The sequence below is a fragment of the Urocitellus parryii genome, chromosome 1, assembly GCF_045843805.1.
Source record: "Urocitellus parryii isolate mUroPar1 chromosome 1, mUroPar1.hap1, whole genome shotgun sequence".
Lineage (NCBI taxonomy): Eukaryota > Metazoa > Chordata > Mammalia > Rodentia > Sciuridae > Urocitellus > Urocitellus parryii.
Window position 1 is genome coordinate 224,674,881 of NC_135531.1, and position 121,896 is coordinate 224,796,776.

At 35.2% G+C, this 121,896-nt stretch overlaps 1 protein-coding gene across 1 annotated transcript; it reads left to right on the forward strand.

The window, feature by feature from the left end:
• Nucleotides 1–47,814: 47,814 nt before the first annotated feature.
• Nucleotides 47,815–103,113, forward strand: Dync1i2 (dynein cytoplasmic 1 intermediate chain 2). The gene is made up of 16 exons (XM_026389514.2): nucleotides 47,815–48,196; nucleotides 50,009–50,125; nucleotides 53,153–53,270; nucleotides 65,342–65,432; nucleotides 71,775–71,890; nucleotides 82,642–82,737; nucleotides 82,942–83,104; nucleotides 83,212–83,311; nucleotides 84,006–84,131; nucleotides 84,978–85,124; nucleotides 85,508–85,621; nucleotides 85,936–86,069; nucleotides 86,918–87,062; nucleotides 98,043–98,183; nucleotides 100,022–100,147; nucleotides 101,554–103,113. Exons 2-16 carry the CDS (start codon nucleotides 50,018–50,020, stop codon nucleotides 101,665–101,667), a joined length of 1,839 nt encoding a protein of 612 aa, XP_026245299.1. The 5' UTR covers nucleotides 47,815–48,196; nucleotides 50,009–50,017; the 3' UTR covers nucleotides 101,668–103,113.
• The last annotated feature ends 18,783 nt before the right edge of the window (nucleotides 103,114–121,896 follow it).

The window sequence follows — 121,896 nt, forward strand, 5'->3', positions numbered from 1 at the left end:
CTTAATTTTACTTCTTGTACTTTAGGAGTCTTGTTGAGGAAGTCAGTTCCTAAGCTGACGTGATGGAGAGTTGGGCCTACATCTTCTTTTAGTAGGTTCAGGGTTTCTGGTATAATGCCTAAGTCCTTGATCCACTTTGCGTTGAGTTTTGTGCATAGTGAGATGAGATATAGGGGTTCCATTTCATTCTACTATATATGGAATTCTAGCTTTCCCAGCACCATTTGTTGAGGAGGCTATCTTTTCTCCAGTATACGTTTATGGCACCTTTGTTTATTATGAAATAACTGTATTTATGTGGGTTTGTGTCTTCTATTCTGTTCCACTGGTTTTCAATTCTATTTGGGTTCCAATGCCATGCCATTTTTATTACTATAGCTCCGTAGTATAATTTCAGGTCTGTTATTGTGATGCCTCCAGCTTCACTTTAGAAAGGAAAAAAAAAAAACCACATTTCTTTAGCTCACAGTTTTGAGCTCATAGTCCAAACAGCATGGTGCTAGCACTGTCTCTCTTGAGGGACTCCCTGGTTGCATCACATTATACACATGGTGGAAGCATGTGCAAGAGGAAGAGGTGGCATGGTGAGACAGGAAGCCCAAAGAAGACCATAGAGAGGCCAAGCTTGCTCTTTTCTCACAACCCTCTTGTGAGAACAGAACAGGGTCTCGTGAGAACCATATCAATTCCATAATGAAGGCAGTATCCCAAATGACTTAATTACTTAGAAGACCTCACTTCTTTGGTCCCACCACTACTACATTGAATATCAAGCTCCCAACATATGAATCCTTGGGGACACATTCAAACCATATCTAAACCATAGCACATACATTACAGAAGCAAAAGGAACAACGTGATTTTGTCATGAGGATATGAATGTATTTTGGATTATTGATAGCAGAAACAATATTTGAACCAGCTTAAGCAAAGGGGGGAGTCTGCTGGTTCACATAAGGAGTACAGGAGAAGTATAGGGAAATGGACTGAATTCAGAATCTGGAACCTAGGCATATGAGTCTTACTTCCTGGCCTTATCTTTAATTTCTCTGCAAGTCTGCATGATTTTTCTCTATTTGAGACTGACTTTCTGCATATGCAGGGGAGCATACTTATAGAGGTTCTGGGCTTCATCCTTTTTTTTTCCCACTTCAGATCAGGGGTCATCAAATTTTCTGTAAAAGCTCCAACAGTAACACTGTAGGCTTTGCAGGCTGTATGGTCTCTGTGACAAATACTCATTTCTGACATTATAATATGAAAGAAGCCACAAATAAATGTATGTGGCTGTATTTCAATAAAACTTGGTCAACCAAGGCATACTGAAGATTGAATGGATAAATTATAAATTTATCCACATAAGGGATAAATTATAAGGGACTTGTATTAGGACTATATATAAAGAACCTCTAAATTCATCAGGAAGAAACCAGACAATACACTTAGAAAAAAGGCAAAAGACTGCAATAGACACCTTACCAAAAAAGATAATATACATGATAACTAAGGCCATGAAAGGATGTTCAAAATTGCTATCCATTAGGGAAATACAAATTAAAACCACAATGAGCTACATCATTGACCTCTGAGTCAATGAGCTACACACCTCAAAGAATGACTAGAATAACAAAACTGACATTTCTAAATGCTAGCAAGCAGGCCAAGAAACTGGATCTCTCATACATCACTGTTGGAAATATACTATGGCACAGCCACTGTGTAAATCAGTCTGGCAATGTCTTACTGACCTCCATGCATGCTTGCCATATTTACCCAGCAGCTAAACTCTCCTGAGCATTTATCCCAGAGAAATGAAAAATTATGTTCACACAAAAAACTTATACACAATGCTCATTTACACTAAGCAAAAAACTGGAAACAACGGTAAATGTGCTGCAACAGGTGAATGGTTAATCAGCTGTGGTACATCAATAACAGGGAATGCTGCTCAGCAATAAAAAGAGATGAGCTATTGCTACATGCAATAATTTGAAGGGCTCTCAAGGAGATTAAGGTGGATGAAAACATATAATGCAAAAGGCTATGCATAGTATGACCCCATTTCTAAAATATTCCTGAAGTGACATAACGATAGAGAAGAACAGATCAGTGGTTGCCAAGTGTTTGGAGAGAAGTGGGAGCTCAGCAGTGGTGGTGGACAGCATTTTGCCCATGATGTTGGTTATGTGGTTCTCTACATATGGTGAGATATCATAGATTGTACATAGAGGCATAAAAAAAAAAAAGAGCTTAAAGGGCTGGGTGTGTGGCTCAGTGGTAGAGTGCTTGGCTATCATGTGCAAGGTCCTGAGTTTGATCCCTAGTACTTGGAGTGGGGGTGGGAGTGGGGGTAGGAAAAAAGGAGTTAAGAACTAGTGAAATCTGAGTAAGATCTGTGGTCTTATTCATTTGTATCATGCCATTGTCATTTTTGTGGTGTTAATATTGCAACTTAGAGCTGAGTGTGGTGGACTCAGGCCTCTGAGGCAGGAGGATGCTAAGCTCAAGGCTAGTCTCAACAACTTAGCAAGGCGCTCAGCAATTTAGCAACTTAGTGAGACTCTGTCTCAAAAAGTAAAAAGCACTGGATTGGAACTTATTTATCAAACATTCTCTGGTATGAAAAAATAAAAATAATGTGCCTTAGTTATACAAGATGATGTTATGGGGGAAGGTGGGTGATGGGTATTGAGCCCTCCCCACCATTTTTTTTTTTTTTTGCAAATCTGTGAATCTGTAATTATTTCAAAAGACACAAACAAAGCAGACAGTGGGCTGAATTTGGCTGAGGCATGGTTTGCCGACCTGCTCTTTTTACCATTTTCCTTTCATGTGTATCCCAGAAGATATTCTGATAGTCCTGGCTTAAGTCATGGGCCTCTCCTATCACTGTGGATAGAAAGCAAGGCCATCTGATCACATAGAAGAAACTGCATGGGGTGGAGAGGTTGTCTCCCCAAATAAAGGAAGGGGTACAAGGTGAACAAAACCAGGTACATTCACTGAACGGGTATCTTAAAATCTCCAAGGTAGGAAACACAAGCAGGCTTCATGTAGGTCTGGAACCAGGGATTCAAAGACCTAAGGACCAACAGTGCTGCTCTCTTTGTACAGCCACATGGTCCCTCTAGTCTCTCCTCTCCTCTGGGCTTGTGCTTCACTCTCCACTCACCCTGCATTGGGTTCTTTCTGCTTTCCTATGGGGCTATGGGTGGTTCCCCACAGCTTCTGTGTTTATTCCCCCGATTACTTACATTATTAGGCTCATGTTTTACCTTACATTGAAGAATACTAAATGACAGCAACTTTTGACTTTCCATTTTGGAATTTGTATTACTAATTATAGGCAAGTTTTGCCCTTGTGATGCCATCCTTTCCTAGCCCAACAAGCTATGTGTATTGTGTGAAAAAGCCAGCAATGTGTAAATTGTGGAGCAGATTTAAGATAAAATATTGTCTCTGATGAGAATGTTCATATGTCATTATACTTGAAAAGCTTAGTAAATGGAGAAAATTAAAAGCCACACAACAACTCCAAGACTGACAAGTGTCTCCTAGTGTGTCTCACCAAATCTCTGAAGGCTCTTCTGAGTCAAGTGCTTCCTTCAGGTCATTAATGATCTATGACAAGTAGTGGGGTCAGACAATGATGATGTGGCACAGGACTCACCCTCTGAGACAGCATGGTTTGCGGGGGATGGGGACCATGTGCTTAGCAGCTCCTGGCTCAAATGTGTCTGCATCACTCAGGGACAAACATGGCACTGTGTCCCTGCAGCAGAGGCAACAGGTTATCCATCAAAAGTTATGATCCCATGTCACAGGGTGTTAGTGTCCTGAGAATCAGCTGCACTGGTTCTCAGTTCAAAGGACCATGTTTCCCAGCCCTCCTTGCATCTGAGTGGGCCCCATGACTGATGCTCACAACAGGAATGTGGACAGAAATGACAGGTGCCACCCCAGGCCCTGCCCTTTACACGCTTCTCCATGCCTCAAATACTGGTGGAAAACCATTTTATGTAAAGGGCCAGAGAGTGAATAATTCAGGCTTTGTGGTCATAGGGTCTCTGTCCCAATTGCTCAGTCCTCACTGTAGCACAAACACAGCCATTAACAATACAACTAATGGGTATCTTTGTGTTGTAATCACAGTGTTCCCAAATAGGGAATGGGGAGCCAGACCTGGTTCACAGGAGAGTTAGGCGTTATTGCTGTTCTTGGCCACAGCATATAACCTCTCTGCCTCTCAATTCTTCATTTGTGAAATGAAGTTGGAAATGATATCAAAATTGTCTAATTGTGATGGCAAAACCAGACCTGGTTGTGAAATGTAGTTACAAAAATGTTATGGTAAGAAACCAATGCCTGGGGAAGGGGTCAGTTCCCCTCCTCTCTCTCAGCCTTTCTCCAGGAAATCTGATTGACCTTGGGTCCCTACCTTTTGGGTTGCAGATAACTTCCCCTGGGAGTCTGACTACTCCCCTTTGAAGGGTAAATGCACCTGTGGAGGCTCAGGGCCCAAGGCTAGAGATTTACTGAAGGCCTAGTAAGAGGAGCCAATTCTTACCACACTCTGCTTCTCACACTTATCACTTCTCACACTTATCACTCTGCTTCTGTAAACATGCTTCCCACTAGAAACCCACACAACTGCATATCAGATAGACTAGAAAATTTATGACACCAGATAGCCTATAAACATTGTGAGAAACTGGGGATGGGTGCTCAGAATTTGGAGTTTGGTTTTCCTCCAGGCTCGTTGGTGTAAAGTAAAGTTTGGAGTTCTCCTCTCAGAGTGCTGCTTCTCAACCAGTTTGTTTCCTGCAACATAATAACTCCATGGTTCCACAGTGTCAACTCTTGTTTTCCACTCACCTTCTAACCAGGATGTATCTGTGTATATGTGTGTGTGTGTGTGTGTGTGTTTTAAAATACTGACAACCTTTTACTTCAAAACATACATTCAAAGAAAATTAGTTCTAAAATATAAAGCAATTAACCTCTTTTTTTTTTTTTTCCAAGTTTGGAAAAAGTAGAGGAGAAAATTATCCAGGGAAAAAGAAAAGCATCAGGTACTTTCTACAGTTTACAGTTCTTAACAGATTAAATACAGAAAGTATGTCAGTGAATGAGTTCCAAGCACACATTCTCATTGAACCAGACCACAGGGTTGAAGCTTGATCACAGCCATCACACAGGAGGAAAATTGGAAGTCTTTCTTTGGAAACTTCACTGCGTCGTTACTAAATAAGCACCCTAGGAGCTAAAGAATTGTTTAGTTCAAGAGCAGCACGACACATTGAGAAGAGAGAAATGATGACATGAGTCCTCCAAAAATCTAGTGGTTTGCTCAGCAGAAGAAAGATAATGTGTTAAAAAAGAAATATCAGCTATCTTGGTCATAATGACAGCTCATATTGTATTTAGGTAGCAACCTGTTTTCAGGGAGCCCTGAGCACACTAACTTTCTCAATCCCACACTGGTGGGATACTAGCAAAAGGTGTACTGTCATCCCCATTAAAGAGAAGAAAAAGGTCTGTAAAGGCATTTTGTTAATGTCCTATTTGTGTCTGTCCATGTTTCGATATACCCAGTGTAACTTCAGGTGCTAATGTTTTATTTAACATTGTAGATAAATTATTCCAAAACTTAAAAAGTAGAAGTGATGATTTCTTTATTACTAATAATCTGAAAATATATTATGCTGGGGTTGTGACTGTGGTAGAGCGCTTGCCAGGCATGTGTGAGGCACTGGGTTTGATTCTCAGTACCACATGTAAATAAGTAACATAAAGGCCCGTCAACAACTAAACATAAATTAAAAAAAAAAAATAAATGGCCTGTAGAAACAAAACTTAAGGACTGAAAATAATTCTATGCAGGGGTGGACTACTCATCTGCAGTTCCAAAGACTTAGCCTTAGGCTCCCAGAAGCCATTCTATAGCTTTGTCAAGTTTCTTGGGGCAGGTGTTGGGTGGAGTTTCTACAGTTCCTACAGGGCCAATGGCATTCAGTAGAATTTTGCAAGTTTCCCATTGGAGTTGGAAACATATTTACAATTTGATATCTGACTGAGTTCTTTCAGTCTTCTCCTGGACTCTGGCTTTCATTACCTTCTTGCTAGGCTTTTGGAGTCTCTCCATGAACTCTTGAGGCTGCTCTTTGTCCCCACCTCTTGTTTCTGCTCTTCAGATCACAGGTGAAACCTTTCTCCAGACTGTGAGTGACTCAAGGTCTTATTCCCCTGTGACTTTGATCTTTATTCATCCCTATGTCACAGGGGGAGTGACATAGAGAATGAAATAATACTGAAACCAAGAGCTGACTTTCTAGGGAGACAATAATGCCTTTCAGAACTCATCACTCAAAAAGTAAGGCCTGAGACAAATCTTTCTTTGTTCTAGGTTGACCCTGCTGAAACGAGCTGGGACTCAACTCTGGTTCTTTCTAAAAAATTGTGGTATGAAGAATCGTGAAGGTGTTCACGGGGAATTTCTATTTAAATGTGGTTTCTAACATTTACTAGCCTCTCAGTAAGGAGAAAAATGTTATGCTTTTCAAATGATGCTTTTCAGCCAGACACCACCACGCCCACCTGTGATCCCAGCTACTTAAGAAGCTAAGGCAGGAGGATAGCAAGTTTGAGGCCAGCTGTAGCAATTTAGTGAGAACTTGTCTCAAAATAAAAAGGGCTGGGGTGTAGCTCTGTAGTAGTGTTCCTGGATTCAATCTCCAGTACCAAAAAACAAAAGAAATTGCATTTTTTGATAACCTGTTCTTGGTTGTTCTTACTGACTAGGATGACCTATTTGCCAGTTGCAGCAGTAGTTTCCTTCATTGAGGATGATCTATAATCTTATGTGGGAGCGGAAAGGGGAAAATGGAAAGCAATTAAATTGAGGGCTTATAAAACAATGAATTAAAAATCTGAAGGGAGCAGAGTATATAATAATTTCTTTGTCACAGCGATTTCTCATTGTTATAAATGTCCTTATTTTTAACATTAGTCTCCTGGGTGCTAAACCAATTAAATTGAAGCTATGCTTTAATATTCTGTTAAGACCTATTTTAAAACATAAGGTAAACCTGGACTTGAAATTAACCTTTCTGAAAAGAATAGTTCTGACTTTTTGCTAGGGAATGGAAGAGTTAACTACTGGCCAACAAATGCAATTTCTCACAAAACGTATAATTATAATTCTTTAACATCTGAACAGAGAAGATAAAGGCAACTTGGTTTTAAAATTATAAAAGAATTTTTAAAAAAATGTTTTTTAGTTGTTGATGGACCTTTATTTTATGTATTTGTATGTGGTGCTGAGAATCGAACCCAGTGCCTCACACATGCTAGGCAAGCGCTCTACCACTGAGCTACAACCCCAGCCCTAAAGCTATAAAAATTTTGATATTTAAGGTGGCTTCAAATTGATTCTAAGTTGAATTTAATATTTTCGTCATCTGTACCTTGTGTGTATTTATTTCTCTGGGGTCAAATATTTGTTGACTTTCTGTCAATAAATTAAAATTCAACTCCATGAGTTCAGGGGTAACCAATCTGTGCCACTTACAGCTCCTCAAAGTCTATCTCCTCTTGTTTATACATTTTTAAAACTTTGGACTTGATTTTATTATTTAAAAATATCTACTAATTATGTGACACTATAAACGGAAATAACATATCCTTTCAAAGGCTTAAAATGGTATTGCAAGACAGAGACACATGAGGGCACTGTGTGCCATAGGAAATGAGTGATGTTGGTTATCACCATTTAGGGCCATGCCACTGACCTTTACTTTAGGATAACTCTACACATTATTTGTCAACTATTCAAAAGTGGCTTAGGCTTTTGCTAATGGAATGCATATATATATTTTTTTTTAATTATTATTTATTTATTTATTTTTGCCTTGGATTAGCTGTTGGAATAAAGCATTACCAAAAATAACAATTTCACAGATTTCTACATAGGTTTTGTGCAAGTGTTTATACTTGCCAAAAAATGCATTTAAGTTTTAGATGGTTTTATTGGACTTTTTTTTTATTTTTTTATTTTATTTTTTTTTTTTAAATATTTATTTATTAGTTATTGGCGGACACAACATCTTTGTCTGTATGTGGTGCTGGAGGATCGAACCCGGGCCGCACGCATGCCAGGCGAGTGCGCTACCGCTTGAGCCACATCCCCAGCCCCTGGACTTTTTTTTTAAAGACTTGCTCTAATTCTTCTATTGCAATTAAAGTTGGGTTTATTTTTTCACATTAATCACATTAATCACTTTTATGTATGTGGGGGGGGGGGCGGGGGAGTTTGCTGAGGTTTAAACCTAAGACCTTGTGTATGCCAGGCAAATGGTTCACCACTGAGTTACACACTCAGTGTCAGATCTTATTTTCACCTACTCTGAGGGCAATAGTTTCTGAAAAAATTAGAAAAGCTCCCCAAAGTGTTTTTTTTTAAATTTTTTAGTTGTACACAATACCTTTATTTTGTTTATTTTTTTTTTTTTAATGTGGTGCTGAGGATCGAACCCAGAGCCTTGCATGTGCTAGGCGAGTGCTCTACCACTGAGCCCAACCCCAGCGCCCCCCCCCCCCCCCCCCCCCCGTCAAAAGTGATTTTATAAAATTGATTCTAAAAAAACCTCCTTGAAAATTTTATTTTCTTCTTTCTTGTAGTCTTTAAAATTATGTATACAAGTGAAATAATTTTGAGTGTAGCTAAGCATAAATCTAGATGTCAGTTTCTCTCTCACATCCAAGTAGATTTTTATGTTTTGCCTATATAAAATAAAAATATTTTCTCTATTGTTGGTTTGTGAATGGTCAATTGTTGGTAATTTAATGAAATGGTGCACAGAGAAAACATTTCAGACCATTTTAGGATTGGCCCAAATCGTGTAGTATTTAAAGATGCTCACAAGGATTTGATGTGCACAACAATTGAATTTCAGTTGCAAACCAGAGCCGTGTATACAATCATTCATGAGTTTTGATGTGAACCTTCATAACAAGGATACAAATGCCTGATATTCTACAGATTTATCAAATTAGTGTTGATTTAAAATTTTAAATTCTGTTTTTTTGGGGGAGGAGGGTACTGTGGATTGAACTCGGGGGCACTCAACCACTGAGTCACATCCTCAGCCCTATTTTGTACTTTATTTAGAGACAGGATCTCACTGAGTTGTTTAGCACCTTGCTTTTGCTGAGACTGACTTTGAACTCTTTTTTTTTCTTTCTTTTTTTTTTTTTTTTTTGGAGTTGTAGATGGACAGAATGCCTTTATTTTATTTATTTATTTTTATGGGGTGCTGAGGATCCAACCCAGTGCCTTATGCATGAGGGGCAAGCAGTCTACCATTGAGCTACAGCTACAGCCCCATGGCTTTGAACTCTTCTTTTTTAATTTTTAATTTTTTTTGCCTTTGTAGATGCCTTTATTTTATTTGTTTAATTTTATGTGGTACTAAGGATCAAACTCAGTGCTTCACACATGCTAGGCAAGCTCTCTGCCACTGAGCCGCAGCCCCGACCGGGTTTTGAACTCTTAATCCTCCTACCTCAGCCTCCCCAGGTGCTGAGATTACAGGCATGCACCACCGTGCCTGGCAAAAATTTAAATTCTAAACCTAACATTGCTACCCAATTGAGTTAGAATCTCTAGGCATTGGGCCTGAAAAAATGTATCTTCAAAACATATTCTGCATCCTGGCATCCCATAAGACCACTCCTCCAGAACTTACCCTATACTTCAAAATTGTTTACTTTCTTTTTCATGCATCCCAAACCAATTCCTTTTCCCTCAGTGCTCAGCTCACATCTGGATTTTGAAAAGTAAAGAATCTAAATAACTCATCCTTACCAAAATGTCAATAGTAGATTTTCTCTTCTTACTCTTTCAACAGATGACTTCTTTAAAGTTTGTTGGACAGGGCAAATTCTTAATCCAATCAGCTACAGTCATTCTTTGCTTAACAATGGGAATATATTCTGAGAAATGCATCATTAGGCCATTTCATCATTAGGCAAACATCATATATGCAGTCTGTCTGTGGTTGACTGGAATGTTGTATGTGACACATGACCATATATTTATGGTGGATTTTGTCTGCCAAGGGACCTGGGACAGGCTAGATCAAGGACAGCAGTGGTGAAGTAGTGACAAGGAGCTAGCTGGTCTCCAACTGTGAATTTCTATTTCTGTTGGTTTCTCCTTGGAAAAGAGGGCAGGCATATTGAAAAGTTACCACTGTGTCCCTGCCACAAAACTTGAAAGCATTTTGACATAACTGCTCAAATTAAACTCAACTTCTGAGCTAAATTCAGCCAATCAGTTCACAAAATGCTCTGCCTTCAGAAGAAAATAGTTTCCTTGGCAGACAGATAGGACAAGTCATGAAGACCTCCAGTATCAGAATTTCAGATACCTAATACAGGGGCTATGGACGGACTTTTAGCCAAGATTTGAGATCGTCACCAGGCTCCCCAAATCATACCACTATCAGCCTCCTATGAAGGAGTAATGGTAATTCCACCTTGGCAAGATAACAGATTACTAGTTTCCTGTCACTATTTCATAACAAAACTCCATGAAGGGAAGCACACACAGAGTTAATGGGGTGAGTATTAACATGGTGGTGATGTGGTTTCCCTTTTCTTGATTTCTTTTCTCAGGCTAGGTCTGATTTGGATACACCCTTCCCTTCCTTTTCTAGGGATGGATTTTGGGAGTCCTCACTTCTGCCTTGTTTGTTTCACCTGTTGCTTTTCCAAAACTTTTGGAGTTTTCAAACCCAAACGTCTGGGCTCCTTCCTTCCCTGCCACTTCCCCAGTAGAGCTAGTGAAAGGAGGGTCTAGTCAGTTCATGGCACTGGAATACTAGATAGCCATATAGAAAAAAATGAAATTGGACTCCTCGTACCATTCCCCAAATCCCAATTTCAGTTTGGATTAAATATCCAAAACCAAAAACCCAAACTTTTCAAACTTCCATACTACTTCCTTCTGCACAATTCTTTCAGTTTAGCTGGCCTTAACGTTCACCTTCTCCAGGCCTAAGGTTCCAAATAACTTATGATTAACTAATCAGTGTTACAACATGCCAATGGAGGACTGTGTTCTGTATCTGGAACCATCCAGAATCAAGCTACCAGGCAGGTGTTTACTCTTTGCATTAGAGAAAGTTTTAAAGTGCATTTAGCAAATAGGTTAAAAAAGTTGGTGGCAAGATTTTTGTTTTTTAAAAGAACACCAAAATATATTCCTAATACAGCCTTACCTAGGCATCTCTTCTTTCTTCTTGTCTTTCTACCCATGATTCTATTTCTAATTCCTTCTTTCTTCTGGCTTTTTTATTCCCTTTCTTCCTGGAGTGGGCAGGGTGTTAAGATTTAACATCCATATATTGAAGACTTAGTTAACCTGACTAGCATAATGCCTCAGTTGTCCCATTATAAAACCAGAATTGTTTTATCTCTAATAAAAGTATAGCCAAGATGGTGTTGGTGTCTTCTGTCTGAAATATTTTTTATATTTTATTTATTTATTTTTTCACTACTCAGGGTTGAACCCAGAAACTCTCTACTACTGAGCTACATTCCTTTTTATTTTTAATTTTGAGACAGGATCTCACTAAGTTGCCTAGGCTGTCCTCAAACTTGCAATCCTCCTGCCTTAGTTTCCTTCTGAGTCACTAGGGTTACAAGTGTGTGCCACCACATCCAGTTTATAATAATCAATTCTTGGTATGAGTAGCCATAATTCATATATACTGTTCCATGAAATTTATAGTAGAAACAGGCCACCATGTAGTACTTATCCTTTTGTTGGGAGACATGTGATTTGGAAACAATATATTTATAATATATGTTACAAATATATATGCTTTTATTAACATATGAATGGATTTCTTTGGGGTATATGTACAGGGAGTAGAATCACAAAGTATGTCCATCTTTATTAGTTAATAGAAAATTGTTTTCCAGAGAAGCCATTTCAATGTATATTCCCACCAGCACTATATTGGAGTTTGAGTTGCATTTAGTATTTTCCAAATTTAAAATTTTTATCAATGTGATGGAGGTAAAGTGGTTTCTCTTCGTTTTCTTAATTTATATTTCTCTGATGACTGTTAAGTACATGGTGTAGGGTACTGGCGATTGAACTCAGGGGAATGCAACCACTGAGCCATGTCCCCAGCCCTATTTTGTATTTCATTTAGAGACAGGATCTCACTGAGTTGCTCAGGCTGGCTTTGAACTCACAATCCTCCTGTCTCAGCTTCCCAAGGTGCTGGGATTACAAGGCATGTGACACTGTGCCTGGCTTGTGAAATACACTTTTTGTACATTTATTGGGTATTCATATTTCCTGACTGTGAAATGTCTGCTCATGCTTTCTGCTCATTTTTCTATTGTGTTATTTTTTTCTTTTTATGCTGATATATAAAATTCCTATATATTCTAGATGCCAGTGGTTTGTTGGTTATGTGGGTTGCAAATATTTCCTTCCAGATTATGAATTATCTTTTCATTTTCTTAATGGCGGTTTTTTGATGATCAGGAGTTCTTAGTTTTGAAGGAATAAAATTCATCAAACTTCCTCTTTTAGAGCCTTGTATATCTTATTTAGAAAAACAATGGTCAGGGCTGGGGGTGTAGCTCAGAGTAGAGCACAGGCTCAGAGTTCTGTGTTTAATCCCCAGCATCAAAGAAAAAGAAAAAGAACACTAAGGTCATGAAAATATTCTCCCACAATTTCTTCTCAAAGTTTTTTTTTTCACATTTACATTTTTTTCTTAGTTTTGATAGATCTTTATTTTATTTATTTATACGTGGTGCTAAGAATCGAACCCATGCCAGGCACATGCCAGGCAAATGTACTATCACTGAGCCACAGTGCCAGCCCCACATTTACATTTTTAATTCAAACTGGAATCAAGATTTAGGATATGGTATGATAGGAGTCCAATTTCATTTTTTTCCCATATAGATATTCAATTTTCAAGTACCAGTGATTAACTAGACTCTCTCTTTCTGTATGATCTGCAATACCAGCATACCAGCTCTGTAATTGAGCAAGTTTGTACAACTTGCTGTAGGTTTGTTTGGGGCTCTCAATTCTGTCTACCCCTACACTAACACCATAGTGGTTTAATTACCACATATTTATACTAAGGGTTTTTTTTTTTTAATTTTTTGGTCCTGGGAATTGAACTCAGGGGCACTCAACAAATGATTCACATCCCCAGCTCTATTTTGTACTTTATTTAGAGACAGGGTATCACTTAGTTGACTAGTGCCTCACCATTGCTGAGGCTAGCTTTGAACTCGAAATCCTCCTGTTTCAGTCTCCTAAACTGCTGGGATTATAGGTGTGCACCACGGTGCCTGGCTTAAGTTTTGATATATGGGTGGAACAGATCCTTTTACTTGGTTCTTTTCTTAATCTATCTTGTGTTGCTATAACAAAATACCAGAGGGTGCATAACTTATAAAAAGGTTTATTTGGCTCATTATTCTGGTCCAAAATAGAATGTCACTGGCATCCTGGTGAGGTCCCCTTGGCTACATCATAACACAATGGAGAAGCAGAAGAGAATCAGTGCCTGCAAAAGGGGGCCAAGGAATGAGTAGCCTTACTTTATAATAACTTGTTCTCAAAACACCTAATCTAGTCACAGGAGAACTGACCTGCTCCCTAGGGATAGCATTAGTCCATTCATGAGGGTTGCGCTCCCATGACCTAATTTTCTGGCACTAAGCACCACCTTTTAAAGGTTCTACTACCAGAGGCAAAATTTCCAGCACACAAACCTTTGGGTACAAACTATATCCAAACCATAGCATTCTGCAGGAGTATCTCGGCTATTCTTGACCTCCATTGTTCTACAATAATCTATAATCAATTCTTGGTATGAGTAGCCATAATTCATTTATACTGTTCAGATAACTTTAGAAGTCACCTTGACAAGTTCTATAACAAATTCTGTTGGGATTTTAATTGGAATTACATCAAATCTTTAGATCAAGATGTACAGTATTTACACTTTTATTATATTTATTTTCTTTTTCTATGATTATCATATTCATATTTCTTCTTTTATTTAGGTCTTTTTAAAATATCGAGTTTTGGGGCTGGGGTTGTGGCTCAGTGGTAGAGCCCTTGCCTAGCATGTATGAGGCACTGGGGTCTATCCTCAGTACTACACAAAAAAATAAATAAATAAAATAAAGGTATTGTGTCCGTTTACAACTAAAAATTAATTTTTTTAAATATTGAGTTTTATCATTTTTTTTTCAGTGCGGGGAATTAAACCCATGGCCTTGAGCATTCTAGGCAAGTGTTCTACCACAGAGCTATACCACCAGCCTATAATTAAGTCTACAAACATCTTAAAGTTTATATTGTTTGCCAGACATGGTGTTGCATGCCTGTAATCCCAGCTTCTGGGAAGCCTGAGGCAGAAGGATTGCAAGTTCAAAACCAACCTCAGCAACTTAGAGAGGCCCTAAGCCAAGACCTGTCCCAAAATAAAACATAAAAAGGGCTGGGGATGTGGTTCAGTGGTTAAGCATCCCTGGCTTCAATCCCTGGTACAAAAAAAAAAAAAAAATTATATTGTTAGGTTAATTTGTAAGTATCTTATATTTTTTGTTCTTTTTAATTATATTTCCTTACTTTTGCTACTAGAATTTATATTCATCTTGTATAAAACTACGTTGATAAAAAGTATTATTAATTCTAAAAATCTGACTGTAATTTACTATACTTTCTTATTTCATTGCACAATCTAGATAAAAGGTAGAACAGAATTAGAGATGTTATTCATTTGTAGTTTTAAGGAGGGTTATTATATAACTATTCAGTATAGTGCCTGCAAAAGGGGGCCATGTATTAAGAAAGTTTTCTTCTATTCCTTGTTTATGAAGAGTTTTATTTATTTAATTTAAAAACAGAGGCTGATGGGCTAGGGCTGGGGCTCAGTGGTAGAACGTTTTGCCTGGCGCGTTTAAGGCACTGGGTTCGATCCTCAGCAGCACATAAAAATAAATAAATAAATAAAATAAAGGTATTGTGTCCATCTACAACTAAAAATATTCTTTCAAAAAAAACTTAAAAAATAAATAAAAATAAAAACAGAAGCTGAATTTTATCAGAAATTTTCCATCTATTGAAGTGAGAATTTATTTTTCTCCTTTAATCTTATTAATCTAATTTTTGTAAACATTTTATAAATTTGAAACTTTTGACCTTTGAGCATAGTGTATTTCTCCATCTAAGTTATCTTTAATGTCTTTCAATTAAGTTTTATAATTTTTTTCTATAAAAGGCTTATTACTTTTGTTTGATTTATTTCCAGTGATCCTTTTCTCTCCTATCTATACTGAAGGATTGAACCCCAGGGGCACTCTATTACTGAACTACATCCCTAAGTCCTTTTTTTATTTTAAGGCAGAGTCTCCCTTAGTTGTTTGTGATTCTTCTGTTTCAGTCCCCCAAGTAGCTGAGATTACAGGTGGGTGCCACCATGCCTGGCTCTAATTATATTATTTTTTAATAGTGTTTTATGATAAACATCTTTAGAATTGCATTTTCTATTTGTCCCTGTACTCTAGAAATGCATTGACTTTGGGAATCTGGATTTTTAATAACTTATCTGTATTTTCTTTTAGATTTTTTTATGTGAACAATCATATCATTTGAAATCATTGAGTTTTATTCTTTTTCTCCATTCCTTCTCCCTTGTAGCTGCAGTACAGTACTGAACTAGAAGTAGTAATGACAGTGAGCATCCTTATCTTGTTTGTGATTTTAAAGTGGATGATCATGGCATTTCACATTTGGTGTTTGCTCTAGGTGATTATTAGATACCATCTATCAGTTTAAAAGTTTCTATTCATTCTTGTTTTCCATCATTTAAAATCAGGAATTCTTATTGATGTCTCTCAAACCCTTTTCCTACATTGATCAAAAGATGCAGATGTTTTCTCTTCTTTATTTTGTTAATGTAGTAACGATAAAAATATTTTCTGATAGTTAAACTAACCCTGCTTTTCTGAAATAACCTCACCTCATCAGAGCTTATTATCCTTTTTATAAATGACTGGATTCAAACTGTCAATATTTTATCTACGCTTTGTACATCCATGTTTGTGAGAAAAACTGCCCTTTAAGTTTTCTTTTTTATACTCTCCTTGTTTGCTTTTGGTATCAGGGATATTAGCTTCATAAAATAAATTAATGTTCTGTGTCTTTCTATTCTCTGGAACAGTTTAATACTGGCTAAATTCTCTGCTCAAACAGAGAAATCTCTATTTCATCAATGTCCATTTGTCTCTGTGTTTTTAAAGTTGACTCCCTTTTTGACATTTCTTTCCCACATCTCATTCTCCTATTTATTCACTCTTTCTGTAGTCACTTTCTTTTCCCTTTTCTGTAACCATTAATAGGAGCACTTTTGATATAAAGGCATTAAAAAACAAAGGAAGAAGAAAGAAAAGAAAAAGAAAAAGCTGGGCCAAAGCCCAGGTACTGGGGTATTTATCTTAATAAATGTTAAAAACATTTCCACTTATACATTTTCTGTGTATGTGTTCAGTCTAATCAATTAGTGCTGCTTAGATGTGGGAAAGGGGGACCTCACAGTTATTTAAAATAATAACAATTATTTAATGAAGAATTCAGTCTTCTGTTCATAACTACCTATTTTGAAATATTTTTGAAACCAATTCAGTCACATTCATAACATGGTAATTCTAGACCTTTCTGCCTTGTGACACTCAACAATGAAGGGAAACAATTTAACTCTGTAAAGAACACATCGAAATTTCATAGAAGCAAGAGCCTTTTCACAAACAAACTATGATGATTTTCCAGGTTTTTCTATAAACCTTCAGCTCTAAGCTTTATATTTCATAGATATCCTCTCCTCTCCTTTCAAATAGCACAAATGCAATTTTCTTGAAGGAGAATTATTTCTGAATGGTAAAGATTACTTTAATTCTCTGTAAGAAAAACCTGAAACCTTTTCCCCTTTATTTAGTTAAAATGTAAATATTTTAAAATCCTCCATATCAATACAATTTCTTTGCTTGTGGTGACTAAATACTAAATACTCTTTACAAATTGCAAATCTTTTATTCAAAATATAATTACATAGTTTATAAGCAATTATAGTCACATAATGTGTATAATTTGGAACTTACTTTTGTTTTTGTAAAAAGTCAGTAAATGCCCAGCTACCATGTTAGAACCAAAAAATAGTTCTTTTTGGAAATATGGTATGCTATAGCAAAAAATATCATTCCTAGGTAAAATGTAAGTAGCGTAAGTCTTTCTGAAATAACACTAATTAAGCCTGCTTCAATGAGAATTCTGTGGGGGTCCTGTCAGCTAAGTAAGCCAATTTATAGTGAGAACAGACACAAACCACAGAATCTGGATTAATTCTGTGACTGTGCACATGATTAACATTACTAGTATCCACTTTGTATCACTTTTTACGAGCCATCTTCACCACCACCAAAAAACAAAACAAACAAAAATGCTTTTAACTGAATTGGTATACTCCACAAAAGATATTTCTGAGTTTTCATGTATTTAGCCAGAAATCTCATTGTTCTCAATCCTAATGCTGTGGTAAGTTAATCTGATGCCCATTCAGGAAGAAGGACTTGATATCAGTTTCCTATGTCTGCTGCAAAAATTAATATGGGCTAGATGGCTTAAAACAATCAAAACTTTGGACTGAGAATATAGCTCAATAGTAGAATGCTTGATTAGGATGCACTAGGACCTGGGTTCAATTGCCACTTATATTTTCATAATTCTGGAGGCCATAGTCTGAAGTCAAAGTACAGAGTTGTCCTCAGTATTCTTGAGAGATTGGTTTCCCCTCCCCAGGATACCAAATGCTCAAGTCTCTTGTGTAAAATGGCAGAATGTAGTCAGGCACACATCTGTAATCTCAGCAACGTGGGAGGCTGAGACCAGAGGATCTCAAGTTCAAGGCCAGCCTGAGCAACTTAGAACCTATCTCAAAATAAAAAATGAAAAGAGCTGAGGAGTAGCTCAGTGGTTCAATCTCCAGGACTACAAAACATAAATATAAAAATAAGTAAATAAATAAATAAGTAAAATTGCACAGTGTTTGCATCTAACCTACCCATATCCTCATATATACTTTGAATTATCTCTAGATTATTTCTAATACCTAGGTACAATATTAATACTATGTATATAGTTAATACACTGTATTTAAGGAATTACAAGAAAAAAGTCTGTACATGTTCAGTTCAGATGCAAACTGATGTAATTTTTTCATCTTCTCTTCTTCCTCCTCCTTCTCCTCCTCCTCCTGTACTGGGGATAGAACCCACAGCCCCATACCTGCTAGGCAAGTACTCTCCCACTGAGCAGAGAAGGATGGCAAATAATTCAGCCCAGGAAGAATTTATTTTTCTTGAATATTTTCAGTCATCTATTGGCTGGATCTGTGGATATGTGGCTAGAGGACGAGCTGTCCAGGTGGGGTCATGCTCCTTCTGAAGGCTCTAGGGAAGAATCCTTGCTTCTTCTAGCTTCTGGTGACTCCAGAAATTCCTTGGCGTGTGATCCTGAAACTCTAGTCTCTACCTCTGTCCCTCGCATGGCCTTCTATTCTGTGTCTCGATGTCTTCTCTTCTTTCTCTTGTAAAGAAACTTGACAATGAATTTGGAGGCCAGTTGAGTAATCCAGGATGATTTCACCTCAAGATCCTTAAATTAATTACATCTGCACTTTTCCGAATGAGGTCTTATTCACAGTTCACTTATAAGACATGTATTTCAGTGTATTGAAAAATAAGGATCTGAGAAAACTAAGGTAAAAAAATAAGATAAAATTCAGGGTAATGTTGATATCCAAAGTTAAAACATTGCTAGTGGTTGGCCTGAAATTTGGTTTCAAGCATTCTAATTAATTAATAATAATCAATTTTATAGAAGGCAATAGAGTGATACAAATTCCTTGGTCATCAGAATCACTCTAGACGATTAACCTAAGCCTATAACAGCAATCCTATTTCTCTTGTTAGTAAGTGGTTTAATAGTGTGTATATGACTAAATTCTGAAGTCCTCCTTTAGACAGACATAGAAAAAAAGTCTTCAGGGAAGGAAGTGTTTCCAGAAAAGTTCTCCTCATTCTTAAAAGAGAGACAAGATGTTTACCTCCACCTCCACTCTTTGGCCTGTGCCGCAGTCCAGCTGGGCAGATTATCCGGGAGGTGACAGGCAACTTGAAGGTTGAAGTGGGAACTGCCTTATTGCAGGGAAACTCAGCAGAAACTGAGCTGGAACTCAAGGTAGCGGGCACCCAAGGTAGCAGGAGCCGCTTTATTGCAAAACAGCAGAGGTATATATACCTAACTGATTACACACAGCTTGACTCAATTAGCATAATCCAGTTACAGCAATCAGCCAATAAGGAATCCCTACCATCTTAATGGCTCGGTGGCATTGCCTCACAAACCACTCCTCCTGGCAAACTGCCAGGTGCCATCTTGACTTGATATGCAGTCCCCAACAGGCCTGGATGTTTTTGGCTTAGATACCATGACTGGATGAGTTGCCTTGTTATCAGCTTGAGAATGAGGAGGCAAAGCCTATGGAATCCCTGCAAAGGAGTCTGGGGCCCTGGCACATTCCCTTGGAGCCACATGACCTCTGGTCACATGAATTATGACATTTTCTTTTGCTTAAGACAATTTGATTGTCTTAAGCAAAAGAAAATGTCAAATTTCTGTTACTTGCATCCAAAAACATCCTAAATGACATAAAAGTAGTGTCTAAGAGCAAAACTTTAAAATAGACCTGATTCTACCATTTTACTTATTCTAAGGAAACTTGAGAAAGAATTAAAATCTTTAAGTATTAGTTATTTCATCTATAAATTAGAGCAGGTAATGTCTACTCTACAGGGTTAGTGTAAAAATGTAGTGCATGAAAACTGTTTAGCACATAACAGGATGCATAGTAACTGCTTAATAAAGAAAAAAAAAAACAGTAACACTGGGGAGAAAAAAATCATCCATCAAAACTTCTTAGGCTATAATTCAGGCTCTCAACCTGTCAGTGAGAATAGAAGACAATTGACTACTTCTTGCTGTAAAATAACCCATTGCATGTTGGAAGGTCATGATTAGGTTCTTATTTGTTAATCTCAATTATAGTAAATAGCTAAAACCAACACTATGAGCTAACCAACCTTTGTTCAGTTAACTTGTGCTCTGACTGAAGAGACACAGTGTGACAAGGATAGGGCTTAAGCGTCACCATCAAATATCCAAGCAGTCATTAGGATTGTCTTTTCTGTGTCAGCTCTCCTGTGCATGTCTCATCTCCGCAGATGTGTTCTGTTTCCGATTTCAGTAGCCTTTGGTCCAAAGGTTCCTACTTCCTCTAGGTATCACAGAACCAATGATGGTTTGTCACTAAGCCATCTCCAGGCAGTCCAATGATCTTTCAGCTTTAGACCCTGACCCATTGGCCAGAAGAACATCTCAATTGAATGTAGTGTGGTCAAGCAGCAAAAGTAAGGTAGGCTGGATGGGGGAGAATGGGGGGCTGCAGGGAAAATGTAGTGACTGCTCCGAACAAGTCCCTGTTTTTATAGACCTGCCTTTTACCTTTCTACAGGAATTAGTAAAAAAAAAAAAAAAAAAAAAAAGGATTAATTTAATTATGTTTCTTGGAAAGAAGGATTGTGTCTTCTTCAATATCACTCATTGCCTGAAAGTACTGAGAATAGTTTGTTGTTCTTCTTGTAAATTTTAAAATTAAACTTACATGTCAATATCATTAAAGTAAAAGCATTGAGCATATACTGTTGTGTAAAATGGGCTTTTTTTTTTTCCTGGTACTGGGGATTGAATTAAGGATTTCATGCATTCCAGCAAGAGCTCTACCAGTGAGCTACATTTACAGCAATATTTTTTCTTTTTTAATTTTTACTTTGATATAGGATCTTATTAAATTGACCAGGCTAGCCTCAAATTTGAAATCTCTTACCTCAGCCTCCTGAATAGCTGGGATTACAGACATTTGCCACTGGGCCTGGCTTTGAGCATTTTTTTTAACATAATGTTAACACTGAAAATCTATTTCTGTATCTGAATAAATACATTTCTTCAATGATATTTCTACAGCATCACTTTCAATAGCCTAATAGTACTTCATTATATAGGATATATATGTTCAATATTAAAAGTAATGTGCATAACCTATCTATCAACAGTGTAGCATTCTTAGATTTTCCAATATTTTTGTTGTAATTAAAAGCACTATGACAATTGTAATTAATTCATTTAAACCTTTTTTTTAAACTACTCATTTCCTTAATAGAATTGCTGGTTCAAAAGGTTCATATGATTTAAAACTTTAAATATATATTACAAATTTCAATAAGCACATTTAAATATTTTTGTAAATTATATGTTTTCTACTTATAGAAAATTCTATTGGTTTTTAATTAATCATACTTACCAAAATTTTCATATTCTTTCTCTAAGTTACATTATGATAATAATAAACTTACTTCTCTGGAATTATAATAGGTCATATTTTTACTCAAAGTTAAAATTCTTTCATCATTTACTAGCTGTTTACTTTCTTGAATTCCTTCCACACTTGGAATCATAATCATTGGGTTTATAGCTCAAAATCTTTATGTATTAATATAGGTAAATCTCCCTAGTAGTTCTATTGATTTTTTGATTAAATTGATCATACTGCATAGAACAGTAAGCTCCTACTATTTAAGTGAATTCAAAGTAGACCCTGCTAAGCCTTTTTGATTTGCAAATTTAGATGTAAAAGCCATGTCCATATAGCAGTTAAATGCTCAGTCTTTTGATATTAACACAGCATGAGATGCAACAGATTTATATTTGGTAGCATACATTTACTTTAAAAATGTGCATATATATGTATATACATACATATGTTACAAATATGTATGTGTATATATATATATGTGTGTGTGTGTGTGTGTGTGTGTGTATACACACACATGCTTTTCCTATTATAATATGTTTTGTTGCTTATAGACATGGAATAAATTATTTAACTACCAGGCCACATATTTACAAATGTATTTGGTTATTGTTTCTTTCTTATCTGTAGAAGACCAATAACTAGATGCTTTCTTTTCTGCCATCTCAACCTTAGCAAATAAGCATACAATTTAGCTATTTGCTTGATGATTAACCATATTCAAAGGCTCCGAAAAATGCTGACGGCTAGGCAAGGAAGAGACTAGTTCAACTTTAAATGTTAACCTAAGTTCACAGCATGGACTACTTCTTTCACAAGAAACTGGGAAAAATGTAGAAAAACATGACCATTTGAAGGGACAACTAAAATCATCTTATGACATGCATGAATTTCCTTAAGTCTCATGCAAATAGGCAACATGCATTAAGAGTCAACATAATGACTGAATATTCTCGGGAGGCATGGTGGTCATGAAATGGTAGGTTATTAATTTTTTTGAATATTTTAGTTGGACACAAAACCTTTATTTATCTATTTTAATGTGGTGCTGAGGATCAAACCCAGTGCCTTGCATGTGCTAGGTGATTTTCTATGGCTGAGCCACAACCCCAGCCCCTGGTAGGTTATTTTTTATGGGAAAATCTGATATTTAGAAATGCAACAAACTGGACAGCAGTATCGTGACTTTAATCATCCGAATGAAACAATGAGCTAATTACCTATAACGATTCACTGCTCTCTACTTTCAACACCTTTGGGGATCAATTTCACCCAAAAGTGAACGAAGCCAGCACCAATGTTCTGCTCTCAAGCAGTGACCTCTCTGATTCAAATGCAAAATGCTATTGCAGATGAAATTCACTGGGACAAAATGTTCAATAGAAAGATTACATTTCCAGTGGGGCAGAAAGATATTTGCCAGCATCTCATTAAGGCTTCGATACAAAGTCTTGGATTTCAATCATCATTGAGATAGAATGGCAATGATCCAGTAGCAAGAATGTAGCCAGGGCTTTGTTTCCCATAGCATTATGCATTTTCCCATCTACAATAAAGTCTTGAAAAAATATCCAAGAGAATAGACACGGAAAGAAATAACCTTGTAGTCATTTTAATGTCAGCCACACAGCTCGGTCTGTGAAGCCTCTGCGGCCTGATAACTTTGCCTCTCACTCAGGGAGGAGAAGGTGACATCATTTACATTTAGTCCTACATGTGAAAAAGGCTGAAATTCTCTGCACCGTAAATGTAGCATCAATTCTTCCACCTCTGCAGCCCCACCTCCCATCATTAATATAGTCCAGCCATTTTACCGCCAGCATTTTATCCTCTTTCCTTAGAAGTAATTTACTGACTTAATGGAAATGTGAGAGATTTGCTTTAACAGATTTTATGAATTTAAGCAAAAGGTCCCGCTGAACATTTCCCTCTGGAGAGAGGTTATTCTTTGGCCAGGAGGCATTTGTAATAGTTCAGTAATCAAAAAAGATTTGCTTCGGACTTGCTAATTTGCTCAGTCTCTTAAGTAACAAAAGGGTCTAAACTCTGCCTCTCAATTTAAAGTGAGCCCCATAAAAGCTTCCAGCTTAGCAAGAAACCTAAGAATCCACAATCTGAGCTTTTAACCCCATTTCAATTTGTGTAAGTGTAATATCATTAGGGACTGATTTTTACTATAGAGTAGTTGTGGCTTTTCATGGAATTTAGGTTTTTATCTGAGAGGTGGCTGATGGGGGAACATGTAGAGGAGGGCAAACTGCTGCGGAAATAAAGCTTGTTTCTCCTAAAAGCTCAGAATATCTGAGTACACTGCAAATTTCATGAGAAAGTGTCTTTTCTATGAAACTTTTGGTCAAATGCTGCCAAGTAAGAACTCTGGATTGGATCTTGATTAGGGGGTGGAAAATTTGACTGTACTCTTCTTAATTTACATGGTTGCATCTCAATTAGGCAGAATTGTGTCACTGTATCCACAGCTGTGTCCCCAGCATCTATGACAGTGCCAGGCACCAGAATGCTCAAGAAATATTGGCTGAATGAACGAACTGCAACTGAACAGAGTCATTGTCATTGTTCAGTCATGGAAACTGTCCCTTTGCCTTAGGTTGCTCAAGCAATCTGCCATTCTTTAACTGGTTTCTTTGGGCTGGTTGTGCCAACTCCTCCTGCTTCCAGACACTTTTTCCTGGAACCAACTAATCAAACTGTACATCTTCATAGGAAAAGGTATAACGAACACTACGGCCTCCTAACCCAGAAAACAAGCACAACAAAAAGCAACTTGTAAGTCCATAACCTTGCCCAACAACCTTGGCACTTTAAAAGAAATCTACACAACTGAGAGCCTGGGATAACCATACTTGACTCCCTGAACTGTTCTAATTTTAAACATCTTGTCTCAATACCTTTCAAATCATTGCCAACCACATGCTCATCATAGTTAGAACAGAAGGTAAGGAGGGGGAAAAATGAGATAGCAGGAAGAAGGGAAGAGGCTCTGCCCAAGCTTAATTGAACTAAATGATCTCCTCTGGATATATTATTTCATGAATTATTAAAAACTCCACCATACATGGCCAGCTTCCATCAAATATGTTTATAATTGGTTTATAAATGTATATAAAGAATGATAGCTAAGAAAATAACACATTTGGAGAACAGGGAATACATCCATTTAATAGAAATATAAAGATTGCTTCCTTTTCCATACTTCAACTCCATCAATATTCTTCCTGAAACTGATCTCCTAGTACAATTTTCCTTGACCCCTTTGCATAGGCACCATCAGAGGACATTTACCTGGCTGGTCTCATTTGCACATAGACACATTGGCCTCAAAGCATAATGAAATCTTTCAACTTTTAGAACCAAAACAACCAAAACAACAACAAATCACTCTGGTTAGAATAAGAGTTTCTGTAGACTAACTTGCCAAAGGTAAGGGTCAGGTGCAGAGAAAGAAAAAGAAAAAAGAAATAACACAAATAGAGATTTTTACTTTTTAATTTCAAAATGAATGTGGGTGAATTTCCATCTTAACTGTCATTTTTGCCTAACTGACTTACACACATAAACAGTCAAACAGGAATACAAGGACCCTGCCTTGAACTTCCCTACCAGTAACATCTGTACTTTTAGAAATTTCTTCTATAATTGATATCATTTCTAAATAATATTTTTAAGCTATTTCTTTTTTACAGTTTTAAATTTTTTGCCAGCTTTCTACTATGGAAGAATTTGATGCGTTCTCATGTATACCCTCCCTGCAACACATCTCTTTTCATTTCCATAGGTGATTATTATATAATAATTTTTATTTAACTAAAATTCAATGTTGATATTATTATCATTTTGTTCTTATTACAGGCAAGCTGCATAGTATACAATAAGTACCTTTTCTTTATGGTATAATGTCCTCCCCTCCACCCCAGCAATAATTGCCTAGTATTCTTATTTGCTTAATTTTGGGGGATTCATCACCAAAGTCTCTGAAAGTAGTATAAATATCTTCTCAATATATTCAGACACACCTAGCAGTTCCATTTTAATTTAGTTCAACCTAGTAGTTCCTCCAGCGAGGAACACAGTCCTGCCAACACCTTGATTTTTGGCACAAAGAGATTCATTTCACACATCTGAACTGCAAAACTGGAAGATAGATTTTAGCAACCTCAGGTTCCCATCTGGATTGGTTCTGTCCAGGCCTCCTATATGCTAAGAATTTCTTTCTTCTTTGACCTACTCTATATTCTCAGACCCCAGGTCTTCTTTCTTGGTTTACTCTTTTGTTTGTGCAATGCAATGTCGTTATCATTTGTGTGTGTGTGTGTGTGTGTGTTTGTATGTACTGGATACTGACCCCAGGAGTGCTCTACATCTGAGCTATATCCTCAGACCTTTTTATTTTTTATTTTTTTGTTTAGAAGCAAGGTCTTGCTAAGTTGCCAAGGCTAGCTCTAAATTGTTGATCCTCCTGCCTCAGTTTCCCAAGTAAGTGTGTGCAGCTGTGCCTGGCCACTGACAAATTTTAATGCAACTGAAAGCCAGAGACTATCAGAGCACCTCAAACTATCCTTTGAGAATTTTTATTCTGTTAGTTTAAGAATCAACCAATCGTGGCTGGGGAGGCTGAGGCAGAAGGATCACAAATTCAAAGCCAGCCTCGGCAACTTAGCAAGGCTCTAAGCAACTCAGCAAGACCCCGTCTCTAAATAAAATATAAAAAGACACGAATTGGCGTGAATATACTTTGTATACAACCAGAGATATGAAAATTTGTGTTCTATATATGTAATAAGAATTGTAATGCATTCTGCTGTCATATATAAATAAAGAATACATAAAAAATAAATAAAAAATAAAAAAGGGGGGCTGGGAATATGGCTCAGTTGTTAAGTGCCCCTGGGTTCAATACCTGGTGGTGGTAGTGGATCAACCAAAATCATAGATCTACTCTTGTTGTTGTGAGAAATGCAGAGAAAAATATCATATATGGAGTTTATAGCATGCAAGATTATCATTGCTGTTGTTATATAAATGGGTTCAATGAAATCAGCGGGTCCTGAACTGTGGAAAAGGCAGGGAGAAATTAGAGTGATGTCTTGTGAAGTGGCTATTGCTGACTTTGAAAATGAAAGTTGGTCATAGGCCAAGAAAAGTGGGCCCTATAGAATTTGGGAAAAGCAGCCTCCTGAGAGGAACAGGGTCCTGCCAATGCCTTGATTTTAGCACAGTGAGACTCATTTCAGACATCTAAACTGCAAATCGTAAGATATCATATGTATTGTTTTAAGCCACCAAGTGTGTGGCATTTAATTACAGCAGAATAAGAAACCAATACAAGGAGACAAGATGAATACATTCACATAAGTAGCAATTTCATCAAATAAGATTATGGGATTATTATATGTTTTTACTGCATAATTTGAATCAAAAATTTAAAAGGATAGAGGAAATCTTGAGAAAGGAAAGTGTAGTAACTAAGATTCACTGGACATTTACATCATACCAGGCATCACATAAGATGCTTTAACTTTGACATGTCATTGAGTAAATTTCAATTCTCTGATAGGAAAAATGGAAAATAGAGAAAAAGATACAACTCTTAATAAAAGGCTTATGTACTCATCAGGTGTGAGTTTAAATGGAATTTGGGTTGTGATGCTCTATTTCAGTGGTTATACAGAATATTCCATTTAAAATAGGAAGGATAGTAGAATGAGACAGATATTATTGCTTTATGTATATATATGATGGCATGACTAATGTGATTCTACAACATGTACAATCAGAAAAATGAGAAATTATACCCCATCTATGTATGATATATCAAAGTGCATAAGTGCATTCTACTGTTATACATAATTAATTAAAAAAATAAAAATTAAAAAATAGCCATTTTTTAAGTATAAAGTGGGTATTTTTCTTATGCAATGAAATACCAACTTTTGAATTGAGGCATATAACTTAATTTTACCCACTTTTGTTAGCCACTAAACACACAGACATAGTGTGTGTACATACACACACGTGCATGCACACACACATACACACCCCCTTATAGTGAACTGGCCAATCTACCAAACCACAGTACAGGGAGATGTTTGTGTTCTGAAAGAATGTGGCACACTCAATGCAGGGTAACTTGGTTGAGTTTTTAAGTATATGAATAAATATGTTTAAATCTCTTGATGCCGACCCATCCTCTCTTAGCCATTGATGAATTCCACCTAAAACCTACCGGTTGAACGAGGACAGAATAATTGTTCAAGTCCTCAAAAATTAATCTGATTCATCAGTTTTCTTCCCTTTCTTCAAGTAGAATTTGGTCTTGGAAATCTGTATATCAATGATTAATTTAGGCACAAAGAGCAAGACCATACATTGATTCCTACCTATTTGACATGATGAAACTTTCATCCCAGGACCAGACACTTCCAAAGTCAAGAGGGTTAAATCCTCCTAAAATAATTTCACTTCACAACCTATACAAAAAGAATACAGCAATGTTCACCGATGCACTCCTCTCACATGCAATGAGTACATCTTGCCATAATTTTGCTTTTCTTTGCAAATAAACATTTCTCATTGTCTCACCCATAGTCTTGGCAGTCATATAATCTTTTCCCTGAGAACCTGAACTACTTAGTGATTTAGAATTTCAAGGTAAATATGCCAAGAAATTACTCCAAGGACCTGATTATCCGATAAAAACATTCCTCGGTAGTTAATTATTTGTTGCATTTGTGTTTACAAGCAACGAAAACTTTACCCCTTTCCTTGAGGGAAGTTGTGATCATGTTTTCACTGGAGGCTCCTGTCACTAGGGCTGTGTGGTATTCTCAGTGCCAGGGACATACTAAAGTGTCGAGAATGTGAAAATTTTTAAAAAAGAGGGTTGTGAGTTTTAAAAGACATCATTAAACAACCCCCTTATGTAAATTAAGACATTGTACATCTGGCCTCTCACTGGTTACAAGTTCTTGTGGTTTATAGAAAATGATTAAATGAAGAAAGAAAATTGAATCTGTCCCACTTTGCCTTCTTTATTATTTGGAGTGAAACATCACACATTGACAATGTAATCACTTCTTTCTTTACACACCCCTGGACGTGAAAAAACAACTTTTTTGCACCCAAATCTAAGAAACAGGATGGAAATTAGAGGTAGGGAAATGAATGTTGAAGAATCACGGTGAGGAAGATAGAAAAGGATACTAAACGACTCTCAGTTCATTAGACTAGATTTAAGTTGCTCAAGTAAGTCAGGCAGCCAGGGATGGATACTCTAGGACTTTGTCTCATAATGTTTTAAAAATTTTAACTTCTTAATTGAGCTACATATTTGATGTAGCTTAACTGAGTTACATGTTTAACCAGTTAACGACAATTGTATAAAGCATATATGATTTTGTATTCTTAAAATGAAAAATAGTGAAGCTCAGAGAATACTACATATGGAAAATATTTGGGTTTAGACCATACAGGCTTAAGTCATGTCTTCCTCTATGATCTCAAGGTAACAAAATCCACTCTTTGGTTTTGGACCTAGTTCTTTAATTATACCCTAGACTATTTCTCTAGGGATGTTTGAAGAAAAATATGTTGATTTTTTTCCCCTTTACTAACTCTCCTGGAATGAACTGAGTGAATGGCAATAACTTTAAAAACTTTTAAAAAAATTTGTTCTTTTTAGATATACATGGTAGTGGAGTGTACTTTGACATATTATACATACATGGGATATAACTTATTCTAATCAGGATGCTATTTTGTAGTTGTACATGATATGGAGTTTCACTGGTGTGTATTCATATGAACATAGGTAAGTTATGTACAATTCATTCTACCGTCTTTCCCATTCCCATCTTCCCTCCCTTTCCCCACTCTGACTCCATGCTGTCCAGTCTGGTGAACCTACTCATTATAAGTCAGCATCTGCATATCAGAGAGGACATTCTACCTTTGGGTTTTGGGGATTGACTTATTTCACTTAGTATGTTAGTCTCCAGTTCCACCCATTTACTGGCAAATGCCATAACTTCATTCTTCTTTATGGCTGAGTGATATTCCACTGTGTATATACACCACATTTGCTCTCCAACTGATATTCTAGCCTTCTTGGAAATTTCATGAGCCCACCCAATATACTTTAATCCGTTTCTTTTAGGCATACATCAGCCAGAGTCAGTTCCTGGTGATTCCATCTCAGAATCTGGATGGATATGTAGGTGGTGTTGGGGATATTGGGTTGGAGAGCAAAACTGAAGAACAGTGGGATATGGGCATGTGCAAAAGATCTAAAATGGGAATGGAGTTTGAAAGAGTAAACAGTTTCTGAGGAACTAAGAGAAAATGACAAAGTGGTTGGGCTTAGTAAAAGGGAGGCAAGTGAATAATAAGATGGGTACAGCTGGTGAGCAGGCAAGACCAGAGCTACAGGTTCTCATAACAGAAGTGAGAAATGTAATGGGCCTTATCATTTTCTCAGCGAGATCTGACTGTCTCATGTATCCTAAGCAGATGGTCTTAGTGGTTGGCAGGAGTCGAAGGTAGTTCTGGTATCATGCTAACCATGCTTCTGTGTCAAGGAATTTCAAACCATACCCTACCCAGAGGTGAAGTCTTGAGCTTGCTTCTCCTTTGAAGTGCCAAGATACTGTCTATACACTCCTAAAGTTATTAATAGCATTCCACTCTAGGTAAGTTTTCAAGTGTTTGTCATATTCCTCGCTAGACAGTTAACTCCCTGAAAGAAGAGTGGGTGGTGGAATGGTTTTTGTTGTTGTTGGGAGTCAATCACAAGTTATGTGATCTCAGACAAGTCGATTCACCTTTCTGAATCTCAGCTTTCTCATTTGAAAAATGAACGTACTAGTATCTACTTTTCAGGGATATATTGAGGGTTACATGTGCTGGAAATTATCTCCAAAGTTCGTGACATGGCTGACGCCCTGTGAATGTTCGTTCCTTCATGTCTTTTGTAGTATTTCATTGAACTGAATACAATCTTTGCAGCTAGGAAAACAACAACACAAAATCCTTGCTTTAGTGCTTATCTGATTGTAAAGTGCTAATTTAAAATCATGTAAACTGCATTACTTCCATAGTTCAGAATTCGATCATGAAAATGTCCTTCTTAAAAACTCCTAAAGAGTTATTGCCAATAGGAGAAACAGTAGAATGAATTGGCCATAACTTTCCTATGTTCATCTATGATTACACGAGCAGAGAATCTCCACATCATGTACAACCACAAAAATGGGAAGTTATACTCCGTGTCTGTATGATATGTCAAAATACATTCTACTGTCCTGTATAACTAAAAAGAACAAACAAACAAACAAACAAAAACAAAACAAAACAAACAAACAAACAAAAAAAAACATTGAAGACTGGACAAAAAGACCTACAGGCAAAAATCACAACCAGAATCAGTCTGAAGAAGATCTTTTGGCCTTTTCCCCTGGATATGAAGCTCTCATAGACTAAAGGAGTCAGTGCTCTAGAAACTGGATGTCACGTTCAAAGTCCCTGCCACCACAACAATTGCTCTACTCTGCTTCTTAGTATCATCCGCCCTTGATTCACTGCAGATAACACTGACCGACCAAGTGTGGGTCACATGCCCACATCCTGACCGCAAGGAGGGCTGGGAAGGGGAGTCAATGGGCTTTGGAGAAACCTGCCTCCTAGAAAGACTCACAAAATGAGAAGGCCTTAAATATAGAAAAGAGTTCAAATTCTAGGGGCCTCAAAATCTCCAACCCTCCTCTCTTCCCCTGATTACCTAGCTTCTTTATAATTCAGGTCTTCACTGAACTAACTCCTCAAAACAGTCTTTCCCTTAACCACCTTATTTTAAAAGAGCTTTGGTCTGTTATTATGCACCTGGTTGTTCCTTCACAGCACTTATCACAATTAATAATGATTTTTTTGACTGTACAATCAGTGAATGTGGGACCCTTGATTGAGTTGTTCCCAATTATTTCCTCGTACTTATGACCATTCCTTGCTCAGAGAGTGCTCAGTAAATATTTGTTGAATGAATAAATAAATACAAGAGTATCTAGAAGGCTGAGAACCTATCTGCTAAGTATTTTTAATATTTTTAGTTGTAGTTGGACACAATACCTTTATTTTGTTTATTTAGTTTTATGTGGTGATGGGGATCAAACCCAGAGCCTCACACATGCTAGGCAAGTGCTCTACCACTGAGCTACAACCCCAGCCTGCTAATTTTTTGTTTTTTTAGATCAAATGTAGCTTTACAATGAAAAGGGATTTTCCACAGATTCCACTTGAAATTAATTGGGTTATTTTATATCATCAGCCACAGTCTTATTAATCAGCTTATGATCATGTACAAGTTTGCAATTTTTAAAAATTTAGTGATATTTTTCTAATTGACATGCCATCATGCAAAGGCTTTTCATTCACAGCATTTTCTGCTCATAACTGGCCACTTCTCTCCTCTGAAAACATAGGAGTTAAAAAGATGCCTTCGAAAAGGTATATCTTGCTCCTTGTTACAAGCCAGATATTATAATCTTATTAGAGAACATTATAATTGTGGTCCAGAAGTGCCATGAATGACTATGGTTTTCTACTCTAATTTCAGGATCTGAGATCATTAAATGTTTTAATAAATGTCTTCCCCAACACTACTTAAGTCCTTTAATGGTGCCTTACTGGCACTTGTATCAATTGCAGCATTTCAGTAAATATGTTTTTAATTTACCAATAACTTTATAATAACGAGCCTAGCCAGTCTCCATTCCCAGCAGTCTGGCTTTCTGCCCTGTGCTTCTGGATTTGAGCACAGCTCTGTCTAGTACTTTTCCACCACAAAAAGCCTAAGACCATGATGATGAGGCCCTTATTTTATAGGTCTTTGCATTTTCCATAAGAGTCAATGTACATCTGGACACATAGTATGACTTAGTGAATGTTGGCAGCATGAGGCTACTGGCTATTTTAAAGTCTCTTTTAAACATGTCTTATCTCCACATTTAGCACATCGCTCTGATGATGCTGTGACTGCAGCTGTCAGGCTGATGGTGTCACTCACTGGCTCCCTGTCTGATCACCCGAAAAGTCTAACGCTTACACTGAAGGGGTAAAAGCCCTTAGCCCACATTTGAAATTGTGTGTAATATTTTATGTGCAGGGATATTTTTTCCAAGGAGAGGCCATATATTTATATCCTTCTTTTTAAAATATTTTTAGATGTTGATGAACTTTTATATTTTATTCATTTATTTATATGTGGTGCTGGGAATCGAACCCAGTGCTTCACACATGCCAGGCAAGCTCTCTGCCACTGAGCCACAACCCCAGCTATCTGCTTCTTTAATGAGTTAGAAAAGTTTAAAAATTACCAGAGGCTTCTAAATCCCAAACTGTCTATTGCAAGTATAGGTAGAGAAATTCTACCTATGTGTACACTTCCTCTATCCCTGTATTCCGTAGAAAAGTCATAGTAGTAACAGTAGTAGTTATAATAGAATACAATAAACTTTCATTGGAACTTAATGATGTGCTAGCTATGGCTCTAAATATGTTATATAGGTTTCCTTATCATTATTATTATTTTTTACTTATCTAACCCTAAAATCATCTGAGATAGATAAGTCAATCAGATATAATTTGGGGGACACACACAAAGAGATGTATTTTGGTATAGATGCTCTTATTCTTTCAGGTCTCAGCTTCAAGGTTTTTGTATGATGACCTATTTATTTAGTAGATCTGTTTTTTATTTGATTTTTCCCTTCTTAAAATTGAATCCATCAGGAGCTGGGGTTGTGGCTTAGTGGCAGAAAGCTGGCCTTACACATGTGAGGCACTGAGTTAAATCCTCAGCACCACATAAAAATAATAAACAAAATAAAGATATGTGTCTATCTATGACTAAAAAAAAATTTAAGAAATTGAATCCAACACATCATCTTATGATTTGGAACAATGTACCTTAGTAAATTGGTCTTGTTGGGACATTGGATGTGCTGGATAACTTACCTTTCCAATTAATTGATGGTTTACCAACTAATGATTTAATCTACCTTTTAAAATAGCCATAACTAAGATGTTGAGACATTGACCTTTGGATCTTTCCTATTTGGGGCCCTATTTCACTGTTACCAGTGTTGACTAGGTCACACACTTGAATGACTTCCTGCTGCCCACTACCCCATTCAAATACTTTTGGAGGTTCCAGACTCTTGAAGAGAGGCTAGAAAATTAAAACAAAATATCTTTCCAATTTTGGGCTAATCCTCATGTCCTCATAATTTCTGTACTCACATCTTATAAATATGTATAATAAAAATCTACTGATATGAATTCAGCTAAGAAACTCTTCTACCTGAACACTGTTACCTGCATTAGCTCATTTTAAATGAGTCATTGGGGCCCTCTTGAAACTATCTGGTGAAGGTAATCTCTTAGTAAGATAGTATAGTGGAGTCTAAGACTCAAAGTCTCAATTTTGCATGGCCTCATTTAGCATGTGGTGGCTTTTTCTGGAATTTTTAGCTTATGAAATATCACTTTCTCTTAGATTTTATTCTACCTACCTTTCTCTAATATAATAAACAACTCTAATAAACAACTTCAGTTATTCTTGAATGCCAGTGTTCTATAGTGTTCCGTAGAGGATCTGTTTCTTCTCTTTTTAATGTAAATTCAGCCCAAATCATTATTGTCCACATAAGTCTTCAACTACCATTTATCCATATGCATATGACTCTCAAATCTACATTTCCAGATCCATATATGCACTTGCCTATTGCATATCTCTATCTTGATGCCATTGGTCCGTCAGACCAAACATTTCCCAAATGAAGTCCCCAATTTTCCTCTCCTCCTATACTCCCTAGTAACTAATCTGGTTAGCTGGGATATTGTCTTCTGTTGGAGAAACACTTTCTATCTAATCATCTTTTGTTTTCCTTGTGGTGTCATCTCCTCCAGGATGGCCACTCCATCACCTCCCCTTACTCCTCCCTACAGGAGGAGCAGAAAATTATCTTTGGTGTTTTGGAGGAAAAAACTGAGTATATACAGTGTCCTTCTTCCTCTCTATTTTCTTCTTTGGCATCTTCTTTTCCTTTGGCCTGAAGAAAGCACATGTACATTCCTCTGGTGTTCTGTATAGAAGCAAGCACTCCCAGGAAGCCTACTTGACTTCTGTTTGTTTGTCTGTTTGTCTCTCTTCAATGGTTTAAATTCAGATCAAGATAAAAGCAGTGTTGTATATTTGTCTCATCAAACACAATGTCCTTAAGGAATTCTAAAGTCCTCCATCTACCTCACTCCCTTATATCCAACCATTCAAAATAAAGGGCAGCAGTGAGCCATTGCATATGGATGCCCAGAAAGGAATTTTAACTATTATTAGAGTTAATGAGAAATGTGGTACCAATGAACTCGAGTTTTCACATGCAACTTCTTATGTAAATGGCAAAACACACATTGGTCTCATTCCTGAAAAACATTGTCTCTATATCTCTTTCTTCCCCTTTCCTCCCTCTGCCCCAACCCTTCTCTCTCTCTCTCTCTCTCTCTCTCTCTCTCCCCCCCCCTTTTCCTCCCTCCCTCTCCCTCTCCTTTCAGGCATTGTTCTATTTTGTGACACATAGCTACCCTCAGATAAGCTACTATTTATCTGAAGTCAGTAATGTAATCAGCTAAAATCTAAGACTTAATAATGCCTGATTGCCTACCAGAAACAAGTGCTTTATTCAATTATAAGAATTAAAACCCTTTAATGTATCCTCTGATCCCTTCTCTTGCCTCTCCAGATGCACTTCCATCATTCCTCACCCTGTTTTCTGCCTCCCATTCCCTCTGGCTTCTGGTTGGGTTTGGCCAATGGGAAGACCCAGGAGGAGATGGGAGGGAGAATGTGATCAGGGTACTTGTTCTCCAGGTTTCCTCCACGTGACATCACCTGAGCTGCCTGGGCTCCTGGCAGAAGGTCACCACTCCTCTCAAGGCAGATCCCCCTGCAGGATTTTGTCTGCTTCCTTGTTTTCATTCCTCTTCCTCCCCACATTCTCCATGTGATGAAATCTCTGTAGCCATGGACTCTAAACTGGTTGAAGTGGTTCACTTGTAGTTCTCCCTCCCATTCCCCATACCTGAGAAAACATTAGTCCCTTGGGTACATAAACCTTGAATTATTTCAATTTGAGTAAGTCATCTCTTTTAGCCTATTTGCTCCGCTTTAGTCAATGAAAGTATATTATTAGTATGTGAATTTCTATAGTCACGTGTTTCTATATTTGAATTGTATTCATAGAAAGTCACTTTGTTCCCAAATCCATTAGATAAATATTGAATTATCATACTGCTCAGAACTCTCATGTGTCCCATGCCCTAAATTAGTTTTGGAATCCTACTATTTCTACTTTATAAATATTCCTCAGATCATTCCCAATTCCACCATTGTCTGATTTCATCTAATCATTTTTTCATTTAATTTACTAACTAGTCTCCCTAACCCTGCTCTCGGTTTCCCACCCAATTATTTTTGATACAACTACCAAAGTATTTTTTAAAAATAAAAACTAGGCCAGGAACAATGGTGCCTGAATGTAATTCCAGCAACTTGAGAGGCCGAAGCAGGATGATCACAAGTTCAAGGATAGCCTCAGCAGTTTAAAAAAAAAAAAAAAAAAAAAAAAAAAAAAACCTGTCTCAAATTGAAAAAAAAAAATCAAGTAAAAAGGACTGGGATGGGGCTGGGGTCATAGCTCAGAGGTACAGCGCTTGCCTAGCATACATGAGGCCCTGGGGTTCAATCTTCAGTACCACATAAAGATAAATAAGTAAAATAAAGGTATTATGTCCTTCTACAACTAATACTAGTTTTGTTTTGTTTTGTTTTGTTTTAAAGAAGGATTGGGATATAGCTCAGTGGCAAAGCACCTCTGTGTTCAATCCTCAGTGCTGCGGGATATATATATATATATCACACACACCCCCCCCACACACAAGCACACACACTATACACACATATATAAGAACATATAGTTCTCTACTCTAAAATGCTTCAGTTGCTCTCTATTGCCATCAAGATAAAATCCAAACTCATTAGCATTTCAAAAAAGACTTCTACCACTGTTGTGTACATTAGACCTAATTCTGCTCTTTATCAGGAATACTTTTTTTCTTATTTGTTCACCTAACTTCTGTACATCCTATAAATACAACCCATATTATTTGCTGTTGGAAACCCATCTTGACTCCTCCACTCTCAGAGTACTTACAACTCTAAATTTTCATGCCATTTTAATTAATATTCCCATTAGACTCTAAGCTCTTTGTGACAGAGCACAGTACCTGATTAATGCTTAGTAAATGTTTTTGAATAAACATTGAAAAATCATATAGAGTAAATACTCTCTTTACTATTGGCAGCCATTACAATCCCCCACTCCTCCACCCAGTACTCCCACCACTGTCCAAGCATGGGCAATCCTAAGGAAAGAGGGAACACAGGGAGATATAACAAGTGGGTGGCACTGAGACCAGCCTTACAAAGAATGCAGAGAGGAAATTTTTGGAGGTGAGATAACAGGAAGGCATCTGGCCTCAGAAGAGGAAGTCAGTGGGGATGTGGGTAGGCAGGCTCAGAGGGAGACACAGCTCAGTCAGGCTGCTGGGGAGCTCCTGGATGAGGAGGACTCATTAGCATTTGTAATGTGGACCCTGACTCAGCTGTACAGGAACCCCTGGGAAGAATGTACCAGATTCCCCTTTTGTTTTTAAACAGAAGAAGCTCCTCTTCAATAAAACTGGCTTTAAAACCCCAATATGTGAAGCAAACAACACCAGAATTTTATTAGACTGGTTTTATTTTATACATTCAACTTTATAACATTCAACATTTATTTACTTATTTTTTATTATTTTATTTTTTAGTTGTAGATAGACACTGTTCTCAAGGCTGGGAATACAGTGTGGCCAAGCAAGATGGGGCTGTGTCTTCCTGCAATTTACTATCTTTATCCAGGTATCCTGACAATCTAGAATGTATCTGACAACAGCCAAATGCATGGCACATATACTATTCTTTTGAAACAGTGCAATTATTCAGAGAAAAGCATTTTAGGTAGCAAATTAAAATTAAGGACGGCTGTTGATGACACATATCACCAGCATAGCAAAGTTATTAACCTCATTGGACCCAAAGTCCTAGAAGCTGATAGCTGGGGCCATCTAAGGCCTACCTGCTCCTACATTTCTGTTCCAGGCTCTGAGGTTAATTTGGTTCCAAAGTCAGAGAAGTATAAGGACAGCTCTGTGGCTCTGCACCAGTAAAGGTGTTCGCTGCTGGTCTAGTTCTGACCTTATATCTTACTTCTCAGCACCTGGTGCCTTTTTAAAGCCACACACGACCAAGTCCCCTGCTTGCCATCTCAATTTCAGGAACATATTCCCCATCTTACGCCTCTACCTCTGAAATCCCCTTAGTACACTGCCTCATAGTCCCCCTAATCTATTAGTTCTCTGAATCTGGAAACTATCTTGGTTGAATCTCAGCACCATCAGTCCCTAGGGCTAGATTTACAGATCCTGCTGCCACACTTCTCTCAGGAAGAACATCTGCCTAAATCTGATACTAGATTCATGCTTGCTACAACATGCCCACAGCATTACAGATGGTTTTCTGTTACCTCCAAAAGAGATTTAGGAGATGGAATTGACACTGGCCATATGGGGACACAGAATCTGAAAGAAGATGATTTTTTAGGACTTGGCTTGGATGACTGAAGTAATAGTGGCTTCCTTCAGTGAGACTGGGAAAAGGAGAGAGGCAGACTTGCTGGGAAGGATGACAGTTCCATTTAGACATGTTGAATTTGAGGTGTCTGTAGGGTCTCCAGGAGACAGCCAATGGAGAGTTAGATGTATGGCTTGGGAACTCAGGAGATAGTGTTACGTTTTTGGAAACATTTCTTAGTGTGTAAGTATGTGTGTATATACACATATACATACATACACATATAATCAGACATACACAGACATCATTTTAAAAGCTAAATATCTGCAGTGATCAAGATTTCCATATTCATAAATAGCTGAAAAGGTTATTCACCAAACCATAGTTTTTTCCATGATGCACATCTGGTCATGTTGTTAATCAACAGTTCTGTACCATTAGAAGCTCATTTCTATGTTAATAGAGAAAATCTTAACTATCCTGAAATTTGCCTAAAGTCAATAAGATCAGCTGTTGAATAAATATTTATTCAAAGAGGAATATCATGGATCAATATTTCTACATGAATATTAATCCATCTTGGTTTGATTTAGGCTTTACATAGGGTTTGTGGTTAACTATATATTCAAAAGACAATGTATTGAATACTTAAGGGTATCTTTAAAAAATACAAGATTTTATTTTTACCACACACACACACACACAAAAAAAAAAAAAAAAACTAAATCAATAGAAACTCTGAGGGAGAATGAATAACCCCCTACCCCATTGGGGAGTATATTCTCCTTTAATGGGGCACTCATAATTCCCATTACACTTAATAGGAGTTGTGTGTGTGTGTATCAAGAGGAGCACAGGCTCACTGTCTCTATCACAAAATGATTCCTTTTGTGTTGATCTCCTAGCTGTGTTTTCATTCTACCTTTTAAAACCATTACGCCTAACAGAGTTTTGAGTGCATTACAGGTAACTTTAGGAAGCCATCATTATCTCCTCTCTCTCTTAACCACATAATAGGGGGTAGAAAAGTGAGAGTACAGTATATACACCACGCTGAGTAGAAGGAACTTGCCTTGAATTTTTGAGCCCCTCAGCCTATTTTCTGTAATGCTCAGTGGTGAATCACTCTTAAGTGCTCCATCATTCACTAGGATATGTACTTCATGCCAAAGGTTACCAGATTACAAAAGTATTCTCAGCTCAGAAGGGACTCCTAATTCACCATCGCCTTATTTTGACACTAAGAGAGAAAATATGTGCATCAAGACAAGTAGAGGAAATAATGGGGGGGGAAAAAACCTATATTAAGTTAACAATGCAGCAAACACTCCAAAGGAAAAAAATACAGACTAGAACAATAATAAGGATAATAGAGAAGTAATGTTGTTAAATTATGAGAGACTTCCTGGCCAGTTCGTGAACACTCCCCTGAGTGAAGATAGTTTCTTAAAGAGCTTCCCTTAGACATGAGAGGAAACAGGAAAGTTAAGATAGTTCCCAAAGTTGGAGGAAAATATTTTCTTCTGCCAATGTTTCTAAAAGGGTCAAATGCATTTCCTGAAGATGAAGTGTAAATACTTAGAAGAAAACATTTTAAATGCAAGTAGTTTGGAAAGAGATGTTAACATGCAAAAGATTAACAGTCTCAAAGTTCCAGAGGCAGGGGGGTAGAAATGTCATGAACTTGGGTATTCAAAGTGAGATTTTAAGAGTACCCATGATTAACATGTGGAAAAAAATACTAGAAAACCAATATTTAGAAGTCCTTGGAAATATGTTCTTTGCCGGGTAAGAATGTCATGAGAATACATTATCTTAAATTTTAGTGTATTTCATTTTAGCAAAGTCATAACCAATCAAGTGCAATTGCAGACAAATACGAACAGTATAATTACTGGAAAGCTTCATGCATTGGCATTGGAGTACAATTTTCTTTTCCACAATGGCAATTTCACTATAAACTTTGTACAATGAGGGGGCATATAACAAGGTTGTTAGCAAATGGTTATAAATGTTGCAACTGATTACTTGGGAAGACTTAATGGCGATCTAAGCATTTGAGATCTCCATTATCTCTGGGTAACAGACTTTATTTCTATCCATTTCAAATTCTTCCTCTTGAATTTGGATGTGTGTACATCTTTTTGATGGTTTGTATGTTTGTTTATATTCATAGTTTAATAGCTACGTTTTTCTTCTATAGCGAATATAACATATGTATGGTAAAGAGAACCCATCTTAAGGTTAGAGTTTTATTAATTTTTACAAATATACAAATTGGTGTAACCCCCAGCAGAGCAAGATATGGAGCATTACCAACATCCAAGAAATCTTTCCATATCCGTTTCAACACCCCTTTATCTCAACAGGCTGCTATTTTGACATATCATTAAATTAGCTTTGCCTGCTTTTGAATTTCATACAGATGGTCCCCAATTTATGATGGCTCAACTTAGGATTTTCTAACTCTACCATGGTGTGAAAGCAATACACATTAATTAGAAACCAAAACTGGAGTTTTGAATTCTGATCTTTTCCCCATCCAGCAACATATGGTGTGATTCTCTCTGGTGATGCTGGGCAGTGACAGTAAGCTGTAGCCCCCAGTCAGTCACACATCCAGGAAGGTTAAACAACCAATGCACAGTGTACTGTGTTGTGATGCAAGGATGTTTGGTAGGTTAGGTGTTTTGCATCCATTTTTGACTCATGATATTTTCAAATTATGATGGAGTTATTGGGACATAACCCTATTGTAGATTCAAGAATCATCTGGTAAATGAAATCCTGCACATCAATATATCATTTAATAAAAATTTTCTGTGAGTTGGCATATTGAATTCAAGTATAATTCTAGATATGAATTGTTCAACAAATGCAATTATGTCTATTTACACCCTCTCCAACAAACCACTCTAAGAAGCTTTTTTTGGCAGGGGGAGGGGCACTGGGGACTGAACTCAGGGGCACTCGACCACGAGCCACATCCCCAGCCCTATTTTGTATTTTTTTATTTAGAGACAGAGTCTCACTGAGTTGCTTAGCACCTTACTTTTGCTGAGGTTGGCTTTGAACTTGAGATCCTCCTGCCTCAGCCTCCCCAGGTGCTGGGATTACAGGCATGTGCCACAACATGGGGCAACTCTAAGAAGTTTCAAAATACAAATATATCCCTTCAGAAAACCCATTTTAACACTAATATATACTCTGACCCCTTCTCAGCCCTGCCTCCATAAGAAGTAGCAAACACATAGTGGTTTGAACCAAGTAATATTCATTTTTTAATCTGTTGTTAAAGTCTTTCGAATCATGCTGATAATGGATTTTTTAAAAGTATTAAAAATGAAACAAGATGGAATTTTTTTCCTTTTAGTTACATAGCAACATGTTTTTTAAAAAAATTCAGGTGGGTCACAGGAGAAAATCTGCTTCATACTCTAGGCACCAAGACATCTCTAGACACATTCATTACCACTCAATTCTTGTGTGTTCTTTAAAAAAAAAAAAATAGTCACACATGTATATCTTTCTTCTTTTTTACGCAAAAAAGAATCATTCTATATAAATTATTCTACATGTTATTTTTTCAATTATCAGTATTGGAGATCATTTGCCATCAGCATATGAAGAACTACCAGGCTAATTTTAATGGCTTCATTGTACTATATTATATAGCTGCACCTTAATTTACTTATTCAGATATTGGATTTGAAAAATGGATACACATCCCCTATCTTGCCAGTGATTCTTTAATTATAACAAGACATAAATTTCAGGACACTAAAAGAGATTAGTCAAAGGGTTTCATAATATCAGTTAGTACCTATTAGGTAGATGGAAATTCCAAACAACATATATAGATATATCCTTCACCCCTTTCAGTTCCCTGCCTAAAATCAGGAGTTTTAAGTCCCTGGAGTCCAGAGCTGACATAGTTCCTGGATGACGAGGTGAAAATAATGACTGAGGGGTTACCCATAGGCTTAGAGAACCAAGACTGCATAGAAAGACCTAGTGTACTCTCCAAATTAAAGGAAGGAGTATTTAGATCTTTTTAAAAATAAGTAGTTTCAAGAGTGAAATAAAAAAAAAGCTCTCTCCCCTAAGAATGCCCTCTTTCATCTCTCTCTGTTCAACACAGCACCAAAAGTTCTCAGCAAGAGAAAGAAAAGGAAACCAAATTAGAAAGAAGTAAAGCTATCTAACTCTATTCACAAGTGACATGATCTTATATGTAGAAAATCCTAAAGAATCCACAAAAAGTTGTTAGAACCCAAGCAAGATAGTGTGCACCTGTAATTCCAACTGCTTGGGAGATGGAGGCAGGAGGGTCTCAAGTTCGAAGCCAGCTCTGGCAACTTTAGGAGAACTTGTTTCAAAATAAAATAAAAAGGGCTAGGAATGTACCTAGTAGTAAAGTGCACCTGGGTTCATCTCCAGTACTACAAAACAAAAACAAAACAAATAAAATACTGTTAAAACAAATAAGTGAATCTAGAAAAGCTGCAGGATATAAGATTAACACAACAAAACTTAGTTGATCTGCTTAGCAGTGAATAATCTAAAAAGGAAATTAAGAAAACCATTCCATTTATAACAGCATCAAAAAAGAATAAAATACTTAGGAATAATTTTAATCAAGGAAGGCAAGAATTTTACACTGAAGTTTTTAAAATACTGCTGAAAAAAATTAAATACGACCTAAATAAAAGGAAGAACAGTTCATATCCATAGATTGAAAGACTTAGTATTGCTAAAATACTACCCCCCAAAGTGATCTAGAGACTCAATATAGTCTCTACTAAAATCTTAGTGGCCTTTTTGGGGGCAGAAAAAGAAAAACATCCTAAAATTTAGGTGGAATCTCAAGAGACCCCCCAAATAGGCAAAACAATCTTGAAAAACAATAAAGTTGAAAGGCTCACATTTCCTGACTTAAAAATTTGCTGCAAACCACAGTAATCAAAACACTTCCAAGACTCCAAAAAGTTCTCCCTTGTTCATTGTCAGTCAGTCCTCCCCACCACAACCCCAGGCAATCATTGGTTGGCTTTTTGTCACTATAGCTCTACCTTTTCTAGGATTTCATATTAATGCAATCATATAGTGTGTATTATGTAGAAGTCAGGCATATGATCTTCGCCTGACTTCTTTCACTTAGCATATTTTCAGAATTCTTTCATATCATTGTATATATGAGTAGCACATTTCTCTCTGTTGCCAGTACTATACTATTGTATATGTGCATCATGATTTTATCCATTCATTAGTTGATGGACATTCGAATTGTTTCCAGGATTTTTTGTTTTGTTTTATTTTGTTGTAACAGTTTCATTCTACTGCATTGAGGTCTAGATTTCTTTTCATTTATCACATTTGCAAATTAATTGGAATTCTTGAATCTGTGGATTAGTGATTTTCACCAGTTATGTAAAACTATCTTTTCAGATATTACCTCTGTTCTACCCTCTCCCTATTCTTCTAGAACTTCATTACTGCTTATTACACTTCCTCCTATCCTCCATGTCTTCATATCTTTCTTACATTATATCTTTTTGTCTTTCTGTATGGTATTCTTGATAATTGCTTTAATATGCTTTTTAATACAAAATGTTTTTCTTCCAGATCTGCCCCTTTTATTTCTAGGACCCTGGGTAAGAGTACAAATGGAAGGCCACATACTGTATAGACATATTTAAAAGTTAAAAATCAAGGTAAGAAAGCATAAGATAAAACAATCTTACATCTTTCTACCTTGACCAAGTCCAGGTTTAAATTTTAAATTTTGGGGTATCTATAGCTCTATAATACTAGATACTCTATTGTGCAGTGGTACAGGGAGGCTGATTTCTAACTGCCAACTCCAAACCCCTCTTTTTCTACCCTCAATTCTATACTACACTGCAAGGGACATAAAGTGAACACTGTTATCTGGGCACAGCGGTGAACACCTGTAATCCCAGGTATTTGGGAGGCTGGGGTAGGAGGATTGCAAACTCTTGTAACTGCCTGAGGGCAAGAGCAGACTCCAAAGTGTAGCATCTAAGAATGGACCCTTCTTGCCTTGATCAAAGGGTTACATTGGTATCTTTAGCTATGTTAAACATATTTGTTGAGTTTTTTAATTTGTTGAGTTTTTAACTTGAGTTATTATGTTATTAATAACTAGAAATTCTAGTTGGTATTTTTTCAAAACAGCTCTATTGATATTTTAGTTCCTCCTTTTATTTTTTAACATTGATCATACTTGTTTTATATTATGTATCTGTTCATTCCAAAACTTAAGTCTTCAGGAATTTGACTGTTATTTGTTGTTTGGGTTGGCTCTTGGATCTTGTTTTGGATGCCTTATTTCCTCATGTGTGTTTTTTTTTAGTTCATTTTTTTAAATTTATAAATGTTGATTCCTTCAAAGCCTGAAATAAAGATTGATTGTTCCAAAACTGATTCTTCCAAAACACATGTTTGTTTCTCCCAAGCACTGGAGGGCATGACAAGTTTACAACAACTTTAAGCCAAATTTTTTAGACTGTGTTTTTAATGTACTCTCCAGGTACTGAAATTTCAAGCTGCAAATCATGTGAAGCTCCAATTGTGATTGCCTAATTCAAATCCAACTCCAACTCTGCCAAGATTGTTGGGCAATTTTCCAAGAGGGGGATGGAGGTGCTGGTTGATTTCTTACATTAAGGATATATTAGGTTTCCTTTTAAAATCCAGTTTTGGATAGGCCTTTGGCTTTGTCTCTCATTCTCTAACCCTAATCAAGTTCACCAGTTTAGGCAAATGCCATCTGGGTTTCCGCTCCCACGTGTGTGTGTGTGTGTGTGTGTGTGTGTGTGTGTGTGTGTGTGGTGCTGGGGATTGAGCCCAGGGCCTCTCACTCTGGGCAAGTGCTCTGCAAATCTACATCCCAAATTCTTTCTGCCTTCTTTTGTCCTAAATATTCCTTACTTTCTTGCCAGCTCATTGAAGTAAGAAGGAAGGTTTTATTGAGCATTTTACTGGTTTTCAGTTATCTGCTTTGTGTGTGTGTGGGTGGGGAGTACCAGGGATTGAACTCAGGCACTTGACCACCAACTCACACCCCCAGTCCTGTTTTGGATTTAAAAAAAAATTTTTTTTTGTAGCTGTGAAGGACAGCATGCCTTTATTTTATTTGTATGTGGTGTTGAGGAACGAACCCAGTGCCCATCTACTTGTCTCAGTTTCCACTAAGAATGCATTGGTTTATGCCCTTATGATTTCAGACTATCCAAAAGTCTTCTAACTGCATTCCATGCCCAGTCTTTACCCTTCCTCTTCTCTTCAACTCTATCTCCTCAAGCAAGTTGTATTAGTAAGGGTCTTAGCAAGAAACAGAATTCACCTGAGCTAGTTCAAATGAAAATACTTTGGTGAAAGAACCAGTTACAGAGGGGTGAGCACTAGTAAGAGAGCAAACAGGAGATGAGGCACTCAGAAACTAGTTAGAGTGTTTTGTGACTTTTTTAATATTTATTTTTTAGTTGTAGTTGGACACAATACCTTTATTTTATTTATGTATTTTTACATGGTGCTGAGGATCAAACCCAGGGCCTTGCACGTGCTAGGTGAGGGCTCTACCGATGAGCCACAACCCCAGCCTGTGACTTTTTTTAGTTCTTTTCTCCTCTTTCTTTCTTTCTTTCTTTCTTTCTTTCTTTCTTTCTTTCTTTCTTTCTCTCTCTCTCTCTCTCTCTTTCTTTCTTTTTTTCTTTTTCTTCTTCTTCTTTTTTTTTGTTTAAAGAGACAAAAGGAGAAAATAATTACTGGACACCAGGGAAAACTAGATGGAAGAAGTCACACCTGATACAGGCATGAGGCGATGAATTCATTACTGGAAATGTGACATTAAAGGAGGAAGTGTCCCAACTTCACTTTCTACCTGCCTTCTGATATACTCTTCTAGGTCTGTCTCAATTCAAATCTAACCACAAGTTGGTCCTTAAAGAAGCCAAGGTCAACCTCCAGAATCATAGATGTTGGCAAAGAAGGGCAGACAAAGAATTTAGGGGACAAAGAGAAAATAACCTGTACATCAGTCTTTCTCTAGGCCACTTTGAAAAAGCTATCTAAAATACAAACTTTATCATACCATCTTTTTACTTAAAATTTGTCAGTGGATTCACATCTTTTGTACAGCTAAATCTAAACTGGGATATGTGACTTCACCCTTGATTATGACTTCATTCCCCAGTTCTTGTGTAGGCTACAGTTTTTTAAAATTATTTCCAGATTCTACCCTATTGTATTCTCTCATATGTCTGTATTTTGGGCACACTCTTTCTTCTTTAAGGTTTTGTTCTGCATCGTCTTTGATTAACTTCTACTCAACTTTTCAGAAGACATCTTGGAATCATCTTCTCCTAAAAAAGTTTTCCTTCCCACCGTGTTTCTATAACTTCTATACTTACGTTTATCAAAATACTTAGTTGACCTGAGATCTCTGCCTTTCTCCATTGAAAAGATAGATGTGTGTTTTATTTCTTATATACATGACACTTAGCACCATTACTGGCACATGGTGGGCAATTAATAACATTTTTGTCAAATGAATAAATGAAAACCAAATATTAAGAAAAAGCAAGATAATGTTTGTATATTTCTAAATCTTTTTGAAATTTTAAGTTATGAGGAAAAAATCTTCAAATTTGAAGTTTTCTTTTCCAAATTAATTTCTGAGACATTTATATTGTATATAGGCATAGAAAGAAAAGGAAAAGATGATAAGCCCACGGACTGAGAATCTGAATCCCAAAGATCAGTCCTAAACTTGAGTAATGTGCTCCTTATCAGTTTTTTATAACATAGGAAAGATATTGTTTTGATGTTAGCTCTAATTCTTGACAAATAATACTCTAAATAATTTAAATATATTAAAAAATATGTATCAACCCATAAATTTCTGGTAAATGATATATAAGTTATCTAACAATTATTTATATATTATATATTTATATATTAAAAAATCAAACGATTGTGGAAACCATTCTTGCTTGGTTAAGATTCCAATAGTACAAAATGTTTTCTTATCAAAAATTTTGTTCCCTACTGACCCTGGGAACAAAATACTAGATTTTTCCCCAGATGCCACGCGAAGCCTCGATAAAGCTTCCCCCTCCCCCCGCCCTAGAATTTTTACCTATGGATTGTATATCTATATCTATATATCTATCCTAAAAATGTTCTTCACCCTAAAATTCTGCCAATGTTGGGCCAAAAATCTCTCCCCCTCCCCCGGGTGCAGGTTCTCACACATGCTAGACAAAAGATCTCATATTGTAACACATACAGCATTGGGAGCATTGCCCAGCGGATATTGCTCATTAAAGAGAGGGGCTATAAGCATTTCACTGGGATTTTGAACCCTCCAAGAGGGAAAACGAAAAGTCTATGACACATACTACGGATCCCAGCATACCCTGCGGTGACCAGTGACCACAACTCCCGGGATGCATTGCTCGCCGCATGCAGGTTTCTCTGGTCGTTGGGACTTGTAGTTCTCCCAGATAGTGTCAACTTGATCGGGGAGGGCTGTGGTTGCGTGCTCAGCCTCAGGATAGTAAGGGTAACTTCCCAGCTTTTGGTGACAGCCTAACACTTCGGGGCCCTGGGCCGGTTGGATTCTTTGTTTCGTCTCTCGGCTTTAGCTTAACATAGGGTAAGTCACGGAGGGGCTACAATTACCCACTGCAGGGCCCCATCCTTTATTTCTGAGAGCGACCTCGTTCTGGCGGAGCCATTTGTCCCTTAGCTCTCGCCGTAGCAGCCGCCGCCCATCCCTCTTTGTGTGCACTGGGAAGCCGCCCGAGCTTGTGGTGGCCACAGTTGGCGTTGGGGCTTAGACTAGGGACGTTGCCGGGAAGTTGTAGAAGGGACGACTCTTCCCCATCCCGCCACCTGACAGGTGAGTTGATGGTTCTTTCCTCAAGGCCCGTGTGCCTGCTGTGTCCCAAGTCTGAACTCGCCAGGTGGCTTAGCAGTTTCTGCTGACAGCGCCGGCCCGGCTTCTGGGAGGAAAGGCCGGGGGAACGCGGGCCGTGACTCAAGCGGTCTGGGGAGAGGAGTCAGCTCTTTTCTCTTTTTGACCCTCCAGGGGCATCTCGGGGCGCTTTGAGCTTGTCTGGCGCCCCCTGGCCCTTCCCCGGACGCCCTAGTCTGGACCGCGCCCTCTTGGCCGTAAGCCCAGGAGGAAGGGAATTCCATTTCGCCTTGCTCCATTTTACGAATAAAGGTCGTTGCTGCTTGCTTGCATAGCGTTTCTATTCACCTTGTATATGTTGGAAAGTCGCTGAACGCAGAGGGTTGTAGCACAAAATTCTAGAGACACTCTTTTCCCTTAGAGTTTTAAGAAAATGAAACGTGTCCGTCATGGAGCAGAGGCTCTGGGCTCTCTGAGGATGGGAGGGCCGGTCCGCTGTGGCTCAGCCTGACAAACTCTCAGTGTTTGATCAAAAATGCACTTGCTTCAACATGCATATTTGTATTGGCATCTCGTTGACGCTGAGCAAAAATAATTAACAAAAAATTAGGCGTCGTGCCTGGCATACAGAGTTATGTATGGAATTTCTCTCCAGCTTATTAAGATGAAGCTTTTTATCGGTCCAGAAAAGGAGGAAGATCCACAGGTCTCTTGTGGGCCATTCGTTTTAGTTTGTTTGAATGAATCATGGTAAATATTACATGCGTATTTAAGGGTCTACTGTGTCAACTTTTCACCGTTTTTATATACTTGAAAATTCATCTCTCTTTTTGGTCTTTTGAAATTTCCTTGATGCATTTATTACTAGAGGGAATTGCGCCTCAACCAACTTAACCTTTATTCAGATTAATAACTGTTTTTTAAGAGATTCCTCCCAAATAGTTTTCCAGAGGTTATTCTTCCACTTTTCTTGATCTTAAAGCATTTAATATTTCAGTTATACAGAGACATTGACAGCTTGATCATTATGTTAAATCAGTAATATAAAGAAGGCAATAAGTTCCTGGTCTCTACCTTAGCTCAGCCCCTAGGTTACTTTTTTGCAGTTCAGAAAAATTCTAATCATGCTTCCTAAAACTGAAGGCCAAGTAGTGCACATGTAATTTTTTGAAGATATTTGTAACTCTATCTTACCTATTACTCATTTATCCAGTGTCGATTTAATGTTAAAGTCACTTGCTGGAAGCTGTGAAGATATCAAAAATGACTAAAACACAGTCTCTGATTTCAAATACCTTACACTCTAATATGGAGCATTTTAGGTGTGTTCACAGATAATTGTTCTAAAAGTGCCATATGATATGTAGAGAGATTTGATTTGATAATGCTGGTAGCTTGTGTTTTGTTTGTCTTTAATAGTACTACTTTTAGAATTTATAGGAATCTCCTGTTTTCCCTTCCATTGTTTCTAGGAACAAAAGCAAGACTTATAGTTTTCATCCATGTTATACAGCTTAAGATCCTCTCTACCTCTTAATGCCATCCCACAATGTCTGTTCTAAGTGCTAATTTTGACCTTTATCTCCAGTGACTTAATATATTGTCATCAAAAAACAAGACAATGTGTTAAATTTGGGAACATGAACATTAAGGCATTTACTATGTGCCAGCTATTGTGCTCAGCACAGGGTAGTATTTCTTACATACATGTGTTTATAATTTTTCTCAAATCTTAGTATAAAGTATGCTGCTTTTACCAAGGTAATGATTGTTGTAAATAATTATATGCTTCTTAAGGTCACAAACATGTCGGACAAAAGTGAATTAAAGGCTGAATTGGAACGTAAGAAACAGCGATTGGCCCAAATCAGAGAGGAAAAGAAGAGAAAAGAAGAAGAAAGGAAAAAAAAAGAAGTATGTTTGACTTAGGGGGGAAAAATAATCTCAGTGAAAGTAATTGGATTTTATTTCAAGTACTTTTACCTTTAATAATTTCAAAATAGTTAAAAATCTAGGAGTTGTGATGGCAAATATAGCACTACAAGTAAATCTTTCTTTAAAGTAATCTTACTTTAAAAAAAGCCAGATTTATGAAAATGGCAAAACTGATAAAATGTAGGTTTGGGGTTATTTTTACTGAATAAAAGTAATATAGATGGATACATTTGTAAGATTCAATTTATAGAAGTTCATCTTATATATGTGGTCTTTAAGGAAGGTATTTGTTACACAAAGTAAGGGGCATCTGCATTGTATTAGACATAGGGCATATATACCATAATTGTAATTTGAACTTTGAACTTATTTATCTGTATATTTTGCTGCTCTAATATGCCAGTAATTTTGTCAGAATTTATAATATTAATGACAAACTTATATGTGTGTGTGTATAGTAGATAGCTTACTTGATTATAAAATTTGTACTTGTCTCTTTTAAAAGAGTTAATTGTTGAAATATATTTACTGAGTAGTAGGTTTGATAGTGCCATAAAGGTAAACCAAATACTTTGGTCTTACAATTTTTGGTATCATCTATTTCATCATATATGCATATACATTGTCCTTGAACTGCAAATATTTTACTTATTCCTGTGTTTAAGCACACATTTATCCCTTTGGAAACTCTTTAGACATATTTATATACTTTCAAAACATGGATATGTTTTAAATGGCTAGTGTAAGATAGTTTGTGCTAAATATGCCTTTAGTATCTAGTTTGTTTTTTGTTTTTTTTTTTTTTAGAGAGAGAGAATTTTTTAATATTTATTTTTTTAGTTTTTGGCGGACACAACATCTTTGTTTGTATGTGGTGCTGAGGATCAAACCCAGGCCACATGCATGCCAGGTGAGCGTGCTACCGCTTGAGCCACATCCCCAGCCCCAAGTATCTAGTTTTTATATGTAATAGTCTAAGTAATAGCCAAGGCTTGTAGAAATTGCTTAAGGAAAAAAATCAGTTGGAAAATATCAAAGTTGTGGCATTGCTATGATTCTGTAAAGGTCTATAATTGAAGAATTTGCTAGTTTATGCTGAACCTTTCTATCAAACACTGTTATAAGAAGATTGGAGCTTTATATTAGATATATCATTAAAAATTAACTGATAGACCCAGGTGTGATAGTGCATGCCTTGAAATCTCTTGGGAGGGAGCAACTTGGGAGGCTCAAGCAGAAGGATCGAAAGTTCAAGGCCAACCTCACCAATTTAATGAAACTGTGTCTCAGAATTAAAAATTAAGAAGGACTAGGGATATATATAGCTCAGTAGTAGAGTACCCCAGATTCAGTCCCCAATACAAACAAACAAACAAACAAACAAATAAAAAATGTGCTAACTGGTAGAAGCATGATTAATATCGATAGAGCCATTCCAAATACTGTCTGTGGCTTTAAACTCTCTCCAATGCTGAACACAAATTCAACTTTTGTTTTCTAAGTTGGGCCATAAGCAGCCTCTAAGGGATTTCTACTACATGATATCTAAGTTAAAGTTTATATAAAACATTACAAGAGATAATAGTAATAAACAGTCTAGTAGATTATAAACAGGAAAGTTTTAGCATAGTCTATTTTGCTATCTTGATTGAATAATTTGATGACTTTAAGTTAAAATATTATAGAATATTATGATGAACAAAATTTACTCACTGTATGAGTAGTAGTTGCCTAGTTGACATCATTTGAGACATATATGTATGTATATGTTATGTAAATTTTACTTTGAAAGCTTGAATTGTACATATGATATTTTGTGTGATCTGAGAATGTTAAAGTTTATTCAATTTAACTAGATTTTACTAAAACCATAAATAACTGAAATTTAATGGGCAAAACTTTTCATAAAAAATGTTTTTATGTGCAAAAAGTAATACTTAATTTTATCTAAACCCAACATTGTGTTTATATTATTAAAATAAAACCTGAAATCTGGGCAGAGTGACATTTGCCTATAGTCCCAGCCCTTCACCGGGCTGAGGCAGAAGAGTTGTTTGAGCCCCAAAATTTAAGGCCAGTCTGGCAACTTACAAACTGGTCCTGTCTCTTAAATTAAAAAGGAAATAAAATAAGCCATGTAGTTTAAAAAATAAAAACTTTCTCTTAATAAATTTTTAATAAATGTTCTCTATGTAAAGTTGCATAAAAACGATGAAGATTTTATACAGAAAAGTTTGAAATAGTCATACTTTTTCAACAAATCAAATTGTTTATTCACTTACAATTTCTTTTAAAATTAGGAATTTTAAGTTAATTTATTAACATATGGGCTGGGGATGTGGCTCAAGCGGTAGCGCGCTCGTCTGGCGTGCATGCGGCCCGGGTTCGATCCTCAGCACCACATACAAACAACGATGTTGTGTCTGCCAATAACTAAAAAATAAATATTAAAATTCTCTCTCTCTCTCTCTCTCTCTCTCTCTCTCTCCCCCTCTATCACTCTCTCTTTAAAAAAATTTTTTTAAAAAATTTATTAACATATGCCAATTTCATCTAATTTTTTTTCAATGTTATGACATGGCTAAGCTTTTATTCTACTCTGGGGGGAGATTTCCATGATTCCTGTCCATGGTCACCGATTTTATATTCGAAGTTGACTGTACTTTTTGAACTTATCTATCAGGGAAGGTTTTGTAAAAATTCCTTGATTTCATATAAACATGGCTCAATTCAGTACATATTATTTGGAAAGTATTTACTAGAACTCCCAAGAATGACTGTCTCATAAAAATATACAGTGTTAGCACTTTATTTAAAAAATACGTTTTTTGCACATAGAAATATTTCCTACCATATTCAAACTTGAATTTAAAATTTTTTTTATTATTTCTTTTATACATCACAATAGAGGAGTGCATTACATTCATAATTTTTTTGCATTGCAGTTCTTAATACACCTTTATACCACAATTTATCAAACTTGAATTTTTAACTTAACATTTTTAGACTGATCAGAAAAAGGAAGCTGTTGCTCCTGTGCAAGAAGAATCAGATCTTGAAAAGAAAAGAAGAGAAGCTGAAGCATTGCTTCAAAGCATGGGGCTAACTACAGAACCCCCCATTGGTAAGAATAAGAATATATCCATTTATGAGAGATAAGCATATAGTCTGTTCAGCTGAGACATAGCAAGATAAGTGATTTAACTTGATATATTTTGCATATTTTTCTTATTTGTATCTCAATCATTAATCTTATTTATTTGGAATTGCCTTTTTTCAGATGTGCTAGTACATGGTTATTTTATTTCAAAAGACTTGCAAAATTAACTATATTTATTAACATATACCAAACTACCAATTGACTCTTCTTAATTAATGAGTAATTTATTTCAGCATATATTTTGTTGAACAAGTTTTGTGTGCCATACTATGACTATTTCACCGTAATTGTATTCTTTTCTATAGGTTAGGTAAATTGGGGAGATAAAATCAGTAGCTTATTTTGGCAGATTTGAATTGTTCTTTTTCTGGGTTATTCATTTTAATACCTATGCTAAACCAAGATGCTGAAATAGTAGAGATACTAAGGACAATCTAGATTACATATCCTAAAACATTTAATGCTTACTTAGAAGAGGCCTGTGCTGGGTGCTGTTATATAGTATGTAGTTTAGTTTAACATGGCCTTGGTCCTATGGGGACTGAAAATTTCAGGGTTAGTTTCTTCTAGTCCAGGGGACAAATGCCAGAGAGAGTAACTGTTGAATGCTTGTTGTGAGATTGCAACACAACTGTCCTTAAAGCTGATGTTTCTAAAAAGTTTCAGGATGGAAAAAGCCAATTGCTTTCATGGTCTGCTTTGTTATTACTTCTTTTTTATTTTAATATATTTTTAGTTGTAGATGGACACAATACCTTTATTTCTTTTCATGTGGTGCTAAGGATTGAATTCAGTGCTCACACATGCTAGACAAGCACTCTACCACTGAGCTACAACCCTAGCCCTTGTTATTATTTCTTTAAGCTCATTTTCCTTTTCCTTATTGGTAGAATTTGAAGACTGATTTTTTTCAGTGTTATGACATGTCTTAGCATATTGATATTGATTTTTATGTCTGTAAGAAGCTTATTTGCATATTGGTTGTTTTGTTTTGTTTTTTAGGTGGTAGTGTTGGGGTCCAAAACCAGGGACTCAAGTGTGCTATGCAAGCATTCTATCATGTACCCCTAGCTCAATATATTTCATTTTTAAAAGTAAATAAATTAGAACACTTTTTTTTTTTTCACCCAAATAACTGAACCACATTGCTTGTTATTTGTTAGATGTATAGTCCTTGAATGTTCTCTTTCTTTGTGTGCCATTAGCATTTATTTATTTATATTTGATACAGGGTCTCACAGTGTTACTCAGGCTGGCCTTGAACTTGCAATCTTCCTGCCCCAGCTTCCCAAGTCTCTGGGATTATAGGCAGGTTACAGCATCTAGCATACCCCACTGGCTTTTGTTTTCTTCTGTAAGGTTTTTTTAAAAATATATTTTTAGTTGTAATGAATATACTATCTTTATTTTATTTATTCATTTTTTTAATGTGGTGCTAAGAATCAAACCCAGTGCCTTACGCATGCTAGGCAAGTGTTCTATCACTGAGCTACAACCCCAGCCTGGGTTTTTTTTTTTTTTTTTTCCTTTTCTGTTCGGTTTTACTGAATTCACTTATTTGTGTTTTCAAGACTCACCTCTATACATTGATTTTTAAAAGATCATTGTTTAGGGATGTGTGTATGTTTTTTTTCATTGTTTTACCCCATCTCCAGTTCCCTTCTTCATATTGGTGCATCAATTACACACTTCTGCATTTTTAACATACTTTTACATACTTCCTTTTTTCTGTCCTTTGTGTATTCACATTTTTCAAGGGGTTTTGCATATCCACATGTAAAACATAGGTTTAATATACATACGAGCATTATGCTATATGTCTCATTCTATTTATTCCATGTTGCTACATACATATCTAGTTAGTAATTTCTGACTGATATAGAGTATTCCATTGTGTACCATATTTTTGTTAACCGGTTCCCCCAGAACTATACACTTAGATTGCTTCTCTCTTTTTTGCTACCATAATCCACACTGCAAAGAATATATTCTTTTCCCTTGAGGACTAGAAGAGTTTCTTTGGGGTATATGGCCAAGAATTGATTTGCCATGTTATTGTATATAGGCTTATTTAGGTTCTGTGTATCAATCTTAAGAATAGCTACAGAAGTTTATCTGCTTTCTAATTTTTGCCAACTTGATGGATATAAAGGGATATTACCAAAATGTCTTAATATTTGTTTATTTGATTACAATGAAGTTGACCATCTTCATATATCAGTCATTCAGATTTTCCTTTCTGCAATTACATATTTGTATCCTTTGGTTAGCTTATTGTTTAGGTTTTCTTTATCTTCTTCTTTTTTTTTTTTTTTGGTGAGTATGTGGTATTGAGAATTGTATCCAGGGCCTCAAGCATACTAGGCAGGTGCTCAACCACCGAACTACTTTCCCAGCTTTGAGGTTCTTCATCTTATGATTTGTAGAGTCCTTGTATATTTTAAGGATATCACACCAGCATATTTGTCAATTATTGAACTATTAATGACACTAAAATTGAATATTCATAGGATTGTGATAACCAGGTCTTTCCATCATGGTTACTCCTTTTGACTAATAGGTAATATCTGGAGGTGATTCTTTGTCACAATGTGGATATTAATTTTACCATTAGTTTTTTTTAATCTTGCACTATAAATACTTGATCTTATCTAAGTTATTTAAGAGTTGCAAAATTGTTTTGTAATTCTACCATTCCCTCTGCACATACTAACTTAAGTTCTTCTGGAAAGGGAAGAAGATTTTCCTCAACAACTAGACCTGTTTGGTTACCCTAAGAACACTGCCAATAGAAAAATAGGCAAGTTGTTTCAGTTTAATTATACTATTCTTTCATTACTTGCCCTTATAAGTCACAAAGCACCACTTCATCTTTACATTGGAAGAGAATCACTAAGTCCAGCCCACATTCTTGAAAGAATTTGTGGGCATTCTTAAAACCACCAAAATATTTACAACAAATTCATAGGTTTCTTCATATTTTGAGATGATCACATTTTTTTTTCCTTTTAGTGTATTAGTGTGGTTAACATTGATAGTTTTTTCTTAATGTAAAAGCATTATAGTCTGGAAAAAAACCAACATTGTTATGAGATATATTTCTTGTGTATGTTGCATTTTTGTTTGATACTATTTAGGAATTCTTCATCAATATTCAAGAGAAGCAGTCTTCTTTAATTTTTTTCCCTTTAATGTATTTTGCCTGGATCATTAAATGAGTTATATAGTTTTTCTTTCTTCTTTTCTCTGGAACTGTGGTATAATTTTGAAATTATTTACTGAATATTTGTTAGGAATTTCCCATAAGATTATTTGTGTTCTTTTATCAGTTTTGACATTCATTTCTCATAGGAAATAATTCAGTATTCAGTTTTATTGACATACAGGTATGCATGATTTCTTCATAATTTTGAACAGGTACCGAATATTGAACTCAGGAGCACTCGGCCACTGAGCCACATCCCTAGCCCTGTTTTGTATTTATTTAGAGACAGGGTTTCATTGAGTTGCTTAGCACTTCCCTGTTACTGAGGCTTGCTTTGAACTCAAAATTTTCCTGTCTCAGCCTCTCGAGCTTCTGGGATTACAGGCATGTGCCACCACACCCAGATCTTCATAATTTTTTATTCTTATTATACCTAGAATTATTTTTTTCTTTTCTTTTAAGAGTTTGCTAACCTTCTTTTCTTCTTTTCTTTTCCTGTGCTCAAATCCAGAGCCTCCCACATGCTAGGCAAATACTTACTGCTAAGCTACATCCCCAACCCCTGCTCTTTATATTTTCTTGCAAAAGGTTTGTCTTTTTACCTTTTGTCAAATAACTGGCACTTTCATTTTTCTTTTTCTTTTTTTTTTTTTTGTGGTGCTGGGGATTGAACCCAGGGCCTTGTGCATGTGAGGCAAGCACTTACCAACTAAGCTATATCCCCAGCCTACACTTTCATTTTTCTTCCAAAATTTTCTTACCACCTCTTGTTCCCAACCTCTTCTATTCATGTACCAAATATTCTAAGTGATCTGTGAGGGTATAACTCAGATCACATTTTTACAATCCAGTCAGAAGACAAACAAAATTTTAAAAATTGATATAGACCACATTTGATAGAATTTGGAGGTAGTGGTATTTAAGTTACATGTTAAATCTCCATTTTTTGCTGAAAGACAGATGAACCTTAAGTATAATTGGCTTTTTGCATAATTTTTTTTTTGTTCTGTGTTTTTTTTAATCCTTACGGTAAAACTCACATTTCTTATCCTGATAGTAAATATGCTATTCAAACCCAGGAAGAAACTGTAAAAATAGTTAAGCTTATTTATTTTTAAAAAAATATTTATTTATTTACTTTAGTTTTAGGTAGACACAGCATCTTCATTTTATTTTTATGTGATGCTGAGGATTGAACCCAGTGCCTTACACATGCTAGGCGAGTGCTCTACCTCTGAGCCGCAACCACAGCCCTAAGCTTTTTTAAAAATGTTGAAATCTCATAGAATATCCTAAAAATGTATGTCTTTGGATTGATAAGTGAATGTTATTTGTGAAGTATGATTTTTTTGGTGCCCGTATCTATAGGATTTCAACATATACTAATGGTAAAGGAGAACCTTTCAGGCAGAAGAAATGTGAGGAAAAACATGAAAATTGAAAAGATTAAAGTGTACTGAGAAATACCAATTTATTCACTTTGCCTGGCTGGCAGAGTAAGGGAAATAAGGGAAGTGAAGGGTGAAGTTGACTTGGAAGGAACTGTTGGGAGGTCACACAGAAATTTTCCAGCTAGGAAAGGGATGTGATCAGATTTCATTTTATCAATCATAAAGTTTTTTAGGTGGATATGGTGGTACCTGTAATCCCATTATAGGCTAAGGCAGGAGGAAATGAAGTTTGAGGCCAGCCTCAGCAGCTTAGAAAAAACTTGTCTAAAAATAAAAAAGGGCTGAGGATGTGGTGCAGTACAGGGTTCAATCTCTAGTACTCTCTCCCCCATAAAATCAGTCCTAAGAGTATACACACACATCCATTCATTCTCCCCCCCCCCCCCTCTCTCTCTTTCCCCACTCTCTTCCTCTCTCTCTTTCCCCTCTTCCCCCGCCCCTTGGGCTGGGATAGAATCATTTTACATGACCATTATCTGATTATATAACTAATATGGGATAAATATATAATATAAATTCAGGTGACTTGAAATATCTCAATATATTTGACTTTCTTTTGACTCATTGAAAACAATTTGAAACATTGCTTTCTGAAACTCAGTCCTATAATATTTATTTAGTTCTACTTTAAAGAACAATACAGTTAAATCTTGCTCTTTTGGAACTTATGATGTTCCTGTAGGGGAGATATATTATTATGATGATATGATAGCATGAGACTATGAGAGGTGACAATAGACAAAGTGTTCAGGAAGAGCTATATAAGAAATAGACTTATAAAGTGAGAGGTAGGATCCAGCCATGCTAAGGTTGAGAAGAGGATCATTCCATATAGAGGAAGTAGTGAGCACAGAGTTCCCAAGTAGTAGACCCTGGTTTATTTAAGCTGGTATGGTTCTACTATTACCTAGAGAAGAGAGAAGAGCAGAAGTGGAGGCAGAGGTCAGGTTGTATAGGGCCTTAGCTGTGATGAAGTGAATTTTCATATTAAAGAGTTTTAAGCAAAATGCCCTTGATGGGTTATGAAACCAAGTTATTGCAGAGATTAAAGGCTGGCTTGTTTTATTATAACTAACCAGTCTTCAGTTATCAGTTTTATAGCCTCTCTCAGGAACTGATTTTTGAGAGTTAACTCTAAGAAAAATTATTTAATTATTTAATGAATATTTAATTATTGGATGATTTAATATTATTATCAAATATAATTTTTAAAATATTCTTTAATGGACCATTTTTAGCCAATAACAATGATTTTGTCTTAATCAAGCAGACCTTTAAAAAAAGTGGTTTTAGCTGAGGTAAATATTACTGTATTAATACTGTATTTTTATACATGTAGCATGTGTGTGTTTAAACTAAACTTGAAAAGGATGCACTTAGAACTCATTCCCTTGATATTTTTCTTTATGCCAAGTTTTTTGGTTTTTGAATGTATGAGAGAAGAAGGGAGAATGAAAGAAGAAAAATATTGCCAAGTCTCAAATAATTAGTTGATTATTGTTGCTAAATTAACCCAGGAAGAAGCATTGTAATAAATTAGTTTTTTTAAAAATGTGGTTTATGTGAGATTCACAAAAAGTATTTCTACTGAAAGATTTTAAAGTTTTAAACTTTTTCTATATTTGGAGAATAGGGAAATACAGTTTTATCTCCCGTCATTTTTTTAAAAATACTTTTTTTTTTAGTTGTAGTTAGACACAATACCTTTATTTATTTTTATGTGGTGCTGAGGATCGAACCCAGGGCCTCCCATGTGCTAGGCAAGCGCTCTACCGCTGAGCTATAACCCCAGCCCTCTCCTGTCATTTTATAAGTAGATTATTAATACAATTTTTTACAGATTACATTTTTTTACAGATTACAGTATTTGGAGCAGAAGTTTTTTTTTTTTTTTTTAAGATATGAGAGAGTAGTAACTTCTTGATTAAATATCAGCTCATCTATTATACTATTTGATAGGTTTCAGTTGTCAGTAATTAAAGAGATTCAGTTCTGATGAGGATAGAACAGTTAAAGGGAGCAGTAAATAGTATGCTTTGAAAATACTGTTGAAAAAGTAGTGAAAGATTATTGCTTTCTTTTAGCTCATGATAGTTATTTGAAATTTTAAATAATGTAAAGATTATATTTTACCAAAGTAGTATAAGCTGATTAACATTGAATTAAGAGTCTTTTCAAATAGCTAGGTAAATGGACATAGGGCCTGCTGTTCCTTCTTAGATAATGTTAACACTGCATTTAGGATTTTAGCATTTAGGGTTCCTAGTCAGATCTCTAGACATCTTTTCCTTTGAGTTGCTGACTTCTAAACTATTTTCCACCTCTTATTAAGCACATTTACCATCATATTGGAATCTATTAAGGGCTAAAGGCCTTATGAAAATTTTACTGTCTTCAGAAAATTTAAGCTAAATGCATTTCGTAATCCTTAAAACATATGCCTAAACCTCCAATGCTAATGTCCAATGTATATTTATATAGATAAAGGCTAGACTGTGGTTATCAAGCTTTTTTTTTTCTCCAATAATGCACAGTTTAAAAAATACATATTTTGGGCTGGGGATGTGGCTCAAGTGGTAACGCACTCGCCTGGCATGCTCGGGGCGCTGGGTTCGATCCTCAGCACCACATATAAATAAAATAGAGATGTTTTCTCTCTCTCTCTCTCTTCTCTCTCTCTCTCTCTCTCTCTCTCTCTCTCTCTCTCTCTCTAAAAATAAAAAATTTTAAATACATATTTTTTGTCATAACCCAGGATAAATAAATACTTGGTTCTCTTTTCATTGTAGAAATACTCCTTGAGTACTTATTAAATGTTTCAAATTACAGAAATAGAAAAGCACTGATAGAATACTCAAGAGGGTTTATTAAAAACATTGTTTTTCTAAAATTGATTTTTTTTAATTAAAAAGAATATTTTTTTAAAAAAAGGTATTAGTAATAAAACCTCACAACTTTTATTTGCTGCTAGATTCTGATATATTTAATCATTTGACTGATTATTGAGAGCAGAATCTTTCATTTTTTTTCCTGGTGCCAGTACTGGCTAGACACTTAAATATTTGTTAGATTGTTATTAGGTCACTTGTCTTTCCACCTGGTAAGGCCAGATAAAAGCCATCCTTCTTTAAGACAATAACAACAATCAAGTCTTGTTAAATTTTAGGAAAATACATGATGGAAATTGAAACTTAAATATTTTGTAAAATGTGAGGTTTAACTTTCTTTCACAAAATTTAAGTATTCATTCTCTAGAAGCTAATTTTAGGTACAGCTTTTAAGATATTTTGTATCAAATATGGAGTTCTTTTATATGAATGATGTTTAAAAAAATAACTTATCTGTTTGTGTTTATAACTACTATTTAACCATTTTTGTAAAGTAACGAAAACAGATATTGTCAGTTACTCTGTATCCTTAGACTGTATCAAGAGAGTAGAATACATTTATTGCTATAATTTAGTATCTGAATTTTCTTTTATAAGAAAGAAACAAAGTAAGTTTGCTATGTCAAAAAAGCATGGCTTCATTTTTTTCCCCCTTTCCTTTCCTTGAAACTTTTAAATATTGTTAATTAGAATTTTAGAATACTTTCCACACTGCCAGGTCATTTTTTTCAAGCGTAGCTTCATTTTTACAAATTGTTACGTGAAAAGGAATATTGGTTACTTATGGTATTTTTAAAAAATATTTTAGTTGTAAATGGACTCAGTAACTTTATTATTTTTATGTGGCGCTGAGGATTGAACCCAGTGCTTCACATGTGCTAGGCAAGTGCTCTACCACTGACCCACAACCCCAGCCAACTTATGGTATTTTAATACAATAAAATTTTTATTTTTAAAAAATTTAATGCTCTGAATTACAATGAAGATACTATTTCATCTTCATTTTTAGGAGGAGGGGCATATGAAAGGGAGAAATTAATATTTAAGGGCAACATCTTGCAGAAGGACAAAAAGTAATATATGAATAAAGTTAGTTTAAATGTTCATATTCTAGGCTATAAGCACTTGTATCCACAAGGGGGCATAATTATAATGTGGACTGTGTTTGAGCCCTGAGTACCATTGATAAGCTGAAGAAACTTTATAACTTTGGGTTCTTCCTAAAGCTCACTCCTCCTGTTTCAATGTCTTCTACCAATGCTCCCACTCTATACATTCACTTTCTTTGGCTTTCTACCTTTTCTAGGTCCTTCTTCCTGGCAGAAGCCCCTTCTTTCTTCTGCTTGAAAAATAATTGAGCTATCATCATCCTTCATCCTTGAGACTTCTGCATAATTCTGAGTAGTTGACTCAGACTTAATGCTAATTCTAAATCTAGGTGCATTTCTTAGTGTCTTCCTGTTTTAAAAATATTCTGGTTGTTTCTTCACAGGCCAAAAGGCAAAATGCTAATTGTGTGTCCTTGGGAGGCCAAGGTCTTAACTGTCATGAAAGACCTTGGTCAGCTTTTTGTTCTAGAGAATTAGAGTCACATTCTTTCAATATTACTTACATGGTCAGTGAATTCCCTGGTGTAGTTTTTTTCCCATTTTACTTCATATTTCTCCTCTCAAGGGAATAGTGGCATCTTTTTGCTCTAAACTCCTAAAAGGCTTACATTCATTATCATACTCACATGTTTATGTTAATTTCTTTATTTTGTACCATTTAAAGCCTGTTTTAGGCTACTTTATGCACAGAACTATGGAGTAAGGTAATATGAATCACCGTTCTTGCTAAGCAAATCATATTTCAAACACTTGACAAAAGCTCACTTTTCTTTTTTGTTTATACTTCCTTGAATACATGCCATTTCAATATTTCATACTACATTTTTGTATATTTTGTTAGATTACCAAACCCATTGTTCTCACTGCAGCATATATAAACCCCCTCTCAGGAATTTGTTGAAGTCTGAGAATATAGTGGCATTACCTTACTGTGTGATTACTCTATATGAATTTTTTTCAGGACTAATTGGATTCAAAGGTGGTAGTCACCAAATAACATTACTGTTCCTTTTTTTCCCCCCTATTAACAGTTTTTGTTTTACAATGATAGTAATTTGATTTTTCTATAGTCCCTTCTGTGTTATACATTATTTCTACATTATTTACTATTACAAGATGAAGTTGGTGAGCTAGATAATACCTAAGAGTCTTTTATGAGTTCTCTGAATTGGTTGGCTTTAAATTATCTTTCAGCACAAAAAATATAGTTCTGAGATGGAGTTTCTTTTTTTTTTTTTTAATACTTTTTTAGTTGTGGTTGGACACAGTACCTTTGTTTTATTTATTTATTTTTATGTTGTGCTGAGGATAAAACCCAGGGCCTCGCACGCGAGCGTTCTACCGATAAGACACAACCCCAGCCCTTATTTTGCATTATTTTGGTAAGAAACTGTGATAAGTTAGCAGCACTCTCTTGATGTACTCTTTTTTTCTGAAACTTTTGTTTCAAAACTGACTTTGAGTAAATATATTTATTAATCTCTGTATAATTACTGTTTCGCCTTTGAAAAAAAATATTTTCTCAAGTATGAACTGTGTAATTTAAAGATACAGAACTTTTCTTTGAAATTCTTTAATGTGAAAGCATGGTGGACTCACTATGATTTAATAAACATTTATTTGTGTTTACAGTAGGCAAACAACTCTAAAATAATATTCTTTATTATTGTATTATCTGGGACTTAGACTAAGAGAACATGAACAAAAAGATGAGGGAATGTGACCTAAGTTAATAACACATCTTTTACTTTAGCTGTAAGTCATTTTTAGCTATTTTGAATTATACATACAGCACCTAGCACAGTGCCATCAACACATGAATTACACTAAGCTGTCTGTGGTTGACATAATTGTTTCTGAAAGATTTAATCACAACATCAGAAATACTGGGTATGTTTTTATTGTCCTTTGTAATTTAAACAAGAATTAACCTTTGCATCTCAGGAAACAAACATTCTAATTGTAACTTTTAAAAAAATCTTCTAATCTTATTTGTTACTAATAGAATTTGCTATTGAGAAAATGAAGGATGATCAGTTTTGTATCTGTGTTTAAAATGCAGTTCATCATTACTATTTTTGTAAGTTTTGTTAGATGACCAAACCTTTTGTTGTTAAACTGCAGCACTTGTAAATATTTGAACCCTTAAATAATTTTAAGGGCTCAGTGAATATGACTTCTAAAAACATAGGCATTTAGTTAAATATATAATTCTTAAGTTCCTGTGTAACTAGGAACGTAACCTTTTCTCCAGTAGACCAACAGGCAGCAATGCTAATTGTGTGTCCTTGGGAGGCTTTTAGCTCAATATCAGATGTATTTTAGTCACTTAATATTGTACATTGAAAAATTATTTTAAAAAGATACTTGGGATTGGGGACATTTATGGTAAAATTTAACCAGAAGATGGCAGTGATGATCCTCCTATACTCCCTGCAACGGTAATCACAAAGTTTTCGAAATGTCCTGGCATGAAAAGTGCACGTTCAACTGCTATTGTGTAATATTAAAAGATGACAATTTAGGGGGAAGTGTTTGCTATTTATTTTATATACTATGAAAAATGTATTTTCTATAAGAAGGGATTAAGAATATTTTGGGTGTCTGTATCTTTGTCTGTACACTTCAGTTTTTTCTGAATACTGGGGTAAGGAAGTTACCATAAGTCTTGCCTTGTTTGCATGCATCACTTTATGTTATGCATCATGTATAGAAGGCATGCTGTATTATGGCCTGTTTGCATTTTTCACCCAAATTGCTGGAAACTAATGGATATTTTAAAGGAGCCATTCCTTTAGTTATAGTCATTTCTCTAAATTTCCCCATCCCCACCCCCCCACCTCCACTTTTTTTGTTTGAGGGAAAACGAAATAATTTGAAATATTAGTTTTTGAAAGAAAAATCGTTAAACAAAAGCTAGTATTTCAAAATTTTGGTAAACCAGAGATTAAATAACTTAATGAAGCAATTTCTGGGTTTTAATTCTGATAGCAATTGTAACTAATATTTAAAATCTGGTGGTCTTGAAAATAAGAAGTTAGGGGAGAAGGAATGCTCTCCTTTGAAAATTAGTAGCCACATTTGGTGATGAATGAGATGAAGATGCATCCTTTCATAATCTTGCCTTTTAAAAATTTTCAGAATATGAAGTCCAAATGCATTTTGCCAAAGAAATTGCATGAATCTTCAGCATGCATTGTTAACGGTGTCTTTTCCCCTTTCTTTCTACTGTTCATTTTCATTCATATATTTTTGTTTTTTGGTTTGCCATTATTTTTTCCTTTTTTGTTAATTACTTCATGTTAAATTATTTTTGAAACGTCATAAGCTGAGCAACCTCTCCGTGTAGTAACAGCGGATACCTGTCTGTTTCACTATTTAGTCCCTCCTCCTATGTCTCCATCTTCCAAGTCTGTGAGTACGCCAAGTGAAGCTGGAAGCCAAGACTCTGGAGATGGCGCCGTGGGATCTAGGTACAGTAATTTTCTTTTAATATTTTAATGATAGAACGCATTCCGTGTCCAAGTACTGTCATTTCTTTAGAGGGATCCTAAATAGTTGAATTGAGTTAATTTTAACATGTTAAAATCTCAGCAATATAAAAATTCTGTTGTAAATTGGGGGAAATTTTTAAAATATTTTAGCTGTCATACTTTTATACTCAATAGTTAATTTTATAAGTTGTTAATTCAATTTTTTTTTGTTTAAACATCATATCTGTTATTATGTGAATGTTTTGGTTATAAATAGTGTAAAACCTTTGTTATGCTTAATTCCCCATTCAGTAATGAAAAACCTAAATTAGTTAAGCAGTACAATTCTGTTTTATTAAATAACTTACTCTGCTAAGTAAGATAGAAAATGCATAAAATATGAAGAATAAGGAATAAAAACCAAGGAATTATTGAGAGAACTTACAGTAAAATTCTATTTCATGTTTGTTTTAAGATCCCGCAAACATGTTAGGACTTGTTTTTCAAAACTTCAGTACGATTATAGCTTTTTTTGGATATACGATTATATCCAAAGATCATGTTGAGAAAATTATTAATCCCCTCTCTCTCTTTCTTTCTCTCTCTCTCTCTCTCTCTCTCACACACATACACACACACACACACACACACACACACGCGCGCGCGCGCGCACACACACACACAGTAATAGCAAATCTTTATCATATTTTTGACTTCTGTATTATAATTGAAATGAGAGTAAACATAGCTAGTCAAATCCACAGCTGATTCAGAATCTTCACTTTAGCCAGGAAGTCAATTATCCTCCCTAGAATAATTGCTTACCATACCTTTTTAATAAAAATTCAGGTATTAGATATTTTACCTTTTTTGTGCCTGGGACCCTATGATTGAAGATACAAGTATTCAATAATGAGTGAAAAGAAAGAGCAAGAAAAAAGAAGCAAGGGGACTGGATGATCCATAAAGTCAATACTTAAATTAGTTCTTGACTAATCAGGTTATTAACAATTAAAAGGCACTTTAGCTTACCACTTTGAATTTAAAATGTGCTTTCCAAAAATTGCAAATCTAGCATTATTGCTTTTGGAGGTAAATGCTGTAACTCTTTTAAGAAAAAATCAAAACTTTCTTTTTACAAATAATATTATTATCTTATAAAATATTATAAAAATAATTTGTTTAGTTCAAATTCATTTTTTAGGCTAAATTTTTTCCTTCTTCTGCATTTTTTATACAAATATTTCAGTTTTTAGGGGTTAGGGATGTAGCTCATTAGTAGAGCACTTAATTTGCATGTCATAGCTCAATCCCACCATAAAAATAAACATGTCAATATAATTCCTTTAAATAACTAAAAAGCAACAGATATTTTCAAGTGAAGGGCTTTTTTTCCCTTCTAATACAAACATTACCATAGTAAAAATATTTCCCACAATTAAAGTTTACTATATTAAATTTATTTGATAATAAACCTTATTTTTATATAGATATTATATTACAGTATGAACCCATTTTTCCTGATTTTGGATTGGAGTAAAAAGATTATTTTCACATTGTTAGCAAAATTTACCTTCAAAAGTACTGTGTAAAATCTACTTTGGTTTGAAATAGATGTGAATTAAAATGTGTCCTTCCGAGTTTCACGGACAACTTAGAGATTAATAGAGACCCTTTGAAATATTTTAAATTGGTTCAGAGAGTAAGTACTGGCAGAAAAAGCATTTGTATATAGAACAGACATTCATCAATATTGCATTAAGTACTATAGTTTACCACTAAAACTAAAATGTTCAGGACTCTGCTCTTATAAAATATACATTCTCATGATGATTATATCATTAATTTAAAGATACTCTTCACTTTATTTAAAAGCTCTAAGGATAAGTAGTATATTAACTTATGTTTAGTATAAAATATGGATTTTTTATGATTAATTATAAAAATGAAAACAGGTAGTTTAGTATCTTCAGAGGTATTTGTTCTTATTAGAGAAAGTACAAATTTAGTTGTATTATTTGTTTCTAACAGAAAAGGAAAAAAATATTTTTTAAAAAATAAGGTGATCTTATATCTTGTATCTTAACAGTGTCTCATTTGAGAGCACTGACTCAACTTTGAAACATTAATTTTCAAGAGGACCCAGTATATTATTTTATACACATATAACAATAGAAAACTGAATTCCACTGAAGCATCTTGAGATTCCATAATGGAGATATAATTAATGTTGTAGATGGTGATTTTGGCAGTGAAATAATGCATTTCTAAATATGTGGCATTTAAAGAGAATACTCAGATCTCAAAATTAAAAAAAAAAGAAAAACAGAGTAAACTCATATTGAGCAGGAATGATGATAATGGAAGAATAAAGACAGTAAGGAAATATCACAGGAAAATGCATGAAGATGTAAAAGATGTATGTATATGTATACTCCATTAGTTGGCCAAGATGGTCTAAGATTAGTAAACTCAACAGTAGGAAAAGATAGATTAGACATTGCAAATCATATCTAAACATGTTTGAACCACCTTTTCTAAATGAATTTCTATTGGGACTGGCAGTAATTTATGAAAAAGTATAAAGGCTGTGAGAAGAGAGATTTCTCTAACTTTGCAGATTACTAAGTTGCATTTCATTAAGTTTCTTATTCACTTTCTTAGTCACTTCTGTTAGCTTTAAAATTTAGATGACAGTTATTCAGTTGGGTAATTCATGCTTGTTTCTTTTTCTATTTTTGATCAGTTTATTTCTAAGCCTTTTGGATTATTTTGGAATTGAACTTTATATATCTGAAGATGCCTTTGATAAGTATAATCATGTATGATGTACAATGTATTTTTAGTATGGCTATATTTTGAGGTAAAGTTTTATTTTATTTTATTTTATTTATTTATTTAAAATTTTATTTATTTTTAAATATTTTTTAATTGTAGTTGGACACAATACCTTTATTTCTTTATTTTTACGTGGTACTGAGGATCAAATCCAGGGCCTCGTACATGCTAGGCGAGCGATTTACCGCTGAGGCACAACCCCAGCCTTCATTATTTAATTTACATTAAAATAATATCCTCAACCAGGAGCTTAACATTACTGATAACAGCTAGAGCTTTTGTATAATGTAAAGACTGTTGACAGAGTATGCCTTGGAGACCATTGCATAGAATCCCTTTTGATTTAACAAAGCCTAATTTTATTGTAATAAAAAGTAGGTCTTCTCTATAGTCTCTTTTTTCATTACATACACACAACCCTATTTAAATTCCAGTATCTTTCTTTATAGTTTTTAAATGAAGATTTTCTCTAGTTTGTTTCATCTGATTGTTTTTAGTGATTAATTATATAGGCAGGTAAGGTAAAGAAATCATTTGTTGTAAATTGTAGCAGCTAAAATTCATTGTGCATTATAACATGTGAGAAATATGATAATACTACACAGAGTATTGAGCTTTTTTTATAGGAAGTATGAACACTATACAGTATTGCTAACTTATAAGGATGTCAATATGATATAGTACTTTGTTCTAGTAATGACTAGATTTAGCTTAAGTGGAAAAAATCCTGTGTAAGATATTTACCTAATACTAAAACATCACTAAATATTTTGGTATTCTCCAAAAGTTAGGTAATTCTTTTGAACATAAAATATTTTTCCAAGGGAAATAATCTATTTTGTTTTTCCTAGAGACAGATACCTTTAGTTGTTTGCTAAAGTAGATGACATGTAAGCCCAAGGCAGTTCTTAACCCATAAATTATAGCAGGGTCACATTTTGGAAACTTTAGCTAGTTTGTATCCCAGTGGGATAGTCTTTGGCTTTCTTACTAAAAGGATTATGTGTTGACTCATTTCCTTTACTAGTATGACAATTTCCTGCACATATTTAATGCTTTGGGCAAGATATTTTTATTAATGTTTTTTGAATTAGGAATCTTGAAATTTTAATTTTTATAGCCTAGCTTGTTCTCATCTATAAATAATGTCTTATTTGGGTTATCTGCCTTAGTTATTCTTGTCCATTGTTATGCAATGTTAGTTTCTCATAATCTGAAAATAGTTTAGACTATTTTTCTTTATATGCTTGCATCTTTAACTGTATTATGCTTATTGCATGCACTACAGCATTGAGTGACACCTAATGTGGGGTTTTGTACTAACCAAAAGGTCTTTTTTAATTATAAACAGTAATTTAGCTTTAGATATTCATAGAGTGTATTTGCTTGACTAACTTATGGCCTTTTTTACTAATGCTTCATGGTTGTCCAAAAACCATTTAGGACGCTGCATTGGGATACAGATCCATCAGTTCTTCAGCTTCACTCAGATTCCGATTTGGGGTATTGAATAGATTTATTACCTTCCCTCTTTTATAATTAATTTTACTCTTTGTGAAACTGTCCTAATTTTATTTTTCTTAAACTTCTAATATTGTAATATATAGTTAAAACAAAAGAGTTACATTTTACTGTGACACCTCATTTATCCTGTATCATTAATGAAAGAAATACTCTGTGTATGTTGTTTTATTAAAATCTATCATTTTGGATGTCCAGTTCTTCATATTAGTTTTATATTTTTGTGTGAATTTTCCTAAGATGTACAAAAAAATACCTTTTTTGGATTACTTTATATGAATCTGTAGTTTTGAGAGGAACAGAAATGTTGGTGTCTACATTATGGCCCCATGCTATTCATGCATTCACAGACTCTCATTCTAGGCTTCAATGAAAATTGTAAATGTTTGCTACTGCCTTTATACTGACTCAGATAGCTCTTTTCCCCGATAATTTGCAACTTCTAAAATGTAACCATACATTTGCAAATCATATCTAAAACTAGAATAAATAAGCCTTGAATGAAGGCATGTAAGAAAAATATGTGAGATTCTTGTATACTAACCAAAAGTTTCTCTATTAGGGGCCCTGAGGTATTTCGCTTTCCCCTCCTATTGCTTCTTTATTTTCAGTAAAAGTGCTTTTGGATAAGCGAGGTATTACCTTCTTATCCTTCTCTGCTATAAAATCTTGAAATATTTTGTTTGTTTCAATATTTTGGCTTTTGACTATTAGACTCCATTTGCATTCAAGTTAGTAACTTGTATTGTAATACTATTGGAAAGACTTTTTTTTTCCAGCTATGTGAGTGATTTACTTTTTATATGATTTGCATGTTAAAAATCAGGATATAAAGTTCTTATTTCAAACTTAATTCTTATATTCCTGTAGGTTACTTCAAATATACTAAAAATTTCTCACTTAATTTTTTTATTATGCTTTTTTTTAATCTTTAGGGCTAAGATATTTCTAAAATAGGTAACCTGTTATAAACTTCCTAATGCTTATGTCATGGACCTTACAGTAAATTTTTAAAATGTATTAATTATATAACACTCTTTTGTACAACATTTGAATTAATTATTAAGTAAAATTTAAAAAGATGTTTATATATATTTAAAATCACTTATATTACCAATGACATGTATATTTCAGATACCCCACTTGATACTCAGGAAGTTGCAGCCATATCTTTGTTGGATATCCTTTGAAAATAGCTTCATAATTGAGAACTTCCTTGGAAGTCTTAGACATCTAATATAATAATTGAATAAAAATCCCCCATATAGCTACTGAAATATTTTTCTGTTCGTCCATTTTCTTTAGCTGTAACTCTCTTCTTCCAGGTCAAAAAATAATGCATTTCCTTCATTTAAAACATAAGTGACTATATTAGTTTTATTACATTCAGAAGATCTGTTGCTTTAGGGTAGGTAAGAATATCTGCATCTTAGTTTGACCATTATGAATCAAGGACACACTGATTGTGTAGAGATTTAAAAGTTTTAAAATTTAAATTGACAGTATAAGTCCAAATTTCTGCCTAATATAAGAAGTAGAAAAAGGTTTTCAACAGAAACCTTTTCTTTCAGTCATAGTCTGATTGAGATCCATATATCTGACTCTTCATAAACATCCAGAATCATATCCCTGTTAAAAACATCACTTGCAACCAGCCTTTTTCAACAATTTATTCTGAAACCCACGTTCTCTTACTCTATTATTACCCACACATTTGCTCTACAAAATAAAATTATTTGCCTTTTAAAGTAAAAAATAAACACCCCAAAAGAGTCAGAAGTATCTTTTGTTTTAGCTACCAATTCCTTTATTAAATGAAAGTCAATTTATTGTTCATCTAAAATTTCTTCATTAAAATGGATTGAAATTCCAATGTTATATACACATAAATGTTCAATTCATATTTTCAAAAGTAACACGGTTTGATGTTATTAAAATTTATCATTTGTTGTATTTAAAAATATTTATATTCATTTAATTTAGACGAGGACCTATTAAACTTGGAATGGCCAAAATTACGCAAGTTGACTTTCCTCCTCGAGAAATTGTCACATATACTAAGGAAACTCAGACTCCAGTTATGGCTCAACCCAAAGAAGGTGACTATCCTTAATATGATTGTCATTAAGACCACAAGTTAAGTAAGTGGATTTTGGGGTTTTTTTCCTTTCTCTAATTTTTTGTTTTGTTTTTTAGCATATTTTCTTAGGGAAACATTACAGAACTAATGATTTATGGCTTCCATATTCATAACTTTGGGGGTTTTTTTAGAGTTTTTAACCTTATTCTAGAAGTTAACAGTATATGCTATGTATGTGTTTTTTTTGTTGTTGTTGTTGTTGACATAAATTTAAATCTTTCGTACTCATTTTGTCATTGGCAGATCCTCCATTTTAGAAGCAGATAATCTTCAAGAATATTCTATTCCTGTCATTTGAGTGTAATTCTTCCCCAGGAAAGATTGCGTCTTATAGTAAAGGAAGTCATAAATTATCTTCTGTAAAGATGATGTGCTGTCATTATTATTTATATTAATGAACAAATCCAGACCTCATTCTTAAACTTCATCTTTTATAATCTAAGGACTCCACTATATTACATAGTAGCCTTTAATCTGTGTGTCATTCCAGGAAGTATGAATAGACATTGTATTGAATATGGAGTCCTTTAGTTTTTAAATGACAAAGAATTGCCATTTTTTAGTTGAGAATTAATTTTAAATAGCTTATGATTTAAACAGAAAGTAACTTGCTAATCATTTTCCTAAAACCAATGAGGCTAATGAATTTATGTCTTACATAAAAAAAACTTTCTATGAGATCTCTAATACAGCTTCATTTAGTCTCTTACCTAAAAACCTATGGGGCCATTTATGTATTAGAATTCAGAATTTTTCAGATTTTAGAAAAGTGGCAAAGTATACATACCATACATTAACACTTCTGCAGAATCTCGAGCATTAGTATCTTGGCAGCAAAAGGTAATGAATATACTGAGATAAATAATGATTAGAAATAGTTTTACCTCTGATCATCTCAGGGTTTATCACCAAATCAGTAATGGATTTTAAAGTTGGTTGCAGTTTTGGAATTGTGGATAAGGTATTGTGGACCCATAATCAATAGTCTGTGCATAAGAAAATTTTTTTCTACATGCCCAGGAAAATATGTTCATATTTAATTACAGAAAAACAAATCCAGAAACCATCAATGTTTTAATTAATTCATCTTTAAAATTTCAGTTAAATTACCATGTTTCTCCACTAGGGAGAAACAAAAGTAATATCCCTTGCAGAAAACCAAGAAAATACAGGTAAGTGAAAAAGATGGATAGGGAGTGGGGATGGGGAAAGTAAATATTCAATTTTCTTAATTGTGTATATCTCAAAAGAAAATTAGAGTTATTACTGTTTGTCTTTGGACTTTACAGTAGATAATCAGATATGGTTTTTTTGTTTGTTTGTTTGTTTTGTTTTGTTATTGGTACTGGGGATTTAATCCAGGGGTACTTTACCACTGAGTCACATGTCCGACCCTTTTTATTTTTGATTTTGAGACAGGGTCTCACTACTAAGTTGTTGAGGCTGATCTCAAACCTGCAATTCTCCTGCCTCAGCCTCCTAACATATACAACTTTAATAACTCTTCTTTTTCTGCCCTCTAAGTATGGAAATGGAATGTATTTAAATACCATGGACATTTCCTTTCCTTGTTCCCAAAAGGAGTTAAAGCCATTGATGCTAAACTAGAGATATAAGCAACTTAAAAAAAAAAAAGAAGGAGGAGGAGGAAGAGGAGGAGGAGAAGGAAGGGAGGGAGGGAGGGAGGGAGGAAGGGTTGAATTATCAGTATGGAGAATACTAAATCTACAGGATTCCATAATTTCCAGAAAATACTATTTTATTAACTAGTCCATTAATTTGAGTATTAAGTCTGTCTTTTTGAAGTTATATCATTAGATGTATTAACTCAGAAAGTGGCAAAATTGCCAAAATGAAGGCACAGTGACTCATTTAAAAACAGATTAGACCTTTTTTCTTTTTTGGGAAATTTGAAGATTGTATCTTTAGTTATACCATCATACTTATGAAATGCCTTTTGGATGTTTGAATTGTTCAGCATTGTAAAGGTATTTTTGATAATAACTTATAACTGTAATTACATTAAATTTAAGGGATAACTTTCATTTTTTAAAATAATTTTTTCTGGGGCTGAGGATATAGCTCAGTAGTAAAGTACTTGCCTCACATGTATGAGGCACTAGGTTCAATCCATTGCACTACATAAAAATAAATAAAGATACTGTGTGTTCATCTACAACTAAATAAATATTTAACAACAACAAAAATTTTTTTTGTAACTAATAGTAGTAACTCTAATAGTAGTAACTTATTAGTCAGAATTTAGAAAGTACAGAAGTGATATAAAGGGGAAATTGTGTGGTACAATTTTGATTTATTCATTGTTGATATTTTGTTTCCAATGAATATATTCAGTTTTCTGTGAATATGTTTTCAGAAATTATATATTTGTGTATGTATAGATACAACTTGGTGTCCTTGAATTTATATTTTGAATTGCTTATTTTTAGATGCTTATAATTTTAAAATGTAAACATTTAATTTATTGCCCTCGAATTAATTTTTTTTTTAGTTATACACAGACACAATACCTTTATTTTATTTATTTGTTTTTATGTGGTGCTGAAGATTGAACCAGTACCTCACACATGCAAGCAAAGGCTCTACTGAGCTACAACCCCAGTCCCCCTCGAATTAATTTTAATATAGAACTGGCATAATACAAGACTGACATTTTTCAAAAAAATTATTTTTCCATTTTTGTAAGTAATTTTAAAAAATAAAAGATCATTTATTAGATAAACTGATGATCCACAAGCACAAGATAAACTGTGTTCTTTTCTGTTTGAAATTATTCACGGTGTCTTTTTAGCATCATTATACTTCAGCTTCTTTACCAAATTTTCCATGAGCATAGGGACTATTTCTTCCTTACTGTGATACTTGACCTGAATAGTGTGTGGCATGTAGTAAATACTCAATAAATACTTGAAATAAATTGCTGTTACCTACTCAGGAGAATGATTTTGCCTATTTGGGATGTTTCTTTTCATGCTTTTACTCTGGAAGCAGCTACTAGAAAAATCAGGTTTTTTTGAGTATTAATGCTATAACATAATTATTGATGAAATTTGGATAAAGATTATGATTAGTCTCAGGTTTTAATATGACTGTAGACTAATCATTATTTGCTCTTCTGTCCAGAAATGAAACCATTGGATTCTCCTTTATAGCCTTCTTGAATTCCATGTTTATATCAACACAGTAGCTTGTATCACATATTTATCACTAGGTTGATATAAACATGTGCTGTTACTTTATGTTTTCGGTATCCCTCTGAATACCATGAACAAAACTGAACTTGTCAGCATCTTTTAAATAAATAATTCAAGTTATTCATTTATAACTGTTCTCCAAACTTAATGTTTAAATTGATGACTGAAAAAGAGTGCTCACTACATATGAGGCATGGTATGAGCCACTTAATGTTATCCCTTGTCCTTTCATCAAAACTCTGAAAGTGAAGTTGGTTTTTATTTACACTCAAAGAAGCTGAAAGAGGTAATTCATCAAGGGTCACCTAGCCAATAGCTATGATTCTAAAGCAAGTCTAATGGATTGATTCTAAGATATGCTTTTTCTCATGCCATGAAGAAGCAACTTTTATGCTTTTGTGATAGTGAACTACAGTAATTACTTCAAGTTGTATTATAATCCAGTATAACCAGCTTTAGTACATTCCTTTCTCTTATTATATTTAATTTTTTTAAAATGTTGACCATAACATGCTTAATTTATTGGTTTAAATCTTTAATTTGAAAAACCTTCATTAAAGGAGAGCATGGTTTGGTTAGCTTGTTTATTGATATTTCTGCATCAGGATAATATTTTTAGTGATAGTCTCAGACAGAGCAATGAATAAGCATCTTTGATCTTCCCCAGTGCTGCATAGAATATTTCTTACCTTCACTGATAGGAAGGGAAAATGATGAGATGGGTGAAACTGAGCCCAGTTTTGTTGTTGTTTTTGTTTTGTGGTGTGAGGATTGAACCCAGGGCCTCATATACACTAAGCAAGTCCTGTACCACTGAGTCACATTCTCAGCCCATGAGCCCAGTTTCTAAGGGGAATGTCCATTCAGCACCATTACTTTTTCAGTTTTCTTACGTAGACTAAACTTAGATGTTGATTTTATAAGAGTTCATGTTTGCTTATTTCTAATCTAGCAAGTATCCATTGATTCTGAATTTATTGATTTTATGTTCTCTGTAGGTAAAAGCACTAGATTATCTTTTCTTTGATTTTTTTTTGGGGGGGTGGGGGGAGAAGGGGTACTGGGGATTGAACTCGGGAGCACTCAACCTCTGAGCCACATCCCTAGGCCTATTTTTTTGTATTTTATTTAGAGACAGAGTTTCACCAAATTGCATAGTGCCTCACTATTGCTGAGGCTGACTTTGAACTTGCAATCCTCAGCTTCCCGAGCCACTGGGATAACACACTCAGCCTCTTCTTTGATTTTGTAGTCTTTTCAGTTATAAGTTAAGGTATATAAGTGAATGAGAATGAAAATTGTATTCTAATACTAAGAAACCATCCTTAGCCTTTGAAACTACTTAATTCTTTCCTTTCTATATCATTACAGTTAATTTAATGTCTGGGGCTCTTATATGAACTTTCTTTTGCCAGGTTGTAGAAGTTTTAGAAAGAGGAAGACCTTGAAATTAAGATTTTATAAAGCAAGACTGGGGATGTAGTTCAGTGGTAGAGCGCTTGCCTAGCCTGCACAAAGGCCCTAAATTTGGTCTTCTACTGCCCACCCCTAAGAAAAAAGAAATTATAATGCTATAAGGCATATACTTTGTGCTTAAATGTACCCATTGCTTTGATACAGTAGCTCTCAAACTCAGCATAGTTGGTTCTCACTTTAGAATAAACAGATCTGGGTGTGTAACATGGATGCAGCCCTGGGTTTGATCTTCAGCACTGCCAAAAAAAATTTTTTTTAATCATGTAACAAAAAGTAAAACACTTACCATGAGAAAATATTTTTAAAAATCATAGTTGGAGTGTAATAGTAAATTTAGGTAGGCAGTGTAATCATCACAGAAGTAGTGAGTTACCAAATTGAAGGTAAAAATTGATCTTAGTTCTTACCTGTCTTCCTTTTTTTTTTCTTTTTAATGGTTGAACCTGTTTTTTTAAAAGTCAGTTTTCATTCTGCCTTGTTTTTCTTTTTTCTCATTCTAGCCATCTTCTTGCTTTCAAGTTTACTCTATAAGACTGTAGTACTGTTTTTGAACTGAGGTGCTTTGCTGTCTTAAAGCACCTACTGTGAATGAAATTGACTAGGACCATGTGACCTCAGTCAATTTCCTTCTCCACAGGCAAACAGTTTCTGGCTAGAGTAGTGCCCACAAATATACTCCAGGAAGTTACTTTCTTCCCTTTCCCTTTTAAAAGTTTTAACTCTTTGGAAAAATGCCATTATTTTTTCTTATCTACTGTTTCAGGATGGGTTTTTGATGTTATTTTTAGGAAAAAGGATTTTTAAAGGAGGAAGAAACCCTAAAGGTTGCTTAATCAGCTTATATTTACATCTGTGAAAACTGAGGAACTGGGAAGTTAATTGATAAATCTAAGTTAAATGTGAGAGGAAAAAAATATAGCCGTAACAGAACCTGGGAATTGATTTCCAATGAAATGCCATGTTTTTTGTTGTTGTTGTTGTTGTTTTTGTTTTTGTTTTAATATTTATTTTTTAGTTGTAGTTGGACACAATACTTTTATTTTATTTATTGTATGTGGTGCTGAGGATCGAACCCAGGGCCTTGCACGTGCTAAGTGAGCACTCTACCACTGAGCCACAACTCCAGCCCGAAATGTCATGTTTTGTTGTTTCATTCCACTTTCTTACTATTGGTATTGGCTTGATGGCTAGATATACTTTTCCTCAATAGCTGTTGATTAGTATTTATGATATATATAAAGTTATTATATATCAATAACTCTTACTATTTTGTTGAATGGTCTTAATACCTGGAATCCATATTTCCCAAATAGGTCAAATTTGTAGGCCTTCTGGTTAAGATGGTATTGCCTTTATTTAAAATGGATTTTTTAAGTAAAAATTCTGAAATAATATACTTAATAAATTAGTTTGAACCTTCTGTAAGAATATAATAAAATTGTGGCATCTGTTCTTAATCTTGGATTGAAAGACTTTAATCGGGATGTTTATAACTATAGCCTTAGAAAAATGTAATATTTGATGGGATCACAGATAACAGAATCTGTCATGCCAATACTTCCACAATAAAATCCAAATTTTACATTTAAAAAATGTTACGTAGAGAATCCATATTAAAATAAAGTGGTATAAACTACTATTCCTTATTTTTCCCCAGATTAGCATTATATCTATATTCAAAATACTTCCTCATTAAAAAGCCAGCCATATATTTTCCCCAGTTGAAAATTTAGATTATTAAGGAAATAACAAGTGACCTTATATCTTATTCTGGATGTTTAAAATAAGGAGTAGATTCCATAGAAGGATTGATGAAGCTTTGTTCCAAAGAAGATTATCTTAAATGTGAATGTTATTTTTATGGTATAAGAAGATGAAATTATGGAAAAATGGATTGAAATTGAGTAATTCAAAATTATGTTGATCAAAGAAAAAGATTATTCTGAAAATAAAAAAGGAAAAAATATTCCTATAGAGCCTATATTTTGAGCTAATAATTGAAGCATTTCCTCTTGTGTTCTTATAAATGTTTGCAAAGTTTTAAATTGAATTTTTTCAATTGAATCAATTTTTTAAATTTATTTTTATTCTTTTTAGTTATACATAACAGTAGAGTGAATCAATTTTTATAAGCAACAAATTTCCCAATTTTTAGAACTGATTATCAAATTTCTTTGTACCATGAGTAATCAAACTATTTTGTAAGTTAAGAATTCTGTATAAGATATTAAATTATCTGAAAAGTATATATCAGTATAAGACTACATAGTGAATTGAGAGCAAATGTATTTCTTAAACAACAATGCATTTGTTTTTTACTTCATATTAAGAATCATAAGTGATATATTCATAACTAGCATGTTTGTTAAGGATTTTTTTTAAATCTTACATATTTCATTTTTAATGTGCTATAATGTTTTTAACTACTAAAAGTATGTTTATGGCTTATTTTACCTTAAATGTAATATGACATATAGAGAAAACTTGTTCAAAGACTCCGTCCTTCACTTTAACAAAAGCCACCCATTTCATAGATGATTTAACTTTGATTAACCTATTATTTTATTAACAGATTATTCCAACAACTGGGATTTCACTGGTTGGTATTATTTCTAGGTGCAGCTTAATTTACAGAACAGCTTTTCTTTCCATCTTACCAAAATACATCACAATTTTGATGTTAACTCAAAGTAAAAATTCACTGGTTCATTAAGCCTCGTTGTAGAATTCATTGACAAGAGATTTGTCATTTCAAAAGTAACTGCTACTTTTCTGCACTCTTTACTGCTCAGTTTGTAACCTTAGATTCCCTGTCAGAGAAAGCATGGAGTTAACCACTTAGCATATTGTAATGAATATTCATCAGTAAATTGATGTGCCATGGCAGTCCTATTTTTCAGTCTTCTTGCTCTGTTAGTCTTTTCCAGTTTTAATATATTATAGCTTATCATGTAAAAGAGACTAGCTAAGAAAATCTTTAGAACTATAATACTATATTTTTTGGCCATGTTAATAGTCTTTTAGTCACTATTTATTAGTTTATGATAAGAATGTTCCTTGTTTCAAAGGAACATTCTTCAATCTGATGTTATCGAAGTTAGGCATTTTTGCTAGATGTTTTTGATATATGTTGATAATTGCTTAAGCTCAGCTTAGACAAAAAGTGTGACATTTTGAAATTTTTCAGAACAGCATACCTGTTTTTATTTTCCTGGAAATTTATTTAGCTTAATCATTTTAATGAAGCTTGAGTTTAAGTCCCAATTATAATTTCTAAATTCACTTTTAATCCATATAGAATGGGAAGTATATACATTGATTCTAAAGTAAAAATCTGAGACCATATATTTAAATAGTTGATACTCATGTAACTACAACTAAAATAATTATAGGACACGTGGCCCATGGCAATTGCTATATAATAGGCAGATGCAGATCACTAACAAACTTCATCTACATTTTAAATACTAAAAGGAAAAGAATGTCTGTAAACAAGACCTTTTTTGTTAAATATGTAGATTATGAGGTCACTTAGCACTAAACTACTGGCCATATGCATTATAACAGGAATTTGACACCTGTCACTGGAAATAGTACTTAGAAGCCAGATAAGTCAACAAAGTTGATGGAGGAGAATAAGATGTGGGTAGGAGGCTGTAATTTATAATTCACAGTGTTTAAGAATGACCTGTCCAGGTAACTCAAAATCTCTTAATTCACTGTGGTTAAGAATGACCTGTCCAAGTAACTCAAAATCTCTCCTTAATTTTAGGATTTATATCCAAAGAACTCTCCTGGTTAACAAAATTGATTAGGAAAGCTAACAGAATTAGCAGAAAATAAAATATATAATGTACTTTTTCTCACACTGAATATTTAATTGAAGTAAATGTCCTTTTCTAAAAGTCAACTTTTGAGTTAAATGTAATTAAATTATTTTATTACATTACACCTGCAGATGACTATGGCAGAATTTTATCCTAATGTTTGAGCAGTATAGTATAGCATCCCCAGCAGTTATACTGTTTTCAGATTAATAATCTGTCATATATGAGAATTCATCTAAAAAGGAGTAGTGTCTTTCTGTTTCTCTATGTGATTATTTTGCCCAAAAAAGCTTTCATTTTTTTAAGTAGCACAAAAGCTGTAATTGGCATGCTTTGTAAGGAAGTGTCAATGTGCAAGAGAGTGGCGATCACTAAGAATTCTTTTACGTGTTCTTTCCCCTTTGCACCACCGCCTCCTCAGCAGGGTCACTGAGATCACTAGCTTTTCTTGAAATGGCCATTTTCACTGGCAGGTGCATTATACCCTGTATTTTCAGATTGTTTTTCCATTCTGAATGTTTGGCAGGTTGATTGCTCTGGCTGCATTGACGGAGAAAGGGCTGACAAATGCGGTTGGGCTGGCTGAAAAGACAGTGATTACTGTTTTCCTTTGTGGCTGATTGAGGCCCTTGAAAGGAAAAATTTTAACCTTCACCATTTGGTTCAAAAGTATGAGCATATATTGAAATCATTCGTGCCATTTATCCTAGTTCTGTAAACTTGTCAGAACGTAAAAATCGCTCAATTTCAAGTAATGTAGGATTGGCATACGTCATTATCATTTTGATTAAGTTGGAGGTTGTATCATTGTGTGCATTATACAGTGTCATTTGAAGCTTTCTTTCCACAGGTACAGTTATATTTTTATTGCTTATACTATAGAGTTAGAAAGATTTTCATAGCTCTCTAAGCCTAACACTATGTGTGTGGTTTGGCAGCTGGTGTGGCCTACAAGCTGCATTTTGTTTGCAGGGTAAAGGCTTGTCTGTAGGCCTCCTGGAGTGCGGGTAATTGCACAGGCTCACCATTGGGGAGAGACACAGGATTGGAGGCAGTCAAGCGTAAGAATGTTATGCCATCCCATTGCCACCTTATAGCAGAAAGACACAATCCCAGCAGTGCCATCTGGTTGTTGCTATCTAGTCAGCTGGCCTGGCTGCTGGGACCTTGACTTGGCAGCTGGTTCCCATCCTTGACCATTCTTTTGTGCACATTGTATGTATGTGTGTTTTAGATGATTTTGTACATGGGTCAAGGAAATGACTATAACAAGTGAAGTCCCTATGTCGAACAGGCTCTCATTACTTGAGATACATTCTGCTGCAGGTGTCTGCTGCCTCCCTTTATAGATAGATAACACATGCTTAGTAATGAAAATAAGGATTTTCTTCATAAAAAACCTATCTCAGTTTGTTGCAAAAGAGAAGGTAGACAAGGTTACATGTCCTGTAACATTTTTAAATAAATTATTTTAAGTTACTTCCTGGTTTGGGAATGTGAGATTTGGGTAATTTAGTCTTTGAAACGTATATCTTAATATGTATTTTTATTAAAACTAAAGAAAGCATTATTATAAGTGCTTATTGCCACATCATACAACGATGGATAATGAGACTTGCATTTAAAATGACAGAATAGAAAATGTGGTCCTGTAGCTATTATCTTTAAAATCTGCCTCTCAAATAGCAACCTGAGAGTTAATGTAAGCCGTCTTTATGCCATATGAAGACCCATTAGACACTGATGGTTTCAGATCACAAGTAAGCAGCCAGCTCTGTGGGCTATTTTAGACATTTGATTTTCTTCATTCTACAGCATTAATGTGTCAGCATGCTATATAAAACTATGCAGGAGTTGCATGTTGTTCTGTCTGGAATGATAAATGCTTGCAAGCTTTTAGAGACTTCCATGAGGAATTCGTCCTACATGCTTATATATCTTGTTTCCGCTTTGTAGCTATAGAATTTAGTGTGACTGTTGATGAGGTACCACATAGGTATGTATAAAAGGCAAGAGGGTTCCACTTAATTCTTTAAGATTGTGTTGGGAAAGCTCATATTATTTGTACTTATTCTTGGCACAGTGATTTGCTTTTGCTTTTATCTAGGGAGTTGTGATACCTTTGGAAATTACTACCTCAGAGTTACTAGCTATTTTCATGAAAATAATATTTGTTTTTTTCTGTTTTTTAGATGAAGAGGAAGATGATGATGTAGTGACTCCTAAACCACCTATTGAACCTGAAGAAGAGAAAGTTTTAAAAAAAGATGAAGAAAATGAAAGTAAAGGTAACTTAAAGAATTTAACTTTAAATTTTTTTTATTCTTCTTAAGATTTATTAATTATTAAGCAATTAAAATAGAATGAAATGCTCTAAATAAAAAGAGGTGAATGTTTAAAAAGAATGTGAGGCATTCCCTGAATCCTGTTATACTGAGTTGACATAATTTGACTAACATAAATTATAGTTAAAAAAAATATTCATTTTCCAGCTCCGCCTCATGAGCTGACTGAAGAAGAAAAGCAACAAATCTTACACTCAGAGGAATTTTTAAGTTTCTTTGACCATTCTACAAGAATTGTAGAAAGAGCTCTTTCTGAACAGATTAACATCTTCTTTGACTATAGTGGGAGAGATCTGGAAGACAAAGAAGGGTAATGTTTAACTGATAACACAACAGCTTCAGCAGTGTTAAATTATTTTAAGATTAAGAATGACATAAGTCATAACAGTCTTTTTTTGGATTTGGTTTTTTCTGTAGAGAGATTCAAGCAGGTGCTAAACTATCATTAAACCGGCAATTTTTTGATGAACGTTGGTCAAAGCATCGGGTTGTTAGTTGTTTGGATTGGTCATCTCAGGTAAAATATAACAAAATTGGTTATTATTAAGTTTTTTTAAATTATAATTAGCATGTGGTTTTATTTTAGTTATAGGAACTTTGTATGATTGAATCAGTATGTATCATTTAAAACTGAATAATGGATGATGGTTCTGTGTTACCATATTCATTTCATCTTAAGTACTTTGGAAGAAAGAAATGGGAATATTATTTATATTTGAAATTCAGAACCTTATGCCAAAACCTAGCTTTACTGATTTCAGTTACTCACAAAATACTTTGTATGAAATACAAACACATACTTCAATTAAATTTTTTAATATTAAAATATTTTAAATAATTAACTGTACTAATTTAAAATTGTACTAATGCCAGGCACAGTGGCACATGCCTGTAATTCCAGCTAATCAGGAGGCTGAGGCAGGATGACTCACAAGTTCAATGCCAGCCTGGGCAATTTAACAAAACCCCATCTCTTAAACAAAAAATAAATAAAATTGTACTGATATCCCAATTAATATAAATATAGAGACGTCTTTCTTAGAAGTATTAGATATTTGTACTTTCACAATTATCTGATAGATAGTCAAGTAAGAAAGAGATTTCTTAATTGGTGAAGTGGTAGATATTTGTACTTTTCAGAATAATAGGATAGTCAAGAAATAGTTCTTATTATGCATTCCCTTTCTTTCCTACTTGGTTCTGACGAGCAGTATCCCGAGTTACTTGTGGCTTCGTATAATAACAATGAAGATGCTCCTCATGAACCTGATGGAGTTGCCCTTGTATGGAATATGAAATACAAAAAAACTACTCCAGAGTATGTGTTCCACTGCCAGGTAAGATGGTCTTTCAACAGTCTTCCACAAGTTTAAGGATTCATTAATGAATTTAGACAGGTGCCTTTTTTTCTGTTCTTGTCAACATTATGATTTCATTGGATTGGCATTTACTAAACCACTTTATGTTTGCAAACAGATGTTAGCAGAAAACTGACTTCTCAGTTCAACATAATCTGGCTTTTGTAGCTTTACTGACATGTCTTATAATGTTTAATCACACTGAAAGCCCTTTACAGTTATGATTTTCTGTTCTTGTGATTGATCATATATATGGAATCTTTTATAAAATGTATTTCTACAGGGAGTTTCTCAGGAACTTATTTACTGAATATACAATTAGATGGTTTGCCCACTGAATTACTTATACATGGCCTGAGGAATTGGAACTAGATAGTTTTAAGTAGAAACATATGGTTCAAGTAGGAAACAGCTGCAGATTTTTTAAGTGGATTTAACAGACAGAATTTGCAAGTCTTTTCTGGTTGCATAAGTTAAAATCTTTTAATAATGTCATAATCCTAAATAAACACTTAACCTGAATTAAAACTATATACACTCTGTCATATTACAGTCATGTGTCAGTTGCAAGGCCGTTTATCTAATACTGCAATCAAATGAAATAACTTTACTTTCTTTGATAAATTGCTTTTAAAATATAGTTACATAGTAGGCATTACATTTTACTTTTAAGCAAAAAATATTCTAAATATTTTAATGAATTTGTCTCAATAGCTACTAATACCTATAGTGCAGATGGAAATATTTTGAATAATAAATTGATTTTATAACTTATTAAACTTTTTCCTTTTAAATCTGAAATATAAAAATCCTACTTACTTGCAGTCAGCTGTGATGTCTGCTACATTTGCAAAATTTCATCCAAATCTTGTTGTTGGTGGTACATATTCAGGCCAAATTGTGCTTTGGGATAACCGTAGCAATAAAAGAACACCAGTGCAGAGAACTCCACTGTCAGCTGCTGCACACACAGTAAGTATAATAAGGTTATTTTCCTTAGACTTCTATGCTCTTTCACTATTAACTACTTAGTAGTGTCTGTCTACCAGAGTGGTTTCAAAATGTGCTTCCTTTGGTGTATGAACTCCTTCTCAGATAGCAACCAAGAACAAAGGTCTTTTTTCTTTATTTTGGGAGATCTGTTTATCAGGAACTTATGTCTCTTTTGAGACAACCTTTTGTTAATCAATAGAATAGCAGCAAACTTCACATTAAAAATAACCTCAAGTTACAACAGAATACCTGTGATTAACCTACAGTTTTTGATATGAAACAGAGTACCTACGAGTAAGCTTCAATTTTTGCTTCTTTTTTTAGTAAAATAATCCATGAAAACTTTCTTTTCATGTCTTTAGCATCCTGTCTATTGTGTAAATGTCGTTGGAACACAAAATGCTCACAATCTGATCAGCATCTCCACTGATGGAAAAATATGTTCATGGAGTCTGGACATGCTTTCCCACCCACAGGTAGGTTAAACTTGCGAAACTGAAATTTTGAAGTATGTTGTTATTTTTAAGCTGTGTATATACCCCAGCATATGTTTTTCATAGTGTTTCATAATATAATAACAGATTATAAATCTAAGCATGTGTCAAAAGTACTGTGCTGTGTGTGTCTTTTATTTTCAAACATGATTGCTTTAATTGTGGTTTATGTAAGTAATATATTAAATATCTCTTAAAATTATTTAAAACTAGAAGTTTTTCTTTGAAAATTTAAAATTGACTGTTTACAAAATAACGTCTTTTCTTTTTTTTTTTCTTTTTTCCACCCTATATAGGATAGCATGGAGTTGGTTCACAAACAGTCAAAGGCAGTAGCTGTGACATCTATGTCTTTCCCTGTTGGAGATGTCAACAACTTTGTTGTTGGGAGTGAAGAAGGTTCTGTGTACACAGCATGCCGCCATGGCAGGTAAACCTAAACTGGAATTTGCACTTATTTAAAATCCCCCTTGAATAATCTCATTGAAACAGGTTGCCCCTTATTTGAGTAGAAATTAGTCCTAGAACTACTCATTATTTGTGACAGGTTGAGTTCAGGCATATAAACTTAGAAGTTAACTTTTTTAAACGTATCTCTAATTCATGATGTGTGTTCTGGATTTTGTGGATTGTGGTGTGTGCATGTACTCACAGAAGTTAGTGGTAGGGAAGAAATTTAGCAATTACAAATACAATATGCACATGCCACATACTGGCTTTCAAATTTATAAATAAGATTTTCAGCTGTTTTCCTATTTTTTTATTTATTTGGACTTTGTGCTTTAGTTCAATCCTCCTGATATTCATACAGTAATGTCACGTACACATTTTAAATTGACTAGTACTTTTCCCGCTGTTCAATCTGTTTTGAAATTGTCTAGCTGTACCTTTATCAATTGCTTCCTTAAAAAAAATTGTCTGGGTTTTATCTCAAATACAGATCACCTTCACTTCAAAGCTTTTGATTTAAAAGTAGCCCAGATTGGCTCTCTTACATACAATATTTCTTTGTCTCAATTCTGCCACCTCAGATATTGTACTTTTGAATTCTCTTGTCAACAGCATGGTATTTATGCTTCCAAAATGTACTTAGTCCTTTAGTAGTATTATCAAATCTGGACAGATAACACTCAATGTAAGTTATTCTGATGCATTATGAGCACAGAGTTAAGTTTGTGGAAATTAAGTCAAGCTCTGATATATAAACCCACCATAATATGTTTTTATAAGTGGACTGCTTTAAAAGATATCCATAACATTTTTATTTTTATGAAATAGCAAAGCTGGAATTAGTGAGATGTTTGAGGGACATCAAGGACCAATCACTGGCATCCATTGTCATGCAGCTGTTGGAGCAGTAGACTTCTCACATCTTTTTGTCACTTCATCATTTGACTGGACAGTAAAACTTTGGACAACTAAGGTATCTAAAATATAGATATATCTGCTCATTTGGTCAGATTTCTGACACAAGGTGGTGCTCTAATACTACATAAGAAAGATGGAAAGTTTTTAAATAGCTTAGAATTGTTTACTAATAAATCATACCTGGTAAGAAGTTACATAGAGCATGAGTGATGTTGTTGTTTTCTTAAAAGTATGCTGGCAAATATACCACAACCTCAGGTTTTTCAAGCATAGAACTGTTTTATCATAAACTGAAAATGGGGGAAAAGCCTCTGGGTGTCTCACATGGTACCTCATATAGTTGTCATTCAGCCCAACACAAAAGCTATACATTTGCTCTTTGGAGAACTTAGAGGCTTATTCAGAGCTATAGTGACTCACAGAGCTGATAGGAAGTAGAGAAAAGACTGAAATGGATCTATAGTCCTAAGGCTATACATAATAAACCTTAATCATTAAGAAAGCATTGTGAAAGGGTATGGGTCCTTTTTGTTATTGTCATTCTGTAATGGTTTGCTTTGGTCTTAGTAAACATCAGTTATTTGAAACACATGTTTATGTGATAAAGTGCTTCCTGATCCACCAGCAATTCCAATAAATACAACCTTGCCCTGTCTGGTTAAAAGTCTTGAGACAAATTCATGTAGGGAACAGTGCCTCCTATGACAGGCATTTTGTAGTTTCATTTGATCCCATTTTACGATAAAAGCACCTTACCTTTGCTGCACTATTGCATTGTTGGTGGTAAAACTGCATATTCCACATATCAGATTCTATTTAAACAAAGTAAAATTTTTTACACTTTATTTTTTTCTGTCCAGCTACCTTACCCTAAATGTTGACTTTTTGAATAATTCATCATGGATAGTTTAGAGTCCTTCTTTGGTTATTCAATTTTTTTGAGAAAACCTATAACCTTAAAAGATGTCCTTCACTATTATGGTGAACTCCTGTTTATCTATTGAGTACTGCATTAGAAATCTGGGATAAAATCACTGTTCACTGTTGTTCTGTCTTGGTGCTTTCTTTCAGTCTAATATGTAATGAGTTAGAAAACTCTGCTTGTCTGTCTCTCAAAGCTTGCATTTTAAAATTGAGAATTTTTAGGTTTGACATTAACAAATAAAAATAGTACTTACCTTTTTTGGGGGAGCAGGGGTACTGGGGATTAAAGCCTGGAAGCCACATCCCTAGCTCTTTTATTTATTTATATATTTTAAGGTGTGTGTGTGTGTGTGTGTGTGTGTGTGTGTGTGTGTGTGTAAGATATTGGTAAGATACTGAGGCTGGCTTTGAACTCTTGATATTACTGCTCTAGGATTATAGGCATGTGCCACTACACCTGTCTAGCCCTTACCTTAACTAATAAGGAAGCATCTAGAAAAGTGTTTAATGTGGTTTTCAGCATGTAATAGGCACCAATGTTCAGTTCCTTTTTCTCTCTATATATGTATATATATGTGTGTAGTAATATGTTACTGGGGATTGAACCCAGGGGTGGTTAACCACTGAGCCATATCCCCAGTCCTTTTTGTATTTCATTCAGAGACAGGGTCTCATTGAGTTGCTTAGGGCTCCTTTAGTTGCTGAGGCTGGCTTTGAACTTGCCATCCTCCTGCCTCAGCCTCCCCAGCCGCTGGGATTACAGGTATGCGCTACTGCACCCAGCTCCTTTTTTATATTTTATTTAGAGACAGGGTCTCCCTGAGTTTGCTTAGGACCTTGCTAAGATGCTGAGGCTGGCTTTGAACTCGAGATCTTCCTGCCACTGGGATTACAGGCATGTACCACCATGCCTGGCTAGCACTTACCTTAACTAAATAAGGAAGCATCTAGAAAAGTACTCAACATGGTATACAGCATGTAACAGGCACCAATCTTCAGTTCCTTTTTCCTCTTAATGGGGATTAGACAGAGCCTAAATGCATTTAAAAAATTTTTTTTAGTTGTAGATGGACACAATACCTTTATTTTACTTATTTATTTTTATGTGGTGCTAAGGATCGAACCCAGTACTTAACACTTGCGAGGCAAGCACTCTACCACTGAGCTACAACCCCAGCCCCAATCTAAATGCATTTAATAAACCATTTTCTTTCTTTCTTGGAAGGTTCTTGAGCTGGGAAAAGGTAGAGGAAGAAGATTCTTATAACCATTAGTAAATAAATGCATAATCTAGCTAGTAAAACCAAAGCAAGATACAGAATTAGAAAGATAAAGCTAATTATTCTCTATAAGGTTCAACAGCCATAAAAGTGGCTAGATTTCTGGATGTGCTTTTACCTTAGTAGTACTGTGTGTAGTCACAGGAGATATTATGTCCTTGTTAGGTTTTAGCCAGCTTCCTTTTCTATAGTTGAAAAGAATCTTATATCAATTTGTAGATTGGTTGATTTTTTTAAATCTCAGGGCTTCAGTTTGCTAGTCTCTTTTTAGCTTTAAATTTGAGGTTTTCTTCTTTATGTACATTAACAACAGGATTTGAAATGAATATTTCATCTTGCCTAATCAAGAACAGAACTTATCTGTGATAGCAGACATATTGTTGTTTGGTTTTGTGATACTACACAGCTAGTTGATGGGTAATTGATATTTTTGTTCTTGTATTTTACTGTATTTCAACAGTAAATAAGGGTGATAAACTATCTTTCCTTGCTAATTAAGCTAGACATTGTTCCTTTATTTGTTGAACTGTGATACATGCTACTCCCCTGCCCCAACTCCTTCCAACATTAATGGCCAAAGGATGGACCAGCATAGAATAGGGTGTTTTTTGAGTGTCCCAAGTACCATCTAAAATGTTATACATTCTTTTTTGCACTTATATTCAAGTAGCAACAATATACTGAATAGATGTTTTTATGGGTATTCTATGGCTCCCAGAGTTGTCATTTTTATCTTGAATTTACACTTGCTACTTTAATTATTGCTGGTATTTATTTCTACACTACTTAAAAACTTGAAGGAGCCCCTGTACTGTAATAATGTTATAAACAATGTTAATAGACCATGAATGGTAATGTATAATAGGCAGTGTTTTAAAATCTCCTTTCAAAAACATTTTTCCAGCTGGGCGGGGTGGTGCACACCTATAATCCCAGCCACTCAGGAGATTGTGGCAGGAGGATTACAAGTTCAAGACCAGCCTGGGCAACTTAGCAAGACTATCTCAAAATAAAAAATAAAATGACTGGGAATATAGCTCAGTAGTGGGTTCAATCCCTACTACTTCTGGGGGTGAAAAAAAAAATTCTATTTTAAGCTTTTTAAACCTATTGTTCACATAATTTAACACACTTTAAACACTTTGCTTCTCTGCCTCTCCTTTTTAAAAGTGCATACTTACTCTTAGAATTGAGTTCCTATAAAGTACAAGAATGAATCATTAGATATTACTTTACCTTAATATCCATTTTAAGGGCCAGCTCTGCCTCAATAGCAAAACTAGATTCCTTTTTTTCCTCTCATTCTATAAGTCCTCTAAAAATGTGTGGAAATCCTAGTTTGACACTGCCTCAAATTTAGTTTAATCTACTTCTGTGCTAGTTTCTAATCTTTGCCTGGGCAGTAAATTTATATTCAGTCAAATAGTTGTGGTTCATCAAATTCATCTGTTTTTAGAATAGAAGACAGGCAAAATTAGATTCTTCAACATATTGGTGATGTTTAAACCAATCAAGGATTGCTTCTAATACATTTGGTAATCACTGTTACCATCTCAAAATACCAGATTTGAAAATTCACAGCAGAAGCATTTTTGGCAGGTCTGAAAAATGGTAGGGAGAGTAAATGAGGAGTGGAACCTTCTTCAGGGTTACCAAGGATTGTGGAAGAGCTTGATTAGGGGTAGGCCTGGTAAATTAGCTGAATGCTTCAACCATACTTGTTACAGGTTACTCTTAAAATGTAAGAATTATTTATTTGAAGGGCAAGGTGTTTTAATGTAGGTGCAGTATATTCTAGTTTCAGAATAAACATTCATCAGAACCATATTTGCCATGAAGTGCCAAAGTTAAGATTGTTAGTGTGATTGTTTCTTAAAATAGGTAGATTTAAGACTTTTATAGTCCATATACACCTTGAAAAATTTCACAATCTTTGATGTCTCAAAGGCGCTCCTTATTTCAACAGCTTATCTTTTTTTAACTTTCAGATGATACTAGCATTAAAACAGGGTTAAAAACAACTGTGCACATAATAGAGTATGTAAAATGAAAAAATGCTCTGAAGTTGAGGTATTTCTTGCAGAAGGCTGACTGATGATGCAGACCTAGCCCTGTCTAGCAGCCTTTGCCTCAGTAACTTAGCACTGGCCAGTGTTGAGCCTTTCCTTTGAGCCTTTCCTTTGCATATTCAGAAACTCAGTTTTGTCATCCTACTAGAGTTGATTAGACAAAGGAGTGCTGAATGGAACAGGCTCCCAGGACACTGATCCATTGGAGAATATCAATTTATTAATTTACAGTGTGAAACCTAACTGCCAGAAGATCTAGATACTCCTGCTGGCTTGACCAGCTCATTGTTTCCCTGTAGACAATCCACATGGGAAGCCAAATTATAATCAGAAGATTGCTTGGTGAGCAAGGAATTAGAACAAAAGAAGTTTTATAATTTGAATATTCAGTGGCATCAAGCTAAGATAGCTTGATTCACTCATCTTCACATAGAGATAGCCTTACCATGGGGTAGTAATTCTAAGACTCCTCTCCTGGACAATGCTTAAATAGGTACTGTCTTCATTTTCCTGTAAGACTCTGCTTCTTTGTATTTCTAGGCTTTTAACAAATTTTGACTTCCATTTGGTTATATAAGAAGTTATTTCTGAACTTAGACTAATTTCTTTTAAAAGGAATCTTTCTCTCTTCTGATCCAGGTTGAGGACATATTTATTTCCCACTTCTCTTGGGAGCACCTTACTGTTATTGTCAAGTATTTACTCTAGAGAATCTCTTTGTTACTAAACTAGAACTCTACAGTTACCCAGTTTTGAAAAATTATCTTCATTATTTTTCTGTTACTGCTACAACAAATTATTACATGGGTGGATTGAAACAACAGGAATTATTTCTGTACAGTTTAAGAGGCTAGAATTCCAAAACAAGGGTGTTGGCAGACTGGTTACTTTGGGAGGTTCTGAGAGAATCTGTTCTATGCTTCTCTACTACCTCCTGGTGATGGCTAGCAGTCCTTTATATTTCTTGCTTGCACCTGCTTTACTCTGATCTCTGCCTCTGTCATCAAATGTTATCTACCTATTTGTCTTGCCATGCCTCTGTGCGCATCTAAACTGTTCTCTTTTAAGGACACCAATCATGCTAGATTTAGGGACCACCCTTATGCAGCATGATCTCATCTTAACTTGATTACATTTACATCTATCTATTTCTAAATAAGGTAACATTTACAGGTACCAGGTAGAAATGAATTTTAGGGGGCACTCTCTAAACTTGTATATAACTTGAGCTTAGAAAAAAATATGACTTGTATGTCTGAGGTTGTGGCTCAGCAGTAGAGCGCTCACCTAGCACATACAAGGCCCTCGGTTCGATCCTCAGCACCACATAAAAATAAATAAATAAAATAAAAGGTATTGTGTCTAACTACAACTAAAAATATGTAAATTTTTTTAAAAAAGAAAAAAATGTGACTTGTCCCTTGACCAGACAATGGTTATTACCACTGAACCAGGATGAGCTATTTTTGCCTATTAAAATGCTGTCATTCAAAGAAGCTCTTTGTTTTGATTCATTCTTTTGGCAAATATGTTTTGTAAATTGTTTATGTGTGAAAATTTTAAAGCTTCAGAGACCTATAGACATTATCTAGTTCAGTGGTTTTCAGTCTTACATATTAGAATCACCTGAACAATTTTTAAAACTTTCAGTGCTCACCTTGCATCCCAGACCAGTTAGACAAAAATAGGAGAAGACCTAAGTAACAACATAATTTTTAAAAAATCCTCTAGGTGGTTACAATTAAAGTCAAGCTTCAGAACCACAGGTACAAAGCCTTTGTTTTATAAATAAGGAATTAGGGGCTTGGAATGATGTAGTGATTTTTCCAAAGTCTTGAAGCTAGTTAGTGGCAGGCCTGAGATGAGTGAGTAGGTCTATGTTCAACTTTTCCCTGCTACCTCTGTATCATTTAGGCAGAAGTGCTTTAAATATAAGGGGAAAATATATACTTTTAAATAAAACATTTTAAATGATTCTTTTGGGATTTTAATTTGCAGTGTTGTTTACCCAAGTATAATGCATCTTTCTTTTATCTCTGCATAATTGTCCACTCAATAGGTGAAATATTTGATCTAACCATTTCCTGAGATATTTAGCAATCTTTTATTATAAATGTTTTATTTAATTTTCATATAGTTTTTTTATATTTTATAAAAATTAGTATGTACACATACTTGTCTCTGGCTTTTCTTATTAAACATTATTTTTGTGAGAGTCATATTGTTAATAATTGTAGATTGTTCATTCTCCTTGCTCTATTCCATTACATAAATATATCATAATGTACTCATTCTGCTGATGGTATTTGTGTTAATTTCAGTTTGGAACTGTTATAAATAGTTGTGCCATGAGCATTCTGGTTATTGTTCAGTGGGCATAAATAGTCATTTTTATTGGGCATACACCTAGAAGTGGAATTACTTGATCAGAGTATATGCATACTTTCAGTTTTAATAGCTACCATGAAGTTGCCAAAGCGGTTTTGCCAGTTTATAATCCACCAGTAGTAAGATCCTTTACTACACTTGCAATTTTTTGTGTTTTAAACCATTTCAGTGGATATAGTTGCATGAAGTAGTGGTTTTGTGTTACTGTCACACTAATGTGCTAAAGCACCCTTCCATGAGTTTATTGGTCATTTTGTGAAGTGCCTGTTGAGTCTTTGTCTCTTTTTCTTTTTCTGCCCCTCCCTCCTTCCCTTTCTCCCTCCCTCCCCCCCCTCTTTTTTTTTTTTTTTTCCATTTTAGGGACCAAACCTAGGGCCTCGTGCATTCTAAATAAGTGTGCTACTACTTACATTCTTGATTCACTTGGTTTATTCACCAGTCCTCTCATGTCGATGTCTGTTCAATCTTTTTTGGTCATGTATCTCAATTCTGTAATAGATTCCTCAGAAGATGCTCAAGGGTACAGTATTATCATATTCATGATAAAATCATATTATCATAATCATTTGATTATATATACAATCCATGACATAGATTTTTTTTTAGTACCTTAACTATGTTAGTCTGTTGTCTTCTGGCAAAGAGCATTGTCAAAAAGTCTGACAAGCTAATTTTGTTTTCTTTACTGTGACTTAGTCTTTTAAAAAATCCTGGGTTTTGAAATGATCTTTTTTTTTTTTTTTTCTTTTTTGAAGTAGGTCAGTTTTCCTAAGTACACAAGAGTACCCTTTTAATATGTAGTTTTACTGGGCCCCGTGGCACACTATAATCCCAGCTACTCAGGAGGCTGAAGTGGGAGCATCACAAGTTTGAGGCCAGCCTGAATCTTCAGTATGCACACACATATACAATCAAACAATCAATATGTAGTTTCAAAGGAGAGGGGTTTTTTTGTTTTTGTTTTTGTTTTTGTTTTGGTGGAGGGGTTGGGGGGACATTTGTGTATGTGTGGCAGGGGTTGGTTGTTTTTGCAATGCTGGGGATTGAACCCAGGGACATGAGATGTGCATGTGCTCTACCACTGAACTACATCTCAAGCCCCCTCTTATTTTTCTTATAAGAGACAGGGTTTTGCTATGTTGTCCAGGCTTGTCTCAAGTTCCTGAAATCAAGCCATCAATCCTGCCTTAGCCTCCTGAGTAACTGGAACCACAGGTGTGTGCCACCAGGTCCAGCTAGAAGAATTATTTTGGATATTTGTTCTGTATTATTGCTTTTGTTTCTTTCTTCAGGATCTGCCAATATAGATGTGTCTTTTTAATCTTCTTTGTGTCTATAACTTTTTTAAAAAATTCACTTTATCTTTTTTTTTAAGTTGACAGTTTTATTGAGATAATTTGTGTAAAATTAACCCTTCAAAAACATACAATTCAGGCCAGGCACAATGTTACATGCCTATAATCCCAGCAGCTCTGGAATCTGAGGCAGGAGGATTGTGAGTTCAAAGCTAGCCTTGGCAACTTAGCAAGGCCCTAAGCAACTCAGTAAGACCTTGTCTCTAAATTTGAAAATACACACACAAAAAAAGTTACAATTCAGTGTTCTTCGTGAATATTTCTGTGAGTATACTGTCACCAGTCTCTTTTGTTGTTATTGTTACTGGGAATGAACCCAGGGGCAGTTAACCCCTGAGCCACATACTCATTCCTTTTTTATTTTTTAAGACAGGGCCTTGCTAAGTTGCTGAGGCTGCTTTCAAACTTGGCATTTCTCCTGCCTCCACCTTCCAAGTCACTGGGATTGAATGTTTTAAACATTTTCAGAAATTTTAGAAAGTTCAGAAAGAACCCCACTATACCATTAGCTACTATTCATTTCCCTTTTCACAGCTCCTAGAAACCACTAATCTATTTCTGTCTCTGGATTTGCCTGTTATATGGACAGTTTATGGACATCTCATGAATCATATAATATGTGCACTGATTTATTTAACTTTACATAATGTTCTCAAGGGTTATCCATGTTTTAGCATATGTCAATACTTCATTCCTTTTATGGTCAAATAATGTCCCATTGAATAGATTTACTATGTTTTGTTTATCTGTTAATCAGTTAATGAACATTTGGAGTTTCTACTTTTCAGCTATTATGAGTAAGGTTACTATGAACATTCATGTTCAAATTTTCTGTGAGTACATGTTTTCATTTCTTTGGGGTATATACCTAGGGGTAGAATTATCAGGTCATTTGGTAACTCTAATTAGTATTTGTGGAATTGCAAAACTATTTTCAAACTGGCTACACCATTTTACCTTCCTACCAGCAAGGTATGAGGGTTCTGATTTCTTGGTGATCATGGTATCTTCCCTGACAGGTAAGAAAGAGTTCTGACTTCTCAGATCTTCAGCCACACATATTGTTTGTCTCTTTCATTCTAGTGATACTAGTAGTATAAAGTGATATCTCATTGTGATGTTTCTTTGCATTCAGCTCATGACTAATAATGTTGAGCATTTTTTTCTGTCCTTAATTGGTCATTATTAGAATTCTGGATATATCATTTATAAAATACATGATTTGCAAATATTTTCTTTTTTTGGTACCGGCGATTGAACCCAAGGGCACTCAACCACCAAGCCATATCCCCAGCCCAGTTTTTGTATTTTATTTAGAAACAGGGTCTCGCTAAGTTGCTTAGCACCTCACTTTTTGCTGATGTTGGTTTTGAATTCGCAATCCTCCTGCCTCAGCCTCTCAAGCTGCTGGGATTACAGGCGTGCACCACTGTACCTGGTGCAAATATTTTTTTCTGCTGTGTAAATTGTTCTTTTACTTTTTTGACGATATCATTTGAAACACAGAAGTTTTTTTGTTTGTTGGTTGGTTTTGTTTTGTTTTGTTACTAGGGATTGAACTCAAGAGGTGCTTTATCACTGAGCCACATCCCCAGTTCTTTTTATTTTTTAAGACAGTATCTCACTAAGTTGTTTAGAGCCTTGCTAAGTTTCTCAGGCTGGTCTTGAACTTGTAATCCTCTTGCTTCGGCATCCCAAGTTATTGGGATAAGGTATGCACCACTGTGCCTGGGTAATTTTCATATAGAAGTTTATGTAATTTTTATTTATTTATTTATTTTTCACTTGAGCTTTTTGTTTCATATCTAAGAAACTATTGCTGAGTCCAAGGCTATGCAGATTTACTTCTATGGTTTCTTACAAGAGTTGTATAGTTTTAGTATTTCCACTTAGATCTGTGATGCATTTATTTGCGTTCACCTATGTTCATAAACATAGGTGAGAGATGAGGAGTACAACTTCATTTTTTTTTTACATGTATATATCCAGTTGTCCCACCACCATTTGTTGAAAAGACTTTTTCTTTAATTATCTTTATATCACAGTAACTATGTATGGAATTAGACCAAGATCCTTTTCTGTTACTTATTACCTGTTAGTAAAATAAATTTTTCTATAATCTTAAGACAAAGAGAATGAGCAAGAATAGGTTTCCTAGCTTCATGGTCTAGGTTAAATCTTTCTCATCTGTGGTTTTTGTAAAGTGGAAATACAAATACATCTTGTCTGAGATGTACATATTCTGTTCTTCTGCACCACTTTTATCTGAACCTTCTCTTTTCCTTTGTCCGTTGTCCTCTATTTTACAACTTGGATTCTATTCCCAGCCATTTCTCTTTATTGGGACTTTATTGTGGAAGGGAGCATTGATTTAATTTTGAGAGCTTATAGGACCCAGATTCGGTATTGCATTGCAGTCTGGGGCATTTTTTTATAAATGTGATCTTAGTTTCTACTGCTATTCTCAGACTGGCCCACCCCTGTCCAGTGAGCACCTGTTGACAATGAGGTTCTTCTGTACTTGAGCTGTCAGGACTGTTCCCACACAGATACGGATACTGTGTGGATCTTGTGGTTGTCAGAGGTTTGTTAACTCCTACTTATGTTGGAGGTTTGTCTCCTGATTTTACTGTGAACATTGTGAATTTTTGGTTTGCCATGCTCATTGTTGTAATGGGTTTTATGGGGAGATTTAGAGGAGATTCAAAATTACACTGCCACTGCTATCATTTTCCTGGAATTATTTGACTAACAAATCATTTGAAGCACATTCCATTCCTTTTAAAAACCAATGTGGCATCTACAAATTAAAAGAAAAAAAATGTGATTCAGTAGTTGATTCTTAGTTTAATGCCAAGTAATTCTGTAATGAATTACAAAAACTTTTTCTACTGTATTAAATATCATAAAATAGTATACCTGTTGAATATAAGCCATATTTTTTTCCAGTGATCAGTAGTTTAATGATTTGTGAGTTGTCATGTTTTTACTGTACTAAGAATCAACTTTTCCCTTTCAGAATAACAAGCCTTTATACTCATTTGAAGATAATTCAGACTACGTTTATGATGTTATGTGGTCACCCACCCACCCAGCCCTGTTTGCCTGTGTTGATGGCATGGGGAGATTGGATTTGTGGAATCTCAATAATGATACAGAGGTGAGCAGGAAAATAACAAAAATTGCGCTGAAAAATAGAAAATTGGAGATTTATTCAATAATTTGTGAAATTCCTTTTATCCCAAAGAAATGTAGGACTCCGATTGTGGCTTCATCACAAAGAAACCAAATAAGCTTTGTACCCTAAATACAAACAGCATGCTGTGCAGAACTGAAGGGAGAAATAATGTTGCCATGAGCACTGGGGCATTTCCTTTAACTTATGAAAAGCAGTATCTTGTCTCTAATGTCCTGGCAAAGTCTCGTTCAAAAGGCAGCTGGGATATTTTCCATTCATAAGCTGGAAAATAGTTTCAGACTACTGAAGTAATGTTAACCTTAATCCTGAATTTCTGAATTATCCTTTTAGATGTGATAGAATTATGATTCATAAATATAAGTCTTAGTCTGCCTTGTTTGAATGAAGGAGAAATGTATTTTGATGACTTTTTCTGTGAAGGATTGAAGTCAGTTCCTGTACTATAAAATGAATATAGAAACCATCAGATTTCCTAATTGCTGTACTCAAATAACATTAGCAGTGAAATTTAATTGCAGCTATCACTTATTTTTAGTCATGTGTTTTTACCAGCAGAGAGGCTAAAATGTTCTTAAGATTTCTGTGTTGCTGTTAGTTGGTAGAAGTAATATTAGCAGTTCCCATGAGTAATGGTTGTTGAGGAGAAACTCACTTGGTGCCTTTTCTCACATCTCTTCATATTTTTGGTGGCATCTTTCCAAATCCCTGAAGTCAAATGGGTGGTTGTGCAGGACAAAGAAGTTATATATTGCAAATGTAAGAATTTTAACATTGTCATCTACAGACTTAGTAATTTTGGGAGGCAGGAAAAGGTGTTAAGTAAGCCTTGCTGAATGATTAGAATTCCTTTTACCTTTTACCTAGGTAGGTATTAGGTACTAACTTTATTTTCTTAGCTTTGATTTTGGTACCAGAGATTTGTGATTATAATTAAGTGTGGGTGTTTCCCATAATAGTTAAAGAATACACCAAAATAGGTTTCTTATACTGTGGATGTAGCTCAGTGGTAGAGTGTGCTTGTCTAGCATGTGTGAGGCCCTGGGATTGATCCTTAGCACCACAAAAAAAAAAAAAAAAAAAAAAAGTTTCTTTATAACAATTTTGAGCTAATCATCTGGGGAAGACTGGTGTCAATTAAAGGATTATTTTGGCCACATTTCAAAACTTTAAATTTTGGGGGGGCTTTTCAGTCTGAATTTATTTGCTTCATGTGTTTTCCTCAGTATAGGAGATACACAATCAGACCCAAAAGGCTGGTACTGCTGTATTAGTGCCATCCATCATCATGCCTTCATTCTGAGTTTGTGCAAATTAAGGGGTTTTGGAAAGACTCATGGTGCACCTTCAGTGTGAACTATTTTTAGGAACTGAGGATCAAACATAAGTTTCAGAGATCCAAGCTACAAAAGTAATTCCTGTCTGTAAAACGGAACCATGATCTGTTTATGAGGGCTTTTGAAATGTTTTCCTCTTAAATGGGATTTGACCGTATGTTTTCAAACAGCTTGGCTACTTAAGTTAAAACAACAAAGAGTCCTTTATTAAAGAAAAGGTATTTCAAAATGGTATATCCAGTCATGTGAGAATTTCTTATAAAGGACTTATTTTCCCAAACCATGTTCAAGGATTGACTATAATGTCATTCATAATATATTGCTGAATAGGAAGAAAGTTGGGAAAATTCTTTATCCATTTTCATCTATTTTTTTAAACAGATTGGAAGAGGAAAAACTGTTTTACATGTTTATAGAAATCTTGATGAAACTTTTAACACTGCACTATATTTTAAATGACTTTAGGTACCAACTGCCAGCATTTCTGTGGAGGGTAATCCTGCTCTTAATCGTGTAAGATGGACCCATTCTGGAAGAGAGATTGCCGTGGGTGATTCTGAAGGACAGATTGTTATATATGATGTGGGAGAGGTATGGGGCTTACTGTCTGTAATTTTGACACATCTATTTAGTGACATTGTAGTGAAGGTATCTTTGTGGATCCTGAATTGTATAAACCATATGCTTGTATACTTCGTACCACAAAAGAAACTCTTGAGATTTTCTTTCAAAACTGGATGTTCTGTGTCCGTGGGCAGATTTTGAGACTGATATAGTATGATGGAAGTACTTTGTTTCTTGAAGAATATGTTACTGGAAATCATAAATTCTTCAGGCAGAAAAAGAAATGTGGAGTTATAGATGGACACTGGAATTTTAAAGAACTGATACTAGTTTTTTATTATTATTATTATTCATACATTTGTTTGGGCCAGATAGTAGAAACCAAAAGTAGTATTTTTTGAGAATTATCTGATGACTGAAATGTGAATTTGGATCCTTGATCCATTATAACTGAATTCAATAAGTTGAGATGCAGCTCCCTCATCTTTAGTGCTCTGATGGGCTATATGGTAATGCCCAGGATCGATTCCCTCCATTTTAGCCCTGGCTAGTAACTTTGTCATTTTTCTATTGCTGTTTTATGATTCCTCATCCTGACTGAAAATCCCATGGCCTCTAGCAATTGAATCTGAAGGGAAGTAGATTGAATCATTTAGAATAGCCAGTTGATCTGCACAGATGGAAATGTTCTATGTCTGTACTAACGTGGTAGCTATTAGCCACATATGGCTATTGAATAATTAAAATGTGGCAGTACAACTGAAGAACTGAATTTTAAGTTTTATTTAGCTTTAAATATAGTTACATTGGCTAGTAACTCCCCTACTGGACAGTGTAGATTTAGAAGGAGGAACATCCATTTACCACAGAGTGGCTTATGTCCTATCCTGATAGACTCGGTGATATTATTTTGGCAATTATCAAAAATTTTTATCACCCAACTGCCTCTGTGAGGCAAAAGAACTGCAGTCTCTTTTATTATCTTGTTACAATCCTAAATGTGAAATAGTAGCATAGCTTTTTGTGAGGGAATCATGAAAGGTTATCTTCAGATGAAAATAATGCTTCAAAACTATTTCTAACTAGGAATGAGATGAGAATGAACTAAAAAATTTTTAAAGGAATTCCCACCAGCAAAATCCATGAGATGGTACACAGAAGTAAAATTTACAAAGCATCATTGTTATTCTCTCTTGCAGTGATGGTGATAATAGCAAAGTCATTTCTGAGGCTGTCACAACATACTTGACAAACACCATCTTTTGTTTTGAAATGTTGTAAATCATTGTTATAGTCCCTGTAATTATGGAAAGGCCGTTTAGGTCAATTATTACTTTTTAGTGGAAAAAATTATTTGAAAACAAGCTGAATAATAGCAGGTAAAATGATCTTTTATTTCAGTGTAACACAAAACATTGTCTTTCTTTTAACAGCAGATTGCCGTTCCCCGCAATGATGAATGGGCACGATTCGGCCGAACACTTGCAGAAATTAATGCAAACCGAGCTGATGCAGAAGAGGAAGCAGCTACCCGAATACCTGCTTAGTTCCTACAAAGAGGAGTATAGCCTTTAGTGGACTGGGGGAAGGCTCTACAGTAGATCCTAAGACTATTTGCATGCTTTTGTCTAAATGATAATTAAAGAGAAATTTCATGGATTAAACTGTTGATTTAATGCAGCAAGCAAATCTTACAGTGCCCCTTTTTATATTAACATGCATTTTTTTAATTTGTCATTTTTAATACAGCTGACTGACTTTACAGAACACAGGGATATATTTAATACTATTCTTTTGAATTCTTTTCAATTTATAACACTATATACAGTTATTTCTAAAGCACAGATTAAATAAGTTCTGCATATTTTAAATAATCACAATTCCCTGTTAAACTTGTAATGTTCTCACTAGTCATAATATAAACATTGTTTCTTCTTAGTTGCAGCATGCATACACCTATCCAAGTTTCATTCTAACATCCTTTCTCTCTATAGTTCATGTGGTAGTTACCTATAAATAAAAGCAAATATGTGCTAACTTTTCATTTTCACTCCTTGCAATTTTAATTTTTCCATCACTTTGTAGTCTTTAATATATACATATATATTCTTTAACCCCCTGTGTTATGTATACACACACACACACACACACACACACACCCCTCTTAATCCTGTAAAGCTTTGTGCCTTAAATATGCCATATAGGACATTATAGATCTCCCTGTGCATTAAGAATGGATGTCTGTATAATCTGTCAGTGAAAAATTTCCCCTAGTTTAACTTTTGTGCTGTTCTTTCCATCTATATTTACTTTAAAGAATAAATGGAGTAGCTGGAGTTGTGGCTCAGTGTGAGGCCCTGGGTTCAATCTTAATACCACATATAAATAAACAAAACAGAAAAAAGTCCATTAACAACTAAAAAATATTTTTTAAGAAAAGAATAAATGGAAATCTCTTATTATTTTCACTGATTGAGACTATTATGATTGTGACCTCTCAGAGTAAGGCCTCCTTTAAGAGAAACTGATTTCATGGTTACAATAAAGATGAAGAAAAGTGCTCAAATGACGCATACTTTGACACTGAATCAACTCAATACCTTCAGATCTGTTTCCACACTTTCTCTACAAGTGTGAAAGGTAGGTGACAAATATCTAAGAACTAGTAATGAAATCAACCTGTTTCAGGACTAGAGGAAAGGCTTATGATCTGATCTTGATTTTTTTATCCACTTTACATTGTCCATTCCCTTGATCCTCCTTTGTTCTTTTAAAGTTTAACTTTTATTCAACAGGATTTGAACTAGGAAGGAAGATTAGTAATTGGAATTTGAGCATTTTTAATAATTCTAACAAAGGCTACTTGGGATAGAATTCTAAATAATAACAAAACTTCCTGTGGATTTTCTGTAGTGTAAGGAATTATTGACCAGGAATATTAGACTCAGACTCTAGTTCTAGCTCTGGCACCTATGACAAGTATGATTTTAGCCATAAAATCCGTGTTTTCATTCTTTTCTAAGTTAATTAAGTTTGAATTAGATGATATCTGAATTTATTTCTGTCTTTAAAATTATTAATTGAGGGCTGGAGATGTGGCTCAGCGGTAGCGCGCTCGCCTGGCATGCGTGCGGCCCGGGTTCGATCCTCAGCACCACATACCAACAAAGATGTTGTGTCCGCCGAGAACTAAAAAATAAATACTAAAAATTCTCTCTCTCTCTCTCTCTCCTCTCTCACTCTCTCTTTAAAAAAAAAAAAAAAAGTTAAAAAAAAAAAAAAAAAAAAAATTATTAATTGAAATTATGTCAAACAATTTCCCACTTTTATATATTCAGTTTTCATAAATTGACCCCCCACAATTGTCCATTATGTACCAAAGATAACAACTCAAGTTATCTCATGATGACAGAGTCAGAAGCTCATATTCAGCAGGGTCACATTGTCGTTGTATAGAAAAATTCATGTATTCAGTATAATAGTAATATTTTTACCCTCAATTTGTAAAAATGCCTAGAAAGGGGGAACACATAAATGTTAAAATACAGTGTTGAGTAAGGGTAGAACTCAAGAGATGTAGCAAATCAAGATACTCACCAGACTCAAGTTGTGTTCAATTGTAAAAGAAAATAAAATTGGTAAGTATTTGCAAAATACTCATCACCGAGGAGTTTTTTCTTTGGGAGAATAATTTCTCTCCCCCCCTCCCAAAATCTTAATGTAGACCTTTGCCTATTCAATTTTAGTATACCTTTCTAGGAAAACATGAACTTATGTAAGGAATTATATTTACAGTTGACTATATAATAGCAAAAGAGAAAGTACTAAAACTGTCATTGACGTAGAATTTTCTGCTAAGATGTTGATTAGCTCTTACCCAAGAGCTAATTATAGCTCTTAATACTTTTAGAAATGAAATACAATTTTGAAAAACTAGTTACAGAAATTACTATCAGGTTTCCTTTCTTTTCTTTTTTTTTTTTCCTAAGCAGGAAACAAGTTGTAGCTTTCTGGCTAATTTTTGTTGTTTGGTTTTCCTGTTTGGAATGGGAAGTTAAAATATTATTACCCTTGGGTAGCATTTAAGCCAAATAGTCATTGATAGAAGCTTTCTTCCTCCTTAAAACTACAGTTCCCTACAAAGTTTGGAAAAATGTCTTCATATAAAATATGGTTGCAATAATGCTGAGATACTGCATTGTGAATGAATGTGTAGAATCAGGAATTAAGGAATGTAGTACTAGGGATGATTGATCCTAGTCTTTCAATGTTTTAAGAACATTGATTTATTCTGTTCTGTACTAGTACAGATAGACTATAACCTCCATCAGTTGAACCATGTGGAAAGGAAGGCCTTAATGAAAATCTACTATAAAATATATCAATCTTCCTCTTTCTGTTGTGCAGTGCCTTTTAAATGTCTTTTCTACAACCCCAGTATTTCAACATTGACATTGTAATTCCCGAAATAGAAAAGGCTGCATTAATCAGATGTATGTTAGACTGGAGCTCCAGTTACAACTCTAGCTGCTCATTGGTATCCACGGTGATGGTATCATGCTTCAATATTGGGCACCAGTCTAAATTAAAAAGTCAATGGCTGCTGGGCATGGTGGCACACTCCTGTAATCCCAGAGGCTCAGGAGACTGAGATAAGAAGATCCTGAGTTCAAAGCCAGTCTCAGCAAAAGTGAGACACTAAGCAACTTGGTGAGACCCTGTCTCTAAATAAAATACAAAATAGGGCTGGGGGTATGGCTCGTGGATGTGTGTCCCTGAGTTCAAGCCCCAATACCAGAAAAAAAGAACAAGAAGTCAATGGCTTTTTTTTTTTTTTTTTTTTTAGTTGTAGATGGACACAATGTTTTATTTTTTTTATGTGGTGCTCATACACGCTAGGCAAGTGTTCTACTACCCAGCCACAATCACAGCCCTAGCTTTGCTTCTCTTGATCATTTGGAGTATCAAAAAATTTTTGATACTACATAACAAGAAAGGAGTTCTTTCTAGCTGTCATCTTGCTGATAGCTAGGCAAGTAGGGAGACCTTATAGATTTGGAGAAAATACTCCCAGGACTGGAGTAGTGGCCCAGTGGTATTGTGCTTGCCTAGCACATGTGAGTTGTGAGGCACTAGGTTTGATCCTCAACACTGCATAAAAACAAAGGTTTTAAAAAAATATTCCCAAGTAGAACTGTATGTTTGACTCAAAGATTTAGAAAGATGCCCCAAAAGCAGTATAGGAAGAACATTCATGTTTAGTATTTATTTTCAAGTGGAAAATTACAGTTAGGAACATTCCTTTAATCTATGTCTTTAGTCTTATTGCCCTGAAGTGTTAATAATTTACTTGTACTATACTATATTTTAAAGTCCTTTCATATATAGGAAACATGCAGTTGATTTTAGCAAAAGATCTTTACAGTCCTAACCAGAATGCCAACTGCAAGACTTGGAATAGTCATCACATTGTAATGCTTTTCATAATAGACCAGTGCTCTCCAGACCTTTGTGTTGGACTTTAGGTGTTTAGATTTTCTTTCTGCCTGCCATGTTCACAATTCCCCAACTTCTCAAAGTTAGAATGGATGTCAGGTATTTCGGTTTTCAGTATGTAGCTTCTAGCCACAGATAGTTTCAACATAGCCAATCAGCAATCTTTTACAAACTTTTATAAAATTATGGTATTTTGTGTTGTTAGTTTCATAGCAGGAATCTCAGTTTGGGCTTCTTAATATTCCATTACCAGTTCCCAGTCAGAGGATGGAACAGCTTGCACTCAGGTAAGCTTTTTGAAAGGTCTCTTTCACTTTGTGAGGTCACTTATTCAGGTCTCTGGTAATGTATTATCCTGCCTCTCTCATAATGTACTTTATTTGCTCAGAAAGCTGTGGGGCAGTGATTGTATGGGGTATAGAATACACCTGCATTGCATCGAACATGCAGAGACCTGACACTGTGACTTCAGAAATCAGGTATACTACCAGTAAGACCTTGATAGCAAGTAATTTTATCTTTTGTGAATTTTTGTACTAGATTTTTTTAAGTACTTTTTTTTCTGAGCAAAATAACAGAAATGCTTTAGAACAAAATTTCTTACACTTAAGGGTGGCCTGGTATATGAGAAAGAATACTGGACTCAAAACAACCAAGTTTTATTCCTGATTTCCCCCATTACCTATAGTGTAACCTGGAACACAGATCAGTATTGTTAAATGAAAATATTTGCTTTCTGTGACAATTATGTAAGAGAATGTTTATGTGGAAACTTTGTAGATTATAAAGGACTATGCAAGTAAAGGATTTTTTTTCCTTTGTATTTTTTTTTTTTAAGAATAAGAATGGAGGGGTTGGGGTTGTGGCTTAGTGGTAGCATGCTTGCCTAGCATGCATGAGGCACTGGGTTTAATTCTCAGCACCACATAAATGTAAAATAAAGATACTGTGTCTATCTAAAACTAAAAAAATATATATTTAAAAAAAAAGAATGGAGAGGGGCATTCTGTAAAACTTTTGTGTAGTAAAACAGACCTCATCTTCAAAGGATTAAAGTGAATTGGTGTTGATTAAACTATTTTTAAAGAAATCTCATCACATTTAAACCCTATGAACTAGGCAAGGCACATGACTGTAATCCCAGTTTTTCAGGAGACTGCAGGAGGATTGCATGCTCAAGGTTAGACTGGTCAATTGAGTGAGACCCTGTCTCAAGATAGATAGATAGATAGATAGATAGATAGATAGATAGATAGATAGATAGATAGATAGATAGATAAAAGGGCTGGGAATATAACTCAGTGAAAGAGTAGCAGCCCAAGTTCAATCACCAGTCTCTCCACCCCAAAAAAAAATACATGCACACACACACCCTAAGAAACTTAAGATATTTGGAATAGCAGTGAACAGAGGGTAAAATATTAATTGTCATAATCTCCCTTTTTACATTCTATAATAAAGTTACAAGTTATGATAAATGGAACCCAATGATCCATTTTGAATTTTCAGTCTTTACCAGGTGTTGGTCTTAGTTATATACAGAACACAGATTATCTGGAGCCTTTGAAAAGAGGAAGTGGACCCCCGTTTTTGAATCAGCAAATAAACAAACTTTGCTTCTAGACTGCTACATGGTGGCAGAACCTCCATCAGTCACTTCCTTAAAAATCTGGGGAAGAACAATTACTTGTTCAAATTTATACAGTACCCCTCCAACATTCCTAAGGTTAGTCCCCTTGGAAATAGTACATGCTCACCATGGGAAGATGATCACTAGGAGCACTGATCTCAGGGTAACTGTGTGAGTGGTTGTCAGGCTGAGACAAAGCCCTGCAATTAGTCTTGCAGGAATAACTCTTATCTCAGACCTCGATTGGCAGATCCCTGATTCCCCTCCTCCTACCCCCTACTAGGGATTGAATCCAGGGATGCTCTACCATAGAACTACATCCCCAGACTTTCATTTTGAGATGAGGGAAGGGGTCTCACTAAATTGCCTAGGTTGGCCTCAAACTTGGGATCCTCCTGATTCAGCCTCCTAAGTAGCTGGGATTATAGGCATGCATCACTGTGACCTCCAGATGTCTTGCTTTCTTAATATGTCCAAAGTATGATTTCCAGACACAAGTCAAAACCTGATATATTGAACATCAGTTGAATAAGAAATTTGGTAAAATGGCTAGGCCCTTACTAAGGGCTCTCACTTCCACTAATATCTGATAAAAATCATGAATTCGTCAGTACATTAAGGGTCATTAGATGGATTTAGAGGATCCTTCATCCTTCAAAGATAAAAGAAATGACTTTAGTGCTTCTGAAATTCAGGAGCTACTTAAGTAGTATTCATTATCAATTGAGAAAAGAGATGTTCTGTGCTGCAAATCAGCTATGGAATTGAGTGTAATACAAAGAAGACTGCCCCTAGGTTTCCCGCTCATCTTAGGCAAGTTCATCTCTCTAGACTTTCGTTTTCTTTGCTGTAAAATAAATGTTACAGTAATATCAGTGTTACAGGAGAATACCTGGAACAATGCATAAGTCAAAAGCCCTAAAAGGCTAATTGAATATCAAGATGATGTGCTTTAATTGTGCTTATAACAACTGAGAGAAAAAAAATCTTGATGTTTGGTTGGTAGATTAACCCTTTCAAAACATAGTGGTCCTGAGATTTATATTTCTAGTTCTAAGAGTCTTGGATTTTGAGTCAACATGTTGAAACTCAGTTAACCATGCCTTTTGGCAAATGGCTTCACCTTTCTAAGCCTATTTCCTCATCTTCCACTAGAGCAGTCATGAGAATTAATCCAGGATGTATGTGAAAATGCATAGTAAACCATGAAGCTCCATACAAACATACACATTGCTATTGTGCAAGGTGATGAGTAAATAACCTTCAACAGGTTCAGTTACTAATCTGAATTTGCTCCTACAAGTCATAGGCTCCAAGAGGTTGGCAACAGGCTTAGAAATTGGAAGCTCTGCTGACATAGCTGCTTTTCCACACAGGTCTTCTTGACCAGTTTGGATTCCCTTGTAGTCTTAGTTTATTTTGCTCCTTTTACTGGACCACTAAACCAGAAAGAGGTAAGTTTCACAAAAATAGAGTTACAAATAATATGAGTGCTTACTCAAAGGTCTAGTACCAACAGTTCATACTTAATGGAGCTTTGTGACTCAGTTTCCAAAGTTATTTCTTCTGCCTTATAAAAACGTGGCCTGTGTCCATTCTAACGTGGTAATAATAACTACCAGCATTTTTACTTTACATTTGCTAAATGATTATATGTGTACATAACACATATTCTCATTTATTCTAATTCCCTTGGGGAAATAGAAATAGTTCCACAGGAACTATTATGACTACTAATTTACAAAAGAGGAAAATATTTGAACTAATTTCTCTGGGCCAGGTTTGTAGCCAGTTTCTGTGGCATAAATACTGCCACCATGCTCAGGCATAAACTACCAATCATCAGTGAGATCACTGAACATGGAATTGGGAAGATGTACACATAAAATATTTCACTGGAATAATCCAGGTCTAGCCAATTATTGGGTTTAGGAACTATAAGAGTCTCAAATTCTCGGCACTAACTCAGGAAGTCTTGATTTTACAGTTATGTACTTAACCACTTTTCATTGCCTTTATGATCTTGTTGTTGCTGCTGCTGTTTATTTTTGAGGCAGGGTCTCACTGTGTTGCTTAGGCTGGCCTGTAACTTAGGATCCTCTTGCCTCAGCCTCCCAAGTATCTGGGATTATGTGGCACTGCACCTTGCTGAGGTTTTAGTTTTTTCTCAGGAAACCCTACATACAGTGACACATGTTTAAAAGACCATAAAGTGGGGCTGGGGTTGAGGCTCAGTGGCAGAGGGCCTGCCTTGCACATGTGAGGCACTGGGTTTGATCCTCAGCACCACATAAAAATAAGTAAGCAAAATAAAGATACTGCATCCATCTAAAACTAAAAAATATTTTTTAAAAAAGACCATAGAGTATCTCTATGAAAGAGAGGAATTATGGTTAGTCCTATAGATTTCAGGAACATAGTTTCAGAACTTCTTGCTGCTTTTTTGATGACACAACCTTGTAATTCCAGCTATTCAAGAACCTGAGGCATGGGCTGGGGTTGTGGCTCAGAGGTAGAGTGCTCATGTGGGAGGCACTGGGTTCAATCCTTAGTACCACACAAAAATAAATAAATAAATGAAGGTATTGTGTCCACCTACAACTAAAAAATAAATATTTAAAAAAAGAAACTGAGGCAGGAGGATCCCAAGTTTCAAAGCCAACCTGGGCAATTTAGCAAGACCCTATCTCAAAAAGGGCTACGGGGTAGCTTGGGTTCAATCCCCAGTGCAAAAAAAAAAAAAAAAAAAAAAAAAAATCCACTACTGAAAAAGATGCCAGTAGCTATAAATGACTTACCTAAAACTGAAGAGCAGGATTCCCTTCAGGCCCACCACTCAGTAGGTAAGCTGCCTGAACCCACCTAGGACCCACCTGTCTCCTTCCTGGACCCTGAGGAAATAAGTACAAATATTTCAATGTTATAAGTTAAGTAGAAAAACTATTATGTCCCCAACGATATGCAAGTCCAACTTGAATTTTAGATTTTCAGACTTCTCAGAATTCCATGCCAGAAGATGGCATCCAGTAGGAAACAGCTCACAGCTCCTTCAGTATGCTGGAGGACCTCACAGGAACACTCTGGACTCTTCCATCTAAATGCCTAAGTTTTGTTCACACCCCTGAACATAGGCCACCCTTTTGATTTGGGTGAGTTTAGGGGAAGGTAAATCTGGGAAAGAGACCCTCTCCAGCCCTGAATCCAACCTATTCAGGCAGGAACAGAATTCCAAGTACTTTGAACATGATCTAAAAGGGAACAAAATGAGCTCCCAGAGGCATATCCTGCTGACCCTATAGACTTTGTCCCTAGATGGTAGGAGGGCCTCAGCATAGAATTCTTGTCTCTAGAAGCTTTCTAAAGTGCGACAACTAAGGGAAATGCTGGATTGCCTTTTCTCCTACAGTCATCTGAGACATTTTTAAAGATATTTCTGTTTTCCCTACTTTCAGTACAAACAAAATTGGTTACCACTGAATAATATTTCATGGCTCCTAGAAATTGGCTTTTAGTATTGATGAGTTCATTGCAAAACTTGGATGTTGGAAGATTTCAATAAAACCTTGTAAACCAGTACTTTCTGTGAATGGCTAATTGTGTAGCACTCACTATAGGATCACCCCAGGAGGCATTTCAATACTAGTTCTTTTAAAGAAAATTAACTGGAACAAGAGAAAGGTTATAAGAATTTTTGTTTTGTTTAAATGGCATTAATGAAACTGGATCAAGATGGCACAGAAGCACCTCCTTCTAAATTTCATGGATTTCTAAAGCAGAAGAAAAATAAAATCTGCTACAGTACTGAAAAATAAGAGGGCTAGCAATGTATTTGAAATTTGGAGGAACGCCAGAAAAATAGCAGATAGGATCAAAGCTAATAGGCAAACAAAACAAGAAGAAATCACAATTCAAATGAGCAACAACCACTAAACAGGAGGAATGGGTAGGAACCCAGAATCAACAAAGAACAGGAGGGTACCTGGGGTGCTTACCAAGGTGATAAGGGAGCTGCTCCAAAATAGCTTAAGCATGTCCTATCTCCCAACCGCTGTCTCCCATACTGAGGGGCAAAAAGAGTGTACGAGTGTTGGACGAAGCCACTGGAACTGGAGAAGTAGGATGAAGCTCCCAGACAGCTGCTGATCCTCAGAAAAAGAGAAGCCTGTGCCTAGAATCTGAATACTGGTGTATCCTTGATTGGCAGCACAGCTCCCATCACAAGCTTTGATAAACAGAAATGACATCTGTAAAAGAAGCACTTACTATAAAAATTTAAATAAGCAACTAAACAAAGTTCAACTATGAATCACCAAAACATTTGAACCTGATGAAAAACCAAACTAAAAAAAAATAAAAAAATTTTAAAAACCTACCTAACTAGACTCAGTGGTACATACCTGTAATCCCAGGTACTAGGAAGTTCAAGGTCAACCTCAGCAATTTAGCAAGACCCTGTGTCTCAAAGGGTTTGGAATGTAGCTCAAGGGTACAATGCCCCTAGGTTGGATTCCCAGTATTATGCACGCGCGCGTGTTCACACACACACAAAATCTACACAAATAACAGGATAGAATGAAGAAGACATTAAGTGTATTTAATATATCAAGAGCATTGAGAATATCATAGGCATAAAATAAGTACAGGTAATTACAAAAAACCACCAAGCTGGTCATAGTTATTAAAAATATGATTTTTGTTTGTGGCACTGGAGATTAAGCCCACTCAGACACATCCCCTCCCCTTTTTGAGACAGGGTCGTACTAAGTTGCTAAAGCTAGCCTTCAACCTTTGATCCTCCTGCTTCACTTCAGTAGGTAGGATTACAGGTATGCACCACTGTGCCTAGCTATTTTTATTTTTTAAAGGCTGAATAACAGGGATATAGCTGAAGAACAAAGCTGTCAGCTGGATCATCACAAGATGATCTCAATACTCCACCTAGAATTATAGATGAAATAAGTATTAAGGAAAGCTGAGAGAGAGGGGTAGGTCCAAAATCTCCAGTATCTAAACAGAAAAGAGATAAAAGGGATGTAGGAAGGAGAATTCTTTGGTCTGAAAAGATACAAGTCTTAAAAGGATTTATTCCTTTTAAATATGAATTGTTAATAAAAAAAATGTCCAGTATCTTGAGTGATTATGGGTATGTTTTTGACTACAGTACAGTAAAATTTACATTTAAAAATGCAAGTTTTATCTGAGAAAATTTTTAATACCCTTCTAAATAACAGAGTAAAAGAAAATAAATTGTGAATCACAGTATTTAACACAGGATTAGGGCTCCTTGAAGAAATGTCTACTGTCTAATCTTGCCAAGAATGGAAACAGGTTGGAGTATAATAGGAGAAAGTTAGGAAGCTACCAAAGGATTCCTGAGGTATGATCAAGAAGACTCAAGTTAACAACTGGCCAAAGATGAGATAACTGAGCAGCAAGAAAAATAATTACAAAGGACTGAAATATCAAATCTGTTTAATTCCTTGATACTTAAAAAAAATAATTCCCATTGGTTATTTCCGGAACCTGCTGGGAAACGTTTCCTTTTTAAATATTTGTTTAGTCGTAGGTATTGTTTAGTCACAATACCTTTATTTGTTCATTATTACGTGGTGTTGGAGATTGAACCCAATGCCTCACGATGCTAGGCAAGCACTCTACCACTGAGCCACAAAACCAGCCCAGGTAAACTTTTTTTTGTTTCCATTATTGGGCATTGAGCCCTGGGGTGCTTTACCACTGAACTACATACCCAGAAACCCAAACCCCTTTTTGAGACTGGGTCTTGCTAAATTGCTGAGGCTAGCTGCAAATTTGCAACCCTCCTGTCTTAGCCTTCAGTCATTGAAATTACAGGTATGTGCCACTGCACCTAACCAATTATTTTAAAAAACTGATAAATAAAAAGAAGGAATCAAGCATTTATCCTGTTTTTCATCTTTGAGTAACCAACTAATTAAGTTTCTCTTTGTTAAAAGTATCCCAGATAATGAAGACTAATGGAATACTACCATTTTCTGGCTCCTTGATACAAAAACACACATCATTATGTGCCTTGTTTTGGATGTACACACACCACACCCACAAAGTATTTCTGCCCCAAAAAGCAGGGGGCAGGAGGAGAATCCTGAATCTAACTACCAAACACAAAATTAGGGAAATAGAAGAACAAGCTAACCACCACCAGAATGATGCCATCCTAAAAATCCAGGATATAGGAAACTCTACAGGACAAACAGGCTACTGTATTAAATAAACTGGAAGTTAAAAAGGAGGAGGAGAGGAAAACCAGAAATTAGAGACTTCAGATCAATTCCAAATCTGAAACTTTTTTGGTTCCCCATTCTAACCATATATGTGTAAGGGAAAAAGACAATTGGGGAAAGAGTGTTGTGGTTATGTATTTTTTCAAAAATACATTTAGAGCAATCTATGAGAATTTTTCAGGTCTAGAAAGGTTTAGAGTTTCAGAACAATTAAGTAACGGTAGAAAGTGGGTAACATATATAATTGAATCAGGATTAGCTATGAGTTGATAACTGTTGAAGGTAGGTGGTGGATAAAGAGAAATATATTATTCTGACAGCTTGTATATATTTTATTAATTTTTTCAAACATTAAAAAAATGGTCAATATAGTATGTACCTTCTTTGTTCATAAATTTGAAAAACCAGGACTAGGGATATAGCTCAGTAGTAGAGCACTTGATCTAGCATGTGTAAGGCTCTGGGTTCAATCCCCAGTACTCTCGCCTGTGGCCTGCGCAGGTGATGGGATGGAGGTCCCTCTTGGAATGGGCCAGCTGTGGAATAAACGCTAAGAAAGAGAAAACAGCAGAAAAGAAACCACATGATACAGAAAGTAATTTTTAAAAGTAGGGGTGGATGGACTAGCCAATCTGGGGGATAGGGCTTCCACACCGAAAAAAAAGCAGCAATGGAGCCTGTGCTTGCTTTATTTATATGGGGGGATCATCAAAGGTTTTCCATGGAATGTTCTTTGCCAAATGAGGTAGCAGGTGGGCTGTCCAGCTTCCAACAGGTTATGCCCAACTCAGAGCTAGCTACAGAGTGGTCTTCCCAACAGAGAGAAGATAGAGGTCACATGCACTGGGCAATCCATTGATTGGGAGAAGCCACAGAATAGTTCACAATGCCAAACCTAAACCTCCCGAGCTCAATACCCAGTGACCCTCAAGTAACTCAAGGTGGCTCCCTGCACAGTACCCCCACCCACATACAAGAAAAACAAGAAAACCCTAATATGATAGAAAAAAATAAGAAAAAAGAAATTAAAAAGGTAGACAAAGTACTTGCTAAGAAGACTTAAAGGCATGATTTATAGAGCTTCAAAAACAGCTATTTCAGAAATAAGAAAAAGATGGAAAATGTAATGAACTCCAGACTAGACACAGACAGTAAAAAAAAAAAATCAAGAGTAAGCCAATCTTAGTTATAAATATGCAAAAATTAAATATAATGCTATATTTGAAAGGATTAATATACCACAGCCAAGCAAGGTTTATCATAGGAATTTTTAAATGTTTCAGTAGTCGAAATTTATTGATTTATCATTAAGAAATTAAATTTATTAATTTTTGTAAATTTATTCATACTAATCAGTAGAGAAAAATCCTACCTTCTCAGTAGAGCCTAAAAAGTATTTGATAAAATTTAATTCCTATTCTTGATTTTTGGGGGGAGGGAAGTCCTGGGATTGAATACAAGGGTTCACCACTGAATCGCATCCCCAGACTTTTTATGTTTTATTGTGAGACAGTCTCACTAAGTTCCTGAGCCTAACTCAAACTTGCAATTCTCCTGCTGCAGCCTTCCAAGTTGTTGGTATTACAGGAATGCCCTACAATGACCAGCCCTATTCTTGATTTTTAAAAGAAAACACCAAAATAAAGTAGAAATACTAGAAAACTCTTAAGTTAATGAAGGATATCCATCAGAAACCTATTAGTATGCATTATACTTAAAGGTAAAATGTTAGTCTCACTAAAGCTAGGAAACAGCAAGGTTGTTATCAAACTCTTCCTATTCAGAAAATGTAAATACTGAAAAAAAGACATTAAACTACCTTTGCAGAAAAAGTTTTTAACAAAAGCAAGTCAATCAACCACAATTATTACAATAATTCATTCAGATGGCCAAATCTATCACCTCTGTTAGAATGTCTATTATTAAAAAGACAAAAAAATATGCTCAGAAAAGGCTGGGTTGTAGCTCAGTGGTAGAGCACTTGTCTAGCACATGTGAGGCACTGGATTCTATCCTCAGCACTACATAAAAATAAATAAAGGTATTGTATCCATCTACAACTAAAACAATATTTTAAAAAATGCACAGAGAGGAACTTTCATACATGGTTAATAGAAATGCAAATTAGTACAGTCATGGAAAGCAGTATGGAAATCCCTCAAAAAAACAGAAACTACCATATGAACCAGCAATCCCACTATATATAACCAAAGGAATTAAAATCAGTATGTCAGATATCTGCACTCCATATTTATTGCAGCACTATTCATTACAGTCATAGATACAGAATTCACCTAGGTATCTGCTGATGGATGAATGGATAAAGGAAATGTGATAAATAAAAATATTTAATCCAGAATCACTCTACCCTAATGAAATCCCGTCATTTGTAGTAACATGGATGAACCTGGAGGACATTATGTTAGGTAAAATAGAGAAAGACAATTGCCATATGTTCTCACTTATCTGCAGAAGCTAAAAAAAAAAGTTGATTTCAGAGAAGTAGAGTAGAATAGTGGTTGCCAGAGGCTGGGAAGGGAGGGAGAGAGGGAATGGAAAGAGGATGGTTAGCAGGTGCAGTGTAATGGAACAGAAGGGAATAACCACTAATGTTATATAGCACCATAGGATAAGTATGGTTGACAACAATTAATTGTATATTTCAAAACAGCTAAAAAAAAGAATATATGTTTGAGATGATTTGAGATGATTGATATTTTCAGTTACCCTGATATGATCACTGCACACTTTTTCTTGGGCTGGGGTTGTGGCTTAATGGGAGAGTGCTTGCCTCACACATGTGAGGCACTGGGTTCAATCCTCAGCACCACATAAAGATAAATAAGTAAATTATAATTAAAGGTATTGTGTTCATCTACAATTAAAAATATTTTAAAAATCATACTGTACCCCAATGTATAATTATTGTCAATTTAAAGATGACTGAGCATAAGATCAGTGTACCAAAATCGGCAGCTTTCTAACATACAACATTAATTAATTAGAAAATAGGCAACAGTCTGTTCATAATTGGAAGGAAAATGTTTAAACCTAAGCATAAAATTAATAAAAGAAGTGTAAAAAATCTATTTACTACTTTAGTAAGGGTGTAAAATTTTGCTGAAGAACAACAAAATCTGAAAAAATGAAAGATGCCATACTGTAAAATGACAGTACACCTCCAGAAACTAATCTACAAAATTCCAATAAAATCCCATCAGAATTTTTAAAGGAAACTTAGAAAACATTGATTGTAAAACTTATATGGAAGAGAAATAACAGAAAAATAACCACAATAATTTTGAAAACAAAGAACATTGAAGGGGGACTTTACCTACCAAATACTGTTTCATATTAAAGTGATAGTAATGTTGAATAGTAGTTCAACAATATGGTATTGATGCAAGAATAAGATAGCTCAAAGGAGGGTGAATGGATAATGCAGAAATAGGCTCATCTATATTTGGGATTTTCTTCATAATAAAGATGACCTTAAAATAAAAAAGTACAGATTTGAATATATGGTAGAGGACAACTGACTCTGCATTTCAAAAGGTTTTTCATATATTATAAAAATACAAATTTTAGATTAGTAAGAGTTCAATAAAACTATAATCATATTAGAAAAAAATATAGAACATTTTTATATACTGGAGTTTGAAATAGTTTTTAAGTATGACACAAAAGCAAAAACCCTACGAGAAAAAATTGGTAGATACAACTGTCTTAAGAACAGAAAACTTTGGGATGGGATTGTGGCTCAGCAGCAGAGCACTTGCCTGGCATGTGTAAGGTACTAGATTTGATTCTCAGCACCACATATAAATAAATGAATAAAATAAAGGTTTGTCAACATTTTAAAAAGTATTTTTAAAAAGCTTTTATGAGGGGCTGGGGATGTGGCTCAAGCGGTAGCGTGTTCGCCTGGCATGCGTGCGGCCCGGGTTCGATCCTCAGCACCACATGCAAACAAATATGTTGTATCCGCCGAGAACTAAAAAAAAATATTAAAAAAAAATTCTCTCTCTCTCTCTCTCTCTTTCTCTCTCTTCTCTCTCACTCTCTCTTTAAAAAAAAAAAAGCTTTTATGATGAAATGCATCATTTAAAAAATGAACATACAAGTCTTCACCCTGTTCTAACAAGTAAAAGTTTAACAAACTAAAAAATCAACAACTCTTCTTAGATACATCAGAGAAGTGAGGTTAGTGGCAAATGACTGCCCCCCAAAACTGGAGAAACAGCCAATGGATACAGAGAATCACAATCCACCAAAACAGAAATCAGTGCTAGGATAGGAAAACCTAAACTCATTGACAAATTGCCAGAGGCTCAGTATGGATGAGACTGAGTGAGATAAAGAGTCCAAGGAAGACTGGGAATTGGTTCAGTAGCAGAGCACTTGCCTAGCACGTGTGAGGCTCTGGGTTCAGTCCCCAGCACTGCAAAATAGATGTCTAAGTGAAACACGAAGCGTAGGGTTGAGGGGACACATTTTTATTAGTCCTATCTCTTGGAACTTTATCAAGTCCTCAGTGAATGTTGGAGAAAACTCTCTTGAAGCTACTGACAGTGAAGGCAAAAGGAACTATTTTGAAATATGCCAGAGTACTGTTTTTGACAAGGCCTTTCCTTTGGAGGGACTATTTTAATCCAAGTCTGACCTCTCTGGGGAAGAGAAGTATCGAACTTTACCTGCTCTAGCCTTTCATATAGAGAGATAGGGAAATAGACAACTCCATCCCCCTCCAGCCATCCTGAAGAGATGGGGATAACAGAAACACGGGTGAAGTTCATGACAGGCTCACCAAAACATTTGAGGACTATGAAATACTTCTCCAATGCCTACACCTTACATTACTAAAATTCAATTAACCAGTTCTTGTTACCCAGTATATATTGTCTGCCTTTCAACAAAAAATTACAAGGCATACTTTTTTTTTGTAGTGGGTGGGGCAAGTACTGGGGATTGAACCCTTAATTACTGAGCCACATCCCCAGCCCTTTTTTTTTTTTTTTTTAAAGAGAGAGTGAGAGAGAGAGAGAGAGAGAGAGAATTTTTTTTTAATATTTATTTTTTAGTTCTCGGCGGACACAACATCTTTGTTGGTATGTGGTGCTGAGGATCGAACCCGGGCCGCACGCATGCCAGGCGAGCGCGCTACCGCTTGAGCCACATCCCCAGCCCCCCAGCCCTTTTTTGTATTTGACTTAGAGACAGAGTCTCCGTGAGTTGCTTAGGGCTTCGCTAAATTGCTGAGGCTGACTTTGAACTTTTGCCTCAGCCTCCTAAGCCGCTGGGATTACAGGCGTGTGCCACTGCACCTGGCCTCAGGCATACCTTTTAAAAAGCAAAAAGTACAGTTTGAAGAGACTGAACAAGCATCAAAACCAGAGTCAGATGTGAAAGGAATGTTTGAGCTATCACACCAGGAATTTTTAAATCTCTGATTAATATGCGAAGGGCATTGATGGAAAAAAATAGACAACATGAAAGAACAGGTGAATAATTTAAGCAGAAAGATGGAAATTCTAAGAATAAAAATGCCAGGAAAAAATACTACCAGAAATGAAGAATGCCTTTGATGGGCTCATTACTAAACTGGACCTAGCTGAAAAAAGAATCTCTAAGTTTAAGAATATAACAACAGAAACTTCTAAACTGAAAAGCAAAGAAAAAAAAGATTGGGAAGACAAAACATTACAGAAAATCCAAGAGTTAGTCTTCTATAGAAGGTATAACATATGCATGATGGGAATACCAGAAGAATGGAACAGAAGCAGTATTTAAGGACATAATGAATGAGAATTTCCCACAGATTAATGGCAGACAACAAAACATAGATTCAGGAAGTTCAAAGAATGTCAAACAGGATGAATGCCAAAAAGACCTCAACTAGACATAACATATTCAAACTTCAGAAAGTCAAATATAAAAAAAAAAATCTTGAAAGAAGCTAAAGGAGAAAAACAACTTGCCTATATGGATCAAAGATAAGAATACCTAACACTTTTTCTCAGAAATCATATGAACAAGATGATGACAATGGAATGAAATATTTACAGTTGAGAAAATCAAACCACCACCCTAAAATTCTGTAATTGCTAAAATTATCCTTCTAAATTTAAGAAGAAATACTCTCACACACACACAAATTATTTTTCTTGCAATGCGTAAGATCAAACCCAGGTCCTTGCACTTACTAAGCATAAGCTCTAGCCACAACACAAACAAACAAACAAAAACAGGGAAGGGGGATTTGCTGCCAGTAGACTTGCCTTGCAAGAAGTGTAAAAGAAGTTTTTCAGAGAGAGAAATTACATAGGTCAGAAATGCTGATTGACATAAAGGAAGAGCATCAGAGAAGGCCTAAATAAAGGTAAAGTAAAAAATTTTCCTTATCTTATGCTTAACTGACCTGATAGTTTGCGTTCAAAATAATAACAATGCATTCAGAAGTGTGAATGTAAGAGTGTGTGTGTGTGTGCACGTGTGTATAGATGCTCATGTATGCTTATTATGTTTAAGTGGAATGAACAACAGCAATGATTCAGGAGGTGAGAAATTAGGGACATTTTATTATTATAGGTACTTGCACTACCCATGAAACAATATAGCGTTATTAAAAACTGTACTTGCATTAGTTGTAAATGTGATTTACAAAAGTACAGGGTAAACACTTAATTTTCCTGTGTACCTACCTAAAACTGCTCTTAAAAAAAAAAAAATCCTTACTCCTCACTCTATGTTCAAAAAGAAAGAAAGAAAGAAAGAAAGAAAGAAAGAAAGAAAGAAAGAGCTAAATGCACAGAAAAGGATAGAGAGAAATACTGCAAAGGGTTACTATGCAGATCACACAAATCAATAAAGAAAAAATTTATAGTAACCCTAATTAAAAATTTTTTAAATGGGCAATGTGCACAGCACACAAGAAAGAAACTATTCCTAGAAATACTGCAGGCTAGATTATTCATATTAGTGCTGAAAACTAAAACCAGTAGATTGAGAGCTGGGAGTGGTGGTGCAGGCCTGTAATGCCCAGCGGCTCAGGAAGCTGAGGCAGGAGGACCTCGAGTTCAAAGCCAGCCTCAGCAAAGGTAAGGCACTAAGCAACTCAGTGAGACCCTGTCTCTAAATAAAATACAAAATAGAGCTGGGCATATCGCTCAGTGGTTGAGTGCCCCTGAGTTAAATCCCTAAAAACTAGATTAAAAAATATTTAAAGCCCCTGAAAGCTGAGAGTATAATAAAAGATCTTAGTCAACAATGTAATGAAAAGCCAGAACCCAGAGAAGTAAACTGAGCACTTAAGTAACTTTTGCTTTGGAAGCTAACACAAAATCTTTGAGTATACCAAGAACTTTGTAGAGGAGAAAGGAATTAAAATTTCAGTCTCAGTAAATAGTCGGAAAAGAGAAACATTAAAATAATTGGTCCAAAACACACAGGAAAAGTAAAAAGAAATATGAAAGAGATTGGACAAAGAAAAAATAAATGACATGTTAGACTTAAATACAAATGATGTAGCCAGGCATGGTGGTACACGCCTGTAATCCCAGTGGCACAGGAGGACTGCAAGTTCAAAGCCAGCCTCAGCAACCGCGAGGAGCTAAGTAACTCAGTGAAACCCTGTCTCTAAATAAAATACAAAATAGGGCTGGGGATGTGGCTAAGTGGTTGAGTGCTCCTGATTTCAATTCTGGTACCCTCTCCCATAAAAAAGAACTCTACCACTGAGCTACATCCCCATCTATCAGTCTATCTGGACAATTTATTGGGGAAAGGATGCTCTTTTCAAAAAATGGTGTTGGGACAACTGTATATCCACATGAAAGATAAATTTAGATCCTTACTTCACACCACAAAAATTAACTCAAAATGGATTATGAACCTAAATGCAAGAGCTAAAATGAAAAATTTCTCAAAGAAAACAGGAGAAAATCTTCGTGAACTTCGTTTGTAAGCAGAGTTTTTAGAAGGCACTGAAACCATGATCCATAAGAGCTAAATGAATCAAGTTAGACTTAATTTTTTTTTTTTTAACTTTGGTGTTTCAAAAGATACCACTAAGATAAATCAGTAGATGGGAATGTAGCTCAGTGGTAGCGTTCTTTTTTTGTGGGGTGGGGTCAGGTGTACCAGGGATTGAACTCAGGGGCACTCAAACACTGAGCCACATCCCTGGCCCCATTTTGTATTTTATTTAGAGACAGGGTCTCACTGAGTTGCTTAGTGCCTCGCTTTTGCTGAGGCTGGTTTTGAACCCACGATCCACTTGCCTCAGCCTCCTGAGCCACTGGGATTATAGGCCGCCCTGCTAGAGTTCTTGTCTAGCATGCACAAGGCCTTGGGTTCAAAATCCCCAGTACAACAAGGGAAAAAAATTG

What these genes read in the sequence shown, in the direction of transcription:
- Dync1i2 (XM_026389514.2), top strand. Translation starts at nt 50,018, where the DNA reads ATGTCGGACAAAAGTGAATTAAAGGCTGAATTGGAACGTAAGAAACAG. An exon ending in TAAAACTTTGGACAACTAAG is followed by an intron (nt 87,063 to 98,042) that starts GTATCTAAAATA and finishes TTTCCCTTTCAG; the next exon opens with AATAACAAGCCTTTATACTC. An exon ending in TTATATATGATGTGGGAGAG is followed by an intron (nt 100,148 to 101,553) that starts GTATGGGGCTTA and finishes TTCTTTTAACAG; the next exon opens with CAGATTGCCGTTCCCCGCAA.